Source organism: Vidua chalybeata, chromosome 3, assembly GCF_026979565.1.
Source record: "Vidua chalybeata isolate OUT-0048 chromosome 3, bVidCha1 merged haplotype, whole genome shotgun sequence".
In the NCBI taxonomy this organism is placed as follows: Eukaryota; Metazoa; Chordata; class Aves; order Passeriformes; family Viduidae; genus Vidua; species Vidua chalybeata.
This window is the reverse complement of record NC_071532.1, coordinates 36009226-36131121: the sequence shown is the minus strand read 5'-3', so window position 1 is coordinate 36131121 and position 121896 is coordinate 36009226. Positions and strand designations below refer to the sequence as shown.

Genomic DNA, 121896 nt, shown 5'->3' with positions numbered 1-121896 from the left:
AAGTACCTGCAAAGCAGGCAAATCTTTAGGCTGACCTGGGCTGAGTTTGAAATAGGTTCAACAGAATCAACTAACTGCCACCTTAATATGTTGAATTCAACAACACAAGAAAATATGAGTGCCTAGAAAATTAAAAGCTGATCTCCTGTTAGCTGCTATGTGTTCAGCATCAGGCAAGAGAGGAAAAAAAATCCAAATTAAACAGTAGCATGTTGCTCATCCAGAAAATTTTTGACTAGAAACACCACAAGCTGACTTTTCGAATCATCACACCATGTACAGGGCTATGTCTGCATGTAAGGCTCTGTCTGGGCCAAACTCCAAATTTCAGTAAACTCCATGTTAAATTGAGTGGTGTTTGTTCTGAGTTTTCTTCCACATATTGAACTTATGCTGCCTTTAAATTACAGAATTTTTACTATATCTTTATTTTTATAATATTTATAAATATTTTCTCTAATATTATAAATACTAAATATATAATATTTTATATAATATTTATCATGTTTATTTATAATTATTACTGTATTTTTTACTGGGAATTCTATGACCGTAATAAATGGGTGAAAGTGGGACATTTGAGGACAACCTGCAACTAAAGAGGCACAGACACCTTCTGGCCCTCTTCAGGAAGCTGTCTTGTCTGGAACAATTTGGCTTTTTGAAACATTTTTCTAGTACTTGTAGGCTGAAAGGGATTTTGGTTACCATATCTGGAAAACACTGGGATGAAAATTACCCTGGAAAGTCCTTCTAAGACCTTTGCAAGTAAAGTTTTCCTTTGTCATGTCATCAGAAAATGCTGTGTAAGAGAATGTTTGCACCTGCTGTGTCTCCCATAACTATCCTGAGCTCAGCACTAGATTTTGTGTTCCTATTTTTAAAAGCCATCTTGCTAAATAGGTACAGAGAATGTTCCCTCTGGAAGGGGAAGGGAACAGCAGTGCAGCATTAGGGGAGCGCCCTGAACTTGGCATGCCTTGTATCAGCTGAGAGAGTGAAAGGAGGCAGATAGAGCTGAATAAATTAGCATGGCTTTTGTGTGCACCATGCTGACTTGCAACTCCCAATGTCAGCGAAGAAAAACTCTTTTTAAGTCTTTCTTGTAGCGTGAATCACCTAAGGGAGGGCTGGAATCGTCTCTGAAGGAATCTATCTTACCTACTGCTTAAGATGGAACAGATAACACCAAGGAAAATGCCTTGCTTATTGGAATAAGTGTCTGCAGAAAGAGATGGCAAAGCAGGGATATTGCAACCAGACTTGTGCCTGCTGCCTGCCAGCTTTGGAGTCCCTTTATAGAAGCCAGCAGCCTTGCCTGGAAAAAGAGCCAAGGAGTTATTACAGCTTTCAAGAAGGCAGGGAAAACAAAGAGAAGGGAAAGCCACACAGAGCTCCTGTTTGGATAAACCGTGTATGATTAGGCTGAGTGTGTTTGGGGAAAGAAGTGGGGAAAAGAAAAGTTACAGCTTAGTGCTTCCTCCCCCCTCCCCAGTCTTTTTTTAATATGTGTTCAGCAGCAATTCACTGCAGGGCTTGTCTGTGCTTAAACTTGCCTGCTTTAATTAAACTGATCATTTAAATTGATGTTAATACCTAAGTGTGTGCAAGCATTCAGTATTTTGTATGAGTTTTGTATGTCTCTGTAAACTACAGAGGGGATTTAACCAGTTTGATGAATATTCCCAAATATATTTGAAGACTCTAAATTACCAGCAACCAGTTTTTCATATTCTTTAAGTTTACGGGTGTGTAAATGTTCTATTTTGGGAAGTGTATTGTGTTAACAGTTCATTTGGGATTATTCATGACTGCAGAGATTAATTCTGAAACTCTATAAGTAATAGGAAGTCTTCTTGTGTCTTGATCTTTGAGTGTTGTCTTGATTTATGTTGATTTCTGGGAACTGGGCAAAGATACTGGGCTGGAATTCCAGGGAAAAGGAATTGCTTGCTTACTTTTGTCTGACGTTTATTAGTCTGTGTGCTTATGAAGGATCTAGAATCTGTCATTGATTTCTACTCCAACATGAGACTGGCAAAACTGCAGCTTGCTGCTTGGCAAAATGCTGATTATGGTGTCAGAGCATGCACCCACCCCATTTATATATGTATTGAAAAATGGAAGTGGTAGCTACATTAAATGAAGTGGCTTTTAAGGGAGAAAAGCAATAATGAATCTAAATAAATGATACAGAACTCCTCTAAAAGGATCATAAAAATATAAGAGGGTAGAAGTGTGGGCTGTTTCAGTGATGTGATTTAAGAGTGAGAATCCATATGAGATGAAAAATTTAGAGAGAGCTGGAAACTTGGAGTTGCAATGAATATTATCAGGTGAGAGCAAATGTGGAGAATGTGAAAAAGTTCTCACCACTTGTATTTGTAATAACGTGGGGGAATTTTATGCCTGTTTGTACTGACACACATTCATGTATCCAGTGTTAACTAACAGAAGTACATAAGAGTGCTTTATAGTTCAGCTGCAGGGTGGCAGATGCACAGCAATAGATTAGGAAAAAATGAGCAGTGGTAGGAAGTTCTGGGTGGTATGAGTGGAATCATTCCAATGTGCAGGTCAGAAACATCTTCATCTTCTCTATTAATTTGACTGGAGGCTGTTATTTGCTTTTGTTTATTGTACATTTAATGATAATTTCAGGAGGGAAATTGAGAAGAAGGCAGCTGTGAAAACTATTTTGTTTTTTACTATTAACTAACCTAAGTTGTAGCCTGGGTTAGTCTGCCACCACCATCAAAAATTATCATTTTTCTTATGAGTAAAGAAAATCCCCAGTGGAGCTGTGTTCCACGGGAGAGGTCTCATCCAGTGAAAAAAGCTTTGGAAAGCTTTACCTGCATATTTTACTTCCACACGAGGTAACTCGAACATGCAGGACTGGGAGCAGACCTCAGCCTAGATCGTGGAATGCACAAAACATCTGTTTTGCCTATAAATAAACCAAGAGCCTCTTCCCGGGTGAGGCTTTTTTTCACATATATGCCATGGAAATGAGCTGCCACTTTAACTATTGGTTTTAGAGTTTTAAAGTATGTGATAGTGGCAGGATTCACATTCTGATGTGTGAAAGTCACGCTGGCATCAGGTTTCAGCCTTATCGCTGTGGTATCGCGCTGTGGTGAAACCGCTTGTGCTGCTAGAGTTAAATCTGTCAGCCTTTCTCTTCCTAATCCCCCCGAATGCCACAGGTTTATATCTTAGGTAGAAAGCAAAACTCCGCTGCACTTAGTCAAAAACATCTCCACGCACCACGGATTATTTTGTTTCCCTCTCTTTGTAAATGCTTCCATATTTTTAAAAATGTAACAGAAAATTTTACTGGGGGGGCGGGGGTGTGGAATATCTGTTTGATCTCCTGGGCTGGTTGGCTTTTTTTTTTTTTTTTTTTTTCCCTTCTTTTCTCTTTTTGCCCCCTTCGGGTTTTGGTTTGCTTTGTGTGGCTTTTTTCTTCTCGTTTTTCATGTGAATGCAGGGAAAAGCAGCAGTAGGAATCGCACGGAACTTGAGGGCTGGCTCAGTGCCTGGGGACAGCGTCTCAGTGACCGGGTGGTTCTGGCGGCTCTGCTCAGCAGAGGCACTCGCTGTCACCAGGAACTCAGGTTCTTGCACCTATTTAATGGCTGTAAATCAACCATTTGGTTATCCCCAAAGCCGAAGCATTACCCTCACTCTGATCACCTGTTCCCGGGCAGGTAGCAGCCCGCACCTGCTGTATCGTGCAGGTGCCAAACCAGCAGCGTTCCCCATCTCGGAATAAAGCGGCAGCTCCTCATGGAAACAGCTCCAGCCTCGCTGCAGCTGAGCAAGCCGGGCCAAGGAGAGAGGCAGGCAAGGCACCGATCGAGCTCGATGCCGCTAGGGGAGCGCGGCAGCCCGGCGCTCCCGGCTCCTGCAGGGCGGGGCAGCTCTAGCGCCGGGAGAGCAGCGGCTGCTGCCGGCCAGGGACGGGCAGCCCTGGCAGCCGAGCTCCCGCTGCCTTTCCAGGGCTGGCTCGGGGCCACGGCTGCAGCTTCTGTCAGCGCATCTCCCGAGTGCTCGGCTGGGAGGGAGGGGGGAATTTGGCACCCTGAGTGTTTCTGTCCCTTCTCCTGAGTGACAGCTGGACGCCAAGGACAGCACAGCGCCTTTTAAAGGAGCTCTTACCCAGTTTTGGGCACAAGGCACAGCTCTTTCTCAGAGGAGCTCTGTACACCTTCACCCTCTCTCCTTACCTCTCTTCTCAACAGGATAGCCAATTCAAAAAATAAAAGGAAAAAAAAAATGTTTTAGTTCTGTTTAATAGGTCTTGGCATTCTTGTATTTCCTTTGTGGCTTCTGAGATTTTGCACTCAGTTGGAGGAAAGTTTGAGGGTTTGGAAGTAGGTGATCTTTGAGGTCCCTTTCAACCCAAAGCATTTTATGATTATGTTTCTGTGATTTGTCTATCCAAATCGGTAATTCAATTCTTCCTTCTCGGTCTTAAGAAAACCAAACAAACAAAAAAATCCACAGCTGATGTTTTTCTCAATTAAAAACCCCCAAACAACAACCAAACAAAAATAAAAACAACCCCACAAATACACTAAAATAAATACTTTAACCATAGTGGCTGTTCACACGGCAGTTATAGCCAGGTATTAGTTCTAAATTTTATATTAGCTCAAAGAAGGTTCTTTAAGCTTTTCTTCTCAGTTTAGCCATTCAGATCTCAGAATGCAGCTTACATGCTCGCAGCCTGTCTTCAGAGAAGTGATTTGTTAATAGAATATTCAGTCTGTTATTCCTCTGACAAAAGAACCTCCCTTTCTCTGAGACAGCCTCTTGTGTCAGAGGTGTTAATGTTAATGACAGTACTTTTCTGATCACAGTTCTGCACTGGTTAAAAGAGTCTTTCAAATAAGTCTGATCTCCCTCCAATAAGGAGAGGATGAAATGGACCAAATTTCTGTCAGGACCTTTTGCTGTGGGAAAGGGGATTTCTTCATGTTCTGTGTCCAGCCAGGCCCCTCTCCAGGCCATGTTTGCTGGGGCTGGCAACTGTGGCTTTTCTTGTTGGCCAGGGAGAGGATATTGAATTCTCCCTGCTGGTCCCTGCACAGAGTGTGCCCAGGGAAACAGGCAGGGCCCAGGCTGGGGACTCAGGGGAGAAAAGATGCTCTGTTGATAAGGTAATGGGATCTGCAGCCTCCAGGGAAAGTTGCCAAAACCTTTCTCTAGTAACTGCAGGGATTATCCAAAAATCAATAATAAGGGCGGTCACCAGGGGAAGGGAAAATACATCTTCAAGGGAAGCCAAATTCTGTGAATGCTCTATGAGAGCAATCATGGCAGGATTTAGAGTAATTGTGAGGCAAATCAGACTGAGGAAAATTGTTTTAAAATAGACCCTTAGCTGGCAATAAGGACCATATGTTCTTTCTTATCTCTGCAGAAATGGCCATCTTTTTTAGTAGGTTGACCCATGTGAGTAGCTGCCACAGTCTTGATTTTTAGCATCTACAAACATACTTGTAGTGAAAATAATAAATTGCCCTAAATGAATATGTTCCATCAGTTTTTGTGGCTTTAGCCTTGTTTCACGTCTACCAGACTGTGAAGTCTGTCATTTTAATCTGCAACACACAGGAACGTTGGGATGAATTTCCTGAAGTCAGTGGAACTCTCATTTTATGCCAGGAGTGATTTTGGCTCATCTGTTGCCCCGTGTTCTTCCTCTCAGGTGGGCTGGAGTGATGGTTTCTTCTCCTCTTTTAAACGCCAGTTTGGTTTGTCTGTGTTTTGACACTTTGTCCTTCCAGAAAAGCAGTGATTGCTCTGAACACTGAAATCTTACTTTGGCTGCAGTGCTGCTGCAATCAGGAATATCAGCTATTGAAGGGAGCTCCTTAATTCTGTCATTTAACACTGCCTTAATAACTGGGTCTGGGTAGGACTTCAAAAACACTGACTTTTGTTCTAGGGGCAGGATTTGTACTCAAGTTACTTCATTGTAGTGTCCAGGAGCATCAGCCTTCAGGCTCACATGTGTTCAGATTAATTTCACCATGAAAAATATAAGAAATATATCTACCTCCTCATAACTGGTGTCCTGTAAGGCGTTTTTGTGACCTTTTAAAATGTCTGCTTCCATACAATAAGTGGGAGTTTATAGAAAGTAACGCTTGGTGTTTTGGGATACATCTACATGCTGTTAAAAAAACCTGTCAATTCATCTCAGAAGAGACAAGGAATTGTGGTTTATTTTATTTTGTCATGACTTTGTTCTGGCAACTGTATCAAATCCAAAAAAATTAGCAGCCAGCAGTGTGAAGAGCAGCTGCAACCGTCCAGCTCTGAGTGTTCCCAGACCTGTGCCATTAGCACTTCTCCTTTCCTTTGCCTTTCCTCCCTCTCTCCAGTGTTCCTTTCTAGTTTTTAAATGAAATCAATTTCAGCCTTCCCTTAGCCTAATGCTTTCCAATTTTTCTCCTCCCCGGCTCATGTGTCTCATCCTACAGGGATATTCTTGTCTCCATTTTAACCAGCTCCTCGTTTGAAGTGCTTTCCTAAAGTCCAGACTGATGAGAAAAGTGATTCTTCTAAATATAGGTAATAAAATAAATCTAATCAAAAGGCACATGCCTGGTTAGCTGAGAACTGGCCTTTTACAAATTAGTATTATATTGGATTAAGATTCAATACTCATTTGGCTGGGACACTCTACCTCCTTTTTTGTTCTGTTTTTGTTGAGGATGCAAGCTTGAGAGAGTTAGGAATTTTTATTCAAGGAAATTCCAAGCTTTCTACTTCTGACTGTAGGAATTCATTATGTTATATTATAAATATTAGGTGTATTAATTTCCTTCTTAATTGTGGAACTGTACCTCATGTATCCTTAATTTAATTTATTCAGATCCCCTAATTTCACATAGGCCTAACACACCTGGATCTTGGCAGCCAGACAGAAAATTACTGATACAGTTTTAACACCTCAGTGTTTGACAGAGGATATTGCTGGCCCAAAGGATGTATTTTTAAATTATATTAAAAGAAAATTCAAAATGCTTGTTTGTTTCCTCAAAGCCATCAGGAGACCTGTGGGTTAGGTGTGAATCTGGGCTTTGCCATTTCCCTAATAGCAGCAGTTTTAATAAAGCATTAAAGCATTGATTAAGAGGTACTGTTTCTGTTGAGAGGGACTGTTCTTAACTCCTTTTCTTTTTCCCTGGGGGAATTAGTCACACTGTAATATTTTTCTGAAGTAGAAGGTAAAAACACTGATAAAATCAGTTTGGAATAAAGGCTAGGTCATTATTTAAATATGTGATAGTGTGCCTATAAGGCTTGTGTTTAATAAGAATGTAACCTTTTCTGCCTTAACCACTTAAACTCTTGGGAACTATTTTTGTACTGTAATTCCGAGCACAGCCTCGGGCTCAGCGGTCATGAGGTGCTTCTGCTCTGTGGTGTGATTAATCCTGGTGATTTTATCATATGCAAACCTCTTCCATGCAGCAATGAGAATTTGGATTAAGGTTCCAGAACCATTTCATTTGGTATCTTTTCTGGACAGAAATGAGCAGGAGCCCATCCTGCTCAGGATGCTGTCAGGAGCAGTCCCATGGAAATATAAGAGCATTTGGGATCTCTTAATTAAGGAAGCAGAACTTGGTTCTTGGATAATGATCCACTTAATGATCCTGACAAAACACTGTTCTTTATTGAAGTACTCCATTCCTTGGGCTACCTAAAGCTTTTCTAGGAAGTGCTGTAGAAATAATGAGGTCACTTCTACCTTTCCATATACTTCAGCATTCTCAGCTCCAGGTGGTTTTCCCTAATGTACTAATCCTGGCATTTCTGATGTCATGTGAGACAACCTCTTGGAAGGGATGTGAAAAGAGTGCAAGTGTCTTGCTCTGTATTCCCTGAAATGATGTTGAACAGTTTTTGTCAGTATCAAAACTTACATCTCTCAATTTTTTCAGCTCCCCTTCTTTTTATCACTTCTTCTGAGTGCAAAGGTTTGTCAGTAAAGTGAGATAGATCAAAAATCAAACTATGGAGACCTTCCTATTTCAAGGGTAGTGCTTGTCAGGCATAATGTTTTGGGTCTTTTTCCATGTTCCTGGCAATGTTTTTATGACAAATTGTGAAAACTCATAGATTTGTGATGGACAGGTGGCTTTTCCAGGTGAGTTCACCCAATTCCCAACTGAAACTTATTCATGAAGAAAGTCTTACTGACTTCACCAATAGAAAATCACCTCTGTGGAGAGCATAAATTATGGTTCTATGAGACATATTGGATTTTGTTGTAATTGTTCTGATGAAAACCTGAATTGATCTTCTGCTATTTCTATTTTAACTGAAGAAAAACTGTGCACTTTATTCTCAGAAATATCCAAGAGGTAAAAAAGAGATTACTTGGAAATTCAAATGAAAGAAAGGTAATAAAGCCAAAGTTTTTGCCATTATATTAATAGTAATTGAATGGTGGTTGGTGAATCTACCTTTTGTTATTCCTAGAAATAGCAAGCAGGGGCACATGCTGACATGCAACTTGAGCAGTATCTGAAGAGTGAAATTCTGTTCATTTCCAACTGCTGTTCCTGACTTTAACTGGTGCAAAATGAGATTTTTAAAAGCTCTGTAGCACCAAAGTAATTTTGAGGCTGTTTGGTACTCATGAGGAGCAAGACTGCATAAAAATTCACCTTCATTCTGCTGGTGCTTATTAATTTGAATTTGTTTTGCTTCTGGGGACCTGTAAGAGGCCGTCTGAAGCCCCCACATTTGCCTGCCAATTGCCACGAGGAAAAACCCCTTCCCCCCACTACAGTTCTGGCTTGGAGGGAGTGGCAGTGTAGGTGCAACTGTTGTACCATTACCTTAGCTGTTACGAACAAGGCCTGACAAGAACTTGGCAAGGACTTGGCAAAGACCTGACATGGACCCAGCACGGGACAGCCTGACACGCGGCCTGTTTCTAATCTTCGTTCTTAAGCCAAATGAACTTTTGGGGTGACTCCTGTGGTCCTTCATTGAAGACCCCTCATCTGCCTCATTACCACTGTGACAAACAAAGAATGAGAACCCTCCTCCCAAGGACTGAGACTGAGACCCCTGCTATAGGGAGGAGGGGAAATTGGTGGTCTGACCACTAATGACATGACCTGTTTCCCTTCAGTAATTTCAATTGACTTATTCTTCATTGTATTAGTCTTGTTTTGGTGGTTTCTGTGGACTCACCTGTTCCCTTGTGGCGATTACAATGGACTCTCATTGTCCTGCATATTCCCCCCTCTTTCCTCTGTGGACTATAACTGGACTCCCGAGTTGACCAGAACTTCGGAGACTCCCCCGACACGACAGACGGATCCCCATCATCCAGACCACTGAGGATCTCGCCTGTGTTGTGGCAGCTATTCCCATCCCCCTTCTCTCTCTCTCTCTCTATCCTTTTATCTCCTTTCTGATCCCCCACTATCGCATTTACTGTTTTGGCCCCTAATAAAGTTGCATTTGTTGTGATTAACTCATAGTCCCTTGTTGTTTGCCTTTTTGCACTTTTGGGATCGGTGAAAAGAACCATAACGACACCCCGCAACAAGCGGATCGTGACAGGACCATGTTCATCTGTTACAAAAATCCTAGTGTTTCCTTCATCTTCTCAAAATTAAGAGTTATATTTCCTTTTCTGCTTTTATACCTGCTATCTGTTGATGTATAGAAGAGAAAAAAATCATTGCTTCCTCTATTACTTCTGTGAATGCTTCTTAGAGAAACAGGTTTACTGCATAAGTGAAGAGCTGTAAAATTTTGTGTTTAGAAGTTTAACTTTTGATAGTATTAGAGAGAGTAAGCTGGAAAAAAAACCCCAAATTAGTTACCCACTTCAAAAATCCCACTTTTTAATTATTTTTGAGATGAGGTGAAGGGTTAAGAGAATATAGTATTGATGGTATGGATTATATCTGCTAGGTATCTTTTGCTTTTTAATAGATAGTCTCAGAGAATTAAACATGGAAGCTTGCCAGCATTTTCACTGCTTGATGACATCGGTAGTAACAAAAGGCTCATAGTTCATTATTTATTTGACCTGCTGAGAAAACTGATTACTTGGAATATTACCACTGAGTTTGTCTCGTGCTGTGAATCCCATCTTAATAAAATATCTGTTCAAGGAATAGGTGAAGTGAAAGTTAGGTATTCCTTCTTGGAATATTTGTGAGCTTTTACATCCTTAAGAAAATATTTTCTCCATCACACCAAGTAAGTCTTTCTGCACAGCTGGTACCACCTTTGGATTTCTCAAAAAGAGAATAACAAGTAAAGAGCATAAAGTTTAAGCATTTTTATCCCCACTGTGTCTTCCTCTTTACCACTGTGCTGTGCCTGTTCCAGGGCTTTCCCTGCACCTCCTTGAGGTGTGGCAGTCAGGAGAGGGGAGCTCTCAGTACCACAGGCTCAGGGCTGGTCTGTCCATGTTTCAAGGGATTTACTTTGGAATAGCCCTTTAGTCCTTGGGACCAGCTTCCCCCTAGTGGTTCAGATGCATCTCTTGGTGGGCTTGATCCTAAAGAAATCCAGTTTGCATTTTTCCAGAGTACTCTGCATGTGCAAGGCCTGTCTGTCCAGCAACCTTAGTGAGTGTTGGGAATGTGGATGGATATTATTTATACTTTAGGATGGAGAAGCAGAAAGTCACTGTCCTGCCACCCCACAGTGGGTCAGAAAGAGAAACCTGAACCCTGTTTTCCTGCTCAATGGATTCTGAGTAGTCACTGTATCCACCACCTTAAACTTTGTATACCAGCCCCCTGCTCATTATAGAGGAAATTCCTAGCTCTTTTCCATGTCTCCTCTTCTCCCCATAGCTGTTAGGTCCATTCTTGAGAAGGAAACAGCAAAAGAAAGGAACATTTAAAATCCTAAAACACTCTGGATGTCGGGCAGTGAAGCAATATCAATTATACATGTAGCTGTGTGTTCAGAAACTCAATAAAACTCTGCCATTTCTCAATGATCCAGAAGAACAGCCTGTTCTGTAAAAGGCATTTTCTAACTATAGGCAGGTATCAGTTCCTTTATTGACTGGATTGATTCCTTCCTCTGCTAATGCATCTGCTGTCCTGATAAGGTGACTCTGACCTGTAACTTCACTTCTTTGGTGGAAGGGGTGAAAAAAAGTGGTGTTTTTTACCAGTGCTGTCAGTGTACTGCTCATCAGTGCTTTGAAACATCAGTTGTGAGAACAACTCATTATCCCCAATGTCTCCTCACTTCTGGTCACTTAAGCAGCACACCACTCTATTCTAATTTCTTCCATCACCCAAATACATGGAGAGAATGAAAGCAGTCAATCTTGGATACTCCCTGATGTTGTTTTTGTCTCTGACCACACATTTCATTTGTTCAGAAGCTGATGAGCTTTATGTCTTTGTGGGGATCCCCACACTGGAATGAACTCCAGGCTCCCCTTGTCTGGGAAGCATATGCCAGAACTGCTGTGATTAAGCAGCTGGGAGGAACTCCAGTGCAGGTGAATTCCAGTCTTTGGAATTCCTTAAGGGAGTTGTTGCAGTGAGTGTGAAGTCAGTCTTGGGTTTTTTAATAATGGTTTAAATTTTTTGTTGTTTTTCATTTTAAATGATTCCAGAGGTTTGAAGATGCTTGTAAATCATCCCAGCAGGAAGACCAAACATCATAGTCTTAAGAGCATTCTCTTGGCCAGAATATTCCCCTACAGCTCTGGGGAAGAGGGAAGTTGGGAAGGAATCCTAATGGAGAGACCAGAAGTGAAGGGCTACAGTCTCCAGCAGCCTCAGCTGAGAGGTAGAGAGCCCTGAGCATGAAACTTTGCTGCAGATGTGGAGGAAGATGAATCTGTTCTATCTCCCACACAGTTGGAGAAGGGTGAGTGCTGTGGCTGCCAGCAGCTTGCTGCCTCAGACTGGAATCAGCAGTGCACTTGGGCAGAGCCAGGGATGTGGAAACACAGATGGGATTTCATTAACATTAATGGACTGGCTGAGGAAGAGCTCTGCATGCTGACAAGATAATGTACAGCTTTAATATAGCAAATTTCTGCTGCTGGTGGGGACTCTGGTGTCTTCCATGTGAAACATGCCCAGCTATAACATTTATTTTCACTGTTTAAAATGAGTCCTGAGGAAGATGTGGGTGAGATGCTGTTCCCTGTTTCCATTAAAGCACCCACTTCTCTGACAAGGACCAGACTTCCCACCTCACTTTTTCAAATGATTGCTCAGACTCCTGAGGCTGAGCAGAAACATTTAAGCTGTTTTTCAAAATGAACATTTATCAGGTGTTGTCTTTCCCCCTTCCAAGGGCAGAGTATTAATTAAATTGGAGGACTCAAGAGCCTGTCTGGAAGGGATTCTGGATTGAGAGGAGGTGCAAACCCAGAGGACCAACATGAAACACAGCCAGATGTTCTTCTAAAATGGAAGAATTTAAAATCCAAGCTCAAAGAAAAGGAAAAAAGGAGAAATCTTTATTCTAGAAAATGAGAAGCTGCTTATCAGAGGAAATGTGGATGTGTGATGCCAGGGTGGGGCAGTTTGCTCTCCAGTTCCTGTGCTTCCTCTGAGGTGGTTTGACTTTTGAAATATATAAAAGAAAGGTGACTTGTTGTCTGTTTTCTGTACTGGAAAAAATGGAATGGGAAGAGAGGGCAGATTTTGCACCACTAATGTTGCAGAAGTAGAGGCATTCCCTTATTGTCTCTTGATATTGAAAACAGTTTGAAATGGCTTTTTAGCTTTGTACTGGGAAAAATAACAGGAATATCAAAGGATCATATTATTTAGGAAAGAAGCAAGCAGCCTCAACATGAATTTTGTGTTTGCTGTGGTGTGAAGAGAAACACTATATTGGTGGTGGCAGTGAAGATGAATTCTGGGGATGTAGGTAAGATATCCTAATGCTTCCATGTTCTCCAGGGATGTCAGTTTGCAGGTCACAATTCTGATCTGGGGCTAAGGGGAATGGATTGATGAAAAAAAAACCCAGTCTCTAACAGGTCAGATCCTGAGAACTGAGTTACAATTCCTGCAAAGTCAATGGTAGGAATCTCCCTGGGAATAAATGTTTGGAAATGTGCTGTTAAGTGCTTTTCTGCCACACGTCCCTCTTTTCTGAAGCTGGGATCCAGGCCTGATCAGCAGTTGGCCACTGAACACCTGCCCCAGTGCAAAATGGCCAAGTTCATCCAGAGAGCTGAGATGCTGCAACAAGTCACCCTCACTTTCCTGACCTGCAGTTTCCAGTGCTCTGGACTGGAATATGGTTGGAATTGTACTCTAGGAAAATGTTACCCCTGGAACAGCTCTGTTAACCTCTAGCAAGTCACTTGAAATGTGCAGTGCTGGTCCAGGCATTCAGTGCAAACAAAGCACAAGCTGCTGTAGCACATTTGTGCCAGGGTTTCCTGATTCCAAGTGCAGTCAGATATGGCCTAAAATGAACCATTGTTGTAACAATGACAAGAGAGACTGGGGTGAAAATCATGTTATTTCCTTTGGAAAGAAAAGAGTTCTATTTTTAACTATTTTCCCCTTAATCTTACTATTTTGTTCTACCAGTGTTTATAGCAGAGAGTACAATACTTCTTGTTGTGATTGTTCTTTGTGTGACTGGGATATAAGTAGATGTTCTGCAGCAAATTGTCTGGGATACAGAGTCCAAAGAGATTATGCTGCAGGAAGTTCTAAAAAAAAAAAACCCAAACCCTTACACAATCCCCCACTCACTCCCTCCAAAAAGACATAACCCAAACAAATAAAAACCCTGAAAGACTGTCATAGTTCCAAAATAACCACCAAAAATGTGTGCTAGGCTTAAAACAGAAGTCTGGGGGAAATGATTGTCAGATCCCTGGGTGCATTTGAGAACTGATTTATGTATATGAAACAGAAAATAAGAAACCCACACTTGGGTTGTGCTTGTGTGTTCTCACTGAGACAAATGAACAGCTCCTCTCATTCTTTGCTTCCCCATCTTTATTAGCAGTCATCTGATCTTCCCTCCCCTTCTGCATCCACTAATCCTCACCAAAATGGCTGGAAAGAACTTCTGTTGTGCTCTGGAGTGTTTTCTTGAGATTATTTCTACTACTTCAGCAAGTTCAGTAGAGTTACTGGATGCTCAGAAGGACTTTACAAACCTTGGACCCTGTTCAACAGTAAATAGCCAGGAGAGAGGAGAGGGATTGCTCCCTGTCACCTGAAAGAAACTTTTAATTCATTTCAAATAGTTCTTTGAGAGTATACATTGGTAAAGGATAAAAAAAATTCACAGGTACTTTATCAAGCATGTCCTTCTGCCTCAGCCCTTTGTTCTCATTTATGTATCTGCAGCCATCTATGCACAAATTACAAATAATTTATCAGGCTATGATCTTTTCCATTATTTTGCAGGATGCTGCCTGAAGGAAACAGCAGAGCTGGAGGCTTGTGTTGAGTGGGTGATGTATGAAAGGGGCCTGTGGCAGTGAGTTAGGATGGAGCACAAGTCACAAATAAAAGGGAAGCAGATTTTCAGCATCTCCGTGCCATTGTTTAGACAATGTGTTTTACTGAGGTTCTGATAAAACTGGTATTTAACCCCAAATCTAACCCCATCATGGAAACTACCTGGTTATTGCAAGATGATTTGTGTATGTGGACAAATTGGGATGTGCAGCTTCTTTGGATAATTTTGTGCTCTGCTCTGAGAAACCTTCAGGCATCTCATCTACAGACTTGGCTCTTTTATCCTAATATTTAGCCCTTCCAGAATTCCTTTTGCCTGGGGAGTTCAAAGCTTCTTGCAGACTTTCTAGAGCTTTCTTTGTCAAGATACAAAACTTGTGAGAACATGATGGAAAGCAGGGAGAGTGATAGAAGGTCCTGGATGTTCCCCACTTGGTTTCCCTGCCCCTTCAGCTGCCAGCAGCAGCAGGGAATGGAAATTCTTCTGGGATGTGGCAACTCTGACTCAAAAAGAAGAGTTCTATTCCACAGAACCATATTCAAGGGTGAATTTTATTTTCATTTCACAGGTTACCAGTGCAGAGTTCAGCTGGGTGCCTTCAAATGGGATTTTGGGATTTTCCACATTTTGGAATTGCTGGCTCTGCATGAGGGTGGGAGGGCAGAGACCTGAGCTGGGTGTGGTGCTGCCTGTGAGGTGTCTGAGAGAGAATTGACTGTTGCATAAACTTGAATAGCTTTTTCCTAGTGATCCTTTACACAAAGTTGAATATTACCCAGGAGTTGTGTGGCTGGTTGGATACTGAGGGCTTTTTCTGTGCAACACTGAGCTGCCTTTCACTGGGAAAGGGAGGAGAGGGAGCTGTGGGAACAGGAGAGGCTCTGTGCCAGTTCTCAGGGTCAGGAACAAGCTGTAGCAGGAAAACAGGTACCCAGCCAGCTCCACAAGCAGAGTTAAACTCAGCCTCAGCTTGCTAGGCCTGAATTAAATCAGCATTAACAGAGCAGCAGGAGAAGGAAGGCTTCACCCAGGGATAAACTGTGAGTCTGCTTAACAAGCAAGGGATATAGGAACTCTCACTGCCCTGGGAAGTCTCACAGTTCTGCAGTATCAGAGATTTAATGAACCCATTGGTAGGTGTGTGTTAGGAGTGGATATTTTGCACGAGCAGCCCCTGTGTGTCAGTCAGATGAACTGCATCACTTTGGGCTGGAATTCTGCTGAGCAATGTTTGCAGTTGCATTTTTGGTTAGAAGACTGAGAGTTCAAAACCCCAAACTGGTCCTTTTCGAGTGCTGCTGCCTCACACTCAGCTGTTTGTCGGGCTGATCTGAGAACTCATTGCTGGAGTAGCTGGGATGGTGCCCTTGGCAATTCCAGTACCTTGGGGATAAAGGTGTTACAGGACGAAGCTCCCCAGAGCAGAGCTTAATCAGAATGACACACACCAAAAGCTGATTTTTGATTGTTTGCTTTTACTACTTATTACAAGCATACTCTGTGTGTCTTTCACCCATCTTAGAAAAATGTGGAATGGCATGGGAGACACATTAAAAAGTACAGCAAGTTAACCTGAGAACCAGGTACACCTACAAGTGTGGAAAGCTGTGTCTGAAATCATCTGAATAACGTGGTTTGTACCAGTTCATTATCCTGGCAACCAGAATTTCCAGGCTGTGTTGGTAGCCTGGTTGCTACAGATAATCAGCAACCTGCCTAATCTCACTAACCTTCTTTTTGTAACCTGCCTAACTATTGTGTAATCTGCTTATGGCACTGAGCACTGACTATTAGTAGCAAGTTTGGCGCTGTGCAGGTGCAAATATTCTTGTTTTCAGTCCTGTTCACAGCTGGCTTCCACAGTGTTTGTGCTCATGAAATTAAACCTGGTCTCATGGTGTTAATGATGAGAAAATAAGAGTATTTCTGGCCTGTTAACATCTGCCTCGTCTGTGCTACAGCCCCTGAGCCTGTGGGGGATTGTCCCACTGGCTAATCCTGGGATGCAGTTCCATGGGGCACGGATCATGGCTGGCCAACAGCTGCTGGGGGAGGTCCTGCTGTCCCTGTCACCTGCTGACCTTCACCCCTCCCACTCTCTTCATGCCTTGGCCCTGGAACCCCTGATTTCTCTGCTCCAGCTGACTGCTATGATTTTAGTATCAGGAATTTTTCTGATATTATTTGTAAGTTCCTAGTTCATTCCTCAAATTCCTGGAATTCCTATTGAAGAAAGAAGCAATTTTGAGTTTTGCTGGAATATGCAAGGGTTTTTGTTTGTTGGTTTGGTTTTTTTTTTTTTCCTAAAGCCAAGTAATTACCAGAAGAGATGTAAAACTATAATTCCACTGAAGGATGAGGAGGACAGACACCAAACTATTTTAATTTTATCTCATTTTATGTAATTTATCTGATTTCATTAGTTTAATGCTTATAAGCCAACAGCTGCCATATCTTGTAATAATGGACTAAACAGTATTCCTAGACAAATGTATTCTGTATACAGAACTCATGTTTGACTTCAGCATGTGGGCAGTGGGACAGACACACTGTCAGAAATAATTGTTAATAATATATATTGATCTTTAGAGTGCCTATTATCTGCCAAGCTCAGGCAAATGTTTTGCTTGCTGCCATTAGAGAAGCCTTGAGGATTTTACATGAGACCATAATTAATTCCAAAACAGGGACGGCTTCAAACATTTTCTTCAAGAATTTGAATTCTTTTGTTACTCTCTTCATCTGGAGCAGCTGTAAAAGGTAATGATGTAATAATTTTTTCCTCAAAGGAAAAGAGAACATAACCTGCTTGGTGTTGTGATAACTATATAGAGGGGATGGTTTCTAGAGGAAGCAACATTGTAAATACAAAACGTGCTTCAAAAAGCACAAAATCTCAAACTTCTGGCTTCTTATTTCAGAATAAAAATATAACTATTATATAGAAACATTATTCTTGCACTTCAAAATTATTTCATACTACAGTTCACATGCAAAGTTACCCCCTTCTTCCCATGTGGTATTTTAAATCCTTTTTTTCAGATACACCTTTCTAATTTTCTTTGCAAATTTTTGAACGTGTTCCTACTTTTGTGCTGTGGCCATTAATTAAAATATTAAAGACAGAATATTCAATAATCTGTGAGAAACTTTCCTATTCCTCTCCCTCCTGCTAGGTGGCTTTCCTGAAAGCATAACTCATCAGTATTTATCCTCTAATGAGCTTTGTGCCTTAAAATGCTTCTGTTACATCACCTTTGGATTTTGATTTTCATGTTGAAGTTATTGGGGTTTTTTTCTTTAAATATAGTTTTGTTTTGGTTTTTTTGTTGGTTTTTTTTTTTTTCCCAGTGCTCTCATCCTATTAGTTGTTCTGGATTCTCTACATTTAAATCATCCTCCTTGCAAAAAAAAAAAAAAGAAAAAAAAAAATCTTTGTTTAAAATATTTTTTACTGTTTCATGAGGTTTCATTCACCCTGACCTGTCTCTGTTTCTATTCTCTCATCTCTGATTTTTCTTTGCTTTTTAATTCCTTATTGGAATGTTTATCCCTTTATGTTTGTAATGCAATTTCTGAACAGCTTTTTGACTTAAATCTCATTATCCTCCCTGTCAGAAAACTCTGTTGCTCCAAGTGTATTCCATAAGTGGTTCCTTTAATACCTCAAGGTTTGTTCACCCATTCATGAGGATCTTTCTTTTCCTACAAAAAGACTGGTTTCTTTAAGATATTTTGCTAGCACTTTATTTCCTCGAAACGCTTCCTGGAAATCTTGGGAAACCATAATCAATTTGATCTTCTTAGTCCACACAATTCTGTTTTTCTTTTCCAGAAATGCTAAAAAAAGCTGAGGCATAACCTCCAAAATCTGTCCTAACACTTCCTGGTTATATCATGTTTATCATGTTCATTAATTTTGTAATTATTAAGCTTTATATTTAAAATATTTAAAAATTCAGTGACAAACTCAATCTAAATCATACACAGATTCCCAACTCGTTCTAAAACCTTAAAAAAGCATTGGCTTTGCTACTTTCTCTACGTTCAGAGGAATTTTAGGGGTATTATTAATCCCTATATCAGTAATTAAATAATTACATATTTGTTCTTTTAGAACACTTAGGTGAGTGCTGTCAAATCTTAGAAACAGATTTGACTTTTTTTTTTCCTTTGAAATCACTTCAAATAATCTGAGAAAAAACCCATAATTTAGAGCTCCTCTGCCTTCTTTCAGAAAAGGATTTGATTTCCTAAAGGAACAAGTACCATCATATGCGATTGGTAATTGTACAACTGTTCAGAGTTACAGAATATTCACAACCACAAGCAAACTTCCTTGTGAAGCAAGGATTAATAATTTCACAGCTATTTTATTCAATTTTTAAAAAAATTCAAATTCACATTAGTTATGTTCATGCTTGAAAAATAAATAAAAGTAAGAATGCATAAAAAACTTCCAAACACAGAGAAACTGTGTAACAAAGTAAGGAGGAAAAAATAATGACAGATTTTTTTAGCAAGAAAGTCAGTAACAGTAGGGGAAGGTACTACTGATACAAGAAAAAATCCAAATCCCAAACATTTTTTTCGAGAGTTTTTTGTGGAGTAGCTGAAGTCCTGAGTAGCCAGTGTAAGAAGAGGTATTAAAGCACTTCCTTGCATAGTTTGATACCACTGGAGTTACCTGAGGTAAAAAGATTCCCCCTTTCCAGGGATAAAATAGCAATTCCTGCTTCAAAATCTCCCCTGGCTTTCCCAGCCCATACAAAGAGCTGGATATGAGCCCACAGCAGTTACATAGCACACTGTGTAATTTATTAATTTATTATTAAACAATGAGGTTGCAGCTCATTTTGAGAACAGAGGTGCACAAATGTCACAGAAGAGTGCAACAAAGAAGAGTAACACAAAAGTAAATTATTTCCCAGGTGACAACTAGCAACTTGAGCTTTCTTACTGGAAAACAAACAGAATTCCTGCACTGGCAGGTCTCCTAAACTAAGAAGTAAAAATTCACAGAATTTTGGATGTGTAGCAAAGCACCAAGTTTTTCTCTGGTGTCTGATATAATTGTTAATAATATATATTGATCTTTAGAGTGCCTATTATCTGCCAAGCTCAGGCAAATGTTTTGCTTGCTGCCATTAGAGAAGCCTTGAGGATTTTACATGAGACCATAATTAATTCCAAAACAGGGACGGCTTCAAACATTTTCTTCAAGAATTTGAATTCTTTTGTTACTCTCTTCATCTGGAGCAGCTGTAAAAGGTAATGATGTAATAATTTTTTCCTCAAAAGAAAAGAGAACATAACCTGCTTGGTGTTGTGATAACTATATAGAGGGGATGGTTTCTAGAGGAAGCAACATTGTAAATACAAAAAGTGCTTCAAAAAGCACAGCCAGCAGTGTAAGAGGTTCCTGAGTCCCAGCCCTTCCTGTCAGTGCCCTTCCTCATCACTGGCCCTCAGAATCATCACTCTCATACTCCTCATCCTCATACTGGAAGGCACCCTCAGCTTCAGGCTCAGACTGAGCTTCCTCCTCATGCTCATGGGACCTGTCAGACTGGGAGCTGGGTCTGGACTCATCTTCCTCCTCTTCCTCCTCCTGGGAATGGTCCAGAGATGGGCCTGCTTTTGCTTCTTCCTCCTCTTCCACCTGGGAATGACCAAGCGATGGGCCTGCCTTTGCTTCCTCTTCCTCTTCCTCTTCCTCCTGGGAGTGGCCAAGTGACAGGTCTGCCTTGGCTTCCTCCTCCTCTTCCTCCTCCCCCTCAGCACTGTGCTGGATGGATTCAGGCTCAAGGACATCAGGGCTGGCTCTGGCCTCAGCCCCATCCTCCAGGTCACTGCACTGCTCATCTGGGGTGGAGGTTTTGACACCTTTTCCCTTCTCTTCCTCCTCCTCCTCCTCCTCCCAGGACTGCTCAGACTGGGGACTGTCACCAGCTGTTTCCTCAAAGGATTCCCTTTTTTTCACTTTAACCTTGGTGATTCTGAAAAGACAAATTGCATGTGGGGTTTTATTCTCTAGGAAGATGCTTTCCACCTTTATGTAACCCAGGACAAAGCCTGGTAGCCTTGGCTGGGGTGGAAGGAAAAGAGAAGGGGGGACACACCCTCTTTATGCTAGAAAGTAACTCAACAGTATTACTTATACATTCTGATTTTTTTTTAATTTCTTCTTCCTTTTAAATCATAACACCAAATAGATACTAAAAACTATTTTTAATAAAGTTCACTTAAAAAATTTAAAATGTAAAGGTAGTGACTTACAGCAACCTGCCAGAATTTTGGATGAAAGGAACAAACAAGGAATGTTTTTCTTATTTTTTTTTCTTTGAAGTGCATTATATAACACAACCAATTTGGTTAAACAGCTCTTCTCTGTTTTATGAAATAATATTTAATTCAGGAAAAACAATCCAAAATACATACTAATGCTAACATACCACATAGTCAAATAATTCCCTGGAAAATACTGAAAATCATTATAAACCCCTTAAATCTACACATGGAAAATTTTCTAATTATTAGATACATAGTGGTAAGAAGAAAAAGCTTTCAGTTATCTGTACCTTGCTCTACCAGCAATGGAGGTAAAATCTCCAGCAGTGGAGAACTGCAGTGATTTGGCTGCTCCTCCTTTCTTTGAAACAAACTCTGGGCAGATCCCCAGTGCTCTCAGTCTGTTTGAATAATACTTTTCTGCAGCTATTCTGGCATTTTTCTGTAGAAAAACCACAATGGTTAAATGTTATCTAATGCATTAAATGCCTGGCTTTTGATACTTTTATTTATATTAATCCTCTGATTCTTTAATTGCTGCTGAAAAGTGGAAATGATTGTTCACTGCAGGCAAGAATGGCAAAACAACACTTGAAAATTTAATATCAGCTTTTGCTTTTCTGTACCAGCAATGCTTGGTTGTGGTCAGAGTTACTCATGTTGTAACTGAACCAGACACATTTACAACAGTTCTCTGTTCCCTGTGCAAGCACATTTCAAAAATTACTGATATTTATATGGAGATGGGGCAACAGAGATTGAAAGGGAGAAACACTGCCCTGAAAAGTGCTTCTGAAGTATCTTCTAAAAATGTCAGACCACAAATGTCTTATTTGGTATCAGTCAAGATTAATTAGTAGTTCAGAAACAAGGGAACCTGAGTGACTCTTTCAAAAAGCAATGGCATTTGTTTTACTCTTTCTTCCATTTCTTGTAATTCTTGCAAATATTCCTGCCTTCTCTGTTTCTCGTTGTTCCTAAGGGGAGCAGAGCACAAGAGAAATCATTATTAATTTATAGTACAAGGTGTAATTTTCTACAGCAGTTAAATTGCTCATAACAAATTAAATGTTGTCATACTTCAAGATACATTAGAGGTACTGAACAATTCATCTCTGAAGGAGTCACTTTGGTTAAGCAGAGGCAGGTCCTGGCTACTGGACTTAAATAGAGGCTGAGTTTGGATTCTTGGAGTTTTTTGGTTAAAAAATTTTGGATATTTAGAGTTTTTTACATGCTGATTTCATACAGATCTTCCAGTTGTTCTAAGCAAAATTAAACAGAATACACCACAGGAAATTAAGTGCATTAAATAAAAATCAGTACTTTTCAAGTCTGATGACGAGAATCCTGCTACTTTAGCAGTTGATCACCCGAGAGAGGTGGCCACATTCTGGATCACGGAACACTTTTTTCCTGAGTTGGTTTGTCAAGGGCCCAGTCAATAGAGCAGGATAATGAAACTGTTGATTCATAACTGAAATGATCTCTGGGATCACAGGGAGCATTGGATAATCCAGGTGGAATGGGTTGTAACCCTTCCTCAGAGTGGGATAGGCAGGTCAGTGATGTGCCTCTGTACTGGGCACATATGGCATTGCAGGTCAGGCACTTCAGGGCAAGGATGAGATCAAGGTGGGGCCTTTTACACCTCTGCTTCCTCCAGCCTCGCCCCCTGACCATCTCTGAACTCCTCACCATGCTGGGAAGTGAACTTCCATTCCTTGCTTTGAACGTCTGTCTGTCTGCCACTGACAGTGCCAGTGTGACACATTCCAGCTGTGCTGAAATGAGCATTATCAGGTTCAACACCTGCACCAGAGAAGTGATCTTGCTTTGCAACAGCAGCATTTTACACCCAGACACCCAGCATTTTACTCTCCTGACATCTGTTTAAGCTGAACACTGTAGTGTGAAATTTGCTGTTGAACAAACCCAAATCACATCTACAATCACCTACTGTGTCTCTCAATTCTCCACCTACTCTGACTCCAGCTGTTTTCTGCTTCTGTCCCAGAGTCAGCAGATCATGTGCTCGAGGACACACAGATTATAAAGCTCCTGTTATTAAAAGTATGCCAGGTTACTGGAAATTGGAATTTGTGCTTGCTGCCCCAGAATCTTGCCCAGGCGTGAAGCAACAGGGGCAGAGCAGTCAGTGTCTCTCACCATCCCCATATAACAGCACCTTAAATTGACAATACTGCAGCACTACCACTGTGCCAGGCCAGATCACAAACCTCACTAAAGACTTGTTCAGATAGGATTTATTTTTCTTAGGATTAGGAAATCAGAAGGGGTTAGATTAGCCCCAGCCATGGGGCCAAGCAGCAGTCATGGGGTTAGAGCTGTGTCAGAGCTGGAGCCATCTGGAGTGGCAGCTTACAGCACTCCAAGAAGGCCCTCGTGTTCTTCTGTGTGTGCTCAGTCATACACAAAGAGTCTCTGCATTGCATCTCTACTGCAGGGAACCTTGGATCCCATTCCTCCTGAGCACCAAGCAGCTTCCTCACCCACTGCTGTTACACTGTGAAGTTGAAATATTCCAGCTTTTATTTCCCTCTTCAGTGGGGACCTGCTGGGACAAAGAAGTGAATTGTGAAATGTCCACTGCTGCACCAAAATGGTACCAACACCATCTCTGCAAGGATATTCTGTATCCACACTGTTCCCTTTCCTTATGATTTTTATAACCTTTTCCTCTTTAGTTGATACATCAATGGAGAAAACACAGGACTCTCCTGTTACTGAATCTATAACATATAGATTCATGTGGAATATATATATATATATTTCTATTATATATATATATATAATGTGGAATATATATATATATATATATATATATTTATATATGCTATATATTTCTATACTCTGAGCTCAATACAGGTTGGCAACAATTTCCCAGTTGAAATGCTAAATTGGGCCACTTTTTCACCAGCTGCTTGCACCATGTTTCATTTACCATGTGAAAGTATCTAAACTTAGACTATGCTATTTTTTTACACACTGTATGTTTAACATACAGTGCAATCCCAAACCTCTCCTTCTAATTGTTGAAAGAGGTGTTCAGGATTCAGGGGAATGCAACAAAATACCTGAATGTTTTTAATCTGGGTTTAGACATCTGAGCTAGGCTCTGATGTGGGTCATTGGCCTCAGCCCGAGCCATCACAATTTTCTGGAATTTTTTTGTTCTTTGTTTCTGCTTGTTTCTGTTCCTTTTCTGTTGTTCTTCCAGCTTTCTCTTTTCCTCAAGGGAATTCCTGGTGGGGAAAATAAACTAAGGCTGAATTCAGTTTAAATCTAGAGCAAGACTTCAAAGGAAGCTTTGGCAAAGATGATTCTAAAGAGAAAAACAGGGCTGCTATGAGAGGAAACAATGTATGTGCCATTTCAAGGGATTAAGAATATCCTGGGAAACCAGTGTCATTTGTCTTCTTCTTAGGGACATGCTGACAAAAATGCACTAGAGTTCCTTTAACAATAATAAATACTAATTAAGTCCTATATTTAAATATTTTAAGATTTATATTATAAGCCCTTACATTAACAAATGAAATCCTATATTCACTGCATGGAAGAATTAACTACATATATAGAAATACCAAAAATAACACCAAATAAAATACCAAATATATAGTCATTAAAAAAAAATCTACTTTTCAAATATACATAAAGTCGAGCATCTCCAAGCAGTCACCTTAGGGCTTGCAGCCGTCGTCTCGTGGATTCTGTGGTTTTGGGAGGTTTGGATTTTACTTTTCCCAGGAGATGTGGGTTTGCCCCTGACTGCCTCATCTGAGGCTTCCGTCTCGGAGAGGCAAACGGCCACCGTGTTTCCTTCAATTTTTCCTCATCCTCTTGCATGTCCTTCAAGATCTTGTCCTTTTTTGAGGGAATGTACGAAGTACAAAGGTCGAAAGGCTCACAGACCGTGAGGGGTTTCACTTTTTTGTGTTGCAGGAGGCGTTTCTGGAATTTCTCATGTAGGAGTTCAAAATCGGGAACGCTCCTGATCTTGAGCTTGTGTTCCATTTGCTTTGGTTCAGTGCTCTTGTGTTTCTTTTTTTTGGTGGTCTCTTTTAAGGCCAGTCTGCTGTTGGGTACAGATGAATTTTGTAGCAGCTCCTCAGCTCTCATCCTGATCCTGATTTCCCTGCAGAGCTCCTCCTCCTTTACCTTGTCACGGAAATCTGGACTATAAACACATTTTGGGACTGGTTTCGCTCTGAACACTTTAGTTTTATTTTCAGGTGGGGAAAGGTCTTTTAACTGCATTTTCCGGGCTTCAAGCTTTTGCCTCTCTCGCTCAATGAATTTAAAGGGCTTTTGGGTAGCCAGGAGCTTGAGCTTACTCCTCTCCCTCACAGACCTCCTGCGCTCCTCGTTCCGCTGCACGATGTCGTGGTAGAGCGGCAGGAAGATGGTGGCGGGCACGGGATTGGCTCGGAACTTTTTCTGACACTCTGCTTCCTCCTCCAGCTGCTTCTTCAGTAAGTGATTTTCCAGCTCAATCTGTGACTTGGATTTGATGTTCTGCTCTTTCTTCTGAGCTTCTCTGATGGTCATCTGGAAGGGCTTGGGCATGGTGACCCTGGGGGACCACACTTTCTCTTTCTTGTGCCCCTTCCTGCAGGCTGATGAGCTGGGCAAGCTGTGCTTGGCACTGGAAATGTAGTCTTCCAGGCAGAACCCATCCCACATTTTTTCAATCTGCTGCTTAGCAAATGAGGATGATCCAGCTTTGCTGCCGTTTTCTTCAAACACTAATTCTTCATCAGACGTGTCCGATACGCTTGAGCCCAAGGGATCACTTAAGTCTGAGTCTGAAAAGGATTTGTGCAGGTGAAGAGGCTGATATGAACTCTTGTCCCAAGTTGGCCTTGAAAATAAAGAGGGAGAAAAAAAACCCTTGATTTGAGCCAGTCCAACACTGATGCAAAGCCGGTGAGTTTCACTCTAAGGAATCATCAATAGAAACAAAAATGAGTGGCTGAGGGGGGAGAGAAGGGAAAAGAGCAACACACAGGGCACTCAAAGCAGATCCTGGTTTTAGTGCTGGTCACCAAGTCAGCACTTCCTGACTTGGGAAAGGCCCTGTGCTTTCCTAAATGTGCTGCCCAATCCCTGCTGCACACCCACCTCTAAACCTCACAGACCATTAGCAAGGAAATGAGCATTTCTATCATCAAAACTGACTTTTCTCTGATTATCTGGTTATGAGAGGTGGGGAGTGGAACACTTACCATCCCAAAACACACCCTGCTGTTTTACAACTGCCTGCAAAGCATTTGGGAATCTTCAGCTAAAAAACTGAACTGCCCCCAAACTTACCTACAGCACTTTGGAGAGGTGTCATTTCTTTTCTCTTCTTTTAAGGTTTGTACTCCTTTTAAATACAGTTTGTTCTGATACATACTTTCCAGTTTTGCCATGGTCTCCATGTGGGCATTCTTCAACTCTTCCAGCTTCAAATAATACTCTTGATTTGAATTGTACATTTTGGAAAAGTCTATCCACTCGTCACAGTCTCTTTTTGGAAGGGAGGCCTGCTCTCTGTTAGTATTTGAATCCAAGTTGAAGTCATCCTAGAAGAGATGTTCGTAATTTTTTTCTGCTAGAAGGAAGGGGAACAAGGTTCTTACTATTGCTTTATCCTAATTAAGTCTGAGGAATGGTAAAGTAATGCAGATATACCTGTATACAAATGTTAATGTAGAAGTACATGGAATAATCTTATTGCATATTAATTTTTACCCTAAGGGTCCTATTTAAAACCTGTAAAATTTCCCAAGTCTGCCCTGTAATCAATATGTTTATAACAGGAAATATGATCAAAAGGACTTACCAAAAGAAAAAAATTAACTATTTTGTAAAGTTCCTTGTTTACTATGCAGCTCTAAAAATGCCTTTATTTACAAGCAAACAGAACCTTCTCAGCCTCCTAGTTCCATAACCACTCTAAAAATAAGTCCCTAGAGATGTGGTACATAAATATTTATGCCATTTCATAACTTACTTAAATTTCCATAACTTAATGACAGGGATTCTGCACAGCTTATATTTCCAATACTGCTTGTCAGTTTGCAGCTGTATTCAGTTAATATTCTTTAAGCATTTTTAAAGCTTACACAAGTCAGAGAAGTTATTAAAGCTAGGTTAGTCAGCATCAGAAAAGCTTCATTTTGTTCTAAGCAGCATGTTTTAAAAAGTCATGGGCCAGTTTCTTTATAAAAAAAATTAGAGTACTACTTTTCTACACAGGAGTATTTTAATAACCTCTGACATTCCAACAAAAAAAAAAAAAAAAAAAAAAAAAAAAAAAAAAAAAAAAATTATGTTCTGTCAGGTTTTCACTGCAAAAATCCCTAAGTGTTTTTTTCCCCAGCAGTGACCTAATGCAATGGGAATTTCGGGATCGAAGCAGCGAATTTAAAGCGGCCACACAGAACCCCCAGCGCCAGCACCCTCCACCTCCCAGAACGTGCTACTGCTGCCACCGGCGTGTATAAACCCAGCTTCTTTTCTCGACCCGCGGAACGACGCCAGCCCTTTCCAGGCAGGACAGGCCAGTTCCTACATCTGCTCTCCAGACGCCGCGCTGCCACAAGCCCATTAAAGGATCGGCGCTGCGGCCGGGCCACCTGCCAGGTGTCCCCCGCGCGCGTGTGTGTGTGCGTGTCCCCTGTGCCCCAGGGAGGCCCCGCGCGGTGCCGGGGGAGCGCGGAGACCCCTCTGCAGAGCAGCTTCAGGGGGAGCCCGCGTCCCCCGGTGCCCGGCAGCCCCTCGGCCGTGCCCGCGGTACCTGCGCGGCGGCGGGCGGCGGCCCTCGCTCGTAGAGCGCGGCGGGAGCCCGTGTGCGCGGGTCGAGCGGCGTGCGGAGGCAGGAGGCGGCCAGGCGGGCGGCCCGGTGCGCGTCCTCCATGCCGGGAGCGCCGAGAGGTGGCTCCGTTCCGTTCCGCCTCGTGGAGGCGGCCCTGGGGCGGGGCGGGGGGCGTTAACGCCCGGCCCGAGCGCCGCCGCCGGCCACGGGCGGGGCTGGCCTGGACTGGGCTTCACCCCGCCCGCAGCCGCTGCCCGTGCGGATTTTCAGGTAACTTCTTGCAGGATTTTAGTGGGAACCTCCAATTCTCACTGACGAGCCCGCGTTTTTCGCGCCCTCAAGTTATTAAAGAAGCTTTTTCCATCTTGAAGTTTGTACTTCAGGTAAGCAATTGCACGGTAAGGCTAAACCAGAATAAGCAGGGACATTCTGTCCTAGGAATATTCTATCCTCTATCAGGACAAGCAGGAATATTCTTCCTCTACAAAGAGGAATTAATGCTGGATGGACCTATTTAATGTAGTGAAATTACAAATACTTTTTGTGAATCACACACAATTGTTGCCGTAATTCTTGTCAAGAATTGTAACTCTGTTAATGGAGGATGAAAGCTTTAATTATAGTACCTAAACTAAGATCATTTTTGATGTGACCCTTGGGGTAAGGCACTATTTGCAATTTTAAACAGGCAATGAATAATTAACACAGAACATTAATGCCTAAATTGATTGTCTAATTTATTAATTAGTAGAGTTACTCTGTTTGTTCTACCTGGCAAGTCACAACAACAGGTCAACACCATTGTGGAAATTTACTCAAAAGCTCCAGCTCCAACCAATCATGAATGGAAATGTGAGAAGAGATAGAAGAACACTCTCCTTTAAACATTAAGAGGAATCAGGTTGTTTCAGTATTGCAATAATGGAGATGAAAGGGTTAATTCAAAATGTCATGCTAAGAATTAGGAATTGGAAAGCTAATTTGCATTATTATAGAGAAGTGTACTTTTGACTTCTCAGCCAGCTTTGGGAAAAGCAATTATTCTGGGGGCAGGGGGAGGAAACTGTGTGAAGAACACCCTTTGTAGGGCTTTGGATCATGTGATGGCATCAGGAATCCCTCACACCTCAGGAATGGGAGGTGCTCCCACTGCAAAGATCCTCCTCACTTCTAGCCTGGCATCACTGAGGGCAGTACCACCACTCCCTTAGGGAAAACTTTGGGAAAAGCAGCTCTAAGCTAGGTAAGTGTTACTAGAGTGCACTTCAAGGGTGTTTTTAGAATATATCACAAGAGGTGACTGGTTGCCTTAAACATTTCAGCCCTAAAGAGGAGCAGAGAAAAGTGAACATCATAAACTCAGAGAAAATTAAACAGCAAAGAGTCAGGTAGACTACTGCGTGTTTATTGATAAAACAGCATTTTCTTTTTGAAAATCAACTGTTGCTTAAGTTAAACCTGATCAAAGTACATCAGTCTTGGTGGAGTTTAAGACAATTCACACAGGCGCTTTTGGTGAGGAGTCCATATTCCAGCTCTAGGGCAGGGGCTCGAGGCCATGGTCCCCACCTCTCTGCTCAGCTTATCCTCGAGTGTTCACCTGCAGGGAGGACACAGTCAGGCAGAAGAAATCACAGGATATATCACAATTCCTTCTTTGTTTAAAGATCCCGGGGCTTTAGTGACTCTAATTCCTTGCTTTTTGGTGCAGTATTTATAATTTATTTGCAGTTATTAAAAGGCTGAAGGGTCTTAAGCAGCACACAAACTGAGAATACTCTACACAGTAACTGCATTTTAAAGTACAGCAAATGAATGACAACATGCTGGTGCTTGTGAAGGAGGGATAACCCAAACCACGATGCCAACATCACTCACCACATCATCAATCTTGAGAATACTGCGCACGGTTTCTGTGGCGAGGGTCAGTGCACTCAAAGACACCAGCAGAGGCTGCACAACCAGCTCCTCCAGGATGTTAGAAATGCCACCCTAGCAGAACAAGGAGCCTTCACTTTGTGCACGACACACTACAGTCACATTTAGCACTTTTTCTTTTAGCAGAATCCTGAGGGCAGTCAACTCCTGGACTATCACAGGACTTTCACCTGCAACAGGGGCATTACAGCACACATCTTCTCTCCCCAAGCACTTGACATATCCAGTAAAAATTAGCCAACAAAAAAGGTCAACACTGCCAACTGAGAAAAAGCTGTGGTGCTACTCCCAACCTATGACCACCTTCCACTGCAGATCCTACCGATGGATCATTCTAAATGGATCTTTTGTTGTAGCTGAAACATTTTTGTCGAGACATGAGACATTTCCTGTCGTGTGCATAAAGCATTTAATATCTGCTATTATCAATGCTCAGGGTGAGCTCCTGAGAGAACAAGCTGTAATTTCCCTCTAATACCCAGGTATTCCAACCCCTCATTACCTTCCTGACATTAATGCCAGCTGTTTTCTCTCCTTGGGCATGTCTGTTTCTGAGCTCTGTCACCGTGGAGATGGGATTGAGCCCCGCGTTCTCAGCCAGAGTGGAGGGAATGACCTCAAGCGCGTCCCCATAGGCACGGACACAGTAGGAGTCCATCCCCTTCAGCGTCCGGGCATACTCGTTCAGCCGCAGTGCTAGCTCAATCTCTGGGGCTCCACCGCCAGCAATCAAAGCCCTGAGAGCACAGAAGTGACATCAAACCTCACTTCACACAACTGCACACACAATCAGGCTTTATGTGTTACTAACTGACCCAACTGAGACATTACCTTTTCTTCACTAAGCACCTTATGACACACAGGGCATCGTGAATGGAGCGCTCAGCTTCCTCCAGCACAAGTTTGTTGGATCCACGGACCACGATGCTCACGGTTTTCCCAGGGTTTGTGCAGCCTGTAATCTAAAACATAAAACCAGATACTGACACTGGGGAACAAATAAAAGTTTGGGACAAAAAGACACTGCCATTGGCACTTTCAAGTTCTGTAACAGCACTGATGTCTGGCCAAGCAAAACCACTGCACCGGTGGCTACTCAGAGGTTAGAAATAGCTACTTAAATGTAATAAATTCCACAGTAAAAAAAACATCAAAGCTACCAGTTATTGAAACAACAGACAGGTGTTAAGTAGGTATTAACACTTTGTTCTTCGCTCACCTTTATTAGTTTCCCAGAACCATTCAAGCTGACCTCCTCTGCCAGCTCAGCAGAGCCCAGCATGTCAGGGGTGAACTGGTCAATGTGAGCCACAGGCTTAGTTCCAATTGTCTGGAAAAATAATGGGAAAAAATTAATCCAGAGGCTGACTGCAGAATCAGCAAGTACACTGCATGTTGTTCTTCTGCATATGACAGTAAAAAGTAGAAGGGACTGTAGCTTTTACATCTGTTCTGAATCCTTTTATAGAAGTGTGACTGCTCAACAGAGCAGAAATGTTTTATAGGGCAATGTCTGCTTTTGCATTATAGTCAAAACATGAAACTTGTGAAATTGTCACAATGAACTGGCCCTGGCTAGGCAGTTAGTTTGGGGGTAGATTTTAAAACACTGCTGCTCATTTATATGACCCACCTTACCTTACATATAAACTCAATGTCCTCTCTTTCAATGTCTTTAACCACCATGATCTTAACTTTGTTCAGAAAATGGAGGGCCAGGTCACTGAGAGCATCCCTGAAAACAAGAGGAAAGGAGTCAGGTCTCAGTGCTCAAATTCTTCAGAGTACAAAGTAAGTATGCCACCAAACTCAAAATACAGACAGTGCTGGGTGCTGGTACTTTCTACAGGTACAGCCAACTGTTACTCTTCCAAGTGTGACTGTGTTTGGCTTCAGTTTTCCAAAAAATTCCAACTGTGCCACAGAGAGCCGGTGCCTGGGCATTAACGTACCGCAAGATGGACTTCTGAACGAGCAGCACATTGCACCCAGCCTTCTTGATCTGCTTCACCAGGTTCAGGATGTAGGCTCTCTCCTCACGCAGCACTCTGTCCATTTGAGCATAATCAGAAACAACAATCTGGTTGTCCATCTATTTCAAATAAAAAAAGAGAAAACCAAGTGTCAAAATGTGCCACGATCTTTAACGGAAGATGCTGTAGTTCTAAACAAATAAGCAAAACAGCAAAATACTATTAGAAACAGTTCAGGTAACACTGAATTTAAGTTTAAGCAATTTTTAATTTAAACATAATTTATAATTTAAACATTTTTTTTTATACCAACTGTAATTTATTTTAGGACCCAGCAGCCCTTCACTCTAGCTGTGGCACAGAGTTGACACCACAGCATCTTAAAAAAGCATTTGTTATTCTGTTTGCTTGTCCCAAGTCCTAGAGGATGAGGATTTGCTCTAGCCACAGTCTGACTTACATCTGTCTTTGGAGCAGACAAGCAGAACTGAATGAGGCCAATTTTGGCTTTTTCCACTCTGGTTACGCCGGTATTTGCCACCTTCTGAGTCAGGACAAGTCCCTCAACCAGTTCACAATCATCAATTGTGCCCCTGGAAACAAACACAACCCATGACTGGAGCACTCTGGGAAACTGAGTTCACAGAGACAAAATTTGCCTAATTACAAATTGTTTCTTACCCCAGCTTCTTAACAATTTTAATATCTCTGAGGTCCACACTATTGGCTGTAGTTGGGTCAATCACCTTCATCACTGCATCCACACTCATTGGAGAAAGTAAACTGGAATACTGACACACAACCTAAGGGATTCAACAGTAAAGAAACCACGGTGAGAGACTTCACACTGATGAACAGCAGTTCCACAACAATACTGTAGTTGTGTTTCAATATTGATGCCAGAATTTTGAAGCAAAGATGTCTTAACAAGGCATCTTCTTCATGGCTGCTCCATGGCAAGGACAGAGCAGCGATTCTGGGGGAAAAACCCACGCCCAGGGATGTACACAAAATGAAACTGCTCTTTCTGAGACTTGAAAAGCTGCAAGGCCTGGCTGGGCTGGAGCTGCCAGTCCAAGTGCAGCTGTACCTTGGAGTTGAGGGAAGTGGTTGCACTGTTCAGCAGGGTCTCCCTGTCACTGAGCTCCACGGGCTGGGCCATGTTGGTCAGCACCTCGATACCTTTATCCAGAGCCTTCTGGAATGACTCCGAAATGATGGTGGGATGAATTCCTGTGCAGAGCATTAAAAATGACTGTTAGACACTTCACCCTTTCAAACACATGTCTTTTTGTTTCTTCTTCACCATCTCTTTCCATTTTAAAACTCGAAATTTTCAGGTCAGAACAAATTGAAGGCATTTCAGCAGAATGTTCTTCATCAGTGTATGACCTCCCTCATTATTTTCTGCTGTTAAAGCTGTAACATTGCAAGTGATTTGTCCTCACAGATAAATCCTGCACATTTCCCTGCAATCCCTGACATCCCAGAAACACTTTTTCCAAGTTCTCTTGGCATTCCTAGAGCTGCTGCTGTTCAGCTGATGCCTGTGAGGAGGCTGACACAGATTAAATTTCAGATTTTCAAAAACTGCTTTCCCACAGTCCTGTATGAAACTCCCCAATTTCCCTGAATTGTGGGATACACCCTTTATCCTTCCAATTGATTACCGCTAATTTAAGCTTCATCCCACACGTGCAAGAGGACATAATGACTTCAGTACCTACAGTCTCTGCATGCTAAATGAATATATTCACCTTTCTGAAGGAGTCTGGAACAGGCATCCAAGAGAGCTCCAGCAATGACCACAACAGAAGTCGTGCCATCACCAGCTTCAATATCTTGTGCTTTTGACAGCTCTACTAACTAAAGGAGAAATTATGGCAAAAAAATAAATATACAGAGTGCTGTTTACCCATACCCAGACACTTCTTTGGCCAAAATACAGCTAGGGTACAGTAAGTCACTTCCAGAAGCAGAGCTTTTATTCCCAAATTTAAAACTGAACACACCTATCTAACAGGTTTACCTTTTCCTTCCCTGGAGGAGAGTCACAGGAAGCTCATTTCCATCTCCAACCATAACCAAGTCCATGAACATTGAACATCTCAAAGGACCAGCTACTGTATCCTCAGACCTTCTGGTCACACCTTCACTCATTCCCTTCTGTCCTAATGGTTTGGGACATGAGTTTTTCCTTCTTAAATGACACATGAAGGTTTGGGGTACATTTTCTTAATATTCTTAACATTTCATTTTTCCTATGTTTTAAAACATGTCCAGAGGCATTGTGCATAAGGGACACTGGGTAATAAATAAAGGTTTCTAACTCTTAAGCACATGCCACAATCAAAATAAATGTTCCTGGAGCACAAGGCACAAAATCTCCTGCTCTGTCACTATCCTGGGCAATGCTCCTCAAATCCACACAAAACTGAAAAGAAACCACTCACCATTTTGGCTGCAGGGTGCAGAACCTGCATTTGTTTCAGGATGGTGGCACCATCATTAGTGATTGTCACATCTCCCTTAGCATCCTGAATCTGGGAATAAAGGGCAGGAACACAGTTCTGATCAGCAGCTGCAAGTCTCTCATTTGAGAGTCAAAATATTTTTTAACATAGTTTTCAAAACCAAGATGTCCATTCAGTTCCCGCTTTCCCTTAAATACCTGGAACATGGGAAATAATTGAGGCAAAAGGTGGCATCCTCTACAAGGAACATGAAATTTACAGTATCTCCAGTAAGCTTAGTGTTTTGAGAATTTAAAACACAAAGCTTACCATTTTATCCATTCCCTTTGGTCCAAGGCTCGTTCTAATTGCATCAGCAACAGCTGGGAACAGAAGAAAACATTTCCAAGGTGATTTAAAGAACTACAAACACTACAAACACTTAAACGTCTTTTCTAAAAAGAAAATTCCTCCCCCTTTTAAGTTCCCAGACAGACTAAAGGATCCCAAAGAGCGGAACGATGTAAAACGCTGCAGTCTCAAGCCTGATTTCCACAGTTCTTTTTTTTTAAACCATTATTCCCTGACCACTTGACTGCAGCCATTTTAAGTCTGGGCAGTCACAAAGGAACAGAACCCAGCACGACCGGGACTCGTGTCAGTGCCCAACGCCGCACCCCCATCCCGGGCAGCTCCCAGCCATCGCACCCATGGAATTCCCGCTCGCACCCCTGGGGCACGGCCCGGGCGGTGCCCAGCACCGGGGATCCATCGCCCCCCGCCCCAACCGTGGCCCACGCGGGACCCGGCCCGGCTCCCCCCGGCCCCGGGGCGGCTCCCCCGGCGGCCGCCGCACCTTTGCCAGCAGCGATGTTGCTGAAGCGGATCTGGGCGGGCTTGTCGCGGTCCTGGTAGGCGCCCTTGGCCCTGCTGCCGGCCCCGCCGGGGGCTCTGCCGGACGCGCTCTCGGGCATGGCCGGGCCGAGCGGGACAAACCGGGATGGGCCCGGGATGCTTCCAGAACGGGGCCTTCCGCCTCGCGTCACGCGGAGCTGCCCGACGCGCGCCTGCGCGCTGCTCCAGCGGCGAGCAAAACGCCCCCTTCCACCTCCCTGCCGGCGAACGGCGCGGACGCCTATAGAGGAGCCACGCTCTCGCTCGGGGGCTTAGGAGAGGTTTTCCCGCCTGGCAAGGCCGGGCTCGTCTCGCGCTGCGCTCCTGGCCGCTAGGGGGCGCCAGGGCGCGGCCGGGTGGTCCCGCCCTCAGGGAGCCGGGAGCTGAGGGAGAGATGGTTTGACCCTATGCCAGGCAGCTCCAGCCTTTCCCTTTTATAAATCTCGGTGTGGCACCTTGCAGCTTTTCCCTCCTAAGCTCAGGACCTGCTGTGCCATCCCACCTGTCCTGGGTAGGTTTTGAAGATCTGTTTTGTACAGAACCCGTTGCCAAAAAGGGGTTTAAGCAGCGGCTTTGTCACAGGTGAGCTTAGATAGGATTTACTTGCAGGAAAATAACAGATACAAAGTATATTTTTTGTAACAGCCTGAACTTCCCATGTGTCTGAGAGGCTCAGCTTGTATCTCCATTGTAGAGCAGTAGGCTTTATCCTCATTAAAAATAAGGTTAGAGTTGAAAAATAGCTTGTACCTATTAGGATGAGCTTAACCACTGTATTGCTATAAGAAGCTCCAGGTTTGTTTTTTTTTTTTTTAATTTTATATTTCTGAATAGCTATTTAAGTTATTTTCTTCACCCTTAATACAAATGTAATGTAGTTTAGATGCAAAGCACATACTCGAACCCACAAAGTGAATTCATTTTGTATTGTGTTCACAGTAAAACACAGCAGCTGAAAAAAGAGCTCTGACTGAAAGGAAAATGCCCACATAATACCTAAACCCTGTAATTTTTATGGCATATCTTTGGCTGGGTGTGAAAAGCCGGGGTTAAAAGTGCTCCTGTGTAAAGAAAATGATCCAAGAAATGTTCCCCTGCACCAGCAATGTGTAAGAAATAGGTGGAGAATGGGAGTTCTTGAGATTGTTTTCCATTTTCAAGCACCTGCACCTATATCAGGAGCTTGTTGCAAGTGAAACACATCCTTATGGTGTGCAGTTTTCCAGTGCTGGTGAGACATCAAAATCCAGCATTTGGGCAGTTGTCAAAATGAAGAACTAGGGAAAACATGACTCTATAATCTTTCAACCATTTTTAGCAGTTGCTTTTGATTTTATTTCTTTGCTGGATTCATGCACCTTTGAAACAGATAACTGAGAAGAGGATTTGGAAGAGGATGATCTTTGCCTTTTTATATTCAAATTTTAGCAGGCAGAGAAGAAACCAGTTTTTGTATAAAGGTAGAGAAATGCGCACCTAGGTCATATACAGGGAAAAGGTCTACCTAGTAAAAGTCTGGCTCTTCAATTACACTGAGCAAGGATGGCAGCAGTACCAAATCCTGGATATTTAGCACTAATGCAATGTTACAGCTGGATAATGCAATGTTACAGCTGGATACAGCTCAAAAAAAGAGCCAAGCTTTTAAAGGAGCTGTTGAGGAAGGTTTGGGTTGTGGTTGGTCACCTCCTTGTTACCTCAGGTTAGGGATCATTTAGAGTTTGTTGTGGTATCCCACAACTCAAAAAAAGAGCCAAGCTTTTAAAGGAGCTGTTGAGGAAGGTTTGGGTTGTGGTTGGTCACCTCCTTGTTACCTCAGGTTAGGGATCATTTAGAGTTTGTTGTGGTATCCCAGGAAGTTCCTGGTTTCTCCTGAGTGTGTATAGTCAGTGGCATGGCTATATCCTATGATATTGTGTAAACTTGGGTGGTGGAAGATGTCATTTATCTGCTGCTGAGCTGGGCTTTGGGCTTGGTTTTGCCACAGCATGCCACAAAGGACCCGAGAGGAAAACACAGAGGGATTGTGCACTGTTACCAGCAGTTACCACGTGCTGCTCAGTGGTGCCCTAGGGCTGGGAGCAATGATTTTCCAGGATTTTGAAGGAAATTTTGAAGGTTAGAGCTGGTGCTGTCCCAACCACCTCGTTACACATGGCTCTGTGCTTGGCAAAAGCAGCTCCTCCAGTGCTAAGAATCATTTGGAGTCAGTTTGTTCCATTGCTGGGTGGAGCCTGGATTTTGAGTTAGCGTGTAGCAAGCTGCTGAGCTAAGTTTAGAGCTGCTGTGGTCTAACAATTTTGGTCTGGCAGGGTTCCTTCCCTGGGGCTGGATTGAAAGGGTTCATCAGCCCTCAGGGATATACTGGATTTAAGATGAGTTGCCTGGCTGATTTAAGGGGGTTTTGTTATTCACTTTTCTTGTCCCTGTCATCCTCATCTGCCTCATTCTGTGTCTAGTATGAACTCCCCGGCCATGGCTTGGTTTCATCCGAGGCCCTTGCAGGTATGGTGGTGGCACCAGATGGGGAACTGACCCAGAGCAGGCTCTGTGGTTTAGGACTTGTCATGTTAGGATGAAGGCTGAGCTTTCAGCCAGGGCACCCAAGGACCAAATGTGTCATTAGGTCACGTTTAAAGCCTGCACTCCCTGAAGCCTTTTGGATTTGTCTTAAGAGCTGAGTTTAGGCTTGGAGTTGCCTGCACTTTATATTGTTCTCGTTACGCTCTTATCATAATTTCTGGCTATTCTGACCTTTTCCAACATCTCCAAGAAGCAATGAGACAATAACAAATCCCATAATAAACACCCCAATGCAAGATCCTGGGATTGCAACAGAGTCTTTTAGCTTAGTTTTTTGAAAAAAAGATGAGGTTTGTGTGCTTCTGTTTTTGTGTGCTTCTGTTTTTATTTGAAGTACTCTGTCCTTCAAATAGAACATGGACCTAATTTTGACCTATAGAAACTCTGCATTTTCTGGCTTGGTGTGAATGGGGAGCTTCAAGAAGAAGAGAGATTTTTAGTTAGAGCTGCACTGAGGACAGAGCTCAGTCCTCTGGGGACGTTTGTTGCTGACACAATGTTCCTGAAATGGAGGTTAATCTTCAGGGGGTCTTTCTTGCTTCTCCCTGGAGATAACTCACCGAGAATCCTTGAGACAGCAGTGATGACAGCAGAAAGAATGATTGCTACAAACAGAGTGACATCATTTCACCCCATGGCCTTAGATAAGTTATTAAGTACCATTCCTTAATCATGCTCTGTTAAGATTGAGTAGCTTCTAAACATTTAATAAATGCAATACTCAAGTCTTCTCAGCATGAAGTTTTTTGCACAAGTAAATTTTAGTTTTTCAGAGGAGAAGAAAATCTCTACCTAGAGAATACTTTTTTCTTCTATCTGGAGTTTCATGCCAGAAGTTTTGGCTTGTGGTGCTTGAGGCTGAGCCCTGCATGAGCTGCCAACCCTGCCTGCATGGGATGGCTCCATGGCTACTTCCACTTCCTGGAGAAGATAATGAATGAGGGATTCTGGATTTTATGGATTTTCTTGGGATTCTTTTACTTGATTTCTTCTGGTTTTCTTTGTTTCCTTCCTGCTCTGGACTATGTATAGTAAAGAGGTTTTGTGCCTTTCATCCTACTCCCTCCATTTCTTGCTAATATTTTCTGAGGGTTTTTTCTCCCTTATGTTCCTTTCAAAAATCTAATTTGACTCCATAGATGAAAAGGCTGCTCACACAGTCTTTTCAGCAAGGGATCTAGGAAAAATGAGGACACACGCCGTGGGAGTGTGTCAGGAAATGCATGCAGTGCCATACAAGTATTACCTTGTTACGTGTTCTTGTAGGTAATGTCACCCAGCACAGAAGGGTGACGGTTCTGCAGCAGCACAAAATACAGGGCTGCCCTGTGGTTTGGGAGGGAAGAAAACCACTCTGTTGATAGTGATTTTGTTCTGCTAAGACATCAGTGTAAACATTGCTGTTTATTTTTCCTCTAAGTGCAATGAATGTGATCTGATCTCTGCTTCTAAATCTACAATAGTTAAAAAAAAAAAATCTTACTTCACTTGTAGACTGATTTTCCAGTTTTTCCAGGCAGTAATTTCCTCCTTGCTCTTACCAAAAAAATATTTTTCCTTATCAGTGGCAAGTTGGCAGAGAAGTTCCTGGTCATAAGGCTACAAAAGGAATTAGAGGCAGGGACAGACAAGCAGCTGAATAAGTCTGTGGGACTGGGACTGTTGCTGCTGTTAATTCTCAATACTTCTTTCTCTTCACACAGGAGTAGGTGAGGACACAGGAGCACACGGGTAGTGTAAGTCAGTGACCCTTGGTCTGCACAGGGCTGAAGCTCTTAGGTGAAAGAATGAGTATTTCTTTGTGGGAATACCTGGTGAGATTATTCCCCCCTCTCCCTCTAGATGCCAGCAGAGCACTAGCCTTGCTGCGAGGTGTTGCTTCCTGGCTGTATTTCAGAAGAACAGTGTTAATTTGTAATGCTGCTTGTTTACTTTTTAGAGAGGTTGGAATTAACGGATTGTCCTGTTCAGAACAAGCTCTGCATCCTTTGGAGAGCTGATGAAAAGAAAAAGCACCGGAGTTTAAACATGTTCTTTTATGAATCTGTTTCCGCAAATACGAAACGTGTTCTCACCTGTGATATATCTCTGTATTTCACAGCTAAAGAACGAATCAGAGGCTTCTTGGCAAGCAACATCCTGAGCCCTCAGAGGCATCCTCATTTGTAACTCCACACAAACGTGCTGTTCAGAGATGCATGGGGAGGTGTATGGCTGTTCCAGAGCAGTGCTTGCTGAGGGAGCATCGTGGTTGAACTTTTGAATCCTGCCATGAAGAGGCTGATGGAACCTGGGATGTGGTGTGAGCTCCCTGCCTTGGGTTGCGTCACCTCCCAGCTGGCCCATTTAATGCCTGTTACTCTTCTGGCCTGGGACAATTCTGAAAAGTGGGATCCCTACTGGTGCTGAGATGGATCAGGCTGAAGCACCTTGTCCTGCTGCTCTGGGCTTTCCCACATGCCTGCTTACAGGACTCTCAGGGACTCCTACTCTAATGGCATTTGTTGTACCAAAAGCAAGGTGTCCCTCTCTGCTCCCTTGTAGCCAGCAAGAGTTCTGGCCCTTTTAAAGAGCCTTTTGTTTCCTGTATGGGGGGCATCGGCTCCATTTCCCAGAGCGTTTCTGCTGGGAGAGGCTGTGAGACTCAGTGACTGATTTGCAAGTGCTGTTAGAGATGGAGAATCCGTGCACTTCTGCCTTGACAACCAGGGGATGCACCCACAGGCACCGTTGGCTGTTGTGGACTCTGCTTGGACTTGGTTTTTGGGAAGAAGACAGACACAAGTGAGTGGAGAAGGATCTTGATAAGACTTTTTTCTGAGAAAGAAAAGACACAGAAAAAGCTACACAAGCTGTTCAAAAACTGTATTTCATTGCTCTCTGCACTTCCCCCAAGCAATCTTCCTCCCAGAGAAACAGAACAAGTGGAACTGTGCAACAAGTGAAGTTTAGTTATATTTTTTAATATGTTGGCTTTTGATAGCTATTAAAAATTGTTTCAGAGATGTTTGGGTATTCCAGTCACGCTGCCAAAGGTTGATGTCTTTGAAGCTGGAGGTACAAACAGGATTTGCTGTTGGGTGCAATCAGGAAAAGGGGGAGGAAGAAGGTGGAGCAAAGCTGGGGAGCTCCCTAACATGACTTTATCGGGAAAGTTTCTGTGCAGCCCCCGGCTGGCTTTGCTCCCCTCACTGCCTCAGTCCCGAGCAGCTCTCTGAGAGCTCCCTCCGCTGGAAAAAGAGTTTAGTTAAAAATACAAACCCGTAGTAGGAAAAAAAAAAAAAAGTGCATTTGAAGCACTGATACTTCTCATAGGTGTTGATAAATACAAATCCCATGTTTTTAACCCTGGTGCTACATCTCATACATTCCACTTGCCACTTGTGGAAGGATTGAGTGTTACTGGGCAAGAGAGAGGCACTGCCCTTGGCTGGGGCATCTGTGCTTCAGGATGGTTCATCAGCTCAGATGGAACTGGGCTGTTTAAGTTGGAAGTGGGGACTGTGGGAGCAGGACTTGTATATTTGTATATTGCAGCTCCCAGAAAGGGCACTTTAAAAGAATGGGACCGTCTAATGTGTTCCCTTGGCTATGAAATTCAGGAGAGGCTGGAGTGAGAACCGGTTGGAGAAATCAATTGTGATGAACTTCCTAGTCCAGTGATTATGAGCTACAGTGTGGTAAAGGGTAGCGAGATATGTCCTCCCAACATCTCATTTTAAATGATGTCCCCTTGCCTTGGACTAACTCATATTTAAGTTGCAGCAATCTTTATTTTCAGTTGCAGTATCTTTTTTACCTGCCCTTCTCTGGAGCTAATCTTCGAAACAATATAAATTGCTATTCACAGATCTTTTATTTTGCTTTGTTTCTGGTAAAACAAATCACCCCAGTCAAGGTCTCCTAGAGCTATGCTGTACAAACACAAGGGAATGTGTGATCTCTGCCCCAGTTTAGGATAATGAGTCTTTGGCTCACTTGCTCACTTCAAATGACAATCATATGTACTGGTTCACAAAATCCTTGAGAAAATGCAGGAAAAGCCAGGCCAGAAATAAGTATAAAAACCTAGGTCCAAACAGAGAAAATTCTGAACTACCAGAATTTAAAAATAAGAGATTTTCAAAGTGAAAGGTCACACCATCCTGTCTTCTTCATTTGCATTTCACTTCTGAGTTTGAGTCATGGGGCTCAGCCAAACTTGGGACAGACATGGCAGATCTGCATCGATCCAGTGATGGTGTCATTTCCAGTGCAGTGCTGGGGAGAGGACAAATTCCCAGGAAAGGACTGCAAGCCTATAGTGGTGACAAGGAGCAAGCCTCCTGCCACATACAAAACGAAAGTGCTTGGGACATCAGAGAACACAAATCTACCATCATAAAACCATTTCTTTACTACACGTTGAAAGTTCATTCCAAAACAGCAAAAGGAGTTAATTTCTCAGGCTAAACATTGTAGATGGTAAAGACAACACCAAAATCCATGTCTTTAACAAAAAAACAGAACATAGCTCTGTGGCTTTTATTTCAGTAATGCTGAAAGCATTAAAAACCCCAAAAGAATGCAACAGAGACTCTTTTACACACTACAGCACCTTCCCCTTAGAGTTCATAAAACATGCAGTGTGTCTGTACAGCAGCAGGAACAGGCAGCTCCTGGAACTGAAGCCTATGGGGAAATATCAGATTGGGACACCTCTTTGGATTCCAATGGCAAGCTCAAAGTTGGGATTGTCAGCCTTTCTTACTATTATTGTACAGAAATTGGCACCCAAGAGTTCATTTGAAAGGTGTCTGCAGAACTGTCTGCTGCTAGTGCAGAGGATTTGGGTTTTTCAAGCCTCAGCAGCACACACATTAAATTGCTTCATTACTTGGCTTTTTGCCTCTGTATGAGGTAAATCATCAGCTGCTAAATCTGTAGATGGGATGGATGATTGGGAGAGAACATCCTCTCTGCTTAAAATCCACTGGGAAGCAAATGTTAACATGCTCCCCTCCCCCCTTCTGTGGGCCACTGCTGTACTGCAAACCCCCCACTGCCTGTGGGCTTGTTTTGGGGAAGCACTTGGGAGGCTCAGCTGTGGACAACCTCATAAAAAGTCAGAACAAAACAATTACCCCTGCCCTAAAGATCCTGCACAATCTGTGACTACAATTAAATTTCATGTTTCTTTTTCCTGAACTGACGTTAGTTTGATCATCTGCATCCACTGCATTTACTGCATTTACTTAGATCTGCACAACACCTTGTCACTGAGCCCACTCACTCCTTTCAGCTATACTCTCTTTATGGATAATACCTTTAAAAAATTGAACCCCCAGCTTTGCTCTGTGAATAAAAGCAGAGTATGTCTTGCTAAGCTTAATGCACCTTGGATTAGAGCTCTCATCTGACTGTGTTCATGAGAGATACTGGAGGCAGACAGCTGGCCAGGCAGCCTCTCACTGTGTGAAATTTATGCTACTCTATCTGTAGGTGATTACAAAAACAACTTTTCAAGGTTAGTGCCCAGGCTTGCTGCTGCTTAGCACAGGAACAGGAGTCCAAAGACTTTCTTCTGGTTGACTGCCTTCATTATTAGTTTTTCCCTTTTTTTGGTGGTTTTCTCTCTGTTAGAAATGTCAGGGTTATGGAATCTGATGGTTCATGGTTTTGCTGAAGTACACTTTCAGAGTCTCACAAAAACACACCAAGGTGATGGAGATAGTGAACTTTGAATGCGTAGAACAATCACCCAGACCTAATTAGTGGTTTGCAGTTTTAAGGGATAATCAAATGCTGGGTTCTTGTAGGAGACTAAGTGTGTGCCATACTGCTCACTCTGAGGCTTTTTACATGCCTTACACAGACATACAGACAAAATAATTGTGGTAATGAGAAAGAGTCCACTTGCTGCAGACAGACCAGCAAAAACATACTTGTAGCTGGGTTTTGTTTTAAAGCTGGTGCACGAATTACCTGGAATTTCCTGGCCTGTTGTCTGGCTTGACCCTGCTTTGTTTGAGGCAGTCACACAGATATGGTAAGTGGTGAATGGTAGCAGGTTGTACAGAGTGTACTGCCTGGCTGTGGGGTAGATGTTGTCCATTACAAACTGCCTGTCCTCATTGTCTTGGGCACGAAGCATCAGCTCATAGCTGTGAACAACTGAATATGGGGCACACCAGCGTATCTGTGCAGAGCTGTCAGTGATTTCAATCACCTCTCTGAGCCTGGGTGGGTCTGGAATCTCATCTTCCCTTGACGTGCCAGGACATGAACACTGGAATATATTCTGGAGTTCCCTGCATGGCTTCTGCAGGTGCCTGCAAGGATTGTAGTCACAGGCGACCTGGGCCGTTTGCACCGGCGTTTCCTCCTTTGGTTGTTCTTCGTAGTCATAGTCATCGGTGTAATGTGGTGATGGCGTGGTGGGTGCAGGCTCTGAGTGGGCACTGCTCCTTGTGGAGTTCAGCTGTGGGGGACTCATTTGGGGGGCACCTTCCATGGCATGGGTGGCAAAGGAGTGAGTGTGCTGGTTGGTGGTGTGGGGGACTCCTGTTCCTCCAGAGGAATAATCACTGGTGGTCTGGTTGAATGACCCTTCCCAGGGGAATGTTGTGTCAGTTGTTCTGAGCCCTCTCTGTAGCTGTTCTGTTCCAGTTGGACTTGTGGAGCTGTGGTCTGGGAACTGAGCAAAGAGCTCTTGGAGAAAAACCGGGAAGGAGGTTACAGATGCCAAGGAAGGGGAACTGCTTGTGGATTCCGAAACTGCCTCCACCTCGTGTGAGGAACTGTTGGCCTTTGCTAGGATGGGCTCAGTTGGGTTGGATGCTGTCATGCTCATCACATCCCTCTGGATTAGGGAGCTGGTGTGAGTCAAATCTGTGGTCAGCAGAGCTGAGTCTGTTGTTACTACAGCAGAGGCATCATCACTGGTGAAGTTGAAAGCATCACGATCAGGAAGGGCTGTGTTTGAATCAGGCTGTGTAACATTGTTCTCTGACTGGCATTTATCGTAGAGCTCCAGCAGTGAAAAAGATGTCGAAGGTCTGCCCAAATCTTCCTGGGATGTGCAAAAAGTCTCCCAAGCCCTGCAGAGGGAAACCAGAATAGTCAAGATCCAGAAGAGCATTACAGGTTTCTGTAGGCTGCTTGGATTGGAATTGGTGATCTGCTGTCAAAACCGTCTTCATGTTAGTGAGAGTGTGAAACCTAGACCAAATCTAGATTGTCTTAACAACAGTCCAGGCAGCTTTCCACAGCACTGACTGTGGAATTTAGCTGGAACTGGCTTTTTGGTTTTGTAAGGTGCAGGAATATCTTATGCCCGAGGGGAAGTGTCCTTTGGTACAACAATAGCTGTGAATTTAAGCAAAGGGCATCGGGATTCAACTTGTCTTAAAGAGTCAGACTTTAATGTAGCAGTAACAGGGGAACACATGCAGAGAGCTGTAACAGGATTCCTGGAATTCTTAATCCATCTGGTTTAGGCAGCTGGAGGTAGGCTGATGCGGGGCTTTTAAATGACTAAGACTGAATTCTTTATTTACTTAGACATTGAAGTTTTGGTAAAGAATGCAATTGCTAAACCCATCCCGGTGAAAAACTGTCTAATTTCAACAGTCTACTTCCCTGCTCTCTGAGAGATTTGATGACAAATCTTCTTGGTGGCCTTTGAAAAGGAAGAGAAACCATTTATATGCAAATATTTCTTTTAACTGCAACTTACTGTAATTAGTCTGTAAAACTGTAGGGGAGCATGAAAACAATAGGTGAGAAATGGTGCTATTTGCAAGGAGTTTAGTTGACTGCCGGTGGTGATGTAAGCTTTGCAAGTAGCAGGGTGAGGGGAAAATAATTTGTTAAAGATCTTCCAAAGTTTTCCAGTTTCTGCTCCCAGCACTGGCACATCAAGACAGCTCATTTTCTGTCTTCAGCTAATATGGAAATACGTGAAATATGGTCCAAAACAGAAAGAAAATATTCTCACCTTAAAGCAGAATCCACAGCTAATAACACTTTATGCTTTGTCCCTGAAAAGGACATTATTTTGCACTTCTACCTCTTGCGGAAGGGAAGAACACACAAGGAATTTGAATAACTTAGTGAATGGTGGTAAATGTTTGGTCCCCAAACAACTTGCACACTGAAGCTGTGTCTGAAGAGCATTACTTGATCTCCTTGAGCTCACTTACTTTTGCAGAACAACTTTCTTGGGCTTGGACAGCAGCCAAGAGAGCTGGCAGTTGCACAGCAGAGGATTCCCATATAAGTTGATGATGATGACATCCGATGAATTGGTGTTCCAAGGATTAAAGGAACTCAGGTTACAGCTACAAGAAATCAAATGCAATAATTAAAAAACGCTGAGCTACCTTCCAACGACTGGAGTGTGCTTAGTATCCCTTACCCTTAGTGTGTGTAAGGCACAAAGCAATATTCCCAGTTCCCCTGGCAGTAACCAGTTATTAAACCCACCACCCTGCAGACTCAGAAGATGCTCTCTTTTTTCTAGGACTTTAATTCCTTTAAGTTTGGGCATGATTTTTAGCACTTTGAACTGGTATTCCTGCAAGTGTTGTAAAGTGCTGTGTAAATTCAGTGGGGCAATCAAGGGGGGATGGAATACATAGGATTTTTGCTTTGTATGGGTTTATTTTCCTGAAACTGGTTTCTAGGCACAGACAGTGCTCTAGTGTTTGTTTTCTGATATGCTTATATCTGGGTCGCTATTATAAAAATGTTTCGAAGTGCTCTCCAGATTTTTTTCCTCTGTGCTGACTGCTCTGTGTGCACTTCGCCTGCTCTTATTTTGATAAATCACTTTCGGACTTTTGTCCCTCTTAGTACTTCAGGTATGTGACGTACCAAGAGGTGCTACCCCTAGAATGAGAACTAAAACATTGCTTTTACTAATGATGAACAAAGAGCTATATTAAACTCTCACACTAAAAGTGGGAGGGACAGGATTTTTGTCTGCTTCTGAGATGCAGGTTTTGGAGACCTGTCAGCACTCATCCTTGCAGAGCAGGGAACCCTCAGTGACTTGCTTCTCCTCTGACGGGATATTGCCCTTGGAAGCCTGGTCTTTATCACAAGCAGGGTTCAGTGGATCTATGCTGATCTAAACAGCGCTGGGTGAATTCATCCATTGGACAGGGAGGTAAGGCAGAGGAGTGGGAACACAATGGATACAACCTCAAGCAAACAATTAATTGTGCTATGAGTCCCATGCTGCCTCTTTGGGCTGTATCATCTCTATCAGGCCACATCACAGATTTTACATGGCAAAGACAGCAAGTCCACACTTCCTTCCTAAATCTGATAAACTGTTCAAGTCAGCTTCCAGGCACCACAGCGCTGTGAGGCAAAAGAAGTATTATGTGAGGAAGGACAAAAAACCCAAACTCACTTCTCAAATGAGAGATGGCTCAGATGAAGAGCACTGTCAAACATCTCTGTCTGCACGAAACCCAGAGAACGTGAGTCCTGACAGTGCAGCTCTCGGAGACCAGGCAGAGACTTGAAGATGTCGCTGTCCAGGCTTCTTAACCGTGGCATGTTTGTCAGGTGAAGTGATCTGAGGTTGGCCAAATCTCTGGCCCACTCTGGTTGAACTGAAACGGAAAAATATTTGCACCTACTGCTTGAACAGAGCATTCCTGTGGATTTCTGCCTAGAAAAGGGGTTCGAATTCATAGATATAAAGTATCTGTCACCTTCTGCAGCTATTCTCTTTGGGAAAGGACTAGAAAAAAAGTCAATACACCAGCGTGTAAACACCCATGCAGCTGCATTTTTGTTATAGTCCCTGCAGGTCAGACTGTCATAGGGCAGAGGAAAAGAGGGGGAAATAGGACAACGAAGCTGATAAGAGATATGGAATAGATTTCTCTGTTCAGGAAAGTAGTTTACAAGGTCCTGACTGGTGCAAGAAAGGCAAATCACTTATTTCTCCTAGCACGGGTGAAAGAGCCAAGAGGCATGAAACTGAAAGAATAGGTCTTGTACGAAAGGGTCTTTCTGTCCCATGACTCAATAGGGTAACTCACTACCACAGGAGGGATTAGGCAAATTCATGGAGGAAATTTGGTGGTGCAGCTGTTTAATGTGAGTTGAAGTGAAGCCTCTAGCTTGAGGAGGCCCTGGCCCTGCCCCAGACTGGAAGAAGCTGGGCAAGGCATCTCACATCTGTGTGTCTCAGCACCTCAGGTATAAACTGAGGCTGGCAGGGCAAAAGGGAAAAAAAAACCTCCTGTGGATTGCTCGGGGCAGGGATTTCCTCCCCCCTCAGCGGAAGTATCCGGCTGGCTGTGGATGGCACAAAAAGCCTCTCTCTGTGCTACTTCAATGTGGCTCTAAAAGCTGACTGTAGCTGTGGGGACAAAGAAAGATTTCAACAGCCTGTCTGGACAGAGAAACGAATTTCCTTCTGTGCTTCCCAAAACTAATCCTGGGGCTGACAGGGAGATGACTGTCAGTAGCAGACAGTGGGATTAGGATGGAGGTGGGTGACTACACTGGGACAAATCGTCCTGTCTCATGGTGTTTGGTCTCTGCCCTTCCTCTGGGAGGCTGTTTTGTGTGAGAGTGCCTTGCACGCTCTGACCATGTTTGCAGCTTTCAGTGTGGGGTGTTCCCCCTGCATTCCAGGCTCAGCCAGGATGGGAACTGTTGTCCCAGCAAGGCTTCTGCTCCCCTGGCCTGACCAAGCCCTGTGTTTACAGCAGGAAACCCAGAAACTTACTTTTTTCAAAAAAGGTCCCGCTCAGATCAAGCACATTGATGGAGTTTCCAGGCCTGTTCATGGCCTCGTTGGGATCTGTGCTGATGGCAAAAGCAGAGTCCCTAATTCCTCTGCTGTCATCCTGCCCGAGCAGCGTTGCAGAGAGGTTCAAGACCTGCAGCTGAGGGTAGCAGGAAAAAGCAAGTGGCTGGATTTCAATCAGGGGATTTCCAGCCAAGGACAACCACCTTAGGTTAGGCAGGGCAGAGCCGTGGCAGGATGGCACAGATGACAGCTTATTAAAGCTCAAGTCCAGCTTGAGGAGACTGCTGAGGGCTTCAGATCCCAACCTCACTGACCAGAGGTGGTTGTGCCTCAGCGAGAGGACACGCAGATGTGGGAGGTTTGCTATCTCTGTGCCATTCACCACTTCCAAGAGGTTATTGCTGAGATCCAAGGTCTCCAGGGCCTCTGGAAGGCAGACGGGGAAAGCTGTCAGGCTGCTGTTGGTCAGCTGCAGCGTGATCCAGGTCCTGTTCTTCTGATCCTCACAGGACATGCTGTTGAGATTGACATTCTCCCAAGTGTCCTCCTGAGCCAGCTGGAAAAAGGTGGTGACATCCCTGGATGCTGCTCTGTTCACCGGGCCGTGTGCTGTGGTTCCCAGCAGCAGAGGGAGAATGAGCAAGGGTGACAACATCCTTCTCAGAGGTGCTTGCCGTTTGCAAGATCTGTTTCCTTTTTGTTTCAGGAGGGAAAAAAAAAACATCAACATTTAGAGCTAAATTAAAATCCCTCCAGTCATCTAAAAACTATTTAAAAGAAAAACAGTTTATAAGCCCATTCCTATTATATCCAGACAGTGATAAGTGATAATTAATAGCTCTTCTGTAATTAAGTCTAAGTAAACATGAATCCTTGGGGACAGAAGTATCATGCAGTCTTAGTCTAAGAGTGCCTACAGTCGTTCATGTAGGAAGCATGAACCAAGTTGTATCCCACACCAGGACCCTCATTGCCAGGAGGTTGTCCTGCTGTCCAGTTGTGCCAGCCCAGTGGGAAGTTTTCCAGTGAGGTCATGCCCAAACAACTGGGTCCAATGTGCCTATGGCAAGGGACTGTTTCCTGTGAGGTGGTGTAAAGCAAATGAATGGATCCAAGGACAGAGGAGAGTTGCAAAACTTTAAAGCCCAGGACCCCAAACTGGGCTGAGTTCTGTTGGACTGGGCAGGTAAAAGTGCCTTTCCTGTGTTAGGAAGGACTTTCCTTTCCTTAGCAGAAGTTGGAATAGAAAAACCAGGGACTTGTGTGGGCTCTACCAGGGCAGTTCTGCCCCATTCTGAGGACAGTCCCAGTGGAACCCCACAGGGGGCTTGGGGCTCCTGAGCAGCTGGCAATGCCCACAGCCTATCTGCCAGACAGCAGCAGGGCTGGGGCCTGCGGTAGATGAGAGCCACAGACAGGCTACACGGCCCAGCTGCTGGAAAAGGATGCACTGAAAATGCAGCTCCCGAACCGCATTTCAGTGGAAGTGGTCAGAAACCGAGTACGCTCCTGGAACTGGGCCCCAAAGGCCTGAGCGCCAAGAAACATGCTATTTAGTGTTACAGCTCCCTCTGTGCTCCCTCCTCCTCCTCCCACCCCTGCTTTGGTCTTTGTAAAAAAAAAAAAAAAAAAAAAAAATTCTTAGTGACTTGTGCGAGGTCCCCACAGATAATGTGTGTCAGGGGAAGGAATTAACCCCAGCCCTAAACTCGTGCTTTTCTTGTTGAGCTGTCTTTTGTGCTTCCCGGCAACAAAATGATGATTCCTCGTCTAGAAATATATTACAGTGTAGGGTGGTAACCGAAGCCCCACGTATTATGAAATATCTCAGACTTATTCCAAAGTTTAATTGCTCCTTGCTGTTCCCTGAATGATGCCAGGTCTTGCCCAGACCGTAATCCTTTGCTGCCATCCCAGGTTTGAAGTAGGGACCAGAAAAATAGTATACACAGACCACCAAAATAATGTGTTGTATTTGCCTGTGTCCTTTTCGTCAGTCGGAATCGTGCAAGATCCAAGCAGCCTCAGGGCTTCCCGGTCACCGGAGCCGCTGGATCTCCTGCTCTGCAGCACATTGGCAGGGAGAGGATGAGAGGAATTGGGCTGCTGTATTCCAGTCTTAGATTTAACCTTAATCCTTGCCTATAAACCGCATCCGCTTGCACGTACCTGTCCAAAAGTCCGGGTGCCTCGTGCCTCCGCTCGGAGTGGCTCCGACTGCTCGGCCTTGCTTTTATACGCTTGGGGTGACTCAGCCGGCAGCGTGAACTGCCTCTTTTCTGTTCCCAGCTTTCCCTGCTCCCGGCTCTGCCCACAAGCTCAGGCGAGGTTTGTTCCAGGCTCGCTCCTCCGCATCCAGCTTTGAGAGGGGGCGGCTCCGGGCAGCTTACCCCGCTCCCTTGGCCCTAGCAGGAGGTCGGTGGGAGGGAGGGCTCTTATTTCCCAACACTCAGGCAGGGCTGCTCCTGTCTGCCTTTGTCTAAGCAAAGGGGGGTAAAGGGAAAAGATCAGTGACAATAGTCCCAACTCTCACGTCTTCCACCGACGGGGGGAGGGAGAGGAATTGTTGTGTTCCTTTGTTGGCAGGTCAGGATGATGTAAAGCTGAGGCTCTGCCTGCTGACATGAGCTTTGGTCTCTCTTTAGGCGCCAATAATGGGCTTCAAGTGTTTAAATTTCTAAGACTCTCGCTCTTGGGGAGTAAATCCTGCAAAAGTTCACGCAGGACAAATTACTTTTCCGAGGAGGCCCTTAGGATACGTCAGAAGTGAAACTTCCACCTGCTCCTCCCGCAGAGAAGGAATTCTCTCTGCCGATGGAGAGGGCGTAGGGCATCTCACTCCCCATGTGACAGCCTTTGGGAGGCCTCTCCTGGCCCCGCTGCGCGTGGGTTGTGTTCTCCGTTCTGCATCTGTGTACCACATGGCTTGGGAGAATTCTCTTCCTGCTACTTCTCTCATCCTTTGCTGGATAAATAAAACTGACAACATAAACTATCTCCCGCTGAGGGATCTGCCCCGAGCTGGGTTTTTCAGCATTCCCACAATTCAAACAATAATTAGGTCGAGAGCAGAGAATAAAGTCAGGGAAACGATCCTAGAAAGGGATGAGTTGATGGAGATTGTTCCAAAGTAAAAGCAAAAGGGTGGTTGTTCTGCTGCTTCTGTAGGACATCTAATTGTTAAAATTTCCAAGTAGAACAGTAGTCAGTGCTTTTCCTTTATCGGGGCAACAAAACAGATCCCTGACATGAAGACGGCACCGACCTGTAAACTTCGGTGCTAAAGTGCAGATAAAGGTCTTGTTTGCCCAGAAACGTTGAGTCTACAAGTACACATTAGGCAGACCTTATCTATTGACCGTGTGGGTCATTATGTGCGTGGGGAGAGAGCCTTGAAAAACACCAGAACATCCACAGAACAGAGATAGGGGCTTCCAGTAGGACTCTCTGGAGACATTGCCGTTCCCTTGGAGGCTGGGCGAGGTGCACATATTGTTCCCCTGCGGAATGGCTCTAGGGCAAGACAGATGGTTTCCTAAATGAGGGGCTAATCTCACCACTGACCCTGGTGGCGCAGGCCGAGCGGGGCAGCCGAGCCCGGCACGTGCGCGCCCGCAGGTACCTTCAGAGCTCTGCACTCTCTGCGGTTCAAAGGGTAAAGTGGAGCAGGTTACAAAAATCTGAAGAATTTGGTAAAAGAGGAAAAAAGCCCAGCTCCAGATAGGCCGGTGGAAACCCTGCCTTCCCTCTGGCTTCGCAGAGCTGCCGGCTGCGGTGCTGCTCTTTGGGAAGCCGAGGAGCAGGGAGGTGACCTGGCTTTGTCCTGGACTATTAAATACTTGTGTTTGCTGCCCTTAGCTAAAACACAAGTAAATTTTCATTGCTTATTTTAGGGTTATTGGTTATCTTGATTTTAATATCTTACAAAAAAACCCAAACAAAAAAAACCCAAAAAAACAAACAAAAACCCCAAACAAACAAACAAAAAAAAACAAACAAAAAACCAAACCAAAACAAAAAACAACAACAACAACAACAACAACAAAAACCCTCCAGGAAACTCGGTGAGCCAAAAGCTGCCTTAATTTTAATGAGTTCGTCCTTACTGACTTCATTTTGGAGACTGAGTCGACCAGACTGTCAGTCTGGGAAAGCGGCTGCTCGTTTTGGCGAAGGTGGAAGGGAGGTGGAGGTTTTCTTTGCCCAGAGGCCCTTGATTTCTGAGTAATACAGAGAACCTGTTGCAAGAGGGAGAGCACTCTTGGAAAATGAGCTTTGGTTATTTCTATTTTCCATCTTTGTTTCTGCTTTTTTGGTTGGCCAGATTTTGTGGCAGGTATTGTATTTTCGCAGCTCTTTGCTTAGCTGCAAACTCTAAACTGAAATATTTCTGCTATGGTGCTACATCTCAGGCAGCTGCCCAGGTACTGGTGAAGGTTTCCCAGGGCAGGCAGCAGTCCTCGTTCACAAGTTTCTTTGAAATATCTGCTAACAGCAGGCAGAGATTTCCCCTTTGTGGTTCACTTTGGCTTGTTCTCATGTCGCCTTTTATTCTTTTTTCCGCTTTTCTGAGAGTTTGGGTGACAACCTGAGGAGCGGTTAGCAAAGACAGGCGTTCCTGTCAGCCTTTTCACACGGGTGATGCAAAGAGAGCTGAAGCAGACGCCCCCTCCCCGGGGGCGATTCAGGGCTGCACAAAGCCCCTCTGCCCGCAGGAATTCTCGGGCTGAGCCCTGCATTCTTTAGTGACACCAAGATAAGCAGAGTAGGAGAAGGTGAGGATGGTACCAGGCTGTAAAGTTTAAGAGGTGAATGTTTCTTACTGGCCGTGTTCCAAGTGATGGTTAAAAATGAAAATGTCCTGAAAAAAAATTTGGAGAATGGCTTTTAAAGCCAACAAAAGAACCATTTCACAGGTCTGTCCACAGAGCAAGCACAAGCAAGACATTTTCCTACAGAGAAAGGGGAAAGAATGGAAGAACAGGATTATTTAGCCTGAGGTTTCAGAAAACGATGGGGTGTGTGTCTCCTAACCCAGGCTGAAGGCAGTGGTGAAATCCCCTATGGAATTTGATGTAAGAGCAGCAGGATCCATCTGACATCGGCAGTGCTTTACCCTGACCTGGCTTGGGTTTAATTAAGCACCGTGTATAGAATGGGTTGCAGCTGAGCTGAGGTGTAAGTTTCCTGAAGGTTTGTTTTCATCTAATAACATTCCTGTCCAGGATTTCATCTCTGTATTGCAAAACTTCAGGGTAGACGCCCCTGCTCCTGCTTTCACTCATTCTGGGAAACCTCTCCCACATCTGGCACTGTGCAATTAATAACGTGATTTCTACAGCCCACTGAGCCCGTGGTCTTAACCCTGTGTATAAATAGGTGTGATGAGCTCATGAGAGCCAAGAGTGATCAGGTTATTCCACAAATTAGGGAGGGTGTGGAACTCCACGTGCATTAAAGGAATGTCCGGAGCCTGGTGAGACGTGCTGGGTGACATGGGGGGGATGAAAGATGACTCCAAGCTGTGGCTGGTGCAGGCCTCCACTCAGGTGCTGCCCACCATATCCAGCCTGGAATTTGGAAGTGGAGGAATGCCCTGGGTCCTGCCTTCCCACTCCAACCTCTCGAGGAAGGAGTCTTACCACTGAAACCTCTCCTCTTTGTAGGAAGAGGAGCTGCAGTCACATGCAGCACTCAAAGCAGCTAGATTAAAAGTTTCCTTTCCCACCTATTCCCCACCTGTGGTGAAAAAGCCTTGCAAAGTGAGTGGGGCAAGGAAAAGATACAGCTGAATGACCTAAGGAAATACAGAGAGAGGGCATCAGCAGGCGATCACCCTCTTAAACCTAAAATGGCAAAGGATAGGGCTTACAGCCAGCCGGGATGAGCTGGCAGAACTCCTCCTTGCAAAGCAGCAGTGAAGGATTTAGTTGAAAAGCAGTGACACATTGGGTAAGATTGAAGGAGGGGCAGGAAAGAAAATGGAAATATTTGCTAGTTTCTCTGAAATCCCAGCAGAGACAGCTTGAACTGCAAGTGAACGTGCCTGTTTAGCAATGAAATGAGCCACACTCTGCTAATGAGAGCTATGCTCAGATTTCCCGTCTCTGCATTCCTGTGCTCAGGTCACGTAGTAGGCAAGTGGCAACTGCAGGGCCTCCATGCAGCACTCTGGGACAAGCTCTGCTGTGAGAGAGGCAAGCATGGGCTGTGTTTCCCAGGGAGCAATCCACAGGAGTCTGGTATTGCTCGTTGCCAAATGAGGGGTTCCATGCAGGCATGGTCAGGATCCTCACTGCAAAGCCTAAGTGAAGACTGATCTGGAAGGCAGCTGTCTATGGAAGAGGTGCTGGCACTAATATGAGCATTTAGCTCTCCCATGGCACCCTTAGGCAGGCTTTAAATATGGCCAGTGTTGGACTTGGGTGGATCTCACAATGTGAGGAAAATACTTGGCTTGTGTCAAGCAGGTGACAAGTGAGTAAGTTCTCTTCTGAAGGAAAACTGGATGGTCCCTCGGCCTGTACAAAAAGTGCTGATGAGAGGGAAGAACAGAGGGCTGGGAAGCAGGCTGTCATTTTTTTGTTTTTGCAAAGTGTTAAGCCGTAGTTTAAACTGCACAAACTGGGAGTGATTCCACTGAAGCCCATTGACAGGGGCTGGGGAAAAGCAGAGCACATGGCATGAAAATCAGGGCTCTCAGTTTCCAGTGATGTTTATGAATGCATGCTGTGATTTCTGCAGCATCCCTTTATGATATGACAACACCTGTCCATTGTATTTCTTTAGATATGTGAAACCAGTTTTGGTTTGTCCAGTAGTTTCATGAATTCTCCTGGTTTCACTCTGTCCTTGCTTTACAATTCATTCACTTTGGTGGATGTGTGTGGCTCCTTCCAGCAGGCAGAGCTGCTGGCTTCAGATCTGGCTCCTCAGAGACATCCACAGCTCCTGTGGGAAACCTGTGCCAAAGCCTTACTGCCCTCACAGGGAAGAATTTCTCCCCAGTATCCAATCCAGCCCTGCCCTCTGTCAGTGGGAAGCCATTCCCCCTTGTCCTATCACTGTGTGCCCTTGGCAAAAGTCCCTCTCCAGCTCTCTCACAGCCCTTCCAGGGGCTCTAAGCTCTCCCCAGAGCCTTCTCTTCTCCATGCTGAACACCCCCATCTCTCTCAGCCTGTCTCCAGAGCAGGGGGGCTCCAGCCCTCTGAGCATCACTCTTTGCATTTGCACACATGTAAAATAATTTCTGCAGGCTTTTCAGATCCTCACATGAACAGCTCAACTCAGTGAGATGTCATAGTGAAACAGAGTAACAGGGACAGAAAATAGAAACATACTCAGAGGCCTCTTTAATAGTTTTTGATCGTTCCTAAAGCACATTTTTCAACCAGGTAAGTAACAATGTTCCTCAAAAGATGAACATTTTGGATCCAGTGTTGCCAAGATGAATGCTCTGTGACTTCTCTGGCTTTCAGGAAACCACTTCAGTGGATGAAGGTGGACATGGCTTCTACATTTTTGATCAACTGAGTAACCACTACAGGAGTTTCAATAGCTTAGTCTGCAGGATTTTGGAATGTTTTGTATTCTCAGGACAAGTGTTAGACAAACCATGGAGCTTTAAAATACGTATTTATTCAGCTTTACTTCTGATAAATGCTGGGCTCTTTAACAATGGCCAGTTAACAATGGAAGTTGCCTGGCTGTAACAGAGAAGAAAAGACACTGTACTATATCCTCAAGTTACTTGTTCTGGATGTTTAAACAGATTGCTGCAATTAAAAATACTAGATTTAAAAAATTGTCCAGTGGTTAGACACTTTTATTTAAAAACATTGAGCTGTACAAAAGGAAAACACAGACGATTAAATTTTCTCAAGTATTGATGATGGAGTTGCCATACTGCATCCAGTGACCTTAGCTTCAGCATTTAACAAAAACTGTAAACCATTCCAGTCATAGTACAGGACTGACACGTACAATAATTAGTAGCCAGCAATTAACAACCAGAGATATTTTTGTCTAATCTCTGGTAGTCTTAGCTATAAGAAGAAGCAGGCAGTGGGAAGAGAGTTTACTTCATCTCATTCCTGACCTCCAGTTAATTTGTGGAAGAGTTCTTCATCCAGCGTTTCATTGTGGTCCTTGGAACGTGTTGACAAGAAGATGTAGCCCCCAATATACTCATGGATGATTTTGCAGTCTGCACTCAGGCACGTGAAAGCGATGGACACATTCTGGTCAAACTCGATGGCAACCTAAGGGGAACAGACGTGGCAAAATCAGACAGATAAGCTCGTAAGAAAGAGAAGTGTGAGAACACAGCTGGATCACAAATGCTGCGATAAAGCACTACCTGCCCCTGCTAACCAAGAGTTCTGGTTCTGCTGGATGCTCAGGGTATTTGGCTGCTTGGTTTTGGATTTGCTGCTACATCAGGGCCCTCTCGTGGTGAAACATTTTTGCTTGTCCAAGCAGGCAACAACATCTTTTAGCTTTTTTCCAATGGCATATAAAGTGAACACTGGGAAGAGCAGGAATAGCACTCCTGACTCTGTGTCTAATGAATAATGTTTAATCTGTCCATTGTTATGTGCTGACCTAAAATCTGCCTTTGGGATCCCGGTTTTGGTTTCCAGCTACCATTAGTTCTAAAATGCTGCTAACTGAGCTTAGTTGATCATTGTGGATTCTGCCTTTTTAGAGAGGGATTTAATGTAAACCCAGCAACCTGACCCAGAATTACAGGCTCTGGTGCAGGGAGTACTGCAGGAGAGCAGTAGGGAGTGTATCTGATCTCTCCTGGTTCCTGCAGATGGATGTGGAAAGCTCCACAAGCAGGAACAGTTTCCAGGCTGCTCTAATTTACATCAGGTCACAGTAGTTCCACCCCAGAAATTTACAATTTATAGTACTGGATTCAAGTTTTGAAGCCCCAAATCAGGGAGCACACATTGACGCAGAGTTACAGGCCTTGCAATCTGTTTGGGATCTGAAAGACAAACTGGGTTCCTGTATCCTCAGTCTGTAATAGAGACTGAACCACCACAATATAGAGGATGATGCATGTGAGTTAAAATGAGATTTTTACTGACAGAGCAGTAAACACAACATGTTGGAATTCACTTTGGAGTCTCTATTTCATCCCATCAAAATCAAGGGCAACTTGTCAAGAATAAGCTTGGTAGGAACCTTTAAAACTGGTGATCTTTTTGTTTCTGATTTTTGACTACAGACTCCACTAAGAAAAACTGCAGACAGCTTATTTAATAACATGTCACAACATGTTCAAAATCTTTTCAGTGAGGTTTGAAAATATTTTCTGAAAGCATCCTTGAGTGTGTGAAATGCAAGGACTGAAGGCAGAGCTGTTCCAGGTTTACCTGGCGGATTTCCCAGTTTACATTCCACTGCTTCATGTTGGAGAACCTCCATGTTGTGATAGGATCTCCTGTGGCCATATCTATCCGTATCAGCCTGTTATAGGACACCCCAAGCACATCATCCTTCTTGCTTCCTTTAAACCTGAAAAGAACCCAAAGCCTTTGAGCAAATCTGCTTTGCAATGACTTCTGGCTAGGGAAACATTTCAGCTGCTCACCTCTGCAAGTGCAAAAAACGTGGGAAAAGTCACAACAGCCTGGGGTTGAGGAGAGCTTGGACCCATCTTTAGAACAGGATTTGTTACAAAGCAAAAGTGTAGGCTGGTGAGCCATGGTGTAAGATGGAAAATAGTCAGGAAGGTAGATCTGGTTGAAATCTTTCCAATTCATTGTTTCCTGCTTAAAAAATACTGTTCTTCCCAAATGCATGAACTTGATTATATTTTTACTGGAAAAAATGCCAACAATAATTTTTGTTGCTTCATTTCTCTAATGTTGAAACATGTTCCTCTAGTTATATTAACCTGTATTAATCTAAATTATATAATCAAAACAACTGATATATACATGTTTTTCAGTATAAATCACATTGCAAAATTACTGAGGCATTTTAACATTTCAACTTTCTTCTGATTAGAGATGAAAAATAAATACAAAAGCATCAGAATCTTTGAGGGACAGAATTTTTTGAGTTCGGAATAGCTAGGAACAGATTACTCTGGTAAAGACACAACCTTCCTCTACCTTCATGCTGAAAGCTGGAAGAAATCTCATCTGCCTGCTGTATTTTCAGTATTTCTGATCCTGTTTGTGAACCTTCTCTCTTTAGATGCAGCTGGACCTTAGGGAGAAAAAGTGACCTGGACACTATTTGTGCTTTGCTTAATGCCCTACCAAGATACTGCAGTGTGTAGCAATTCACCGCTACAAAATGCAGTTTAGGTGTTGGGTTTGTTTGTGCTTTTAACAGGATTAATGGTGATATATGGGGCAAAAAATCTGCACCTGTGGTAGTAAATTCAACAGGATCAGAGACCATTTTTGGGCATGGAATTCATGGAGAATTCTGACTCCAAACAAGCAGTGCTTTCTCAGGTGGCTCCTAGGCACAGTCTGGAACCTGGGACATCCAAGGACTAACATGATCTCACAGTTCACATGATGCTACTGGATTTTGGGAAGTCACAGTTGCAGATGTGGGCTGTTCTATGGCAGCTGGCCTCTGCCAGAGTGTGGTTCCCAGCTGCTTAAATTTGTACCACAGATGAGTCCTAGCCAGCCCTGGAAGGCAACTTAAGGAAGGTGCCTCCAAGTATGGTTGTGTCAGTAATTTTCAGCTTTTTGGTGTTTTGTCAAGAGAAACAGCTGCAGGTCAGATCTCTGCTATGTCCAAGGAAGAAGCTGCTGTGAACACAATGGGTCCTTTTTTGTGCTCACTGCTCTTCCAGCTTAACTTTTTAAGGGCACACTGCTCATCCCCTTGAAAAGGGATAATTTGCTGTTTTCTTAATGAAATATAAAAGAAATTAGCATTTTATCATATTGCAATGAACAAGGGTCAGAGTGAACACATCCTGCAAATCTGAGCACACCAATTAGACATGCATTTTATACATTTTGGAGAGTTTATGACAGTAAGAGTTTAATGCTAGTGAGAGGTTACTTCAGGCTAAACCCAAGAGGTCTGTACCAAGGCAGATGTAATGCAGAGTCTCACTCCAGGAATGGAGCTACTGGATGTTACTCCTATAGAAAAAACCAGCAGGATGAAAATCACAAAAATTAAAAGAAGCCTGTGGGGAAAAAATAGAGAATGTTCTTGGAACAGGGTGACAAAGAACTTCCTGCAAATCCCTGAGCATGAACTCGTTACTGCAGCTTGACCTGAGTGAGAGTGCAGTTACCTTACAATGTAGTAGGACAAGCCAAACTCAGGGAGGGACTGCCAGGCTTGGATAAAACGCAGCTTGGCCTCCACCAGGGACATCTGGGATACATTTTGGTGGGCTTCCAGAATACGGGCAGTCAGCTGGGAAACACAGGAAGAGAGAAAGTTTTCAGCTGACTGGAGAACAAAAATCCTGTTGCTTTCACTAAATCAAAAATCATGAGGTCTGATGCTGTGTTCAGACACTTTGTTGTCACTTTGTTTGTGCAGATGCCGCACAGAGGGCACCTGGGAACACATCCCAAGTGCAAAGGGCAGAATGGACAGCAAGGTCTTAGGTCTGGGTTTGTGCAGCACTGTCTTGACTCCATACACTGCTCCGGGACCCTCCTCAGGATGGGCAGGCTGAGCTCTAGCACAGCAAAAGCAGGACACAGAATTAGGTGGAGAGCAAAGAAAGACCTGAAAGGCAGGAGGACCCAAAGACCCTGTTGATTCAGAAGCAAACAGTGGCTTGCAGTCCTTCCTTTGTTACTCTTGAAGAGACTTTCAGGAACAGTGTTATCAGGAGCAGAACATCATGAGTGACTTAAGCCAGGGTGTGGATGTAGGAGAGGTGCTTGGAGGAGGTGCCAAGACACCTATCCCTCTGTTCAGTTTGAAGAAAAGGCCTCTTGTAAAGAGACAAACGACTATTGCAGGGAATTGTACTGTATGGCTTCCAAATGCTGCTTTGATCCAGCCTCATCCCTAAGCAACTACTGGAATCACCCACGCCCAGCCATGGAGCCATACTCAGGATACCTGCTTGGACTTGAATTTTTTGGTATAGCGTGGTGAGACGAAGCATTCGGGTTTCATATCTACATTCTCTGGCTCAGAGGCAGCCTGGGAACACATGGTCCAGTTCTTCATCTGGAGGAAGGAAAGGATCTTTTGGACCTCGGGCTGGTAGGAGCTGTCGGCCATCGTTCTGCCCTTGGAGGCTAAAACACAAGCAGCCATCCACCGAGCGTACTGATCCTCCTGAAACAAAGACAATTGTTTGTTACTGTTCTTCCTTCCTGACTGGACTAGTTCCAACTACACCTAGGTTTTAAATTTTCTAAGAAATCCAGTACCTTGAAATAGATTCTCTTGGAAATTTTATTGCATGACTGGTTTTCACCTGTTGAACACTTTTTACACAATTTGATCTGATACATTTCAATAAACTGAAAACTAATGTAAGATCCTTATCATGTTCTCCTCATCTGAATGGGGAGAGTTCTAATTAAGAAAAAAGAAAACAAATTCCAAACCTCAATTCTCTGACAACATTGGAATAAAATACTGTAACTACTTTTTTTTTTTTTTTTTTTTTTTTGATAGTTTGTTCTGGCTTTTTTCTTACCAGCTTTACTTGGCAAATGATGGTAAGCACAAGATGACTTACTGTCCCTATGTCCCCAGGACAATTATGTATTTGTCAGGCCACCACATCATTCTTAAATTTTCCCAAGATTTAGAAAATAAGCTCTCTGCAACATCTTAATTTTTCTATACAAATGCTAGAACAGGACAATCTGCCATAAATCTTGAATCCAGATTTTCTCTTATTACTCACATTATCACATCTTAAATATACTTCATTCATGCCATCTGCAACAGGAATTAGTAATTTGATTCCAAACTTCTTCGCTGCAACATTTACATCTGGTACAACTTCACATCCTAGATCACAGGGAATCAGAAGGAAATTAATTTATTTCATTACTATATCAGTAACTTTAATTATTGCTTTAACACTAAGGAACAGTACTTCATGGTTGTTTTTCTTTGAGACTAAGGGCCAGGACTTTGAAGCTTAGGCCCTAATGAAAGGGTTTTGTTCTAGTTCACTGCCTGGTCTGGCTTGCCAGGGTGATGAATGCTCTGAGCTCAGGGAGCACGTGAGTCAACATGGAAGTGAAAGGCTGGGAGTGCTCCCAAAACCTCAGCCTGATCTTAGGAAACGCTCAGCACTCGAAATGGAGAGGAACTGGTGGGAGAGGCTACTTGGTGAGGTTCCAGCCACCCTGGCTGTTTTTCCAGGCATTCTCTGACCTACTGAGGATATGCAGATTGGGATGCAGAGCCATTTGTTCACAGGTCAATCTTCTATTTCAGAGGTTTCTTCTAGGATGAGTCCTGGGCATCACTGGTTCCCTGATGCTGAACAAAGGATGTCCCTGCAGGAGCAGATGTAGATGGAGGCTACACAGGGTGATGGTGTCTGTGTGCCCAGCCAGGGCTCCTCCTCCAGCAGCTGGCTGTAGACATTGGAATACCCATGCAGGACACAAATGAGGCCCAGAGAAGGCCCTGGAGCTGTCCCTGCACAGCAGAATGCAGGGACAGCCTCTGGCATTCCTGCCCATGGCATCATCCCTAATCCTCTGCTGCCACAGTGTGTTTGCCAAGGACACGGGGGAACACGCCCTTTAATGTCAAGTGAAAGTATTTGAAGATAAAGCATCCCACAAGTCACATTCCCTACCTGACTCGTCTTGAAGAATTCAGCAGTACAGCGGATTTTACAAATCAGGCTCTGATAATCCCAGCTCGGGTTAAATTATTGAATCCTTTCTGTTTAAGCTTCTTCTGCAGGTGCAATCTACCTGCTTAGGAGTCTCAGGAATTGAAAAAGCTCTCAGACTAAATGCTGCTGTGCTTGCCTTCCTGAATCTAGCAGGGATTTCTTATTTATTCAGTTCACAGATGTAACAGAAAAAACAATGAAAGGAGAATTCCTACCTTTTAGGTTTAGTTTTTCAATAGGTTCTCCCTGTGCAGATTCCTTGTTCTTAAAATAAGATATTGAAGTGTCTCTGAAGACAAACCAATATGTCTTGATAGCTTTGAGTGCCAGCTTTTTGGGCCTACCAGAAAAAAAGAAATCCCATTTGTTTATATCAACACATAGAAATTGCTAAGTCCCTCACAAATATTGCAGAGCCTCTGAAATTCAAGGCCATACCCATGGCTTTGGTTGGGTATGACACCTCTGTGTCAATGAGGGGGTGGGAAACACCTGGATCCAATCCAGGTTATCCCAGGTATGGATGTGGTTTTTACTCCAGATTTTACTGAATCCCATCTATGTTTTTTTCTCATTTATTTCTTCCATTACTAATCAAAGCCAATCCCTTCTAACAGACTAATTTTTCCCATGAACTCAGTAACACAAAAGTAACCCCTGATTTATTAACATGAATTTGCATCAGCACCTTATCTTGAATATCTGCACCCATAAAACCAACTCACATTCATTGTAAGGAAGCAGAGATCAGTTTTTTTGGCTTAATCTGAATCATATCTAACACAACAAAATTCTATTTCTTCACTAAGTTTACAGAAGCTTTGTAGCTCTTCAGGAGAGAAAACCAGAGATATTAGCATTTGAGTAGAGAAAATGTGAGTGGAGAAATACTTCACAGCTAGTGACAAAGGTCATCAATGAAGTGAAAAAGAAGAAAAAAGAAAAAAAAAATCCAGTATTTCCCTTTAAATCTAAGAGGATGGTACAAAGAGTATACAACCAGCTGGAAAACAGTGATGTACTATATATACACTCTTATTATGTATACCTCCAGACCCTCTCTAAAAATCCTAGTTTAGAATCCTTTCTAGAAAATGGAAATTTTTATGTTTAAATTAAAAAAACTTGGATTTTCAAAACTACCAAATAATTTGGTTTTTAGTTTTCCAATACAGCAACATTCTTCAAAAATAAGGGACTATAATTTTTTTTGACAAATAAAACTATTTTTATATCCTTGAAAAAGTTGCTGAAAACTTTTTAGAAAGCTTTTTCTTATTGTTTTTGAAATAAATGTTGCAATTCTCCACAATACTGTCCCCACGTGAAAGTAGCATTTACTGTGGTGCATACTGTGAATGAATAGGAAAAAAACTTCATAGGAACAGTAAGCAGTGGGACATGCACAGCTTTGCATTCAGGTTTACAATTAATCAAATAATTATAGCCACAAAGTGTTGTTGTTTGAAGGAAAGTTTTACACCCTACCTGGATTCTACAATGCCTTAGATTTGGTAAGTGATTTAGCATTTATACAGGAACTTTTTCATTATGATAAATAACTGCTGAATGCTTATAATAGCAAACTGTTCTACTGCTGGGGAAAAACAAATAACCTATTGTTAAAAGTCTTAATTCCCTTTCATCTTAAGCCACCTTCATTATAAGAATGTCAAATAAAATTCCAAATTGGAAATTAATAATTAACAATTGTTAGCTGTTAAGAACAGTTAAAATTTTTCAGGTGCAGTTTTCAGTTCCCAGATTAAAAATACCATCTGTTAACAGATGAATCTGATAAATACTTGTACAACAGAACACTTTATCTTTCTAAAACACAAAGACTGTTTTGTGATAAAAGGCATCTTGAGGTCTCTACAGTCTCTACTGTCATTTAAATCACCCATAAAACAAGATACTACAATGGGATCACAGAAACTCATTTTTATATTAGAAAAAACAGACTCCATGTTTGGTAAGAAAGGGGTAATTTGGATGCTTCTTTGGTTTAAAAACTACATTCCCTGGGGTTACTTTCAGAAATTCTTCTCAGGGAGAGCTGCAAGTTTCTTCTGGATTTTTACTGGCAAAAAAAATAGTAAATATGATTGAAAATAAAACTTAAGTCTCTTTTGTTTAGAGATGATGACTGATGAGCACTAGAAAATACAGACAGCAGGGTCTTTTAATAAGTACAAATACAGCTACCCAGCATCCCAGGAGTGGGAAAGATTTGCCAAGGAACAGAAGCTTTGTCAGAAGCAGGAAGAGAAAGATTGGAAGAGAATATTAGGCTGGTTAGACCTATCTAGGGTATTTGTCAATTCATAACTGTCAGATGTACTGTTAGATTAGAATGAAAAACTCAGGAGACCTCTCGTAAGGTTAAGCTTTTGGTTTTGTATGTTTTATTATTAATTTTAACAACTCACCTAACTAGCTTGAGATAATCAGCAAGTTTTGGAATGTCTGTGATGTCCTCCTAATCAGGAATAATTAGGAATAATTTTAGTACAATGCAGTATGTAATCAACTGTTAAAAAAATCAAGAACCAGGAAGGCTCATGAGAGTCAACAGATCTGGCACAGCAACAGGAATTCTGGGATCCCAAAGGACGTACCAAAATGTTGCTTTTATTTCCACCTTCCAGTGTCACTTCCAGATTGGAAAGGGCGGCTTCTACTTCATCCACTTCTGATTCACAGGTGGAATCTTGTGTCTCTGATGATAATGATAACTTGCTTACATGGTACTAAAATAAAACATCAGCATCCAATAGTCAATGCACCAATTATCAACACACAATCAAAGTGTTTGAAAACAGATCATTTGGTCTCCTGGGTCTTGGACAACTCTGCAGGAATCAGGGGGCTTTCCCAAGGAAAGAGCCATGTCCACTGTGACTCCTGTGCAATGGCTGATAATGGTTTCCTATTTTAATTATCAGTGTTTGTATTTCTTTGCTGAATAATTGTCCCTGTTCTGGGAGGCTGCTACATTTGGATCCCTAGTCCTGCCATCCATACAAGGCGGAAACTTGGAAGCAAGGTGCTCTGGTGTTCTGCAGTGACGAGCTGTGGATTCTTGGCAGCTCTGTTTACATTTAAAAGGAAGGAATGCATTATTAATGAAGGTTTGTGCTTTATTATCTGTGGTCAGAGACTAAGCCATGCTCAGTTATGTTAAATTTCCAAGTACTCCATAGTGTCCCTATCTTCACATTGTGCTGTGGCTTTTTTCCTGTCTGCTGGGAAATGGTGTACACATGGTGTACACATGGTGTATTACAGGAATTTTCAGAAAGAAGAGGTGAAGTGATGGCAGGTGGTATGGGAAGCCACACTTCATTCTAATACTGATATCAAAATTACATTCTGGGTGCAGATAATATTAGTGAATGTTTCCATAATTGTGTGAATAATGGTGTTACTGCTGCTACTGAGTTTAGTTACTTTAGCTGATGGATGCTGCTGATTGTTTCTCACCCCAAGAGCAGACCCCCAGTCCAAGCAGAGCTCCTGGCCTGGGCTCTGCCCTAGTCTTGTCCTAACCTGTGCCTGCCTCTTGAGGGAAGAGGTTTTGCAACTGGGCTCAAGTACGTGCCTGCAGTGCGGCGAAGATGAGCATTTCCTCCTCGGTGCAATCAATTTCCTCCAGCAGGATGGCCCAGCGGGCCTGCTCGTATATTTGGTTGATGCGCACCGCATCGTACTGCAGGGAAGAGCAAACAGCGCCCATCAGTGACCTCAGGCACAGCCTCACAGCCAGCTGCAACTGATCCAATGCTGGGCTGAGCTGCAGTGTTTGTTTCCTTCCTCCTCCCACCTCTGTTCCCTCCTTGCCTTGTACCAGCTCATGTGATTGTATGCATGGTCCCAGCGCTTGCTGTGCCAACACAAAACCAACCAGGAAGCCCCTGGCTGAGGCAGAAGGTGAGGCTCAACATCCCCTTTTGAGGCAGGAAGCCTTGGACTGGTGCAACCAAGATGTGAAACCACACTGGGAGAAAATCATGTGACACAGCTGACTCGAATGTAACCTGCAGAACTCTCTTGTTCCTCACTTCCTTTCTTCCGCTCTTGGCTTTTTCACTTCTGGTTCAGTCTGCCTTTGCACTGGCTTGAGATTTGGCAGATCTGCTTTAATTCACTATCTGGTTTTTGGATAGTGATTATTCCTTATTATCTACTTGGTTAATAAGCTGAAGTGACTCATAGAAATGTTCAAGCCCCGGAGCTGCTGAATTGTAGGTGATGGGAGGGTAAACCTTGGAGTGTGACCTCTCCCAGCAGAGGTGAGATATTAGGTTGCCTGAAGCTCTTTTGGGTTGTTTCATCCTATGGCTTCAGGGCTGGCTGGGGCAGAGAAGGGAAATGTTTGGGCTGCTGAAGTTGAGACGTGTACTTGGATTTCAGTGGGGTTCCATTTCACCCAAAAACATGGCAGATAAACTGGAAAGTGCCCTGATTTCTTCTGAGGGCTTCAGACCAGAAAAGCTGTGAAATTCAATGAGGACAGTGCAATATTAATGTCATTTTTAAGCCAAATTTCAAAAACTGGACTCCTTACATCATTTAGGATACTGCTAGTCTAGTCTTCCCCTTAACTTTTCCTGTTGTAAAGCAGCCCCTCTGGAAATAAGGATACTGTTTCTGGTGCTCTTCAGATACCATCTTTAAATTTAAGATCTCATTTCATGTGAGGAACAGTGATTCAGTGTCCAGAGGGTAAAAGTGCAGCCATAGCTGAGGGGAAGAAGCTGAATTTGATCTCTCTGAAGGGCTTGTTACAAATCCTAGGTAAAATTCTACATAGAGCTATATATATTCTATATTGCTGTATAGCTCCTTGACATGAAAGCAGGCAAATAGCAAATAGCAATAAAAACAAGGTTCTTACTTTTGGATTCAAATCAAAGAAAGTGTAATATTTAAAGCGTAGAAGAAGTTGATCTTCCTCCAGAACACCTTGTTCCATAAGTGATCGAGATGAATCCAGCCAGCTGTGGAAGAAAACAACCCACAGATCCATCTGTACAGGAAAAACTATCACACCTTCAGAGCTCCAGTGCAATTGTGAAACAAAGGTGGGAATAAACAGCTCTAATTCCTCTAAATCTAGGTGAAATTCATGTAACTCAAGAAGGTGGAGCATTCATATAGACTTCCAACTTCCATTTTCTGTGGATATACAATAAGCAATGTTTACTTGTGCAGAACTCAGTCACCTATTTTTAATGCAAAATTATTGAACTTATCCACATCTCTTTCCACTGTCTACTTAAAGCCTTTGGAATTTGCCATCCAAACTGTCCTTTAGCTGTGCCCACTGTGCTCAGCTGAATTTGCCTTCATCTAACAACAGACTTTAGCCCAGAGCTTGCACAATGACATCGTTCCTCATTTTAAACCCAAAGGATCTCAGGAGAGGCACCTTACCCTGCATTGAGCTTGGCTTTGTCAGCCAAAGTCCGTGGCTGGTACATCTCTGCCAGCATCTCTGGGGAACAGGTGGGATGACTGAGGGCCAGGATGTTGCAGTTCTGTTCAGCCGAGGAACCATCGCTGAACCAAGTAATTGTGGAAGAAGCTGGTGACCCACTGACAGGATCATAAACAGGTGTCATGGTCTTACTGTATAAACCTGGATTGACTGCAAGTTAAGAGCATAATGTTATTCCCATGAAAAATGGTCCTGTCCACTACTTTCCATCATAAAAACCCTTTTCTTTCAAGACAGTCTCCTATCTCTGCTGTTTCCAGCTGGCCTTGTCCTTTCACAGGTGAGGTGACCTCAGGGACAGAAATGCTCTTTGTTGCTCTGTGAGATCTCAGTTGTGTTGGACACAGGAAATGCATGCTTTCAAGCCTTTATTCCTCATTTTTCTTGCAGGTTGCCAAATTTCACGAACATTTTAAGCGTTGCCCCCCTTTTTCAAAGGGCAGCTGCATATCCTGTGTGCAGGGCCACAACCTGTTTTCTAGAGTGGCTTTTCTCATATCAGTGGAAAGGGAAACATTTCTAGAGACAACAGGGAAATACTGACATATTGAAGATTTCCTGAAGCTACTGATTTCAGGCCCACTGTGTCTCCAAGACCATCCTACATGAAACTGGCCTCCTTTGCGTAACAAAGAATTTCTTCCTCCTTTTGACTTCCAGTCAAAACAATAAAATCATGTTGTTTTTTCATTACCTGGTAATCCAGAACTCACTGGAGAGTTGCACAGGTTTAAGATATCTTCTGTAGCTGGTTCTTTGCTGTTCTTATCTTTTTTCTTTTTCTTTTTGAGTGTGCCTTCTGATTGCTTCAACAAAGAGAGTTCTTCTGACCGCCTGATATCTACAAAGGCAGTTTGGGAAGTGAAGCAAGATGATTACATCCAATGATTACACCCGTGGTTGGTAACAGCATTTCAGGAAGCTTCATGTTGCAATCTGAACTTTATTTTTAGCAGGTTGAAAGTAGTAGCTGTGGAAAATCCACAAATTCTATAACAAGGCCAAAGACTTTGGGCCATAAGAATAAGTTTGGACAGGATTTAAATCTCCTTTTGTAGGAAATGTAACTGCATTTAGAATGCCAGGAAGAAGCTCTTTCTCCCTAACAGCACTGTAGTCACCTATGAGCATAACAACCTCTGTGAACTATCTAAATTATGAATAAACAAGGACCACTGTAATTGAGGTTGATGCCTTTTATTATTCAATGTATTTCTCATACAAGAACCTGTCTTGGTTCTCACTGTTCTCTAATGCACTACTAATCCAGACAGGTATTTCCAGTCCCAAACCTGGCACTTCATTTCTGAAAAACACTTTTACCCTGGGGTAAGCAAAGACATTTTTGACAGTATTCACTCACTCAAAGTTACAGTGTTTCTGTACTGACTCAATCTGCAGCGAAAATGTAGAAATATTTAATTTGGCCAAATGCCAGTTGGACAATTATGGCATCATTATATCAGAGCTGTTAGGTATTATAAAGACATTGCACCTTTCACAATCTACTGCTAGGAGATGAAATTGAAAGTGGATCAATATGAGGCAGTAAATTCCTTCTGAAGATGAGTCTGTTAATGGACTAAGCTTTGAAGATCTTAATTAAGATGAGAAATTGAATCCCTATTTTACCCTAAACCAAAGGGTACTACTGCTGCTTGTAGACTCAACTGATTCCCATTGATCACAGGCACACATCTGGCATGCTCCAAACCCTCTACTTGGAAATACTCCATTATTGGGAAGAGTGAGGGACTTAGTGCTGTGAGACATTCATGGACTGGGCTGGGGTTGTTAGGTGTGCCCTGACCTGAACAGATCTGGACATACAGAAGTCTTGAACATCTAAAACATGCTACATCTGAAGTGAACACATATAGGCAGAGTTGGATATCATTAATGTTAGTGAAAATAGGTGATAAATCAGTTGACACCAGGAAAATTGCCTGTGGTGAAGGCTGGTATAGGACATTGATAATCTTATGCTCTTAGTCGCTGGCACAGAATAATCAGGACCAAGTCCTACACCAGGAGGACAAAGATGCCTAGAAAACTGCCAGCTTTGACTATCCAGTACTCCTGCAGCTTGTGGGACACATTGCTGACAGTGCTTGCATCAGTTATCACAAAGACTAAGAACTGACTAAGACAAAGACTAAGAACTGACATGCACTGCATACTGAAACCCCCAAAAACCTGTCTCAAATTTCTCTTTGAGTTGAACAGTTTTGTGAGGAAGGACTTCACATCAAAACAAAGTCACCCAATAAATGCTCTAGCTTAGTTGCCAGAGGAGATTTATCTTTACTTACTGAGCATTTTGCAGATGTCACTGACAGCTTTGAATACCATGGAAGAAAAGCTGACTTTCAGTCTCACAGTCTTCATGTTTGGCAAGCGAAGCCGCAGCATTTTGTGCTGAGTAGTAAAGATCAGCTTAGCATCTGCTTGCACCCCACATTTATCCAGTGTCCAGTGGGTTTTCAGAAGCCAACATTTTTTTTGTTCCCACCAAAAAGCATAGTCTGACCAATCTTGTGCTATTTCTAGGAAAATACAAAATGGTTACTAACAAACTATGGAGCATATATACAAAACACTTGGTTCGGAAACAGGTCTCTGTAAACACAAATATTTTAGATTAAAGCAGCAGCTACAGGTCCCAACCTAGACCCTATTTGCTGAATTCTTGTGGTAGTCACTGGGAACCAACTTTGTTTTCCCTGAAGATCTAACCTAGGTGCTAACTGTGGCACTGCCTTAGTCTTGTGGATATCCACAGGGAAAGAACATCTTCTGAATCTTGTGCTACATATGGTGCAATGCTGTTAGGATTTTGCTGGGATAAGGACTAACAACAAAGGGTTCCAGTTCAGAATTTGTCAGTGCAAGCTGAAAATCCTCCTACAAAATCTCCTGTGCACCCAGATGGGCACAAGCTCTTCCACAGCCTACTGGCAGCAGCACTGAGCAGCTCATCTCAGTGTTAAGAACCAGCTTCAAGTCCATGGAAGTCTTGGTTACACACAGCTAAGCAGCAGCACATGCACAAGGAAGGAGATAAAGTATTGCTGCTCTCAATTCCATGGGAATTCCAAGATTATATGACTTCCCAGATGTCAATATGTAGTAGCAGGTAAAGCTTCTGTGTGATCTTGGCCAAGCTGTTTCAGTCTTTGCATCAATCCTTGCTCCTCATCAGCTCCATGGAGCAGATGCTATTCCTCAGCATGTCCATAACACAGCAGAGCCCTGTCCTACTTTGGAGTCCCCTGGTAAGAGCTGTGTCTCAAGAGAGCTGCTGACAAGTCAGTTACAGATTTGCTTTAAATATTAATACAGAAAGCTTTTCACACCAGCTGAGTATTTTTTAAAAATACTGTGAAATATTATTCTTCTGACTCAGTGGAAACTCTGTTTCCGGCTGAACCGTGTGTCTTAGTGTACAGAGAGTATGACAGATTCTCTTCCTGTGCTCCCTTGCTGTTCCTGTACACAGGGCATTTTACTTTTCACTTCCTAACTTTGACTCGGCTAGTCTTGGCTTTTCCCAGCTCTTCCCTACTGTATCTATGCAATGGATAACATGGCTCAGACTTAGGCTAGAATGCCACAATAGTACAGGAAACAGGAACTTCTGAAGTGCCTTTTAACAACTCACCCTCTCTGACAGGCATGGCTGGATAAACAGGGCATCTCCTACCTCTCCTGTCCCCCAAACCACACACTTGTACCATCCTTCTGGAAAGGGACTTGAGTCGTTAGCCTGCTTTAGTTGTTTTCATCTAACTGAAAGGCAACCCCGAAGTTTTATTGGCACTGTGGTAACACAGAGAGTGGAACACAGGGAGGGGTTCTGACCACAAAAACCCCTGGGTCTGAGAACCTCCACACTCTGTGCTGTGACACAGAAGTGAGGCAGTACTATTTCAAAACACACAGAAGCCTTCCTTCATACAGGGAAAGCTGCACGTATTATTTAGTAACACTGTAAATGAAACAGGCCTTTACTCACTGATTTTTTCTACTAATTTCAGCATCAGTCCTCCAACATGAAGATCCCCTGTGACCTGTAGCGGAATTTCCTTTTCTACACCTTCATGTTGATGATCAACTGTCAGCAAGAGGTCCCAGGTGTGTGACCCATATTCAGTTGAGGAAACCATCTTGGGAAAGGTCTGTGTAAGCTCTGCAAAAGCAAACCAACCAAACGAACAGGATGTTTTTCCTCCACTCTGAAACAAATGCATTTCTCCATAGTCTCAACATCATTCCATGCTGCCAGGACTTCGCAGAGGCCTTGGATGGAATTTCAGAGGTGTTATCTTGTTATCTCTGAACTAGACTCTGCTCCTGCAATTGCTCTTGCAAGATAGGAATGCAGGATTTTTTAGTTTTATTCTGATTTTGCCACACCCCTAACCCAGATGCCTCCATTTGGGTAGACACAGTTCAATTTTAGCTGGGTTTGCCCACCATCCAGTGCTAATCTACCAGCCTGGACACTGTAAAGCCTATAATTGTGGGATCTGCTTTGGCAATCTATCCAGTGAACAAAGTCATTTTGTTGACTTGTACGTTTAGGGCTCTAATTTTTACTGCAAATCCAAGTTTACATTTGCAGTTCTGCCAGCTTGCTCCCACGGGACCAAATCCAGAGAGTAATTTTACCTATTTGGGTACACACAAGGGAGACAACTTTAGCGTCTCAGCATTATCCAGACACAGATCTGCAGTTCCTGCTGACTTGCACAAGGATGTAGGCATGTGTCCTTCTCAGCAAGGTGAATCGTCTGAGATCCCACCAGGCTCCTGCCAGGACAGGTGAACAGTAATCATGCCAAGCCAAAATAGAGGAGACGCTCCAAGCAGAAGCTTTGGTAAACATCAGCTGGGTTCTGCTGAAGAAATAGCTTGTAGGTATAAGGTAACTGATGCTGCAGGCAGGATTTGTGATATTTAACCAGTGAGGCAGCTCTCTGTCCTGAAAAAGGCCTTTCCAGTTGAGGTGCAGGCACTAAAATGGATTAATTCCATTTATTGCAAACTTTCAATAACACACGAGAACCCAGCTCACAGACTCTTGTTGAAGGGGCCCTACTCAGACTGCTTTTAACATAGAAAATAACTAAGCCAGAAGGGATGTAGCAATATTACAGGTTGTTGTAGATCTTCTTAAGAACAAGTATTTAGTAATTTAAAACCTGATGTCAATGCCACCGATATAAAATTTGTCATCAAAGACAAATAGAGATGAGGTGGTAATGACAAACATAAAGGGAATGAAAGTGTATATATTAAAGATTAGATGGATTTCCCCTTAAACAAATGACATTATAAATGAATAATCTGACCAGCTCAAAGCCATCCTTTTAGTGGGAAATCACCTTACCAGCGTGTTTCACTGGGAAGGGGCTGGGAGTCTGCCCTGAAGTTCTAAAATTACACACACACATAGAGAGCCCTAAGTCAGAAAACTGCAGTTTCGTAACTGTGTGACTCCAAGAGGCCAACTCACCCTATGGAGCAAGCCCTATTGTTAACTGGGTTCTTACATGTGCCAGCCTACACCTTTACACTAAACAGTTACTAAACCAACAAGGGCTGGTACTTATCCAAGAAGTTTGCTTGGCTTGCCTTGGTAAATAAAGGCAATGTATTGGACACTGGGAACACTGCCTTTCCTGCCTCTGGGATAAAGGATTTTGGATTTGTGCTGCTGTGTGCCACATGGATTTACAAGCTTAGGTATGCACTAGACCAGGGGGTACCCATGGAGGGGAAGGGCTGTGGCTTTCCTAAAGCATCCAAGACCCAGCTCCTGAGATGGTCTCCCAGGCAGGTGAGGCTTTCAGTACAAGTGCAGTACAAGGTGCACAGGACAGCTGTTGTTGCTATGTATTCATAGCAAAACAAAAGCCCTGACTTTAGAAAAGTCAAAATGCCCCTAGTCATGCTCCTAAGCATCAATAAACATCTTCAAAAGTAATCCATGGCCAAAGGATGACAACTATGGGATTTTATTTCAGGAGCACGGGGGTGCAGTCCAGCAGATGAACTCTACTTCTGCCCACACCCTTGTTCCACTATAAACCATTATTGTTGCAGAAAAGCAGCAGTCTCATCTGCCCTCTTGGGCCAGTGAAAACATTTAGGAACTGATCCGGATTTTTTTTGGACGTCTTTAGATTAGGTTTCGCTTCCCAATCTAATTCTGTACACAAATGCCTGTGCTGACACGGGTGAAAATGAGCAGCCCAAGGGGTGGGTGAAACCCTTTCTTTCACCAGCTTGGAAAACCATGGCCTCAGTGCACTAATCCTGGCACTCCATCATTCCTTAAAGCCGCGCACCTCCACACTTCCTCTTCAAACCAGGAGGTTTCAGTTTGAAGATAAGGCAACACAAACACTTGTAAATCTACTGGAGTACGCAGCACAAACAAAGCCTGGTCTCGAAAACGGGGCAAGCAAAGCAACGAGGACAACGAACCCCTCAGTATTAAACCCCAACCAAACCCAAACCAAACCAAACCCAAACCGACAGGGTTTACATCTTACAGCCTTCAGGTCAAGCCTGGATCTGCTTGGGAACGCGCCCCAGCTCCTGGGCTCCACGTGAGAGCTGCAAGGCCTGGCACGGGTGGATCAAACAGGCCAAAAACGTGTCTGCAGGCTACTGCAGTCTCCACTCGGGATTTCTGCAGCGCATTGTGGCCAACTCAGCTTTTGAAAAGGAGCAGTGTCTCTGCAGATGGAGCTCTCCGCAGCTTTTAACCCTCACAGCCCCAAACTTCAAAAGCTGAGCGGGAATGGAGAAAGATGTGAATCGTGCTGGAGCAAGGTGCTAAGGACGCGGGGTTAAGGTCAAGAGGGTCCCGAAATATCTCTCGGGCTGGCGGTGCCTGGCGCACCTCGGAGGGTGCTTGCGGGGGCCGGCCTGCGGCGCCCACGGCAGCGCCACTTCCACTTTGAGGAAGTGCCGGGCAGCCGCGGCCCCGCGGAAAGGGCTGCAAAAGCAACAACCCCGGGCAGTCGGGCACTCCCGCCCCGCCGCAGGTGCCGCGGGGCAGCGCAGAGCCGCCTGCGGGTGCCCCGTGCCGGGGTCGCTCCGGCATCGCCCCGCGCTCCCGACGGGCGCCCCGCGCTCCTCACCTGCCGTCCCCGCCGGCAGCGCTCCCCTCTCCTCCCTCGCCCTTCGCCGCCACCTTGCCTCTGAGACAGCGGGGGAGGAGCGGCAGCCGCAGGGGAGGCGGCCCTTCCTTCCCCTTCCCTCCGCCAGCGCGCGGTGGGAGAAGGCGGCGAGGAGCACTGTCCGCTCCGCGGTGCTCAGGGTCAACCGCTCGCACAGCGTCCAGAGACACCACCTCATCGATGACCCCAGGCCATCGAGCAGCTTCAGGTGCTGCTTTTAGAGGTTTGAGGCTACCCGGAGAAAATCAGTTCTGAGGGTGCAATGGCAAAGAACAGAAAGGTGTATTTGTGAGGTGGGGATGTGTTAGAAGAGGTGCAGCATAAAAGTGGATTGAACCGACAGGAAAGGGGCAAAAGCTTCTCCATGAGCCAGATTTCCATAGAAAGTCTTTCTTTCCTTAAACTTTTGACTTACACGGTGGTACAGTGATGAGGTAAAGCACAGTGGAAAAACCATATCAATGTCAGAAAAGAGAAACAGACAGAATAAAGGAAAAAATTATTTTCAGATTTAAACTCATATCCTGGAAAAAGACTGCAGAGATAGAAAGTATGAATCTTTGACAGACCATGGGCAGCAAATAGTTACTCTTATGAGAACTATGCAGCTGTGAAGTTGTCAAACCACAGATAATATCACAGGATATTTTCTCCCCTAGGCTTGCTCCCTGAGCTCCTCTGATCATGCTTATCTCTTTAGATAATGTCTATGCATGCACTTGTCATATCAGACATCCTTGGGGCCAGGAACTCAAAAGCTCATGAAGACTTTCAGGGCCTTCTGTCACCTGAGGGCACACAGAGGCCTTTAACCACCCCAGCCAGACCCAGCTGGGACCAATTTCAGGCATTCTACTTAAGCTCAGGCTGAGGGGTATTTTGTCCTTGGGGTCATGTAGAGTAACTCTACTTTTGCTGCTCCTTGGCACTGGCTTGACTCAGTGTCTTTTTAGCTCTTTGTAGGACAGTTTGGTAAGCTACCTGCTTATTATTATTTAAATAAAGATACCTCTGCAGATGAGCAAATAACTTTTTATGCACCATGGGATAATATAAAATTCAGGTGTGAATTGGTTGGTGAACAACCAAGCCTGCTGCTCAGCTCAGAAACACATTCTTGGGTTTTGTTCTCTAAACAAATAAAGCTAAATCACAAGCTCTTGATCAAATTGGGAAATGGTGCTTGGGAGATAATTAATAAAAGTGAAGATGGTTGCTAGGCCAGTCAATAAACATTGACTTTTATCTCCAGGCTGGTCCCAGTTCTGACCTCTTCTAAGTGTAAGCACTATTTCCCTTCCCAGTTGCCCGTGAACAGCTAACTTGAGAGAAGAGACTGTAGAGTTTGATGTCAATCTAGTCCTAATGTGCCAGGAGGGATGGGGCTCATGTTCCATCTGGACTGCTGGAAAAATCTGTCACCTATCTGCTAGATCCCTTGAAGAGGGAAATGCACTTGCTGAATGAAGAAAAAATGATCTGGAAAAAAGCCAGAAGACAAAGAGGTTGGGGTAAGTTCTCTCTGAATCTAACAAAGTGTTGCAAGAAAATAGGTGGGTTTTCAGTCAACACTGATCAAACCCCCAGCATCTGAGGCAGTGATGGTTCACATCTGAGGAATTGCAAATTAGGGAATGTTTTGGAGGCAGTGTTTTCATTTTCAGTCATCTCTGAAGAGGCTGAGGAAACCAGATTTCGAGACCTGTAATTCTCTTATCCTTTGAGAGGTGAGTGGGGAAAACTGTAATTTAGTAATAACTTTTCTCTTCCAGAGTTCCCATGGAAAAGGACAGGAAATGAAACCTGCATTTGCAGCTTCTTAACAGTTTATATGATAAAAGCCTCCTTTAGTCAGGAATGAAGTTTACTGGATAGAGGTAGTGTTAATTTATTCTTGGGGTTACTCAGCTAAGGCTGAATGTGATCTGTTTAGAGTTTGATTCCTTTTCCAAAGGGTCTACTAAACACCTATAGCTGAGAGTGTCTTAGTAGACAAATATATGTTTTTGCGAGCATGAGGAAGTAACACAACAAAGACAGAATAATAAATACTGAATTTTTGGTAAAATGTGTATTTCTTCTTCTAATATACTTTTAATAGCTTTTCTTAGGCCAGTGTTATAAATTATCACCAAGTGATGATTTAGTCATGTAAGACTGGCTCTATTGTTGTGTCAATGCTCTTGCTAGAAAATGCAATGTCTGGAGAAATGTCTTCTCTTTTTTCATAGGCCTCTTTATTTCTGTTATGATTTTTCCTTAACTATAGGAAAAAAAATGCTCAGTATTTAATTTTGGGTACTACCGGGCTCACCCCAGTTTGTGGATGCATCTGTTTTTCAAATTCCCATTCCTCTCCAGCTTGCCTTACTTAGATTCTCTGCATTTCCATGCAATAGCTAGTTCTTCCTCCTTCTCCCAATGCAGCATTTCCCACTCGGGGTTTGCCAGGCTGTGGCAAAAGCGGATCTAGAGCAGAACCACGGGGGGATGGGGAACAGCAGCAACTTGTTGCAAGTGCTGCATTTTCCCCAGGTCTCTTCAGATACTCATTAACTTCAGCTTTAACAAGGAATTACTTGTGGGAGTGCCAAGAGTTAGGAGGGTAGTTGGTAAGTTCTCAGTGTAGGAAAAGTTATATAAAGAAGTTTGTAAAATATTTAAATGCTTCTGCAAGTTCCTGGCACATGTAAGTTTACTAAAGCCTTGAAGAAGCTACTGTTGGTGGTTGTACTGAGTATCTGGGCTTAGATTGCAGGTGAGGACTAAAGCTGAGCAGAGAATGTCAGTGTCATGTTCTCATATCCTGTAGCTGGTCAGTGGAGATCTTCATGTACTGACATCAAAACCAAGGAGGGGAGATGTAAAAGGTGCCCTCTCTCCCCATGGAAAATTTGTTGTTTTGTGATGTGGTTTCTGAAATCTATGCTTGGTAGACAGATGGTTTTAGTTGTGCTAAATAAAAGTATATTCCACTTGTTGTAGGCAAAGAAGTAAAGTGTGTCTCTCTGTGTCCCCCCATTACTGACAAAGAAATTAATCAATGCAAACCCTGGCATGAGCACCAGGCACTACTGACAAAGCACTTGAGAAAAGCTGATCTGTACCACACAGGGTCTTCATGTTGAAAATCTGCACTCTGATAAATGTCCACAGGTGGGAGGTGGCAGTGCTTTATCTTTTGGTATCCCTTGGCTGTACTGCTGGTTGGTGACACCAAAGCCATGGTCTAAATATCTGAAGCTTTGGAAAAATTCAGTTCCTGTAAGTGGTACCTGGATTAAGAGGAACAACAAAAGCCCCTCAATCTCTTGGTTTAGGAGAGTTGAAGCTGCTGTTGCAGATCTGAACTGGGGTCTGAGGCTGATGCATGGGGGTACCCCTGGGCACAGAACAGACAGCACTGACCCATAATGAGTCAGGCTCACAAAGGGTGTCTCTGTTCCCACCCTTTGGGTGTAGGGATTTCTGGAGGTTTTTAAAGTCTGCTTTCTGTCTCTGGCGGGCTCGTGCTTGAAAAGCACCACATAGTGAAACACTTCCCTGCCTGGTGCAGAGGGTGAGTCATTTAACATTGCTATCAAAACCCCCTAATCCCCTTCCCCAGGGGGAACTGAGAAGGGCGAGAGGAAGGGATCAGAGCAGACCCAGGAGGAACTGCCCAAAAAGGACCATAACAGTGAGCATGTTCTCCAGACAGCTGATTGGTGACACAGACCTCTCTCATGCTGCTTTCAGCTGAAGCAATGAAGCTTTGCAAAGCTTAGAGTTGCAAACAGAACTTTTTTTCATGACCGAGGATGAACTCATCCTACTATTCAGCCTTTTTACCTTCCTTCAGTCTGGTGATTGCAAAACAGAGCAAAAAACATATGGTGGTTTAGACTGTCTTTTAGGCTTTTTAAAAAAGTGTGGCTTGATTGTCAAATCTGTTACTGGTGTAAGACTTTCAGGAATTCTTGGTGTTACCGTTTCTGTGCCTCTGTAAGTCAGGACTACAGGGAGATGGTACCAAGCTAATCTTGAAAATTTTCCTCTTAAATATGTATCTGCATGGTTAATTAAAGGAAATACATTTTCCTTTTCTACCCTTGGAGCCCAAGCACCTGCTGTGAGGTTGTAAAATTTATGAGTTAAAAGTTGTTAATGCCTGACTGTGTACATAAAAGTTAAAGGCTACGAGAGACAGCATTACATCAAACGGTGGCCAGTGGGTTGAGTCTGCATTCCTTGTGGGGTGTTTCTTGTGGATTCTGTCATGTCTGATGGGAATGTCTTACAATTGTAATCTCAGCTGTAGGACCAAGTGAAGAAAGAGTCCTAAAGGCTAACATAGGATTTGGTACTATCCTTTCCAAAACAGGAATGAGAAAGGCTGGATTCAAAATATTGTCTGATTACATGCTGTTATTATAACTATTTTCTTTAGGATACTGGTTCTCAGTTGGAGTGACACTCTGAGATATTATCTGATGCTGGATTGAGCTTCGATGGGAGCTTTTAAGATAGACTCACCTTTCTTTGACCTCTTCAGTTTAAAAATGCTCATATTAATAGTACCCTAAATCATTCTTCATCCTTTTTAGATGCTTTAAATATAACAGCTGTATTTACATGATCGAAACTGAAAGTTCTGTGTCTGTGCAGGTGAACTAAAGATAGTCTTTTGCCTTGAGGAGACTGAAACTGAAATGGGAGGCAGGATGGAATGTAAAAGTAGCCCCACTCCATTCCCAAGAAAAGCAGGATGGCTGGAGATTGCAGAGTGGCTCTGTTGTAAATCAGCTGTTTCTGAGCCACAGGTGGTGGAGACAGAGTTGTACAGGTGTCCCCTATCCCCTACTCCAGCCCTCAGCCCTGGGTCAGGCCGGTGGGAGCCAAGTGCTGCTCTCTCAGGGACCACCAGGACTCTGGTGCAGGTGGGATCTGTGCTGGCTTCCACTGAGCTGCTCCTGCCATCTCCTGACCTTTGGGCCACAGCCCTGGAGAGAGCAGAGCTGTTGCCGCCATGATTCTCCCTCTGCATGGGCCACATAAGTGTGCCCTGGGGGCTGGATTAGACACGTGGGGCTGGATTAGGTTTGAGGGAACAGCTCTTCATCTGCTCCCTACAGCTAACTCGGTGTGGAGGAGAAGGCAGCACCGTCTGAATTGTGCAATTTATCAGCAAACTTGGGATACTGCTGTGAAAGGGGGTTGTGCAACTTTTCGGAATGAATAATGCCTGATGAAAGCAATGCGAATGCTGTGTTGCTAAACTTGGATTTCCATCCAAATGTGCAAATACACTTTAATTTTTTTTTAATGCTAGACCCAGCCTTTTCAATATAGAAGCTTTAAATAAGTCTTCCCTGTGTCTATTCCTGCACCTAAATCAGCATTTTCCAGAGGCTGAACAGCACCTGGAGTTCCCCTAAGGCATGTGACTTGTGAAAGCTGTAGTGTAATTAACACTCTGAAAAATCATGTTGCAGATTCATGTGCCAAAGGGTAGGGATTTTTCCCCTGTTTCTTCTTTTTCTCTCTCCCACCCCTTCCAGTCTCTAGCTAGATTACCAACTCTTACAGTTTTATTGTTACCCTTGTGTTAATTCATGTTTCTTAGACCTTCCACTCTAAAAGCCAGGCTGGACTTTGAGAACAGTGAGGAAAACCTCACAATATGGATTCAGGTTCCAAATGGTATGTTCCAAACCCATTAGCAAATATTTTATTGATTATTTAAAAACTAATTTAAGGAAGAGAAGAGTCTTGTCAGGGTGCAGATCCTTAAAAACCGGTGATGTTTTCAATCCTTGAAGTACTGCTTTAAATATTTCTTTAAAAATGAGCAATCTCTGCAGATGCCTGAAACAGCAGTTGTCATAATAGTGGTGTTATTTCATCTCTTCTGGCCCTGACACAATGTTGTTTTTCTTGCCTGTGCTTGCTGAAGGACCAGTCATTATTTTACTTGCTGTGACAGAAGAAAACTCAGATTTCTTTGTAAGACTAAGCAAGACTTGGATACTTGCATATGATCCTTTAACTGCTTTTCTTCAAAGCTGGGCTGTGTTTATTGTTGCTTTGCAGTTAGAGCTGAGCACTGATAAAAGAGAAACTCCCTAAAGGCAAACTTCTCCCTTGTCCTGACACACTATACACAAATCTCACTGAGTTTACCTTTTTCCTCTCTACCTGTGGCTGAATCACATCCTGTCACTCACTCATGCAGATGTATCTGAGGACTGAAGAAATCAAACATTGCAAGATGTGGTCATCTGAAATACCAAGCCCCACTCCATTCCCAGGAAAAGCAGGATGGCTGGAGATTGCAGAGTGGCTCTGTTGTAAATCAGCTGTTTCTGGATCAGCTCCGAATGTCCAGGTCAGGGGCTGGAAATAATTGACGTCGTGGACTTTCCCAGAAGCCCAGCTATGACAGCATCCAAAGGCATGGCTCTGTTGCTGGTGGGCTCCAGACTGATCACAGGCTGGCTCCCTGTGGTACTTTCACCTTCGGAGGTTTTACATCTCCACGGGTGATAGGCACCTGGAGCTGCTGTTGCTGTAACGTCTCCAAAGCAACGCAACAGCAGCAATAATAAATAATGATAACCGGGAAGAGCAGCGGAGAGAAAACAGTTGTGCAAGCGGCGTGAGAAGCTCTCGCGTCACGTGAGACATTGAAGCGGGTAACAATCCTGCCTGTGAGTGACCAGCAGGTGCCACTGCAGCCCCGGGAACAGCGGGGACTGCGGCGCGGGGGACGCCTGGTGGCCCTCTCGGTCCTCCAAGATGATGAGAGCTTGTGCTATGCCTCCTGATACTGGGGGTGTAAAGGGCACACTTGGGGTAAAACCCCCTTACAGACACATCTGCATGATTAATTTTTAGGGCAGGGGACACTCTATGTAGGACTCTCCTACATGGCTGTTCTTCCTGTCTGAGTTTCCTGCTTGCCCTTGCCTTATGATAAAGTGAGATCCATCGTGGTGTTTCTGCCCCTGCATGAAGGTGTGCAATTAATATTTCCTTCCAGGTTACTGTTTTGGGCCCAGCAAGCACTGGAGGTTTCTGTCACAACCCCTGTGCTTGGCATCATATTCAGGATTTTATAAACAATGGTTATTGTATGTTCACAAAATAGTGTGAGTAGTCAACTTTCTTTAGTATAAAGATGATATCTGGGAGAAAAGATCTTCCACTGAAATATTACTTAATAAAAAACTGAGGTCGTGATATTTTTTAATATTTTTTTTTTGTTTATTAGTTTGGTTTTTTCCCAGGAAAAACAAAGCAGCAGCCATGCAGTTTCTTCTGTAGGTCTAACTTTTAGGTAGTTTAAAAAAATATATTTTTAACCCCCTGACTAAAGTCTGTCTGGAGCATTATCTATTTAAAAGGTATTTCTTGTTACTCTAATAAAACCTATCCTCATCAGAGGCCTTAAATTGCTGGGAGAAGATTCTGGGATTAGAACTGGTGCATCTGAGCTGTACAGATATTAGGAGAGTTTGAGGATGTGGTGGTGTCAGGTCTATGTAATTTGAGATTTTGTGTGGAATTTGTTAATGACAAAAGAAGTTGGCTGTGGTATCAATCTCTCTTTGGGCTTTTACAAGCCTGCTGGTGCTATTCCTGCCAGTTTCCTTCACATGGAAGTCTCCCCCTTCCCATCACATCTCACCATCTCTATCAGGCAGGTGTGTGCAGGGTTTCTGTGGGAGGAGCCCTGCTCTGAGCACCTGTAACATGTTCAGGTATCCCTCAAGGGGCACTCCGCAGTGGATTCTCCCTTCCTAGCCTGAATTCCTCTTAAGGTGAGCCCTTGCTCCTAAGGGTAAGATTATATATTCTGGATTGATGCCTTCTGAAGGCTGCCCTAGAACAGAGAGTAGATGGAGCTAAAGAATAAAGTAGGGATTTATTAAAAGGCCTCAATGGACACACCTTGGGCAGCACAAGAGCCCAGCCAGGGCTGCACCCCAGGTGAACCCAAAATGGTCACAAAATGGACGCCAGGTCATGGGGTCTCACACTTTTATAAGTTTTGGTCCATTTGCATATTGGAGCTAATTGTCCAACTACAGCTTTAGGTTATGAAGTCCCATCCTGCTTGTTTTTCTCTCTTCAGTCCACATTGTTTCTCCTCTTGGGCCTGAGATCTGGATCATCTGTCCTTGGTCCCCAGCTAGAGAAGGGATTGTTTTTTCTCCCTACTTTGTGAAGAGAGCTCACCATTCCTTAATATGAAGCTCAGAACTTCACACCAAAGCACCCCAGAATCAGAAAAATACAAAAGCTAAAACATGAGGCATCAGGATCACTTTGGAAAAGCACTTCAACAGATGCTTAACTTCTGGATATAAGTGATCCTGTTTAAGGCGTTCCTTTGTGATTGGTTTGGTGTGACTCTTGCTGGACCTTCATGGATCAAACCATGAATGACTTTTACCTTGGCTGACACTGGAAAGGTGGGTTGTTGTTTTGGCTAAAGAGTACTGCAGTTCAAGAAGTGCAGATCCTTCATGATTTGATACAGAGAGCTGCTCATTCTTACAAATGATTTCTGTCTAGCTTCATTATTTTATTTGTCACTTTGGCTTTTTATTTGAAATTTAAGCCCTTCAATGCAATCAAGTTCTATTGTCAGTCTTTACTGTGCAGCTGAAAGGAAGGGAGGTATACCTTGATGAAGTGGATGGTGACATTCAGGAGTGACTACATGAATAGAAGAAAGAAATAAAATACAAAATATCTGGAGAACTGGATCAAGAGTTGTGGTAGTCTTTCAAGGAGTTGATTAAACTGGATTGGAGTCAGGGTCTTCTTTTCTCCAAAAGAAAGCATGTAAGTGAGTTAACAAGGGAAGAGTAATGCAGTTTAAGTGGGCTTCTTTTTTCATAGATGGATCTTGAAAAATCCTTGTCTCTGTATGTGGGTTCTTCTAAACTGATTACACTAATGTGGTTGTTTCTGTGATTTAAATTATCTCTGTACTCAATGAGAACAAGTTAATTAAAAGTCTCTTATTTTGTTGGCTGAGATGTATTTTTCCTGTGTGGAACTTCATGGCTTTTGTTTGCTCCTCGTGTCACAGGCTGGTTTTGTTCAGTGCAGCTGTGCTCTCTACTGCATAACAACTCAATATAGCTGGCTTTGTAGCCCCTCCTTTTTGTGGGCTGGACAAAATTACCTCCAGGGATTTGCAAATGTAGGTCAGTAGTGTAAAAACACAAGTCCCACTCCTGTGTTAAAGTTTACTCCCAAGTGGGAAATCAGGCTAGCTTCAGCAGGTTGTATTGCAGCTGCTTTGAAGTTGGAAGGCTGAACGTGTGTGCAGGGAATTTGTTGGGCTTCCAAGCACGGTCCCGGTAGCCTGGGTTTGGAAATCGTGTTTTGTTTATAACCAGAAAGGTTTTTATTTTAGAAAGCTCTTGGGAGATGAGCTTAACCCTGGGCTACAGTAATGTCAGGACTGAACAGGGCTGGGCATGGTTTGTATTTGGGTTGGCAGCAGGCAATGCTGCAGAGCTGCGTGACTCAGTAGCTGACACACTTCCTCCTGGGCATGAATGCCACAGCACGTTGGTAGGAGGTGCTGCATGCTCCATGAATCATTAAACCCAAAGCATTGAATTTTTCCTGCTCATTAAACATCACTTGGCTCCCTTGGTCAGAGCACGGCTTTGCCTTCTGACTAATCCGACTCCAGCTCCCTTCCTCCCTGGCAGTCAGGGCTCCTCCTGTGCTCTTTGCTTTCCTGCTAAAGTGCTGCAGATCCATGATGTTGGTACAGAATATCTGGTCCTCCTTAGTGCTGGGGAGATCTGTGCACTTCCACAGCTCCGAAACCAGTAGGGCAGATGCAACCTCACGTTGTGCAAGGTGTCCCTGCCCATGCAGAGAGCTGGAAATAGATCACCTTTAGAGTTTCTTCCGACCCAAACCATTCTGTGATTCTATGAGACAATCAGACAATATAAACTGGACAACTGCTTTTGACTGTCAGTGCATGCAGGGCCAAGGATCTTGTGCCGTCTGTTAATTTTTTTAATCTCCTTCCTGAGATAAGTCTTTGGAGTGAAACCAACCTGAAACTCAAATATTTCATGGCCATTTCAAGGCTGGGAGGAGTTTCCCCTTACATGCAGCAAGATCCAGAGGAACTTTGAACTTTGCAGGTTCCCAAGGACCTGCTATACTGTGATAGCCACAGAAGTGCCTCTTTGTTCATCCATTACCTGGAGTGAGCTCCTGCTCATGTCCCTGCCATGACAGGAGTGAAACATTTGCACTGTGGCAGAGGAACCACATGCCAAGGCCACTATGACATGAGGATATTGGAGCAGCTGTGTGCTAGAATGTTTTTTATGGGCAATGGCTCTAAACTTGACTGGAGGTGTTGATGGTAAGGTCATACCCTGGAGCAGGGAGCTCTCCTTTCTGACTTCTACAGAGCTGCAGGACTTCTGTAGTTTTAGGAATTGCAGATTCTGAACTGGTGAGGATGAAAGAGGGAAAATGCAGAAAGGAAAAGTTGGCAGGCATTCTCCCTAAGCCCTGGACAGCTTTTGAGATCTGCATCTACTATAATTTTCCATCTGTGTGGATTCTTAGTGGCTTTTGGAGATGTCTTTTCTAGCAAGTTTCATATGTTAATCATGAGGATTTGTAAATAAAAATTTTAATGATGTGCATTATACCCTGCCAGCTCTGACTTATGCTTGATCTGGAAATTTTTTGGAAATACCGGAGCATAAAGGAAATGCCTGTCCTTTAGATGAGAGTAGAGGAGACGCTCCATTTCTAGGTGATATCCCACAATCTTTACAAATACCTTATTTGTAAAGATTGTATTTTTGTATTTGATAATATGTTTAAGTTACTTTCACAAGAGCCACAGTGTCGCTATTGGACACAAAATGAGTACACAGAAGCTTGCTAAGTTCAAAGGAGAAAAAGAGAAAGTTTTATTCAAATATTTGGTATTTATAAATTCTAAAGGTGACCGTGGATTGGAGGATGGAATTACCACTTCTCCAACCACACTGGTCCAAAGATCAATCAATCATTTCTCTCTACCCACAGAAATATGTAAACTATTCTATTTATACATGAAATTTTGTGGGAACTCTGACTCTCAAATATGTAAACATTATCAGAAGGCTAAAGAAGTTTTATGAGAACTTTAACACTTTCAAAAGAACTATAAAAGAAAACGTAGCACTTTCAAAAATCAGGGCAACATCACAATTCTGTATTTATTGGGATTTTGGCTTATTGAGTGGATGGTCTATTTAGTTTGGTATATCAGGTAAGGGTCTCAGTTAGGTTTCCAGCACAGAGACAAATGGTAACTTTTATTTCAAATATATTTTTCCAAGGTTGATTTCAGAAACAAAAACTTAGAAGGAAGTGCCTACATAGAAAATGTAAATCATAGAGCTGTAATTATCTTAATCCTCCCCTGGAATTTCTCTGGAAATTAAGGTAACTGTCATTCCAGTATTTGGAATCTTCTGGTGTATTGTCATTCATAGAGTGTTTTGAGATATTATTCAGTGGCCATCCAGTACATACCTGCTTTATCAGAGCTTTTAAAGGCTCTGTTATATTTCTTGGAGGTGAGGTGAGCAGTTAATAAGTCTTTGACAGGAACAGGAGTATTGTCTTAACCCACACACTAACTCAATACCTGGAAAACTTCTCAAGTCTCGGATTCAGGATTGCTTTTAAGTGGATACCTGCAATAATATTTGCAGATCACATGCTGATTCCATGCTGTGCTTGTTCTGCCCTCCCTTCAAGGACCTGATCCAAAACCAATTTTGAAATGAGCAAGAAAGTCTTCTATTGATGTTGTGCTTGAGAGCAGATCCTGAAGAAACTGCAAAGGAAGCGATAACATAGTGGTGGGTCATGTGTCTTGTGTCTGCAGTACTGGGGAGCTGATGTCATGTTTATTAGAAGCCAAGATCAGAGTTCACAGGCTCAGGAAATGTCTGCAGAGTTTAGGAATGGTTTGTAACTTCTATCCCAATGACAGGTTTATTTGGCACTTTTTGATAAGTGGCCTGTTTGAAATTTCCTCTCCAAGTAAGCAATTTGTAATTCCCACTTGAAAGGGCTACTGTGGGGGATGGTGATGGGGCCATATTTGAAAACCACTTATGGTTACTAACATCCTGGCATCTGTCATCCAGGAGTCCTGTGCCTTTATTGTTTTGATCTGTCCAAAATGACTTCTTTATATAGAAACTGGAAAGCTCTCTTTGTGTCCTGAGTGCCGATAAAAATATTTACGGTCCCTTAAAACATATAAATAGAATTGGAGACTAAGCTAAAGGATCACTAGAAATAGTTCCACTGTTTTCCCATAATGAAATTTGATGACATTTGCTCACTTTTTTAGGTCACCTTGTCTCATTCAACCTTATAGTGCATTTTTCTCCGTCCTTTGTCAAAATACCATCATCGTGACACTCAAATTCTGCCAGTTCTCAGCCATTGCACTGATTCTTAATCTACATTTCCTGAGCCCAGCCCCTGCTTCCATAAGCAACAATGCAGTCTTTTTGCAGGTGTTGGAGGTTTCCTCCACTGATGCCTTCTATTGACTCTCAAAGAAAGCTGGAAGAACTCTTGTTGTACTGGTGATGTAGCTGTAGTTCTTAAAGGATGTTAACTACTGGAAGCACTTAAATAATTGGGATTGTTCAGCCTGGAGAAGAGAAGCTTCAGGGTGACCTAACTGTGGCCTTCCAATACGTGAAGGGAGCCAACAAGAAACATGGAGAGAGACCATTTACAAGGACATTTAGTGACAGGACAAGGGGGAATGGCTTCAAACTGAGAGTAGGTTTAGGTTGGATATTTTAACAAGGCTCTTTTCTGTGAGAGTGGTGAGGCACTGGATTCCCCATCCCTGGAAGTGTTCCAGGCCAGGCAGCAAACTTAAACTTAGTTTTCAACTACTGATTTTTATTTTAAGAATTAGGGCAGGTATTCAGGGAAGTGTCACTGAAACATAAGCTTTTCAGAATCAGCACTTAGGGACATGGAGGAACCCAGCTGCACTGGGTTTAAAGAGGATTAGCAGGAGCTATGTTGTTACCAGAGTTCCTGAGATGCCCAAGTCTCCTGGATCAGAAATATTCTGCAAATCTACTCTTTAGTACATGTGCAACCCCTGGAATAAAGACGACTGTGTATTTGTGTGCTCTTGAAATTGTTTCAGCTCCTTTTTTAGGGTAAGGTCTAGTTGGGAAAATGTTGCCTTCCCTGTTCTGATGCTTTCAAAATCCAAATAGATGGAAGAGAACTGATTTGCATGGAGACACCCTGAGGAAAAGTAGTAAGGTTGAGAGGACAATCTGGATCCCTTTTTCAAGCTGCTGCATTGTGTGCTTGTGTTTGGAGTCACATAGGCCAGTCTTGAATCATATTCAAATTTATTTCTTGTCTTCAGAGATTTTTGCATCAAATATCCCCTGACCTTGGTTCTTAGTGGAGGTAAACCAGAAAGAAACCATCCAAAAGCCATCTTGTCTCAGTCTTGATTTTGGTCTATTCTTGCCTTCCTGTTCAGACTGTTTAATGCCTGCTGGCAATGATGTCCCAGAATCCCCGGGAAGGTGCTGCAGCTCAGCGTTACAAGTTGAGGCTGGTTCCTGCCACCAGAGGACATTGTTGTTCAATAAATTTCTCCACGAGCCACTTTTGGGATTTGCTGCAGCTCTTTAGCCTGATGTTTTATAGGGTTTCAATATACTTGGACAATTTGTTACAATTAGAAAACTTAGTTTGGTTGAGGACTGCAAACTTTTGAGACTGCAGAATGCAAATTGCAACTTTACTATCACCCAGGTCCTGGAAGGAGAGAGCTTTTTGTCATGCCAGTTTTCAGTTGGGAATGCACTGATCGTGGAAGCACTGGTGTCTGGCACCAGCACTGCAAACATTGTGTGTTTTGGGTAAATGATCAGCTGGAAGAATACATTATGGATCTGTTATTATGGAAAGTTTTACCTGCACATGAATTATAAGAAAGTGTCATGCAGAATTTGAAATTAAGGAGGCTGATGCTGCTGCAGAAGGTTTAGTAGAAAAAATTGGATTTGTTCAGGCATTTCCTGATATCAGGTGCGGAGGTGGGAGCTGGGGAATCAACCTGTTGATACAAAGGGCCAACAAGAGAAATGTGAATTCCTACAGACACAGGGCAGCCTTAAGCCATGTGCAGAAGAGAGGAGGAGCTCCAAGGTAATACTGAACCTGAAAAGGAGTCCTTGCTTGTGTGCCATAGCTGTACTCAGAGCTGGGAGCTTACATCTGGTCCGGTGTCTTCTCTAGGAGGTTGGATCCAAAATTTAGAGGACTCTTGAAGGGCACAAATATCTTGTGTGCCAAAACCAACCAACCCAACCCAACCCTAAAAATCCTCCCGTCTCCCCCACTTTGACAGTAAAAATAGACATTTAACAATTTCTTATTTCATCTGAAATTTGACCTAGTTTTGCAAAATAATTTGCACAATAAAAATAATGTAAAAGCTAACATTTGCTGCTTTACAAATGCTTCTAATCTTCACTGTAGGAGAAAATCCTTTAATTCACTGTTAGTTTTAATATGAAGGTGGGAGGGAAGGTTTTAAACTGACTTCAGCTGAAATGTTTTCTGGTTTCTGAGACTGTTGAGCCAACAGGGAGGATTCAACTTTCTGGTAGCAAGCCAGTGAACATCCTTATTGTCCTGCTTCTCCTTCAGTGCTTCTGATGCCTGCCGTCAGCCATGGCTCTGTTTCTGATGAGCACTTGAATGAAAATGCCCTGATGCCACTGCAAATTCCTCACTGTGGTCTCCTATCCCAGGCATGCAAACAGAATAATGCTGTTTCCTTCCCTCCTGTATTAGGGAAGAAATTCTGCCTCAGCTCTGTTTAAAAGGCAGGACAAGGATGTATTTGACAGGCCTTGCTCCATCAGCTTCAGTTACACCATATTTATATTAGCTGAGGACGTGGCTTTGGGTTCTGATTGCAGTTCTTGGTTGAGTCAGGAAACCCAAGTTTCTCCACTGTGATGCTTTTTTTGTTTGTTTGTTTACATCTGAGTGTTGGAGATGGGTCTTTAAACAGAAAAATATGATGGCTAAAAAGAAAAAATGTGAATCTCCTTTCACAGGTGAAAAGAAAATCATAGGCTTACAAGGAAAGATGTGGTGAGCTTCATCTTTGCAGCTTCCTTTTCCCACTTTCTAGTGCAGAAGTTCAAGAGGGCTGCAAAACCTCAGGTTCCACAAAGTATGACTGTCCCTAATTATAAGGTTAAAGGATTAATATTACACACAGTAATAGGAAGTGTGAGGAGGAAGTACTACCCCCTTTTCAATAAAAATAGCAAACTCCAAATTTATAGTAGGAAACGTGAAAGTCCCAAGAGTCTCAGCCTCCTCTGAAGTAATTTCTTCCACTTCTGGGTAGCGAGCTTCATATTTATTCAGCAACACTGCACCATCTGTGGGACAGAGAAAGCCAGACTCATATGTGTGGCCTCCTCTGCTGAACCTCAGGGAAAAAGCGATGTCTTCCCTACTGCTGCTGTTTCAGCTTTGATTTAACACTTGCACAAACCTGGCGATGGTCAAGGGAGAAAAAGGCACTTGGGACTACTGGTACCAAAGAATTGGCAGCTATCGTGCTGGTTTTAGGGAGGGAGCCACAGGCTTTGAGACCTTATTGGGGCAGGTAGCAGGGCTGGGCTGGCACCTCTGTCTTGGGCAGAACCCCAGTTAAAGTCAGTAGGTCTCAGCTGGTAGGGATGGGATTTGAGAGTTTGAAATGGATGTTATCGTTCAGTGATTGAGAAGAATTAAAACCTCTTAATGAACTTTATTATGTCACAGAGACTGGGTCATTGCATGGTGAAGAGGGGAGAAAGAAGTTTTTGAAATCCCAGTGCCCTTGAGTTTTCCTGGTTGAGTGGTTTAATGAGTGGCCAAAGGCACAGAAGGGCTCTTGCTTCCAGCACCAATTGGTGGCAAGTTACAGATGAGACCTTTCTTGGTGATGGAATTGGTGTGTTCTCCCTGTTCTCTGGAAAAGGATAGGAGACACATTGGTACCTGGTTGTACTTAAGAGACTGACTTATATATGACTGATAGGCATTTAGGCCCTTGACTGAGCACATACCAACCACATCAGCTTTTGGATGTATAAAATCAGCTGGTGGGTATGGAGGAGGAGGCAGGGAAAGTATTTGCCCCTTCCATGTTCCTAAAGCTTTAACTTAAGGTACCGGCCCCTCATTTAAACATTCATTTGCTTAATAATTTTATTTAGCTTTGTCTTGCAGGTCTGCCTAGTCTCTGTCTGTGTAAGACTCACACATCTGGCCCCTCTGTCCTGTCCTCCCATCTCCCTACAGACAGCATGTACATTTTAAGCATCTCAGCTTTCCTCCGAACTCCCCAGCTGCCCCTGCTCCCAACATCCACATCTGGCATTTGTTAGTGGCAATTTGTGGCATCACAGCTCTCTAGCCATCCACAAATGCAAACCTGTGCTATGGCTTTGTCCTGTTGTGTGACTAGGCTTGTAGGACACCTCCCTCAAGATCTCAAGTGGTGGATTCTGATGCAGAAAGAACAAAGTCTTCTTGTTCTTAGCCTGATTTTTATTTGTGGTATGAGATAAACCAGCCAAATGGAAGTTTTGAATTCTTTCTCATAAATTAGCTTTAATGAGAGAGAATTTTTGAAGTTGTGTCCTAAAAATAGCAAAAGGAAAAACTTTGAGTGGGCCCTAATCCAAGTCATTTGCTCTCAGAAGGGAAGGACAATTAGTAGCGCCATCAGCTCACTGAAGGCTGTGGACCAGCACTGTTGAGAACTGAGCTGGGTTTTGTTTCCAGTTCATCCAATGCTTCTAAGCCCATGTTTAACTTTAATCCTGTTAGTGATGCTGTGTGATGGTCAGGTAGAAGTTAAGAAGGTGTTGCTTCAATTGTTCAGATGATGGTCCATCCCTGCGTTAAGTACAGGTGACATTTCCTGCTCACGTATGACCACTGTGCATGGGAGGATTCAGTGTTGGGGTTAACTGCTCATGCAACAAGCAACTCTGCATGTTCCCCTACTGGCAGTGTCCAGAGGTAAGACAGACAAAGGTGCCTTTGTGCAAATCCAGGGATCCTGAGATGAAGATCAGCCCTTTCATGTGAAGTGCTTTGGGAAGTGGCTCGAAGTAGCTTCATTTCTAGTGTTGCTAATTTCCAGTCTTCTGGAAATTCTTCCAATCTTCTTGTCTTTTCCTTTTAACTATGCCACCAGGCTAAGGTATTTGCTCTTGTCCTTTAGCATGGAACAGCAGAATTGTTTGGTATTAGTGCATATGTGTAGTTCAAACTGGACGTCTGTGTCTAACATGGATGTGTGTGGATGGATGTGTCAGGTTTTAGAAAATTATTGGAAGCAGCTGTGGATGGAAGAGAAACAAAGCCATGGGTCTGTGAGCCAAACAATTAACATAGGAGTGGAATACTGTAGTTACATCAGTCTTTCTTTAAAAAGCCAGAGTTTCTCCCCAATTCCCAAACGTCCATTATTAATTCTCCTGGCATGTAGCATAGCAAAATGAGTGCATTTATGAACTTGACTACTTCTTTTAACAAGTTCCAATAACTGCTTCCTAAACCTTGTGTTTTTATATCAATTACATACAGTAAGCATTGAAATCAACCAAAGAGAACTGCTGAGGCCAAGAAGGGTTATTTATGTTAAATGAGGATTGCCAACTGCCAAAAGTAAAATGTGGATATAATTTTATAACACCATTTTATAATTAAAGTCATAAGTGAGGTTTCCTGCTATTGTTTAAAAATGTGTCATGATAAATTTAAATCAAGGATGAAGGCACAGAAGGGGCTACTAAAGAACATATCAATACAACAAAGATGGTACAGCGAACATGTCTGTTGCAAAAGAAAAACATGTGCTAACAATTTCAGTGAAATAATTATATTTATTGCATATAGATTCTGTTTTAGGAACTATAACCACTTAGAAACTGTTTTCATTCATGTCAGATGGAGGTTAATTTGTTGTTACTGTATGTCTATAGATTTTACTGTCAGAGAAATTTAATATGTTGGTTTAATGATAAGGCAGCCTTTTAGCTGGACCAGATTTTTTTAAAAGGCCAAGAAATCCAGAAAAAGTTAATAGTTTTGGCTAATATTTATGTGTCCACAGCACTTTTGAGTTAATGTTGCATCAATAAAGAAAATAAAACCCTGGCAAGTAAGTACCCACTAGTCAGAAAAATATTTAAGCACATGCTGGACTTCAACAATTTTGGTGGAATGTTGATTTTAATATAATTAAGCACATATCTAAGAACTTCTGTAGGGATTATTTTTTCAGTTGTAGCCTGAACTTGAAGGAGAAATAACTTCAAATTGTAAAAATGAACAGGAATAACAACAGCCCTTTTTTTTTTTTTTTTTTCATTTACTCATTGTCTGAATATATAACTGCTCCTGTACTGTCAGAGATCTTACAAAAGTTTTAGGGCTGACCCCTTGCAGCCTATGGGTGGTTGCAAATGCTCCCCCTTTTCCCAGAAAGAAGTGGTTTAATTCCCATGCATTCGTAAGAGTTAATCTGTAGAACATTCCTGGCTTTGGTAAGTCATGTTCATGGAATAGGTAAGTAATTTCCAATGGATCATTTCATCCATCGCTTTGCTAATAGAACCCATGTGTTTCATATCAGCACTGAGGGGACATTCATCAGTGCACACCACTCCTGCCAGACATATTCTGTGCACAGTCCCTGGTTACATCTCAAATGTCAATATGTGGAAAAAGATGAATAATAAAATGCAATAGATAGCATTTGTTACACATGCCATTTGTAAGTTCCTTGTAAAATAGATCCCAGGGAAAGAGCTGATGGTAAAACAATGTTGAAGTTATGAAGCTCTCAGAAGAAAGAAATGCCAGAGTCCAGCAGTTCATCGTAATTCTGCTGCCTTCTGCACATGCATTATTGTCATACAGGCCTTAACTAGAGGACTACAGCTTATTCTGCACTGACACAATGTGTTTTCCAAACTGGAAAAAAATTTGGAAGCTGCACTGTGCAGGAGCTATTGATGTCCTTAGGAATTCTACCTCATGCCTAGAAAATCTCAAGATGTGTTTTTGAGTTGTTCATGACTGTGCTGCAATGGAGGCAACTCTGTAACTGTAGCACAAGAAGTCACAATAGCCACTGGTCTAATAAAGGCTGAAAGATGTTCTTGTTAGTGACACTAATTCTATCTTAATTCATCACTCACTTGAGGCAGAATTCTTTAAAGCCATCCCACATCGCTGGGGGAAGAAGTGGTGCTAGGAAGAGATTGTGAGACAAGGAGGAATGAAATGGGACGTCAGGGGCAAGAGGAGATGCTGGGGGCTGGAAGGCATAACTGCAATCAAGTAAATAATTAGCCAGAACCACTCTGACAGGGTCTAGAAATCTGTGACACGTGATTTCACAGTCTCTACAAATTACTCAACTTTTAAACATATTTTTGACTTCTCAGCTGAATTTCTTTCATTTTTATAACGAAGTCCTTCACTCTTGTCCTGTCCTTGGGGGAGGAAGAAAACAAATGACTGACTTCTTTCCAACCCCCAGTTTACTGTCCTACAGCATGTCTCCTTTTCACTCTCTCTATTCTCTAAATATTCTGATTTTTTTAAAGACAGTTATCTTGTAAAGGTGAAAATTCTGTTTGATCTGTTGCATGTATCCATTTCTTACTCTCTTTTTTTAATCACAGAGGTTATGCTCAGGTCTACAGGCTGAACTAAATGTTCCTAAACTCTTCCCTATCTCTTAAAAATCAACTCCCTGGTCTCCTGGAGTTCCATCTGTGTTTCCAGTGAGCACTCTACAGATAGCCAGGAATGGCTCAGTGTCCTTCATTCTCTTTGTAAGTGCTCTGGAGTTATGTGTGGCTGATCTGGATATATTTAACTATTTCAAATATTTTTTAACATGTTTTCTTTCCATAATCTGGACTGTGCACTTACTCTGTTGCTGTTAAGTTCAGCTTTAAGTATCTGATCTCAATTAACCTCCTTTAAAATCAGAAGGAGGAAAGGCCATGTTTAAGCCTTCTAGAAGTTATCAATATTCAGGAAAAGCATCACACATGCCCTCTCCTATTAAGCAGTTTACTATCAATAGCCTGAGAAGGCAAACATGGAAATGTCTCGGAACATTTAGAGGAGAAGATTCTGCTACTGTGGTATTGGGGGGTTATGCTGCCAGAAAGCTCAAATATTTGTGGATTACTCAATGTGAGAGCAGATGACTGAGCTGAAATCACAGCCTCCTGCCTTTAACAGCAGCAGGAAGCATTTTGTTGTACTACTTCCCTGGGTGCTCTCTAATGACAGAAAAATTGCACATTTCTGTCTGGTGAAATTCAGTCAGAATCCTTGGTAGCTGGACAGAAATTAGGCTGGACAGAGCTGCTTAACATGGTTTGCTTTACACATGAGCTGCAGATGGTGCCTTGAGGAGAGTATGCACACGGAATATTTTGTCTAATTAACTCCGGTCTGTGTCACCGAGAGGTTTCTAATCTTTGTCCTTGAAGTTAACATATTAAAAAGGTACACAAGGCTTTTCCCTTTCATGTATCTTTTCTTATATAGATACAGAAATATTTTGAGAAACAAGAGAATGCAAGTGACAATGTTTAAGCTGAAGTAAAGGAGTTTGAGGTCAGTCCGGTGCTGACTAGTGAAGAGAAACTGGAATTTGGTGGTTTTGCTGCTTCTGTAACCAAGGGGATAAAGGCAATTACTTTGGAGCTGCAGCAAATTTATATTTGCATTCTGAGTATCAGACCTTTAGGAGGCCTGCTGCTAAACAGGCCTCTCCATGCTCTGCTCTGGAAAATCTACATGTGAATTCTTCATGCAATTAGAAAGAAAAATGATTGTTTTCATTGCTCAGAGAGAGCTGCCAGATGCTGGTGTGTTGGTGTGTTTTCTGGATTTCAAAATGAGCTGTGCTTATGCTTAGCATACCCCCAGGATGGAGTACAGCCATGATCCAAAGCTGGCTACACAGTGGTCAAGCCTCCACCTTCACTCCAAATGCCTGCATTGGCCAGTGGCCCACTGTATGTTTGGACAGCACTGATGAGAACCATTGTGAATTTTACCCCTTCTTGGTAAGGTACATGAAATATTCATATTTCCCACTGGGAAGTCTTTAAAGCTTCTATCTTTCCATGACTTCCATGAGGAAGGAAGTCTCAGTTGCTTAGAAAATGGGGAGATGGTTTCTCTGTGCTCTAACTTGTGTAGGGACACTGTGACAGAGCAAAAGTGATCCTGGATTTCAGCAGCTCAAGTAGCTTTTTTTTTTTTTCTGTAGCTTTTAATCTGTCATTAAACATCGACCTTAAAAGCCACCTCAGGAGCATTTCAGAGGATCCTTGGCAATGGCGTCCCTCTGTGTCCAGACGTTTTATCCTGGATCCAATGCATTGTTGTCAATGTTGATGAAACATTTTACAATGAAACCTTGTTTAAAAAGAGAAAGCCGAACTAGACCCTATTTGTTACAGGAGATAAGTGTTGCTCTGGACAGCCCTTACCTCACCCTCTGACTGGCCCTTGGACCTCTGGCCTACAAGTTGGCATAACTTCTGCTCCTCTGGGCCTGCTGGATATTCTAATCTGGTTGTCACAGCTTTCCTCAAAAGCTTGTACAATGCTCCCATGGGTCTTGTGCATTGTGAGATTGGTGGCAAAATTGTGATGTGGAGCTAAAATTAAGGAAAGCATTCTCAAAAAGCCCTAGAAACTTGCCTGGTTTCATGGTTCATTACAAGCTTTAAACTCTTGCCACGCATGTTGAAAGATTTGCTTATGTCAATGAAGTCTTTAAAGTGAACCTCATCAGGCAAAATTGGTGGTTCCTCTGAGAATCCAGAAGAGCACTACCAGTTTGAAGCAGCTTTTGCTCTGAGATTTCTTTGATTCACTTGGAGCTGACACAGTAGAGCTGTGGAGCAACATAAGAGAAAATACTTAAAAGATCTACAAAGCAAAACCACAGAATTTTGTGAAGTTATCATTAGAACTGTGTTGAAAACTAGATGGTTTTTTTGAAAGGAGCAGGGAAATATGACACTAAGGTCTGAAAAGCCTTACTTTGATTGCCATAGAAAGAAGCTCAGAGCCTGGAAACTTCACCAACTGCTAAGTCTCATCAAGAGAACTTGGACCAGCCATTATTCCTGCAGCTACATGTGCAACGTCCCAGTCTTGAGCCAGATCCTATGTGAAGAAATACACAGTTGAAGCAGTCCTTGTCTTGGAAGGCTGAATGGGCACAGAGGAGACTTTTCAAGAGCTTTGTTACACAAAATTTATTGAAAATCATTTGTACCTTTAATCTGCTTTGAAAATCTTAGCTGTGGGAGGCTGATAACATCTGATATCTAAAAATGAGAGCAGTTGAGAAAATGTGGGATTAAAATGGACTTTATCTACAAACAAACCTGAGGCATTTTCTTTGGATCCTCCTTTACAAGCTGTGCCTGCAGTACTCCTAATGCTGTAATTTCAAATATTTCAGTGTCCCCCTTCTGAAGGTTTCCATAGATTCTAATCCTGGTACTTCTGTATTATTTTGATTTTACTGTTTCAGTGTCCCTGTGTTCCTGTTGGGCAGGTTTGCCTGACCAGGTGCCCATACTGAATGACACTTAAAGATTCCCAAGATGCCTGTGCTGTTCTTTTCCTTGTTTCTTTTCCAGTTGAGAGCTTCCATCAAACCAGAGGTGACTGTAGATACAGGAGTAAAGGAACATGAGGCAACTGAATTACAAGACCTGTAATACTGGAGTGGCTTTTTCAAATGGGTGTACTACTGACTTTGGCTTTTTTTCCTTATCCAGAAGAAAATTATCTTTTCTGTGGAGAAAGCCCATCTTTCAGCTTTCTGTACCCCAACAGATGCATGTGGAAAGGTGTTTTACTCTAGAAAGGATTCTTACCCACAGGGATGGTGGGACATTGCTTCAGTTGCTTTCCATTTCTCTCAGAATTGTCACCCCTTATCTTCAGTGCTTGAAACCAAGACAAGCTTGTGAAAACAGCTCCTGCTGTTTTCTGTCTTGGTAGGGGAAATCAGACAAGGGGAACCACACCTCTTAGGATTCCACCTAGAATTTGGATCCCACAGGATTCAATTCTCATCTGGCCAGTTCCTCCCCTGAATTAATCCCCACCAGTCAGGGAAGTCAATCGAAGCACACCTAGGCTCCAGGTACTCTACTCCATGCTCAGGGTGCTCAGCTTCCACCATCACCAGGCATGGCAGAAGCACAACCTCCACATATAAATCCCTTCCTGATATCACCAGAGCCTTAAAATCCAAATTAAATGAATCTAATTTCCTCTGAGATGTTAAAGTGCCGCACTGATTTCAAGTTAATCAAAACAGATGTTTTCGAAATGCATCAAACAGGATGTAGAAAATTTGGCTATTTAATGCAGATTCAAAGCAAATTCCTTACAACCACCACGGAAACCATGGCTGTTTGCTCAGGCCTGCTGAGCCAGGCCGTGCTTTTTCAGTGCCACTTGCTGCCTCTGCACACTGTTGCCTCCATTCTGTGCACTTATTTAAAGTTTGGTTATACAGAGCCACTAAAGGTAGTTGGCCAAACCTTGTTCTTGGGTAATTAATGTATCCTGCTAGTTCCTTAAATAGATGTGGATCTTGTTCCTGTGTAGGAAGAAGACAGTTTGACATGTATTTCGTCATCTCTTCTGGAAGCTTTGCTCTGAAATTCAGGCATTTTGCACAAAAGAATGATATAAACAGAATTCAACTGAGGAGTTCATGTCAGTATTTTCAGATTCTTTATATCTGTATTTGCTCAGACCTGACTGTAATCCTTTCAATTCAATACTAGCAAGGAGCAAAAAGAGTTGTTTTATTCCTTCTGAGGTAAAACCAGTATTTTTTGGTCCGCAACATCCATTCATGTGGCAACCTGATATTAAAGGCGATGAAGTCCAGTTAATGCAACAACATTTTAGTTGGGGATAAGTCAGTCTGAATCCCCCTCTTAAAATCTTTCCTACATGTACTAATGGATCAAGGAAAGAAAAAAATTAAGTAGAAGAAAGAGTTTTGATACCTCAGTGTATATTACACCTAGTGTGCAGTTTTGCATTTTTGTTGATTGTTATTGCAACTTAATGATTCTGGCATGACCTAATGGAGTAGAATTTGATGTCTATCAGCATTTTTAAAAAGAACCAAGGTAAGCTGAGGAGTTTGGGATTTCTGCTTTTGAGAATGGAGAATCTACAACCTCTTTGGAGAACTTATCCCAGAGTTTGACCACTCTCATAATAAAAAAACAAACAAACAAACAAAAAAAAAAACCAAAACAAAACAACATTTTCCTATGGTCAGATGAAGTTTCCTGTGATTCAGTTTGTACCTGTTCTTTCTTGTGCTGTCACTAGGCTCCAGTGAGGCGATTCTGGCTCCTTCTAAAGGTATTTATTCTAGGTGATAGGATCTCCCTGAACCCTCTTTTCTAGGCTGAACAGTCCCAGCTCTCCTTGTCTCTCCTCATGGGAGAGAGGCTCCAATCCCTTAATCATCCTTGTGGCACTCCACTGGACTCACAGCAGTAAATCCATGGGGGTTTTGTGTACTGGGGAGCCCAGAACTGGGGGGAAGTGTTCCTGATGATTCTTTTATACTGTCTTCTTTCCATTACACTGAATGTGTTTTGTCCCAAGTCTTTTCTTGTACAGATCCCACACTCTTCAATTGCCATTGTAAGCTGCATCACACTGGGACACCATCAAAAGTTCTGCACTGTTGAAGCAGGCTTTTCTTTTTTTTTTCTAATTTAAAAAGAATTTTCTTATAAGACAGGCCAAATTATAGGAGTTTTTGGAAGAACAGACTTTGAAATATGTTTTTTTATTGCTGTATTCTACCAAAAACATTGCTCGAAATAGTGTGACAGTATTCAATGTTTATTAAGATCTGTGAGGATTTTGTTATTTTTAGCTAAAATAAATGGAGATAAGTAGTTATTAGACATTGGATGAAATCCCCTTCTGTATAGAAAGACTTTGGCATTTGGTGCAAGAGGGATTCAGGTCAGGTTTTTATAGAGATACAACTAATTCAAGCATAAATAGTGAATTTTTGTAAAGCAGCTGTTAAAATCCTCTCTGGTGGCTTCAGCCCTTCTTTGGTGGCTGGTGTACTGTGATGGCCACAGGCTTTCCAGACATCTCAGGACTATGTAATTTGTGCTGTTTTATGCTCCAGATGATTGAGAACGCTTACATTCATGTGACGGATACTGTGGGGAACTCGGTGTCTCTGAGCTTTCTCAAAAGTCTGTAGTTTGAAACCTTGTGCAAGACCCTGGGTACAAAGGAGCTCAAGTCCTGCTGATGTCACAGCAGTGTCTCACTTAAATCGTTCTGAAGATGTGGACTGAAGTGTCCCAGGAGCTGGATGTAGGATCTTGTCCTGCTGTACATGGGAAGTGATGTTCATGAGCATTTACACTTCACATTGCCCTTCCTTCTTGGCTGGCTCTTCCTGCACTTGCATGTGCTTGAATGATAGAAGAGTTTAGGTTGGAGGGGATCTCTGGAGGTCGTCTGGTCCAACCTTTAACCTCAACTTTGTGGAGGAAGGAAAATCACTTGTTTAAACTTTCAGCCATAACCATTTGCAGTTGTTTAGCTCTCTGTGCCTCCAGGCACCCGTATTTAAATGTTTAATGTGCACACTTGCTGTATCAGTTCCTTAATGGCAAATTAAGGACTAAATGAATGAATTCCAAACCAAACACAAACCAGACCAGACCCACATCCAACCAAGCATCTACACTGCCTGTATAATCCAGACCACATTTATGAATAAATGAGTATGTTCTTTTTGGTGATTTTGATACTGACTAGCAAATTCTAATTACTGCTCTTTGATACTCTGTAGCTGCGGGAGAAAAGCAACCTTCCCCTTGTATTTTTGCATGTTTTGTTTTCTGGTTTATAACTCATAATCCAAAAGCAGTATCTGTTTTTCTTTGTGGAATCATCTATGTTTTGTGAATTTGTGGTTAGGAAAATTGAGATGTACTCAGGGAATAGTCATATATTTGACCGGGCAGTTGAATAGAAGCACACAGGGAAGGACTGGATTTCTTCTTATTTTTTTAATAAATTTTTTGAGCCTAGTGAAGGTTTATATAATACTGACTGATCAGCAGACTGAAGACTGGGAAATTGTGCTCTGTCTTGTGTAGCAGGGAGATTTATAATTACATTAAAAGATTAAATTATGAAAAAAAGTTCAAATAGTTAAAAAATTAATGAGGCACAATTTTATACAATGTATCTTTGCAATGTATTTGGAGTATCTTTGGAACTTGCTGTTGCTGGTCTGTGGTGAAGCTGAAGAGGCATTGAGTTTGTATCAGCTTTGCTGCTTGTGTGCATAAAAAGAGTACTAAGGATGCTTGTAATTAAAACTTAGTGTTCTTTGAAGGGCCACCATGCTTCGTGGCAAAGTTCCCAGGCAGGATTGGCTCTTGCATCTCTTTGTGGCAGTGTTCTTGCACCTTCTGATGAGGAACCTGGTGTGGGTCATTACCAGCGCTGGGTGAGCTTGGGGCTTTTCCAGGGTGGCACTTTTTGTCTCCGAGGATTTTTCCAATCTGAAGTTACAGCCCGGAGTAAAGCAGTAGGTGGCACTACAGACTCTCTGTTCTTCAGGGAACTTTCCACAGTAATTCCTCCTTGCCAGCTCGCCCTGAACAAGTGTCCGTGTTTCCAAAAATAACAGGGCTGTTTCCAAGTTTTCTTGAAATATATGCACGGCTGGTTAGTCATTCATAATCACTTCTTTGCAAACACTGTGGATATTTCACATAAGAGCAGCACGTCAGAAATAGGAGTTTTGCAGGAATTCCCAGTATTGTGGAAAGGAGCCCCTGAAAGGTTCTTTCTGGCAGCAGGGGTGGTGGGTCTGCCTACGTCAGTGACCAAGCTGCAGCAGTTTCCCTGCTCTCCTCTTGAAGCCTTCCTGGGGTTACAGCCTGTGGCACTGTCTGTCCAGCTGAAGCGGGAGGAGAGGCTTGCTGGAAAACTGCTCCTGTTTTCCAGAGGGTCCTTGGATCAGCGGAAGTTGTCTTGCTCCCTTCCAACCCCACAGAAACGAGGAGAGTAGCTGTTGTGAATGGATGGATTTTGCTAATTCTGTGTGTGAAATCAGAACTGGGCCCTTGAGCTCATGTGCCATCACTGCCATCTTCTGTTTTATTTTACCAGAAGTGTGAGTGTTGGTTATACAACAAACACCTAGACCAGAACAAATGAAGGAGTGAAACCACTTCCATGGATTCTTCAGGATGAATGATGCAGAAGATGAAGTAGAATAGGCCAGGTTGGATGGATCTTGGAGCAGCCTGGCCTAGTGCGACGTGTCCCTGCCCGTGGCAGGAGGTTGGAACAAGATGATCTTTAAAATCCCTTCCACCCCCAACTATTCTATAATAATATATCATTCTTTCTACTACACATGAGAGCTTGCTGCAGGCCTGGCCTGAAGTGCCTCAGGTAGAAGCAATAAAAGGCACCCAAGTTCATGAAGAGATTTTAGCAATGTTTTGGAGTAATTATCCTTTTCTCAGAGAGTTGTAAGGGTAGCTGGCTACATCTCAGGTGCCCTGGGCACCTCCTGGGTGTCACTGCTGCCCTCACTGACTCAAAGCTGTGGGCAGGAGCTTGGTGTCAGTGTGGTCTTGCTCCTGTGGGGCTGAAGCAGTTGCAGGCTCAGGGACAGAGACACGTCCTGCTTGTGGAAGAGAACAAACTTGAACCAAAGTCACTGCACATTCTTGCTCTACCTGCACCAGTGCCTCTGCTCAGGTCCTGCAGACTGAAACACTTCCCATGCTGAAAACTTATGTCCAAACATGTCGTGGTTTGGATTTCCTGCTGCTGAGATCTGTCTGCTGGAGCCTCTTGCATGACAAGTTTATGCTAAATCTTCTTATGACTTTGAACTTTGTCCCTTCTTCCTTGCTCCCTTCCCCACCAGCCTGTCCCATCTGCCCCTCATATCTTGACTCTTGCACCCTGATTCACAAACCCTATATTCCATCTATTATTTGGGGAAGTATAAAGGCACCTGCTTTTGGCAGGGGATTAAAACCAGCTGGTAATAAAGGAATTAACGGGACATGTGAACATGCTTAAAGCTTCAGCACCTGAAGATACTGGCCAGTTATGCTTCCCATGTGTTGGTGATGGCTGTTTCCTTTCCATGCACAGGGAGTTGCCAAAACCGGGCTCTGAACTACTTGATACCTGAAATGGTATAAATAACAAAGGTGATCGTTGTAGCTGCCTATACTGCTGCAAATGTGATAGCCATTTTTAATTTGCTTTTTCTACCAATCTTTGTTCTTGAAGACATAGACTGTTTTCTTTGCTATCCAAGAACTCATGGTGTGAAGGAAGAACAATAAAGATGGGAGCAGTATGGGAAAACTACAGCCCAAGACAGAGCAATGTTTATGATTTTGTTTTTCCCTGCTAAAAAAGCAAGTATTTGATTCTGTATCTTTTTGTTTAAACTCTGTCTTGAGAGATCAGCCTAAAAAAGCCTGAATCAATTAGAAAACAAAGTAATGTTATCCAAAGGCTGTGCAATGAATTTCAGTTTGAAGAGATCCAGGACAAACGGATTGCTTTGAGCCCCGATCTACAAGGGGCACAGCCTCTGCCTCCCAGGGCCTTCTCTTGGGTCCCTGTCCCTCTGAGGGCCAGCCTGAGGCTCCAGCTCTGCCTCATCTTGGAGGAGTCTCCCCTCCTCTCTCCATGGACTGCCAGGGAGCCTAGGCTTAGGGAGATCAGCTTCAATAAGGTGCTAAACTGTGCTAGTTGAAATGTTTCTACTCTCTCCTCTCTGCTGAGAACAGATACTTTAAATTTTGTTCAGCTTATTGGGGTTTTTTAAATGTATTGGAGACTTTAAGCTCTTATTTTCCCCCATTCTCTAAGCCTGTCCTGCAGACTAGAAGCCGCTCATCCTCTTTCCTTCAGCACATCAGTCATGCTGGTGATGCTAATGAAATAGGAGATAACCAGGATTGTCTCTTGCTCTCCAGCAGAGCATGTCCCACTGTTGTGGGAATGCTTCCCGGTAGAGAGGTGAGATTTAGGTGCAAAATCAGCCACGTACTCACTAAGCAAGAGACAAAAGTCAGCTACCCCCAGTGGTGCTTTGGCAGGGAATTAAATCCCTGCAGCTGGATTCTGCACATGTGGGTTAAAGCAGCTCTCCAAAGGCCAGTGCATCCTGCAGTGTGTGTACCATCCCCTTCAGTGTGCTTTTCCTGCTAGGCTCTAGTGTAAATACAGCTGCTGTCACAGTTCAGTGCTGCCTGTCACATCTTTGGTACTGTAAAACTACACTTGGCCAAAACCAGGGTAATGGTCTCTTTCACCCACTTGTGTGCATGTTCTCTTTCTTTCCCCCCCTCAAAAAGAAAAAAAAAAAAAAAAAAGGATTTGGGTGGTCTTAAGCCTATATTCATATAATTCTAAAGACCGAGAGTCAGACTAATCAGGAGGCCCTGGGAATCTTTTTAATTGACAGCTGTGCTGTCACAAAGGCATTGCCTTCCTTGAACTTACAACTTAAGGCACGTAAAATAGAGGTTTCAGGAACTTCTTGAAATTGTTATTTATTTCTTGACTTTTGTCATGAAAATGCTTATTTAGCAGAGCGGATGCTCTAAAACCACTGCACAGCTGCCTTTTCTTGGTGGTTGCTATGCTGAGGTAGTGAATGATCCAGGAGCATCTTGATTCACTGAAATGAATTTTGAGAAGTGTGGAAAAGAAGGTGTAATGTGACAATGTTGGGTCAGTGATGCTGGGGCAGGGCAGGCTCTGGACATAACATGGTAATTAGTTTCCTTTCTCAACTATCAGCTTGGCTAAGGTTGAACTCTAGGGTCAGTTAAGCCAGGGGAAAAAAATCCTTTCTAATGCTCTGCTTTTAAAAATACACCAAAGGTTTTGCACCTCTCTAAAGACCAAATTGAAACTGAAGGCTTTGGGGTTTTTTTAGAAAGTTTATGTTAAAACTTCTACATTCCATGTATGAGAACTTTGTTCAGTGCATGTATTGAAAAAAAACCCCACATTGTAGGGGATTATCCCTAGGAAAAACATTGAAAGGCTAGGAAATTGGAGATAATGATGTCCTGAAAAAAAAAAAAAACCCTCTTGACATGGTAATATGAGCAATTGCAGAATCGAAATAATCTGAACTCTCCATAGGAGGTGACCCTTTATTATGATTTCTGGAGCAGCGCACCGAGCACCTTTAGTTCTAAGCAAGTCAGTGGAAACAGTGAATGTGCAGCACCCTGGAACTGAGGCTCAGAAAGTCTTGTTTGTTCCCTCTGGGGTCACTACTTCTTCCTGAGAAGAGATTTTAGTACAGCAGCTCAGCAGGGAAATCCTGGGGTTATGATGAGGGTCTCTCTTAACCTCTTTGGATTCATGTCTGTGTAGAGGTTAGGAGAGTTAAAGCTTGCCAGGCTGTGGGGAAGGGATTTCATCACACTCCAGGACAATTCCCAATGGGATTTGGTAGTTTCTGACCCAGGACATGGATGGTTGGCACTGCAGAATTTAATGGGACGTCATTTTCTGTGGACAGGCAGTGTGCCTGGATCTTTGACCAGGGTATAAATATCATAAAAAACTTTTTTTGCATTCATAAACAACTTTTTGCAGTGCTCAGCTCTAAGAAATTTTAGAGAAATTACTGGGAGATGATCAAAAGTCTCCATCCTCTGTGAAGGGGCTCTTCTGCAAATCTGTGCCCACACAGAGCAGAGCTCAGCACAATCCTGTCTTTATTTGCTGGGCAATGAGCATGGAATTTTCTTTTCATTACTGCATCATTCATGACCTGGCCTGGTGGCTCCAAGAATCACATAACCTTATCCTGCACTCACGTTAGCATGAGCAGTTTAAATCAACATTTCTATTGGGGGAAATTGTTGTTTGGGAAGTGGGGAGCATCCAGTAGGTGTTTCTGTTGGGATGTTTTTCCTGCTGAGTCTCTCCATGGATTCAGATCCCTGTCTAAATACAGGTCCCTAACACTGGCAGTGCTGTTTTATTGGGGTGGGCAGTGAGCTCAGATCACTTCATCTTGGGGTGCAGCACCAGCCTCATATTGTACTGGAGATTCCTGCAGCAGCAGCAGAGCTCTTGTGTGCAGACACACTGGTACCTCATTCACAAAAGGTGAGGCTTAATTCAAACCAGGATTTGGGCTCGATTTTTAGTGGGAATGAGGTTCCTAAATATACAAGAAGCTGGGACTTATTCTCTGTCTCAAACATGGGAGGCTGTATGAGAAACAACATCCATAGTGCAGTAATTTGTAAGAGTGTTTATTATTATTTTATATTGTTCTTATACAAGGATGAACAGCATTTGCAAGTGTATTCTTATGGAGACATCAGTATACAGAAGGCATTCTATTTTGGGATATTGAAATGATAAAGATGCTTAGGATGTCCAGTGAAGTGTCAGTGTGTCACACTGGCAACTGCTGTTTGCAGGAGGAGGATAATAAAGATAACTGTCTTTTGGGTAAATCTGTCTTGGAATTTGCCTGATAAAGCTATATCACTGCACTCACATCAGGCAGTAGCATTGATAGTGGTAAAATTTGATTTTCAAACACCATCCTTTGTCTACCAGCAACACGGTAAGGAAAATGGATCATTTTGATCATTCTAAATGCAATTTGTTCAGTTCCTTTCAAGCATATAATCCTGATACAATGCAGGGATTTTTGTTTGGGCATTTTTCAATTCAAACAGAACAAAAGCACAGAGCACTTGGAGGTTGAATTATCACTTGCAGCTGCACTGATAAAAGAGCAAACACTAAATGCCTCCACAGTTCTGAATGCTTTAGAAGCACCCAAGTTTCTCTAAAGCAGCTGCTTTCGTCACTGTTATCTGGTTTCTCATTGAAAGCAGTATCTACTCCTTCCTAGGGCATTCCTGCATCTGTCTTATGCACGTAACACAGGCAGGGCTCAGCAGTGGGAGAAGATCAGTTTTGCAGCCTGGTATCTGTTCCCAAAGAGATGTCAGGTTATTATCTTCAGACTCCAGCTTCTGGCTGAAGTGCATTCAAATCAAATTGGGGGTTGTGACTCGGTGCGCTGTCTGGGGCTTTCAGTGTCTTCGTTCTGAATAGGAAATGCACATCATAATATACTAATCTTCTGGAAGAAGAGGCAAATTGTATGGGGAAAATGAGAAACATCCTTGCTTTCAGTGATGCTTGGAATCTGTGTCATAGCTGTGTTTCTGGGATCCACACAGAGTCTTGGCCTGACATTCATCAGGTTTTTAGTATTTCCCTATGGCCACTGCAGAGATGGAGATAATGCACTAAAACGGCTGTGTGAACTCAACCTTCCAGACTCTCTGTAGTGAAGATCTTGATGTTCAGAGAGAGTCAGGAGAGAGAAGACTCCTCAGCAATGTGGGATGCTGTGTTTTCCCAGAAGAAGCAGTAGGATCTCTGCTTCTGTTCCACTCCATTCATTTTCATCTCGCTGCTGACAGTCGCTATCTGCAGCCTGGAGGTAAGCCAACACCAGTGCCACTTTGTGAGTCAAGTGTCAGGACATGGCATGGCCTGATAGTGCCTGAAATCTTCCTGGGCCCTTAGAGATAACAAAGCCAGGTGCTCTTGAGAGCTGAAGTTCAATTCCCATCACCTTCTGTCTGGGCTGCAATCTTGGAAGGCCAAGCGGCGAGGCTGCGCGTGTTGACAAGTCAGAGGAGGGGTTTGCTCTGGACATTGACTTTCTGAGGAGTGGGAGAAGGTTGGCTGTATTCACACACTTGCTGGATACTATTCTTACATATGTAGCTGCTTTGAAGGGCCACTTTGGGGGTATTTGGGCACTGTAAGAGAGTTGTCACAGACACTGAAACCCAGAACCAGGCTCCCTCCGGGTGGAAATCAGAGCTGGGCAGGATGGGCTGCTCAGCCCTGGGCTGGTGCACATGCTGTGGGTTCAAACAGAAACACAGTACCATGGAGGGCTTAATTAGCCGTCTCATTAACTCAATTTAGGCCTCATTAACACTCATCCACACTGCCAAGGCCCTTGGCAAAGCAGGGCTGGTCCCTCATGTCTTTGCATCAGTGATTGACAAAAAGTTAATGGTGGAATTGCCAATATTATTTTCACAGATAGGTAAAACAAATAGTCACTCCTCTGGTTTATTTGCTGAAAAATCAGACTCAGTTCAACAGAAACTATTTGCAGTAAAACTTGGCAAACCATTTCAGCCCAACTTTCACACCCTGGAAAAAAATGAGTGAAGTGAAAGCTGTCACTTCAGTGCATTTTGCATGAAAGGTTTAGGCTTTGTTTTGAAATGGAGTTCCAAGATCAGGTTCAATAAAATTTACTAAAAAAAAAATTCTGAAAGTAAAGCAATGCCCTCAAATGGAAAAAAAACCCACTTGCCATTTGTGAACATAATGAAACATTTCTCCCTTATTTACTTTTTGACAAGCAAACAGAAACATTTTTGTTTTCAAGTGACCCTAAGCAATTAGAATGAGTAACCTGGAGAAATACTCCTTAGATCATCCTTGCTCCAGGCTCTAGGACATCATACATATGTGCTGATGCTAATGGAGGAGGTTTGGAGGGGATTTTATTTTGTGCTGAAGAAGCAAATTTGTGTCATCAGAACCAGCTCAGTGTCACCAGCCTGGTGCTGTAAATCCCCCTCAGGACTCCAAGCAGTGCTGGGACAGTGATGTGGGGGTGCCTTTTCTTCATGTCCCATTTGTTTGTATTTTGCATGAGGGAGGGAGTGTGTCCTCAGCATTTTTATCAGATAATGCCACAAAGTGAGATAAATGAGGGGAAATGGAAGAAAGGAACATTTACAGTCCATCACCACAGCAGAAATTTGCTGCAGTGAAATTGAGGCCCAAGAGACACATATAAAAATAACTTAGGATATGTTTAGTTAAAATAAGACTAAATCTCAGCATTTTGGCCAAGCCAAGTGGAAGAATCAGATACTAACTGGACATCTGCAGCCAGAAATATTTTGGATGTGGACCTGTTAAATGATCAAATGCGTGTTATGTGTGGAACCTTGTTTAAATCTGAATGTTAATACCACTCAGAAGATTTACAGAAACTGTTTGATTCTTAATACCTCTTCTAAAGATAAATCTCTACAGCCCAAGTGTGTTTATTGCCCAATAATAAACAGTGTCGACAGGAAACTCATACAGAGTAAACACTATCCTTATGTTTTACTTCTCTGTTTTCATATGAGGTCAATGCCCTGCTACAACTTTCTTCTCCAAATTCTTAGCAGCTCAGTTTAGATGTTTCTTCAGGGATATGTGTCATCAAAGAGTAAAAAAAGCTTAGTTTAATCTACATTTTTTTAGGCCTGCAAAATATTTAACTGGTAAAAAGGGCTGTAGAAACACCTTACATCATTATTACTATTATTATTATTATTATTATTATTATCTCTAATTTGATTCTAGCAGTAATTCTTGTACAAACTATTTTCTTCTCATATATTAAGCATTATGTTGACTAAAGTTAGACAGAACTAGTTCAATAAAATTAGATAAATTTAAATGTTGACAGTATATCTTGTTCACATCTCCCATGGAAAATGTTTCTGATGAAAGACAACTTTCTTACTAGATGATAAACATCACTTTTCTTGCTTTTTCATTAAAAATAGAGATGTTAATCTTTTAGATTGTTTTACCTTTTTATCCTTTATTGATCCTGGATGCAAAAGAAGAAGGGTGTCAAAAAGCAAGGATGAAAGAAAGTCTAGAAAACGAAAAAATACATCCTTTCAAAGGATGAAAGAAAGTCTAGAAAACTAAAAAAAGAAAACAAAAAAACCCCAGACAAAGTAAGAAAAAGCTGAAAAAGAAACCTGGAAAAGATCCAGTCAGTACCAGTGATAAGACATAATTTTGAACAATAAGAAAGGACAAAAAAGTAACATCCTTCCATGTTTTTAAAAACACTAAATATTTTATATAAGCATTTAATTTTTATAGGAAATGTTGTTTTGGGAATATTTTAAACAAAAATGAATTCCATTATGGAATGAAAATTGCTTCAAAATTGCAAGTGTCTATCTAGGATTTTGGTACGTCATGGATTTCCAGCATCTTTTAGTCAGGACTTGGAAGATCAGTGTTTAACTAGGGAACCTGGCCTTTTTGTATCATTTTATTATTATACAAAACATTTTTCTTTCCAGTTTTCAATTGCAGCATAATACATTTTGTAGAGTCTGTGAATTCTGGTAATGAAATAAGACTAATTTCCACCCTGTGTCCAGCTGGAATTTTTTGAATCCTGATGAACAGCAATAAAAGTTGTAGAAATCTCTTTATAAGATCTGAAACTCAGGACCTTCGTTTATGTTTCATTTTCTTGTGTCTCTGTGCTTTCATGGAAGATTCTGTGAAACAGAAGATTCCTGACTATATTTTTTAGAAGATGAGATAGATGAATGCGATCAAAATAATGATGTTTATAGATTTCCATCTCCTCAGCTTTGCAGAATTTAAATTTGCACAGATTGTCTTAGCTGGACACCAGTAGAGCCTGTTACAAGACTCTTGTAAAGAAGAAAAGCCTAAATCATGGAACCAGCATGGTTTGGGTTGGAAGGGACTTCAAAGATCACCTAGTTTCCCCTGCCTTGTTGTGGACAGGGACACTTTCCCCTAGACCAGGCTGCTCAGAGCTCTGTCCAACCTGGTCTTGAACACTTTGAGGCATGAGGCATCAAACAGAATCTGAGGACCTTGGCTTAGAAAAATCACAGTGTAAATTTCCATCAGGAGGAGGCTCTTACCCTTTTGATTTTGTTGTGTTTAAGTTATAGCACCCTTGTGCCAGACTTGGGACACAGGGTTTCACTGTGGGTGTGCTGTGGACCCAGCTGGAGCACATCTTCCAACTTGGTTTGATGGCAGAAAGTTCAGGTCCTGGGCCCTGAGCCTGCTTTGTGATGAGAACCAAAGCACAGCAAAGGAAAATGATGGAAAGATTTCTTTCAGGAAGATACTTGCTGATCAGCATTCAAGTTTTAGCATACACCCACCCAAATTAGTTGGAAACAACAGAGAAACTTCCTTTCAGTCGCCTCTGTAAATAATTAGGTTCCTTGCAACTGCAGACTGGTGGGTTTAGGGAAACACTGAAATTACAGAGCTTGAGAATTAATTTTTTTTCTGGTGTTCTCTGCTGAACTTTCTTTGAGTTTAGAAGCTGATGGTCTCTCTTTCCACTGCCAAAACTGTTGACTGATTGCTGAGGAGCAAGTTGTGGGGAGCTGAGCAAGAGGAGGGGACCAGGAAACAGACAGACAGGAGATCTGGACCTTCCTGTGCTGAATTTGTTCCTTTGCTGAAGCTGCCCCACGAGCCCTGAGTGCTGGATAACTGAGCTTCTCCATTGCTGTAAGTGCCAGCTGAGACTCTGAAACTTAAACCAGCTCTATGAACCCCAAACTCAGTGAGGGAGTGAAAAAGTGCTCTTCTCCTGAGTGACTGGGAGCTCGTGCAGGGCTCTCCATGTGAGTGTCTCAGGATTGGAATTAGGCTGTGCATGTGATAGATATTTTTCCAGACAGGAGCCGTGGGTGTGAATTCTTACCTGGATTCACCCATTAAACTGCTGTAGTGCTGCTGTTAAGACCTTTTGGCTGTATGGAGTTTTAGAAACATTTTTTTTCTATTTCTGAAGGAGGGTTTTCTATAAATTTTTGTCCTCTTTGTTTGCTCTCTTGCCAATAAATGAAGCACTAAGCCATTATAGCTCTTAAATGTTAAAAGCCAGAGTAAATTTTATTCTAATCTGTATAAAGCTGTAACTTTCCCAAGTGAGGGAAGGTCACCAGCAGACAGAAGGTGCACAGCCCTGGAGTCATGGGATGTGCTACATATTTATATTGTAATCAGCAGCTCCTGTGTTAGCTGAGCAGGAGAGTACAGTTCCTTTAGTCCATCTGAGTTAATGAAATAAGGATTTATGTTTAGATACACTTGTTTATTTGTATACTGCCATGTACCTGTTAAACTTACGCAGGAAACCAAAATGGTCAGAGGAGACAAAGGCAAAACCCTCTTTCAGCAATGTCAACAGAGCTCCTGCACTGTTTTCCCAGTTAGCCTCTAAAACTGAGCTTAGAGGGCTGTGGCCAGAGAGCAAGGCTAATCCTGCTGCTGGTTTGTGCAGTTTAACCCAGGAGAAGCAGGAGGGAAGAGAAGAGATCCTGCCTGAAGTCACAGAGCCAGGGGTAGCCTGGTGCACACCTGGGACTGCAGTGTTCACTCCACCCTGTCTGGCCTCTCATGAGCAACAAGGCTGAGCTCAGCTCTCAGTTTTTATCTCTTGCATTGAGAAGATGGCTTTGGAGGCAGCAGCTGCTTGTCAGACCAGCATTGACCCTTGCTGGTCTCCTGTTGGGTTTTTTCCTAAAGAATGATCAATTATCCCTGTGTATCCATAGGAGTAGGTAGCTTGGTCTATAAAACCTTATACTGAGAGATTTTTTGAATCACTGAATCCCAGTGGAAAAAACTCCTCAGGAGACCAGTTCTGTGTCCTTTGTCATTGTTTCCCTATGGAGCAAACACAAACTCTTTCCTGCACTCTCATTTTATTTCCAATCAGTAATTTCATTCCACAGCTCTGCATCTTTCAATTTCTTTCCTGTCCTGTGAGAGACTCTGGGGATCATAGCTTTCTGCCTGATCCTGTCTTTCTAGAGATCATTGGAAGGAGCATTTCCAGGACTCCTCTTGTTCCTTCTACCACCAGGAGAGTGCTTTGCAGGGCCCTCTGAGTGCTTTTTCATCCTGGCATGCCTCATGCCTCTCGGACATGAGCCAGGCATCTCTTGGCTTTCTGCTGCCAGTCAAGAAGTGTTAGCAGAGGTAGTCTTTCCTTTGAAGAAATACATAACTCCTTGTTGTGGATTATGGGTGTGATATAAGGATATTAAGTGCTGGCCATGGAAGTTACCTACCCTACCAGATAATTTCCATCAGGGAGCACCAGCAGTGTGTGGCATCACATGGAAGGTGAGCCTGGGCACTGGGCTTTAGGGGTTTGCAAAAGAAAAATAAAGATGTTTAAGTTTACTCTGCAGTCACTGTCACCTTTACCTTGATTATTTTAGGTTTTACATAATTGTAAAGTTTTTAAATAGCTTACACAATTGTGTGCTGGTTACCTTTAACATATTTGCTGTTCTTTTGCGTTAGAGTGGATAAATATCATTACCTCTCATGGGTACATATTTTTTCCCCACATGAAATGCTAAAAGCATTTCTACAAAAATGGGGCCTGGGAACACTTAGAGGCATTTATTATTCCAATCTGGTTTTAACCAAGTAATATCCTTCTGAAAAAAACCCCAACAAATCCCTCTTAACTTTTTGAAAGGACTTTATTTTTTACATTGTGTACTGAATTTATGCTGGGAAAAGTGGTGACAGCTTCTGGACATCTAAGGATGCAATTAGCTGATTCCTTGAGCTATCTAAGGTGAGTGCAGTTTCCAACTTCTTTTAAAGATGTTTTAAGATCTTTTAAAATAAATGGTTTCTACTTAAGGGTGAGCTGGTTCAAATTTAGTGTATTTTGCAAAGGATTTGTGTTCTGGCATGTTCGTGCTGCTGGTCAGTGAGTTTATCAATATGAAAGTCTTCTGACAGAGTTAAATGCATTGAAGGTGTCCTCACTATGTTCTGGAGTATTTTCAGAAGTGGTGAAGCTAAAAACCCCCTCATCATTCTGTGTGGAGCACAGAGCCTTGTGCTGGAGCTCCGAGTCCTGAGGTCAGTCCCAACCTTGTAAAAGTCAGTGACAACTTACTATTTTAATTCCCATTGGCTTCAACTGAGACAGAATTTCACCCTTTAGTTTTATAATTCCTTCAGGGAATCTTTGGGGAGGGGAAGCAGGAAAACATGGCTTTAATGCTAGTGAAAGGAACCTGGGCTGATGTGTAGGGCTCAGCACAGGGTGGAAGCCTGGCCTGCTCAAAATGGGATGTGAGGGTAGGGCATGGGGTCAAGGTACTTCTGATGGGCCCTCCGTTGAAGGTTATCACAGGGGCATGGCTTGAGGAAGACAGGACAGCCAAGGGTGGTGGGGGCATATTCAGAACACGAGGTTTTTGGTGGAGGTGATAAGAAGAAAATAAGGGGTTATCAAACACAAAGTGGCAGAGAGCCCATAATGGTCTAAACAGGAACAGAAACTTGGAGTGGCTGTAACACTTGGTAGAGCTGTGGTCATGGAGAGTTATTTTAGAAGTGCAAGGAAAACATCCAATAAGTACAGATGAAACTATAGCACAGAAGTGGGGAAGACAAGCTTGTGGTTTGGTGCTGCTGGGAGGTGTGCAGGCCATGCTGTACAGCCACTCTGCTTGGCATTTAGAAATACCTGGGCTGAAATTCCCAAAATGCAGAATTATGTGCAAATCCTTTATGCCCTCTGTGACTTCTTCTCTTTGCCAGGTAGTGCAATGTGCCGATCTCAGTATGAAGCCTTTTTATTCTCTGAAATTCAAGACTGTACTATGCAAACATATAAATGGGATTAATGAATGCAGCTCATTACCGGCTCTTGATTGAGACCACACATGGTGGTAATCAATCACTTTGGAGTGCTAATGGCTTTGGGTGCCTGACCCCTAACCCAGTCTTTGATGGCCATCTTGTCAGGGACACTGAGCAGAGCGCTCTGGACAGTGTCCCAAGCTCTGTAAAGCAGTCCCAGGAAGGCTGGCCAGATGCACGCGTTGACTGGAGTAATGATGCATGCTCCCAGGAACAAATTGCTGCCACGCTCAGCTCCTCTACCCCTGGTGATGGAACACCAGCTTGGGTTGTCCCAAGGAGATTTTGATGAGTAGATCCTGTAAGAAAGAGATAAGAATTGCATAAAGGAAGGGTGTCAGGGGAAAAGTCCAGCCGAATTTCTGTTGGCATCAGGGTCTGGTAGAGGTGTTGGTGAATTCCTTCAGCTGGCACTTCCCTGGTGTCACCCTGAGGAAGGGTGGGCCATAAATCCCCTGGGTGCTGGTGTGCATGACCTGGGGCACCTCAGTGGTGCAAGGGCTGTTTGGTGGGGTGCTGAGAGGGGCTACAGGACTGTCCAGGGTTGCTGAAGGGTCAGCCTGGCTGCTTGGCAGTCTCCATCTTCAGCTGACTTCTAGGAGCATGGCTTATATTTCCATGTTGTCCTGGCACTGTATGTCGTACCTAGTTACAGCAAGACTGAAAAATACCTGTTCCCTCTAGGTTTGACAAATCCTCATGCTGGTTTCAATTGGCTGTAATAAAAATCAAATTGTTCCATCTGCTTTGTTGTCTTAGGCAATGATCTAAATTATTATCTCAGTAAGATAATTTAGACAGCAGCTGATCTGAAGCAGAATAACACTGGACTCAGAAATAGGAAAAAGAACTGTGGAGAAAGATTTGCCATGGAAACCTGGCAAATCTTCATTTGAACCCTCTCATTCAGGGAATGAAGTTGTAGTTGTACAGTGGCCACTCCAGGGAACTCTGGCCTTGGTTCTTAGCTGAGATTACTGCTGAACCTTAATCCTGACTTCTGTGCTGGTCAATTCTGCAGTAACTGAGGGTGAGACAGATTTCTCCTAGTCCCTCCACACTGGCTTCAAAATATAGAGTCTTTTGTTTTGACTAAAAATTAAAAATTCAAGTGGTTCATTTATTAATAGCAAGATAAATTTAAGCCAACTGGTCCTGAAATGGCTGAAACAAGTCAGGTTCCCAGAGCATTTGTCTTCATGGCTGAAAGTATGGTTTGGAGGGTCCACTGAATGCAGGTCTGCAGTTCATATTGATTCCCTCTCGATCCCAAATCCATCTGCCCTGTGATTGCCAGGGGCTGGATATATTGGCTCCCTGATTAAAATGCTGTTAGGAATGGTTATATCCAGTCCAGACTATGAACCACTGGCCTGGAAGGATTAGGAACTGGGTCTTGATAGCCTTGCTCGTGTTCACTAGTACAAAATAATTTTGAGGGATGGAGGTTGTGACTATAACATAGAGAGACACAAGAGTGTGACTGATGGAAGAACTGCTCTGTCTGAATATTGGCAATTCTCCCTTTGGTCTCTCCTGTAATATTTTGACATTTTGGCTCGGTTTTAGCCCATGAAGAAATGTCCAAAAGGGGATGCCGAGGTTGTGTGCTCAAGGCAGTAAGGATTGTGTTATCCTGATTAGGGCAGAGCAGGAACTGGTGTGTCTGCATATAATTATGGAACAGTACAGAGCGTGCAATGCAGAAATGGCTATTCCCAAAACAACTCCATTACTTATATCTCATGGATTTTTTGCCTTTGATATTGCTTTGGCTATCTCTTACTAGGGGTTTCCTTCAGCAACGGGGTTGGATGTTCAGTTTTGACAAGCAGCCAGGCGTTTTCAGTTCTCTCAGAGAGGTCACTGAGAGTTGGTCTGGATATCTGACTGCAAATCTCATGGCTCTGGGTCTTCTCATGAGATTTCTTATCCTCTGGGTTTTCCCTTGGCTGGCTGGAACTGTTAACAGCTGCCCTTGTTTCACTACTTCTGGAGCTGGACCAGACATAGAAGCAGAGGCATGTACACTGCAGTCCACAGGGGAGGTTCAGTGAGGAAACCATTGGAGTTTGTCAGTTTTATCATGTAGTACCAGGCACTTTGCTAGGAATTGCAAAAGGTGCTTCAAAGTAAGAAATCTTCAATATCTATTAATGAAGGTTGATCTATTAATTAACACAGCAAAAGGTTGTTCACAGTCAGCTGGTCAAAGAGAAAAGAGTTGAAATATGTGAGTAAAGCAAAGAAAATACCCCAAACTCAAACCTCAGACCTGCTTGAGACTCTTGTCCTAAAATAAAATCAACCGGCAAAAGACTTTAAATCAAATGAAAAGGAAATCCAGCAGCTTATGGTTGTGATGTGGAAATATAATTTCTACTCTGCATTGAGGCTTTATCATGTAGGTATTGTGGATTAATCAACCAGGAATATAACATGGAATATTGAAGGGCAGAAAGTCAAGGCACAGGCTGGAAGTTGAGCTTTATGTGTGGATTTCTCTTTTTTAATTGCAAGGAGGACAAAAGAGGAAAAAAGCCTTAAACCAATGAAATTTTCATTAATACCTTGTTTTACATCCATAGTGGGAAGGGAAGGTGGGAATTAGGGGAGGCTTCACTGCACACACCTGTTCAAATAACATTGCAATGATAAAGAAGATTTCGATTATATTCTTCTGCTGTTTTCTTGGTTTTCTGTGGAGACTACACTGTTTTATACTTGCAGAGTTCATTGAAAAGGGAATAATGGAATCAGGCAAGAATCTCTTTGTGACTGCCAAAACCTGAAGAATATTCCCAGCCTCTGGCTTGATTGATAGATTTCAGTGGAAACAGGACTTTTCAGAAAAAAAATCAGATTTAGTTATGATAATAGTTTCACAAATATATGACAGTTTTGCAAAATTGTTCTTCTATTGAAAAAAAAAAATCATTCCAGTCAGGTAGATCTTGTAATCTAACAATTCAAGGGGGCTTGTGTTTCAAAATTGCCTCTTTTAAACATTTCAGTATTGAAATAACGTAATCCCTTCAGATTGAGTTAATGTTTCTTTGGACCCAAATGAAGTCATTACAAGGTTCTACTTCATTGGAAGCTTTTGAAAGACACTTGGATAGATACAAACCAATACAAATTTCTGATGCTGATCCTAGTCTTGTTCAAGACAATGGAAATCCTGGATCTGACATAAGGTGATGGAAATCCCTGAGATTTTTCTGCCACAACATACAATATTTTGAGTAAGTGGCACATCTTTCCTGTTGCCAACAGGCAAAACCAGAATGTAGAAAGAAGACATTGGGGATGTCTTTGCTTTATTTCCCAGGATTAATAAATCTTTCTCTGTCTCCATGGTTCTGCTGTATTTTCTGATCTTCACAAACATTTCCTATTCACAAAGCTCACTGCTCACGATGCCCAAAGTGTGAGGATTGTGTTTGTCCCCTCCCTGTATTTATGTTCTTAGCTGGGGACCAGCCAGCAGAGACTTAAATTTGCAGTTACAACCCTTATGGGAGAGCAAATTCCTAACCCCCTTTTGCCTCAGTCCAGTAGTGCTTGGAGGGTCTGCTGAGGTCTCCTGGAAGCAGTGAGATTCCACAGGGAGCAATCACAGATACTTGCAATTTCTGCCTTACTTGTCTTGCCAGTAAATGTCATGAAGGATTTTTTATGAAACAAGTTTAATTAATTCCCCTGAATTTAATGGCCACATTGCAGTAGTCTGTCACCCATTTACAGCATTAGTTTCTGAATGTACACAGCCCTTTTAAAAGATGAGAGCGGGCTTTGCTACATCAAGTTGTCATTAGGTTTAACTAGGTCTTTAATTATAACCAGATGGATGAATTATTTTAATCGCTGCTATATATCTTAACAGTAGTTTGTACATTGACACAAAGTTGAGAACATCAAACAGAAATTAACTGCTAGAGCAGGAAAGCTGCCAACCTCTAAGGGAAGCAGTTGATCAGAACCTGTCATCTTAAAAGGCTCAAAGAATGCAAAACAAACAGTCAGGATTAGTATACTAAATATGGCTTATCAGCCCCACTCTCTTCTCTGATAATCCATCTATATCATTTATTTTAATACTTTGCTGTGCATATCTCAGAGTCTGTAATTAGACAGCTCCAGGTATTCGCTTCTTTCTGCCTTTGAAATAGTTTACTTTGAGGCTCTTCAGAGAAAACGATACAGTTATTACACGACTATTTGATGCACAGTACAAAAGGATTTCTTCCTAGAACTGTCCCTTTGTGGGTAACAATCAATTGGAGCTCCTACTGGCACCTCCAGGGATTCCTGCCTTTCAGAGCAGCCTGATGGAAACTGAGGAAAGAACTTGCAGGTTGGGAGTGGGAAAGTTTTTTTGTGCCATGTTTATAAAAAAACTTTCTTGCACTGACTCCTGCACTGAGGGCACAATGTTGAAGCCTGAGCTTCCTTACTGGGAATGCAGGAGAATATCCCTCATCCAGCTGGGAAAAGGTTTAGAAATTTTTTCCTGTCATTGCTCCCTGTTTTCTGCCTCTCAGCCTGATTCTGCTGTCTGCCAGTCACTTCTGGGGTGTGGGTCCAGAAGTAAAGACTGGAAATGGTGTTTGCCTGAATTTGGTACTGGAGCAGACAGCAGGAATGTGCTGTGGTCCATGATCTCATGCACTGATGCCAGTTCCTGGGACAGAGCTCTCTGATGCTGCATTTCTGCACCTGCCCTCTTACAGTCGGGAAGGAATTAGGAAGGGGCTTCAGGAAGTCTCAGTACAGTTATTTGTGCATAAGCCATCCAAAGGTAATAGAATTTAACTGACACCAAGTGATTTTGTTAGAAACACCCAGGGTGATTTTGTCTGTTTGATGTCTGATTATACAGCAATTACTTTCTAGTTATGGTGTTGATTTGAATGAGATTATTGTGCTCTTGATCAAATGCGAGTGCTGTGATAAAACCCACTGCATTTGTTTGTTTTCTTGCCAAGTAATGATGATGTATGAAGTAGGATTATATTGTCTTTTAAGAATGCTTTTATTTATCAGTAATGGGCTAACTATGGCCTTTATTGTTTAAAACAGTGAGCAGGTAGCTGTGAAAAACGTGAAGTTAAAATATTCCAGTGTCATTTTCTCTTGACTTTGAATTACCTTACTCTGGTAAATAAAGCAATAATTTATACTTTGTCAAGCAATATTTCATCTGTAAAAAAAGCTTTCAAATTGCAATATGCTTTTCATTCAGTTGGAATCTTTCTCTCCAGCCAAAGCCAAAACAACCCTTGCTGTAGGGTCCCATAAATATTTTCCCCCTATAAACTTAGGAAGTTCAGAAAATGTTTGTACTCAGGAACTTCTTTACCTGCCTGATAACAGACTTGCTCTAAGACACTGGATGAATCTGTGACAGTCAGTTCCACAGGGAATTTTATAAATACCTTTGGGATCTGCTGGTCAGACTCAGTGCCTAACTTCCCTGAGTGGATAAGCTTGTGAGGTGATCAGGCAGTGTAAGTTTTACAGATAGAAATCATAATTATATCTAAGGCGAAATGCTCTTTTAACTTCACTTCCTTGTTGTTTCCAAACTTTCCCCATGGCAGGGATGGGTGCAGTGGTGTTTGGAAGGTCATGAGGGTGATGCTCGTTGCGCAGGTCGCTGTGACAAACGTGGCAGAGCTGGCCTGGCCACAGCAGCATCACATCCTGGGACATGCTGAGAGGAGGGCTGGAACACCCAGGCAGAATGACCAGCATGAACACAGCAAGTGTCATGTAGTTATCTAAAAATTCATCTCTCTAATGGATAGGTTAAAAAAGCTCAGAGCTGAGCATGCAGGAACTTGCATCTTTGACAAGTAACTCTTGAAAACTGAGAGCTGCTCGCCACCTGAATGCTTGTCTTTCCAAAGGTATTGCAAATGTTTTCTTTCACTCACTTCTCCTTTTTCTGTTTGGCAGTTGGTCCACATTTGAAAGCAGAACAGGCTCAGAATTCCTTGTTTAATAACCAAACACTGAAGTAAACGCCACCTAGCAAGTGGGTATCTGAAAAGGAAAGGAGGCATTAATGATCTTTTACCTTCTGCCTCCCAGAAACCAGCAGGAAAGATGAGCAGAAATTGGAATTTTCACTCAGAGCTGCATCTCAGTATTTACTTTGACATTTACTTTCACAGAATCAAAGATTAATGCCAGCTGGAAGCAGCCTCTGCAGTCCACCAGATCCACCCCTGTACTCAGGAGGGGAACTTTCACCATTAGGTTTTTTTAGTTCCTCGTCAGAGTAGAGAGTTGAAGTTCATATACCTTTAAATCTGATGGTTTATGTTTTTAAAAGGAAAGGGAATAAAAAGGTCAGACAAAAACCCCTTTGATCCAGGAATGATGAAATATTCTTGATCAAAGTAGAATATTGTTGACATTCTTAAATTGAGACACTTCATTAGAATCTGTTTGACAATAAAATGCATCTGCCTGTAATCCCCTGGCCCCTTATCAGAGCTGCAGTGCCAGCTGCTGATACTTTGTTTTTCCCGGTGTGCCATGCTCTTGCCAGTCTCTAGTGCTACTTTGATCTTTCACAACTCTTCTGAATTTGCACAGGAGCTCCACAGTCTTCGTCCTGGGTGTGTTCTGGCAATTCTGAGGAACTGAGGAGATTTGCCTAAAGACATCATTATTGTTTTAAATGGATGTTTCTACTCAAAGCCAGAGATTGTCATAATCCATCCCTATACCTGTAGGTGTAGGGATTGTGGTGGAGGGGAAGAGAGTTGAGGAGTGAGCCCTTTATCTCCATGAGAAGATGGATGTTTAAATGCTCTTTACCCATATGCATCTCCAACAGCTGGCTTAGACATCTTCTGCCAGGGAGAAATAGGGAAATGCATCAGGTGCAGGGATTTTCCTGGTCAGGCTTAGAAGCTACTTTTATTAGTGATGGCATTGATGCACTGTTAGAGAAAAGCAGCTTTGAAAATCCCTGGTTTTACAGGCATTTACCCTTGTGTTGAAGTATGTGTGTGGAATCACTCACAGGGAAAAAGGAAAGCCCTGTCCTTTGTGCTGTGCTTGTGGACGACTGCCAGAGTGTTATAGTAGCCCAAAGGGCAGGCTCTGTGTTCAGTCACCTCCAGGGTAGCCTGAGCATTTACACCTCCAGACCTCAGTGTGCCTGTTGGATGGTGATGATGATGATGATGGTTTTCTTATGCCTCTGGTCCTGTTCCCCATTTAGCCATTCCTGGAACTGGCTGGATTTGCACACTCCCAAGATCCTTTAAGGCAGTGGGACAAAGGAGCTTCTGCGAGCTGGGCCAAAAAAAGAAAGTAAAATAAAACCT

General features: G+C 42.9%; 4 protein-coding genes and 2 long non-coding RNA genes across 7 annotated transcripts; 2 read left to right on the top strand and 4 right to left on the bottom strand.

Annotated features, from left to right (window-relative positions):
• Positions 1-19274: 19274 nt before the first annotated feature.
• FAM161A (FAM161 centrosomal protein A) lies at positions 19275-27973 on the bottom strand. Its single transcript, XM_053938118.1, has 7 exons — positions 27578-27973; positions 26107-26360; positions 24473-25654; positions 23868-24035; positions 21647-21746; positions 21060-21211; positions 19275-20477 (listed from the first exon to the last, which is right to left on the bottom strand). The coding sequence occupies exons 1-7, from the start codon at positions 27695-27697 to the stop codon at positions 19937-19939; spliced, it is 2517 nt and encodes an 838-aa protein (XP_053794093.1). The 5' UTR covers positions 27698-27973; the 3' UTR covers positions 19275-19936.
• Positions 27974-28054: 81 nt separating this feature from the next.
• LOC128785484 (uncharacterized) lies at positions 28055-31654 on the top strand. The gene is made up of 3 exons (XR_008429891.1): positions 28055-28838; positions 31238-31324; positions 31459-31654. It is a non-coding gene; the product is annotated as an uncharacterized LOC128785484 (long non-coding RNA).
• Positions 28980-35006, bottom strand: CCT4 (chaperonin containing TCP1 subunit 4). Its single transcript, XM_053938117.1, has 14 exons — positions 34816-35006; positions 34290-34342; positions 33960-34049; positions 33264-33372; positions 32597-32739; positions 32188-32309; positions 31967-32099; positions 31486-31625; positions 31172-31268; positions 30753-30863; positions 30365-30495; positions 30036-30270; positions 29474-29587; positions 28980-29195 (listed from the first exon to the last, which is right to left on the bottom strand). The coding sequence occupies exons 1-14, from the start codon at positions 34931-34933 to the stop codon at positions 29178-29180; spliced, it is 1614 nt and encodes a 537-aa protein (XP_053794092.1). The 5' UTR covers positions 34934-35006; the 3' UTR covers positions 28980-29177.
• A 141-nt stretch (positions 35007-35147) lies between these two features.
• On the top strand, positions 35148-40441 carry LOC128786283 (uncharacterized). The gene is made up of 2 exons (XR_008430228.1): positions 35148-35435; positions 39538-40441. It is a non-coding gene; the product is annotated as an uncharacterized LOC128786283 (long non-coding RNA).
• Positions 40442-41926: 1485 nt separating this feature from the next.
• LRRN4 (leucine rich repeat neuronal 4) lies at positions 41927-50414 on the bottom strand. The gene is made up of 5 exons (XM_053939467.1): positions 50365-50414; positions 48172-48888; positions 46837-47041; positions 45620-45757; positions 41927-44515 (listed from the first exon to the last, which is right to left on the bottom strand). Exons 2-5 carry the CDS (start codon positions 48848-48850, stop codon positions 43183-43185), a joined length of 2355 nt encoding a protein of 784 aa, XP_053795442.1. The 5' UTR covers positions 48851-48888; positions 50365-50414; the 3' UTR covers positions 41927-43182.
• A 5399-nt stretch (positions 50415-55813) lies between these two features.
• On the bottom strand, positions 55814-74762 carry FERMT1 (FERM domain containing kindlin 1). 2 transcript variants are annotated; one of them, XM_053938953.1, is made up of 15 exons: positions 74687-74762; positions 71548-71721; positions 69845-70078; positions 68227-68373; positions 67469-67682; positions 66930-67032; positions 65634-65741; positions 64651-64782; positions 64462-64511; positions 62245-62369; positions 61076-61182; positions 60274-60495; positions 59486-59610; positions 57582-57723; positions 55814-56456 (listed from the first exon to the last, which is right to left on the bottom strand). In XM_053938953.1, the coding sequence occupies exons 2-15, from the start codon at positions 71696-71698 to the stop codon at positions 56283-56285; spliced, it is 2034 nt and encodes a 677-aa protein (XP_053794928.1). In that variant the 5' UTR covers positions 71699-71721; positions 74687-74762; the 3' UTR covers positions 55814-56282. The 2 variants fall into 2 exon arrangements, with proteins under 2 accessions (XP_053794928.1, XP_053794930.1); XM_053938955.1 differs by lacking the exon at positions 74687-74762 and adding an exon at positions 72204-72228.
• Between the last annotated feature and the right edge of the window lie 47134 nt (positions 74763-121896).

What these genes read in the sequence shown, in the direction of transcription:
- FAM161A (XM_053938118.1), bottom strand. Translation starts at nt 27,697, where the DNA reads ATGGAGGACGCGCACCGGGCCGCCCGCCTGGCCGCCTCCTGCCTCCGC. An exon ending in CGCCGCCCGCCGCCGCGCAG is followed by an intron (nt 26,361 to 27,577) that starts GTACCGCGGGCA and finishes CATCTCTTCTAG; the next exon opens with GATGACTTCAACTTGGATTC. An exon ending in TCCATTGCTGGTAGAGCAAG is followed by an intron (nt 20,478 to 21,059) that starts GTACAGATAACT and finishes TTGTCTTTTCAG; the next exon opens with AATCACCAAGGTTAAAGTGA.
- CCT4 (XM_053938117.1), bottom strand. Translation starts at nt 34,933, where the DNA reads ATGCCCGAGAGCGCGTCCGGCAGAGCCCCCGGCGGGGCCGGCAGCAGG. An exon ending in CAACATCGCTGCTGGCAAAG is followed by an intron (nt 34,343 to 34,815) that starts GTGCGGCGGCCG and finishes TTCTGTTCCCAG; the next exon opens with CTGTTGCTGATGCAATTAGA. An exon ending in TGCACCCTGCAGCCAAAATG is followed by an intron (nt 33,373 to 33,959) that starts GTGAGTGGTTTC and finishes TTTCTCCTTTAG; the next exon opens with TTAGTAGAGCTGTCAAAAGC.
- LRRN4 (XM_053939467.1), bottom strand. Translation starts at nt 48,850, where the DNA reads ATGTTGTCACCCTTGCTCATTCTCCCTCTGCTGCTGGGAACCACAGCA. An exon ending in AGCCATCTCTCATTTGAGAA is followed by an intron (nt 45,758 to 46,836) that starts GTGAGTTTGGGT and finishes GATTTCTTGTAG; the next exon opens with CTGTAACCTGAGTTCCTTTA. An exon ending in AAGAAAGTTGTTCTGCAAAA is followed by an intron (nt 44,516 to 45,619) that starts GTAAGTGAGCTC and finishes TTCCCTCTGCAG; the next exon opens with GGCTTGGGAGACTTTTTGCA.
- FERMT1 (XM_053938953.1), bottom strand. Translation starts at nt 71,698, where the DNA reads ATGGTTTCCTCAACTGAATATGGGTCACACACCTGGGACCTCTTGCTG. An exon ending in TATATTTAAGATGTGATAAT is followed by an intron (nt 60,496 to 61,075) that starts GTGAGTAATAAG and finishes TCTTTGTTTCAG; the next exon opens with GAGGATCAGTACGCTCGGTG. An exon ending in TAAACTGGGAAATCCGCCAG is followed by an intron (nt 56,457 to 57,581) that starts GTAAACCTGGAA and finishes TGTTCCCCTTAG; the next exon opens with GTTGCCATCGAGTTTGACCA.